We start from the raw sequence: 117869 nt of genomic DNA on the forward strand, positions 1-117869 counted from the left end.
ATAACGGTCTAACTACTGCATGATCATTCAAATGTAATTAGATAAAAGTCCAGTGGTGCAAGAAGTATTCAGATCTTTTACTTAGATGGCAGTGATGTAAAAATAGACAAGTTGAGAAAACTCATCATGTCCAGGCTGATAATGCTCTGCTAATTGACTTGAAATTAAAGTAACTCCAATCTGTACCTTGCGTTTGTTTTGTAAACCGGGCAGGTCTAAATGGTCATCAGAGTTGCTCAACGAACCAATATTAAAGGGTTGAAGATAGGATGAGACAAAACTCAATCTTTTAACCTGCATGGCACTATATGCCGCACACCAAACCTGCTACGGAGGAAGTTTTGTTAAGAGTTTCAGATTTAAACTCTTTAACGCTCTTCATCTGTACACATGACATCTATTGCTTCTGTCCATCTGGGGAGAGGGATCCTCCTCTGTTTCTCCTCTTTTTTTTTCTGCTCGAGAAACAGAGAAAGACGCGGTGATCGGGTTGATTCTTCGAGGTATTTTTCCGTTTACTCCTTGTCGCCAATGTAGTGTTTCTGTTGGGTGGTTATACACCAGATGAACGACAACTTGGTGTAGGGTCCCGGGCCTTTTATTCTCCGCTCGCAAAAACAAATGTGTCAGAAGAAGGAGAGCTAGTAACAATTGCAGCCAACAGATGTTATAAAGTACAGAACAGAGCTGTATGGCTCTGGTATGGAGATTCCATTAAGTTACCTTATGGTGCGTTCATGCTCCATTCAGTAAAGATTTGTATTGGACAAAAGTAAATTCTGTTACGTGGATTGTGGAAATCTGGATCATAGTCCATCCATCCATTCCATTATCACCTGCTTATCCGGGGTCAGGTCGCGGTGGCAGCAGGTTCAGCAGGCCGACCCAGGCTTCCCTCTCACCCGCAAAACTTTCCAGCTCATTCTGGGGGATCCCGAGGCGTTCCAAGGCCAGCCGGGAGATATAATCCCTCCAGCGTGTCCTCGGTCTTCCCCGGGGCCTCCTACCAGTGGGACGTGCCCGGAAAACCTCTAATGGGAGAGGCGTCCAGGAGGCATCCTGACTAGATGCCCGAACCACCTTAGCTGACTCCTTTGGACACCAAGGAGCAGCGACTCGACTCCAAGCTCCCCCCTGATGTCCGAGCTCCTTACCCTATCTCTAAGGCTGAGCCCGGCCACCCTACGGAGGAAGCTCATTTTGGCCGCTTGTATCCGAGATCTCGTTCTTTCGGTCACGACCCAGAGTTCGTGACCATAGGTGAGGGTTGGAACCTAGACCGACCAGTAAATGGAGAGCTTTGCCTTCCGGCTCAGCTCCCTCTTCACCAAGACGGACCGGTACAGCGCCTGTTTTACTGCTGCAGCCGCACCGATCTGCCTGTCGACCTCCGGCTCCAACTTACCCTCACTCGTGAACAAGACCCCGAGATACTTGAACTCCTTCACTTGGGGTAGGCAGTTTGCCCCCACCTGGAGGGAGCAATCCGCTGGTTTCCGGCAGAGAACCATGGCCTCAGATTTGGAGGTGCTAACTTTCATCCCTGCCGCTTCGCACTCGGCTGCAAAACGCCCCAGTGAATGCTGGAGGTCACGGTCCGAGGAGGCAAACAGAACCACATCATCCGCGAACAGCAGAGAGGCGATCCCGAGACTCCCGAACCGGATCCTCTCCGCCCCCTGGCTGCGCCTAGATATCCTGTCCATGAAGGTCACGAACAGGACCGGTGATAAAGGGCAGCCCTGGCGGAGGCCAACACCCACCGGGAACGTGTCTGACTTACTACCGAGGACACAGCTCCTACTGCAGGCGTACAGAGACCGGATGGCCCGTGCCAACGGGTCCGGCACCCCATACTCCCGCAGCACCCCCCACAAAAATCCCAGAGGGACCCGGTCGAAAGCCTTCTCCAGGTCTACAAAGCACATGTAAACTGGTTGTACAAACTCCCAGGACCTCTCCAGTAATCTTGCGAGGGTAAAGAGCTGGTCCACTGTTCCACGACCGGGACGGAATTCGCACTATTCATCTTGAATCAGAGGTTCGACAAGCGGTCGGAGCCTCCTCTCCAGCACCCTGGCATAAGCTTTTCTCGGGGGCTGAGCAGTGTGATACCACGATAGTTCGAGCACACTCTCCGGTCCCCCTTCTTGAAGATGGGAACCACCACCCCGTATGCCAGTCCATGGGCACTGTTCCCGACCCCCATGCGACACTGAAAAGGCGTGTCAACCAAGACAGCCCAACAATGTCCAGCGCTTTCAGCATCTCAGGGCGGATCTCATCCACCCCTGGCGCCTTGCCACCAAGGAGCTTTTTGACTACCTTAGCGACCTCTGCCAGGGATATGGGTGAAACCACCCTAAAGTCTTCTGGCGCTGCCTCCTCTCCGGGGGACATGTTGGCCGGGTTTAGGAGTTCCTCAAAGTGCTCTTTCCACCGCCCGACGATGTCCCCAGTCCAGGTCAGCAGTTCCCTCCCCCCTGCTGAGAACAGCCTGGGGTAGATCCTGCTTTCCCTTCCTGAGCCGTCGGATGGTTTGCCAGAACTTCCTTGAGGCCAACCGAAAGTCCTTCTCCGAGGCCTCCCCGAACTCCTCCCATGCCCCGAGTTTTAGCCTCCGCGACCATCGCAGCTGCAGCCCTTCTGGTCCGCCGGTACCCGTCAGCTGCTTCAGGAGACCCCTGGGCCAGCCAGGCCCGAAAGGCCTCCTTCTTCAGTTTACGGCTTCCCTCACCCCCGGTGTCCACCACCGGGTTCTCGGGTTGCTGCCACGACAGGCACCGATGACCTTCCGGCCACAGCCCCGAGCAGCCGCGTCCACAATAGAGGCTTTAAACAAGGTCCACTCGGATTCCATGTCCCCAGCCTCCCTCGGGATTTGTGAGAAGTTCTTCCGGAGGTGGAAGTTAAAGACCTCCCGGACAGGATCCTCTGCCAGACGTTCCCAGTTCACCCTCACTACACGTTTGGGCTTGCCAGGTCTTTCTAGCCGACTCCCCCGCCATCTGATCCAACTCACCACCAGGTGGTGATCAGTTGACAGCTCTGCTCCTCTCTTCACCCGAGTGTCCAAGACATACGGCCGCAGATCAGATGATACGATTACAAAGTCGATCATTGATCTTCGGCCTAAGGTGTTCTGGTACCAGGTACACTTATGAGCCACCTTATGTTCGAACATGGTGTTCGTTATGGACAAACTGTGGCTAGCACAGAAGTCCAACAACAAAACACCATTTCGATCATAGTCCATGCCTACTAATTATTCATAATTTCTGTCCTATTCATTAAATGTTTATGTAACTCTGTATCGCTGTTCATCTGTACACATGACTTCTATTGCATCTGTCCATCTGGGAAGAGGGATCCTCCTCTGTTGCTCTTCCCTTTTTTCCCTGTGAAAGGTTATTTTTGGGGAGTTTCTCCTGATCCGATGTGAGGTCAAAGGTCAGGGATGTCGTATGTGTACAGATTGTAAAGCCCTCTGAGGGGAGTTTGTGATTTTGGGCTATACAAAATAAACTGAATTGAATAATGTTATTGTAACAGGTTTCCCTGTTACCCGGTGAGTCGCGGATTTGAACAGAGGCAGCAACACAGCTTGAGGTCGTTCCAAATGCTTTTTTATTCGCAACAAACAAATACAGGCTCAGTGACGGCTTCTGCTTCTCCTCCTCTCCTCTCAGTCCCTCCTGCTCTTATTTGGGCAGAGACAGACAGATTAACCCCAGCTGAGGCTGATTAGACATCATTCCGGCACTGTTCCCTGAACCACACCCCCGCTCCACCCACTCTACAGCTGAGTCTAACCACACCCCACTGCCACAGTTATCAAATGTAATCTTGTAAAATGTTGATGTTGGTGAGAAATTATTATTTGGGAGATGACTTGTTTAACTTCCTAATAAGATCCCTAATTATCTTAAAATACATAATTAAAATTGCCAATGCCAAGATGATATAATAAATACAAATACAATATTGTATTTCCTAATAACTTGTATTGTGTTTTTATGCAAATCACCACGATATATGACCGATACCAAAGTAATTTGTTATTAATTTATCTATCTTAATAAGTAAATATTATTATTATATATTTATTTTGAGTATTTGTGAAATCAAAATGTCATATTGTGACACACCTTATTTGCACAGACTGGTGGGAACTGGTCAGTGATGGCAAACCTTTAGTGTGGTGTTAGGATGTAAAAAATAAATGAAGCTTCATCTGAAACCTCTTCTGGAATCATGATCTGCTCATTTGCCTCCATGGCCGCTCGGGCATGCTAACACGATTACAGGCTCCCGGACTCCCTGATTTCTGCTCCCCAGCAGCCCATAGAGCTCATGGCACAAGAAGAGGCCATTAGGTGGAGCACCAACATAGTGACAGAGTCACAGCAGTTTGTCATTTTCACAACCGAACAGAAAAGAGATAATTTCCTGTACCTGCAGAGACTGAATCCCAACACCCTACAGAGGTACCGGCTGGAGAGGGAGGAGCCAGGACTTCTCTGCCTCCTACAGGGATAAACACATCTGCCTGCTTTATCTCTACCTGGAGACTGCATCGGCTCAGGCCCTGGACTAAGCCCATGTCGCTGTTGTGGATCCGGGAAAGACTTCCTCTGCATCTGGAATACCAATTTCCAGACGCTTCAGGCAGGAAAAGAGATGGCGGGTAAAATCTAGGGACAGGTAGCAATGTTTGTGCTGTGTGTGTGTGCGCATATAACCCACCAAGATGATTATTTTCTTTTTTCCATGTCTCTGTTATATGTTTAGTGGATCGGTGGTTCGATCTCCGCTCACGGCCCTAGTCGATGTGTCTTTGAGCAAGACACTTAACCCTGAATGGCTAGCTGTGTCTACGGTGTATGAATGTAAACGCGTCAACTAAATGAAATGTAATTTAATGTATATGTAATGTATACTATAGGACCAGGGTTTCAAATTGTAATCATCATGAAACAGTAAATGTGACCTTTATTTTAATCTTCCTCCTTTGGATCCCAGTGTCCCAAATAGATTTGTGATTTTTTAGCTTTTTAGCACAATATTAGTGTTAAAGTTACTTCAACTTTTGATATTCATTGCAACTCTCTCTCTCTCTCTCTTAAAAAAGAAGAAGAAAACTACTATGGGCATAAGACACATGTAAACAGTACATAATCAGGACTAGAGACAGAACTTGATCAAATACAATGTATACATTTGTGTTTATTCTGTGCATGGTGCTTTTACTAAATCATCCTGTGATGGGAAAGTGAGGGTTCACAATTAAGAAAGAACTTAGACATGTTGGTTTAATTGTTTCCAACCAGAAAAGGGAGTGTCATGATGAAGACTACAGCACAGTGACAGAACAACAAGTTTGACTCTACAGAATATTGTATTCTAAATCATCATATTTAAAAATCAACAATATATATATAAACTTCATATGCCATACTAAATAGTGTTGGATTTGAATGGGCAGTGTGTACTGAGGAGGTATATTGATTTAATATCGATAATGAAATAGTGTGTTTGCATGAACTCAATACGACAATATTACCATGTACCATATAACCATGTTACGGTAATAGTTTGAAGATTATCATGGTGTGCCAACAACATTAATTTTAAAGAATTAAACTGTAAATGTGCTGGTCAAATACATTGTGCTACACTAGCGAAAGCATAAGACAGCGCTGACCAATCTTAATCTTAATGTCTCAAAAGTTATCGATCCTAGGCCTTCTTTATTTCCACTCCATATTCTAATATTTTTTTGCAGATGATGATGTTTTATATGTCCACTTAAAGACCAAATATACATTTTGTGTGTATGAATTGTGTCTGTTTTTTGGGTCACATTCATTCATATTATACAGCACTGTAAGTGAGTGAACAACTAACCAGCAGCAACAACAAAACATTCTCAAACCATAATGGATAATGTATATCAGGACAAGCTGTTCTTATCTGATAAATTAAGAACAATTAAGAACAATTGTAAATTGTTTGAAACATCAGTACCATCCAATCAAAAGCAATCGAGTGTACAAACAGAAACATAACTTTAGGTAATCTTATTATCATGTTGGCTTCTTTGCAATCTGTCTGACTACTTGTGTTTCTTGACCCATCAGCCTTTCACATAGTGATGTTATTGTGTTCCCAGATGCCATTAATGTACTGGTTGGTAAGATATTATCATAACTGATTTGTATCATTGGCAAAACTGAAAGAATAGGAGTTGAACTGGAATCCTCCATTAAGCTTTGTACAGATACCTCAGATTCACTCACTGAATGTTAAGAACTGGTATAATTGAGTGCTTTATCCAGAGAACCTAGTTAATGTGTTGTCATGGCAATAATTACAAAGAGTATTGCTTTAATCAGGTTATAATTAATAACAAATGTGAATGTAAAGGCTTGAGTTGAGGTCACTATGTGGTGTCTCAACTGCGTCAATACCAATCAAGCAGACAATATTCTAATTTCCTTTTATTAACCTTCGTCATGTTTGAGGTCACTTTCATTTGTATCCCTCTCTCTGGATGAGTACACACTGCCCATTTGGTAGAAAAGTAGAAATGTGAGACATATGCAGAAATACTATCGATGCTATGTCATGCTCAGTACAAATGACTAGAACTATCTGATAACTGGAAAGCTCTCAATACAAAATCATGAGGTTACAAACAACTGAGCTGAGTACACACAAAAAGAAGACAGATATGGCAATAAATAAAGTTGTTTTGCAATACACTGTTGTCTCCTTGGTCCTGATAAACAAGCACAACAACAAAAACTAAAACAATGAAAAGATGTAAAAATCACCCAACAAATGATTAAGTCAGACCTCTAAATAAGATTATAGGATTAATTGCCCAAGTGTTTTGATAAAATGAATCTTTTTTTAATACATAAATTGAAAAAATATTTTTTTCAACATTGAGAGGGAAAATAAAAATATTTACTGTATAAGAAATAAGATCAAACGTATGTTTAAATTTGAGAGGGACCCTCGAGTCCCGATGAGTACAATGCCAAGACAAATCAACCACAATCCCTTTGTTAATGATGCTTACAACATATGGTTAAAAAACAAAGTTATCGAACCAATTGATATTAAGAAAAGCTGTAGAAAAAGAAAGTACCAGTAATCTCAAGATTAAAAGACCAAATGTCCTTGAAAAATTTCTTAAACTCTCCAGACAAATTGGAGAGGAATAAATCCACAAATGCTGTACTTTATTTTCTTTTTTTCTCTTCAAAAATGTTTTTTTCATCAGTCCAGCACGGTTGATCTGTAGTGGAGCAGAGGGGATTGTGGGGAATACTGGGAGGGTTCTTGGGAATATTCTGCCGTCTCCGTCTCCTTCAGGCCAAACTCCATACTCATGGAGGTTAAAGTTCATAGTTTGACATTATAACTTGTTCCCTCTGATGTGGTATGGAGGTCCAAGACAGTGCAGTCGGGTGCGATGGCTGGGGGGTGCTGCGGTGAAATGGTGTGACGGAGACACTAGTAGGGGGGGAGGGGGGGGGGGGGCAGCTGAGAGGACCAAAGTGGTTGAATGATTGGTAGATTGAGAGAAAGAGAGATTGACAGATGACCAGAGAAAGAAAAGAAGATGCAAATATTTTAGTGGATTTTAACAGCCAAACCCCAGATCCCAACACATGAAAACACGAGCAAAATCACATATGTGAGCAGAGAAAGAAAAATGACAATTAAAGCAGCAGCAATGAACGGGTCCTTGCTCACCCGCGCCAGCAATGAACGGGTCCTCGCTCACCCGCGCCAGTCGGGGGCGCCGGCGGGATGGCGACCCGCTCGGCCGAGAACGCGGGGACGCCGGTCGTATTTTTTACCGTTTGTCGCGTAACCACGATATTCTTTCGCCAGTAGGCGGCGCGTCGACTGCGAGTGAAAATAAGCTCGTCAATATCCTCAGACAGATCAAACGAGCTTGGGGCAGATTCGAGCAAGTCCAGTTGAGCCAGCAGGTGGCGCTCTGACTGACTGAAATTAGACTTGTTGATATCCTCAGGCCGTGACTTGTAACAAGCACAACAAGTTTGGGGCAGATTAGAGCAAGTCTAGTTGAGCCACTAGGTGGCACTTTGAGAATGTGAACAAATACATGCACCATGTGTCTCTACGTGAAGTGTAGACCACGTTGTGTAGATTACATGTGAATCTAATGCATTTTAGGCTCATTTGTTTTGGCCAGTACGGGGCGCAATGAGAATGTGAACGGATACATGCATCATGTGTCTCTACGTGAAGTCTAGACCGCGTCATGTAAATTAAAGGTAAAAAAAAAAAGTGATGAAAAAATTTGCCCTGGCCTGGATTTGTACACACAACTACCCACACTCAAGTCAAGTGTTTTATCTCACTGCGCAACCTGTTTGCTGAAAAATATTAATGTCTAAAACTTGTCATTTTATTTTTTTAGTAGGACAATGACAATTTCGAATGTTTCTTCTTGGTAATGTGTTCAGGGCTTGACTGGCATTATTAAATTGGAGGGGGCGCTAGAGAGCAACTATGAATTGCAAAAATTTGACTCCTTGATCAGATGGCTATTTTCAGATAGCCTGACAAGCCTGCCAAATATGGTTAGTTTTAAAAATGTCTACGTGCCCCAGAAATGCTCCCAATGTAGACAAAGCAATTTCAATAGGGTCCGAGCGACTGACCAGAATAGGAATAAGGGGAAACAATGAAATACAAATATGTGTTATGATAGTTGGGCTAGTACAGTCAATGAAAAGTTACTTATGAAGAGTAAATTGAGCAATATAATATTATATTGACAGAAATGATGATACGGGTGGTTGCAATGAATTGGTCAGAGCAAACAATAAAGGCCAGGTAAAAATCTCAAGTTGCTGTGGATTTGTTATAATTGTTAACAGGTTGCTGGGGGACATCTTAGGATACACTGAGCTCCTCTCTCCTCTTCTCTCTCTCTTTATTGCACCTTACTAACTCTACTTCTTCCCCGGAGTATTTGTGCCTTCTTGCCTCACAGGGTCCATTGGACCTGGCTGTGTCTGGAGCCGGTCCTGGCTCCTTGTCCCTGGTTCTGGCCTCCTGGCCCTGGCCTGGCCTCCCGCCTCATTGGCTCTGCCTCCTGCCTAAAGGGCCGGCCTCCGTGGCCCTGCCTCCTGCCATGGCCCTGCTGATGCACCACCTCTCTACCTCCTTCTGTTTCATGGATTGTGGAGGTCTGGATCGTGGTCGATGCCTACTACTAATTATTCATACATTTCTGTCATATTCATTGAATGTGTTGTAACTCTGTAACTCTGTTCATTCTGTACACATGACATCTATTACTTCTGTCCATCCAGGGAGAGGGATCATCCTCTGTTGCTCTCCTGAAAGTTTCTTCACTTTTTTCAAGAGTTTTTTCTATTTCTTGGGAGTTTTTCCTGATCCGATGTGAGGTCCTGGGACAGGGATTACGTATGTGTACAGATTGTAATACAAAATAAACTGAATTGAATTATTCATTTGTGTGCAATATTGATCCAATGTATACACTGTGCAATATAAATAATCTCTTCAATCCCCTGTGCAATATCAACAAACATTCAGTGGGACTATATCATATTTAAGTAAAGTTTTTTACTTTATTGTACTTGTTTTAATCTTGTTTTTCTACTTATTTCTCTTGTTTGTACATTTGCACTATCCATTATACTGATGTAATCCTGTTGATGCCCCCCCCCCCAAAGAAGAGAGGAACATAATCATTGATACTTAAAATATGTTGATCTTCCTCTTGTCTCTCAAAATGAGCGGAGCAGCAGCCTTCTCTGCCTCTAACCTGTAAAGTGTTTCAGTCAAACTCACCTGTCTTACTCTGGGCTGATCTCTGTCTCCTGGTGTACAACGACTTTGGTAACAGACATGTCTGGGTGCTGCTCTTTTGCCTCTTTAATGGCCTGAGCCAAAGCCTGTGGAGGAAGGACAACAATCCCGGCTTGTTAAGTAGATAATGATTGAGTTTAATTCAAATTTCTTGCATGCAGAACTGATTTACTTGATATACTGTATGAACACAAATGCTATATGAGGCAAATTAAGCCTACAAAGTAATTCCAACTTCACATATCAGGGACATAAACATTTCAAGCAGATTTAAGGAAAACTGCATTATTGCATTTAGTTTGAACAGTGAAGCATAACACAAAACTGATCTTCTTGCATCAGTTGCGTTCTTTACCTTGTCGTGATCAATTTCAGTGTCTCCAGTGATGACGATCCTCTTCTCAATGCGAGTCTCAGAGACCCCTCCCTTAACCGTCTACAACAGAGACATGACATGACACATGCTAAGAAATCAGCTTGGAAAAATATGTAAAACCAAAATCCATCTTGACTGTCTCTACATTTTGGATGACAACAGAATGACAGGGAAGCCAGACACAACTTGTTTGGAGGATGCTGCAAAGTAACATTGGTGTATGAAAGAAAAATGGTATAAGTAAAGTAATGTCTTATTCAAGAATTTGAGACTGGCAGAATGTCATGTTGAAACATGAAACATGGTAATTCACTGCTGTTGTACTATATTCAACTGGCAACATCAGCAGGCTGTAAAAAAGTATGCCTTAGACATCATCCAATGTAGTTATGTGTTGTGCATATATCCAACACAATGAGGGTCTCTTAATATGGGTTTTAACCATAACATGCACATGCCTATCACTTCATGTAGTATGGGCCAGTCACAGGGCAGATGCCATAGAGGAAAATGTTGTTGGGGAGGAAGAGAGGAGCACTGCTGATAGCCAGGAACATTTTTCTTAGTTTTTCAAACGTACTAAACCCACGTTGACCAAGCTCAGCAGTTCATGTGATGCTTTTTATGTTCTCTAACTGTAGCGTGAAATCAGGAAGGAATTATACTAGCCTCTAAATGAGTCAAATTAATGCTTCATACCCACACTCTTGTCTCAGCACAAGACTATCCCCACGTCAATAAATACCTGTCAATTGTGGCTTCCTAGTTACACTGAGGAGGGTAGAAATTAATGTTTTTTTGCAGGATCTGTTTCGACTAAATAGTTAATTTGGGTCTTAATTTTAATGATATATGTAGAATAAAATGTTTTTGATGACATATCACAATGTTAAGCTTAGTTTTAGTTGCGTTTTCTGAAAGTGTTTGTCACACATAATGTGTTTGAGGGCCGTCGGAAAAAGGGTAACCTGATGTTAATGAGGTTTTTTACAGCTTCTGGCAGTGATAAATTGTGCAGTTTCAGCGGTTGTTTACAGAAAACATGCTTTTCCATCCACCCGACCCGGTTTTGGGGTTCAGAGCAATGATTCACCAGATTTAATTATATGCTGATGGCTTGATTTCCAGTCCTCAGAAAAGCAAGAAAATATTGTGCTGTGATTGTAATACTACACTGGTTATGGAAAACGAGCTGACAAATACGTGTGTCTCCTCCCCCCTTGCACATGTTGATACTTATAAAAAATAAAAAGTAGTAGAAGCACTTTAGCCAAAACTTTGGGGTTTAGTTACTCTTTAAGATGGAAAATGAATGACAGTACAATGAATGACAGTATTCTGTTGGAGTTTATATCTGCATGAACTAAAAATAATACAGAGCTCTTTGCACGGTTGTTAAAATGAGAAGAGTGTCAGAGCAGGGTAGTCCAACCACCCAGTCCAGTCAGTCAATGCTGCGTGGGACGGTAGAGCTACTGCGGACAAGTGTTAGGTAGGGAATTCAGTGTATATTGTGGCCTTTTAGTAGGTTCATTGGTAATGAAATCCTCCAGACCTGACATGGTGAACATGGATAATGATGCTCCAAATTTGAAGATTTAAGTTAACTACAGAAGGAGTTTTTTTCAAGTCGATTTATGGTATGGTTTATTTCATGATTGGCATCGAAGTGGAAATCACCCTGAATTTTAAAAATGTATGCTGTCTCATATGTGACTAAGTTATGACTCAAAAGGAGTAGAAGTGTGATTTGTTTTTTGCAATTTACAAAAATGTGCACATTGGATATTTATGATTTTAATGTACCTGAATTGCCTGCATAAGCTTCTCCTGGACCATCAGCAGCTGACTGTCTTGACAAGTGGTGAACTATTAGATAAACTACAATAACTACCTACCAACATGCATCTGTTCCTTTTACCTTACACATTAATCTGTGACTCACGTTTTATTTAAAAGCTAAGATATAATGTTTTTGGATAGTATGCCTTTCTAAAGCTCATTGCCGTTTTAGCTGTTGGTTCTTACATAATAATAGTTCTTAAATATTTGTTAAATGGTTGAAGTTGCACAATTTTAGGTTCACATTCAAATTAATTTGTCTTTACAACTAAAATAAATACAGCTGAAAAAAGTGGTTTCTCTCAGTACAAGCCAAGAGTTGCATATGTAACTATGGTTCTATGAATTGTTTCGGAAGGTTGTTCTTTAACACTGGATATCCCCAGAAAGGCAGGGCACTGATCATGGCCATCCTCCATGTAAAGGGCACCATACAGGAGTTATAGCTCAACATGAAGAGGGTGAGTCCAACAAAATTACACACACAATTTGTACACAGCCAATTATATGCTGTTACTAACAAACTACTAAAGCCAGGTAACTAGTTTATGACTGTGGCATCCTATCCATGTTCATGTTTTTGATAAAGATGAGAAGAAGTGATAGGTAATCTACAGTTTATTCAGTTACTCTAAAGCAGTTATTTAAATAGTGTGTTGCAAAACCTCAAAACCACTGACAGAAATGACTGAGTAAGGATAAGTAGGGATCGAGTATTACTGTGTTGTTCTGTATTAACTGACTGTGGGACTGTTAGTGAGGTGAACAGACCTTGGTAATCTGGGTGGTGGTGGTGGTGCTGATGGTCTCTGAAGTGATGGTCTGGGCGCTCAGCAGCACTCCTAAATCCCTTTCTGCCAGGCCGTCCACTGGCTGTTGGAGAGACACCTTTTAAGTGTTACAAAAGAACCTCAAATTAATAAATGTAAACATACTGTTTTATCTTTCCTGTTATGTGTATGTGTGCTTTTTAATTTATTGCATTGTAATCACACAGTAGAGCTGGGTATTGAACCTCAGAACTTCTTGTAACCAACCAAACCTCAGCTGCCACGGCATGTCTGATCAAAACAAATGTCTTTTTTAGTTATTTTTAACTCTGACATTTTCTGATTTAAATCTACATTTTCCATTCATTGGCTTTCAGGATAAGTTTGTGTACCACTGCATGTAATTGAGCTACTTCAATATATTACATTACATTTAGCTGACGCTTTTATCCAAAGCGACTTACAATCATGTTACATTCATACACTGTAGACACAGCTACGGGGAACAATTCAGGGTTAAGTGTCTTGCTCAAGGACACATCGACTAAGGTGGGGATTGAACCACCAACCCCCTGGTTGAAAGATGGACCTGCTAACCACTGACCCACAGTATATAAAGAAAAAAAGAAATGTTTGGCAGAAAGCCCTATGTAAAGTAATTACAAAAAGAGTACTGTTTTTATATTGGTACTAAAACTCATCAGTATTACAAACAGGGTAATCAGACTAACTGCCCGAAGGCCCCAAACCCACAGGAGTGGTTTCTACATTTTCTCACATTCACCCATTCATACTCCCACATGGTAGCAACCCTTTCCCAAGAACACTCTGACACATGAGGAGTTGGGGATCACCAAACCCTAATATAAGTGGGCAACCTAATCAACCTCCTGAGCCACAGCCGCCCAGTGTTTGGCAACTATACCCTCAGGACCTGTGTCCAATCCTTGGACATAATATATGACAATGTCTGCTAACTTAAAGGAGACAAGGATAGAAAAACATCCCAGTCAATAGACTGAGCTTAGCCTGATTTCAACAAATTTGCAGAAGTCAGGCAAGAGCCAACATGTCAGGCTGATGCAGTTGACAGTGAATATATGTAAACATGTGTACAAGCACATCTTTAAAAATAACTGCACTGCATTTAAGGTAAGACAATTTAGACTTAAACTGGAAATGAATCGAGGGCTGTACAAACTGAAAGTTACATTTTTTTGTGAACAATTCCCAGAATTTCCCTCACCTGTGCTGACTCGTATGTGATGGTCTTGGTCTCAGTGTGAACTAATGGGATGTCCTTGTTGGTCACATTTCCTCTCAGGGAGTTGGTGATGTCTGAGATGGTGATTGTCTGGGTCTTTAGCACAGGAGACTGGAGGGATCAGATAAACAGTCAGCAACTCACTAAGGGCTTGATTTAATTCAATTCAATTCAGTTTATTTTGTATAGCCCAATATCACAAATTACACATTTGCCTTCAGAGGGCTTTACAATCTGTACACATACGACATCCCTGTCCCCAAAGTTACATAAACACATTACATGAATATGACAATGTATGAATGGAACTCCAATCCATGAAACAGAAGGAGTTAGAGAGGAGGGGGGGCGGGGCGCATCAGCAGGGCCAACGCGGGAGGCCGGTTCACCAGGCATCAGACACCTCTAGGTCCAATGGACCCTCTGAGACGTGAAGTCACAAAGACTCCGGGGAGGAAGCAGAGTTAATGAGGTGCAATGGAGAGATGTAAATTCATCCATAAGGAGAGAGAGAAGAGGAGATAGGTGCTCAGTGTATCCTAAAACATCCCCCAGCAGCCTATAAGCCTATAGCAGCATATCAAGGGGCTCGACCAGGGCAAACCTGATTCAGCCCTAACTATAAGCACTATCAAACAGGAAAGTCTTAAGTCTATTCTTGAATGAGGTGACTGTGTCTGCCTCCCGGACTGAAAGTGGAAGCTGGTTCCATAAAAGAGGAGCTTGATAACTGAAGGCTCTTGCTCCCATCCTACTTTTTAGGACTCTAGGAACCACAAGTAGCCCCGCATTTAGTGAGCGCAGCTCTCTAGTGGGGCAATATGGTACTACAAGCTCCTTAAGATATGATGGTGCATCACCAATCAAGGCTTTGTAGGTGAGGAGAAGAATTTTAAATGTGATTCTTGATTTTACAGGGAGCCAGTGCAGAGCAGCTAATACAGGAGTCATGTGATCTCTTTTCTTAGTTTTTGTGAGTACACGAGCTGCAGCATTCTGGATCAACTGGAGGGATTTAAGAGACTTATTAGAGCAGCTTGATAATAAGGAGTTGCAGTAATCTAGTCTGGAAGTAACAAACGTGTGAACCAGCTTTTCTGCATCTTTTTGAGACAAGATGTGCCTGATTTTTTAAATGTTACGTAGATGAAAAAATGCAATCCTTGAGATTTGCTTAACGAGGGTAAAGGACAAGTCTCGGTCAAAGATAACGCCGAGATTCTTTACAGTGGTGTTGGATGCCAGGGCAATGCCATCTACAGAAACCACATCACCAAATAATTGATCTCTGAGGTGTTCAGGGCCTAGTAAAAACATCAGGAAGTTGCAGGTCATCCATGTTTTTATGTCTTTAAGACATTCTTGAATTTTAGCGAGCTGGTTGGTCTCCTCTGGTTTGATCGATAGATATAATTGAGTATCGTCTGCATAGCAATGAAAGTTTATGGAGTGTTTCCTGATAATATTGCCCAAAGGAAGCATATATAAGGTAAATAAAATTGGTCCAAGCACAGAACCTTGTGGAACTCCGTGATTAACGTTGGTGGTCATTGAGGATTCATTGTTTACAAATACAAATTGAGATCGATCTGATAAATAGGATTCAAACCAACTTAGGTTTATGTTTTAAGGCTGTACCTGAAATGCCAACCGATTGATCCAGTCTCTGTAATAGGATGTCATGATCAATGATGTCGAATGCAGCACTAAGGTCTAATGATACCAGTACGGAGATGAGTCCTTTATCTGATGCAATTTGGAGGTCATTTGTAATTTTCACCAGTGCTGTCTCTGTGCTGTGGTGTTTTCTAAATCCTGACTGAAACTCCTCAAATAAACTATTCTGATGTAGAAAGTCACACAACTGATTTGCGACTACTTTCTCAAGGATCTTAGAGAGGAAGGGAAGGTTAGAGATTGGTCTGTAGTTAGCCAACACCTCTGGATTAAGAGTGGGCTTTTTCATGAGAGGTTTAATTACAGCTACTTTGAAGGAATGTGGTACATGGCCTGTTAGCAAAGACACATTAACAATATCCAACAGAGAGGTGCCAATTAAAGGCAGCAACACGTCTTTAAGCAGCCTCGTTGGGATGGAGTCTAAGAGACAGGTAGACGGTTTAGAAGTAGAAACCGTTGAGGACAATTGGTCTAGGTTAATGGGAGAAAAGCTATCCAAATATAGACCAGGGCATACAGCCGTTTCCAAGGCCACCCCTCTTGATGACAGATCGGCAGTAGTTTAGGGCAAGAGATCAACAATCTTGCCTCTAATAGTTAAAATCTTTTCATTGAAGAAGTTCATAAAGTCATTACTACTGAGGTCTATAGGAATACACGGCTCCACAGAGCTGTGACTCTCTGTCAGCCTGGCTACAGTGCTAAAGAGAAACCTGGGGTTGTTCTTATATTTCTCTATTACTGATGAGTAATAGGCTGCTCTGGCATTACGGAGAGCCTTTTTATATGTTTTAAGGCTGTCTCGCCAAACTAAGCGTGATTCTTCCAGATTGGTGGAACGCCATATGCTTTCGAGCTTTCGTGAAGTTTGCTTTAGGTCACGGGTCTGAGGGTTATACCAGGGAGCAAACCTCCTTTGCCTCACTGTCTTTTTCTTCAGTGGGGCTATCGAGTCTAGTGTCATTCTCAGTGAGCCTGTAGCACTATCGACAATATGATCAATCTGGGACGGACTAAAGTTAGCACATGAGTCCTCCGTCACATTGAGACGTCGTATTGAATTAAATGCAGAAGGAATCGCTTCTTTAAATTTAGCTACAGCACTGTCAGTTAGACATCTGGTGTAGAAACTTTTGACTAACGGTGTACACTCCGGGAGTATAAACTCAAAAGTTATGAGGTAATGGTCTGACAGAAGAGGGTTTTGTGGGAAGACCTCCAAATGCTCAATGTCAATGCCATATGCAAGAACACAGATAGTACTCTGTAGTTTGACGTTATTGAAGAAATTGTACTTGCTTGATTCTTGTTGTTCCATGGACTCATGGTTTAATGCACTTATTGTAAGTCGCTTTGGATAAAAGCGTCAGCTAAATGACATGTAATGTAATGTAATATAAGAACAAGGTCGAGGGTGTGGCCAAAGCAGTGAGTGGGTTTCTGTACTCTCTGACAGAAGCCAATCGAGTCCAACAATGAGATAAATGCAGCACTAAGGCAATCATTATCAATATCCACATGAATATTACATTTTTTTTACATTACATTACATGTCATTTAGCTGACGCTTTTATCCAAAGCGACTTACAATAAGTGCATTAAACCATGAGTCCAAACTCAGAACAACAAGAATCAAGCAGGTACAATTTCTTCAATAACGTTAAACTACAGAATACTATCAGTAAGTGCCATTTAAGTGCTACTAAAGTGCTAAACAACAAAGTGCTATCGGTAAGGGACATTTAAGTGCTACTACGGCTCTACCCTCCCTATTCAAGGTATAGTCGAAAGAGGTGTGTTTTTAGTTTGCGACGGAAGATGTAGAGACTTTCTGCTGTCCTGATGTCAATGGGGAGCTCGTTCCACCAATGAGGAGCCAGCACAGCAAACAGTCGTGATTTTGTTGAGTGGTTAGCTCGAAGTGAAGGAGCTACAAGCCGATTGGCAGAAGCCGAGCGAAGCGAACGGGCTGGGTTGTACGGTTTGACCATGTCCTGGATGTAGACCGGACCCGATCTGTTTGCAGCACGGTACGCAAGTACCAATGTTTTGAAGCGGATGCGGGCGGCCACCGGTAACCAGTGAAGGTCGCGGAGGAGCGGAGTAGTGTGGGTAAATTTCGGTAGGTTGAAGACCAGTCAAGCAGCTGCATTCTGGATGAGCTGTAGAGGCCGAATGGCATTAGCAGGTAGACCTGCCAGGAGGGAGTTGCAATAGTCCAGCCGTGAGATGACCAGAGCCTGGACCAGAACCTGTGCCGCCTTCTGAGTGAGAAGGGGTCGTATTCTCCTGATGTTGTACAGCATGTACCTACAGGAGCGTGTTATTGCGGTAATGTTGGCAGTCAGGGAGAGTTGACTGTCGAGTGTCACACCGAGGTTCCTGGCAGTCGGAGTCAGCACTGATATTAAAATCTCCTACAATAATAACCTTATCAGTTTTAAGGTATAAACTTGACAAAAACTGTGAAAATTCAGATATAAATTCTGAATATGGACCTGGTGGCCGGTACAGTATAACAAATAGGATTGGCTGTAATGTTTTCCAGGTTGGATGTGAAAGACTAAGACCAAGGCTTTCAAATGAGTTGTAGTTTAGTTTAGGTTTAGGATTCATTAATAGGCTTGAGTCAAAGATGGCTGCTACTCCACCTCCTCGGCGGTGCCTCGAGGAATGTGAGTATTAATATGACTTGGAGGAGTTGATTAATTTAGGCTGACATATTCTTCATGGCTCAGCCAGGTTTTAGTAAGACACAATAAATCAATGTGATTGTCTGATATTAAATCATTTACTAATACAGCTTTAGATGACAGAGATTTAATATTTAGGAGTCCACATTTAATTTTCCTGTTTTGTTGCACTGTTGCAGTAGTGATGTTAACCTGTATGAGGTTATTTTGTATGACTCCTCTTCTGGTTACTTTTGATTTAATTAATTTAAGTGGCCGTGGGACAGACACAGTCTCTATAGAGTTAAGGTTAAGGGTGGGTAACTGCTCGAATGGAAGTGCAGAGAAGGGTGGAAGGGTGGCATTCATCCCAAGTGGGATGAATGCCGTCTCGACTCATCAGATCAGGCTTTCCCCAGAAAGTCTGCCAGTTATCTATGTAGCCCACATTGTTTGCTGGACACCACCTGGACAACCAGCGGTTGAATGATGACATGCGGCTATACATGTCATCATTGATCAGATTGGGGAGAGGGCCAGAGAAAACTACTTTGTCCGACATTGTCTTGGCATAAGCACACACCGATTCCACATTAATTTTAGCGACCTCCGACCGCCGCAGTTGGGAGTCATTACCGCCGGCGTGTATTATAATCTTACTGTAACTACGCTCATCTTTAGCCAGCAGTTTTAAACAAGATTCAATGTCGCCCGCTCTGGCCCCCGGGATGCATATGACTTTGGTCCCTGGCTTCCCTATCTTCACATTTCTGACTATGGAGCTACCTATAACCAGAGTGGGTTTCTCAGCGGGTGTGTCGCTGAGTGGGGAAAACTGGTTCGAAACGTGAAGAGGTTGGTGGTGCTCAGTGGGCTTCTGTTTAGACTTAAAAACCCTTCGAACAGTTACCCAGCCATCCGGCTGCTCGGGGGCTGCCGGGGGAGAGCTAACAGAAGCTAACGCTAGCGGCTCCGAGCCGGCTATGGGGGGGCGGGCGGGCTAACTAGTGTAACTGTCTGAGCTTCGATGGTGTGGAGCCGTGCATCTAACCCACTTAGAACTGCCTCCAACCTAGCAAATGAACTACACTTGTTGCATGTACTGTTATCATTAAGGGAGGCAGAGGAATAGCTCTACATGAGACACTCTGAGCAAGAGGGAGCGGGAGGGGGAGAGGAAGACATTGCAAGCTGCTAAGCTGGAAACCGGAAGTGATGCAATATGCTTACTGGAAGAGAGAGAGTGATGCGTTCAGGAACCTCCTGGAGAATCAGACCAGTTGGCACCCAAGATGGTGCCATGGTTTTAGATTATAATGCATGGTGGTATGCTTTTAGTAACAGTGGTGATAACATATCCTTGAAGGTTTTATAAAATGTAATATTCATTATATTTAATATATCTGGTCCTGGGCTTTTATTATTTTTGAGTGTTGAGATCCCCTTCTTGATCTCCCATTCCTCAATAGGCCTATCGAATTCCTTGGCTCCTGATTCTGTCAGTTCAGTTAATTGTATAGGATTTAGGAACACTGTAAGTTTTGCATTATCAGAGCAGGTATCTGTATTTTTGTATAAGGATTTGTAAAACTCTGTGAAGGATTCTACTTTTTTATCTGGTTTTGTAACAAAAGTTTCTTTTGATTTAATTTTCTGTACTGTATTAGATGATTGCTTTTTTCTTAATCCAAATGCTAACAATCAGCTTGCTTTGTTACCGTGTTCATAGTATCTTTGGTTCGTGAATCTTAAACTTCCCTCAATTTTATCTGATAGTAGGCTGTTGAGTTCTCTTCGGGTTGACTTTAGGTCATTTAGGAGATTGGCTGATGCAGATTCTTCTAAGTCTTTTATTTTATCTTCCAATTCTCTCTGTTTGGCCTCTTTTCCTGAAATAATACGTCCTCTGATATATGCTTTGGCACAATCCCAGAGTATAAGAGGTGTCGTTTCCGCTGAGGTATTGATATTTCCTGAGTTATGCTGTAATAAAGGAGGTAAATGCTTTATCATTAAAGAGAGATGCATTAAGTCTCCATTGTTTTGATGTTGGTCTTTGGCATATGTCACATTTTAATGCCACGGGTGTGTGGTCGGATATAGTTATAGGAAGAATCTCAATGTCCACTATCCTATCCTCTGCTTTCATGGTAAAGAAATAATCTTATGTCTGTTTGAATAAAAGGTGAAATCCCTGCTTCTCGGGAACTTGCTTCTCCATATATCTACAGGGCCTGCCTCCTGGGATTGGTATTTGAGCATCTTACTCATTCTAGCGAGCGGAGTTTAGAGGCAGGTTGTCGGTATATTAGTTGTCACATTACTCAATTGAGGTCTCCTCCCATCAGTAGCAGACCTGTACTATATTGTAGGATCTTATTGAACAATGTCCTGGTAAAGCCAGGCTCGTCTTTGTTAGGTGCTTATACATTTATGAGGGATACTTCTGTGCCATCAATTAATCCATTAACTAAGATATATCTCCCCTCTGCGTCTTTTTGTACTAGTGTTTGTGTGAAATTAATTTATCTGTGTATGAGTAAAGATACTCCCTTTTTTCTCCCCGATCGGTGTGAAGAGTAATATACTTTATCTGCCCAGGACGTTCTCAACTTTTCATGTTCAGCGTCAGATAAATTGGTTTCCAATGTGACAGTTGGCTTTCTCTTAACAGGGTTATGAAGGCCTTTGACATTATAACTTATCACTTTTAGCGGGTCCATTGTGTAAAGTATTACATTTTCATATTTTGGGAGTTTGTGTAGAGAGATGGGAAGCGGAGGCAAACAGCCAGCACATGGGCCATGTGCTGGCTGTTTGCCTCACTATGCGGAGTGTGGAGAGTTGGACTAGATAATAAAACCAATAGGGATGGGGTAGAAGAGGGTATTTAAGAAAAATGGATGATGAGCTTGTTGTTCTTATAAACAATGTAGGATCCCCAGGGAACAGTGGGATCAGAACAAGGGGAACTCAACAGTCGTGACTGCTGTTAACTAACATTAGCAACAGTCCGGTGGGACCTAGTCCCTTAGCCACTAAAGGCAAACAGCAACAGTGCACAGTCGAGATTGAATTGACTATGCTATGGGTGTGCTAAGATAAAGAATAGAGAAAGTAAGAAGAAAAAGAAACGTCGACACAGAGAAGGACAGTGTTGAGTATGGCCATTCAGGCCCCTGCAGTTCTTGGCATACATGTGTAAAGTCAAACAGCTCCTTGTGGTGCAGTAGTGTTTGGTTGCACACAGAGCTAAAGGCGTACCAGTATTCTCCTCTTAGGGTAGCTGCTAGTGTGCAAGTAAAGTAGAATGATACAAACCAAATGAATAGAAATAACGGGCACATTATAAGGGTTTGTTTCCTTGTAATGGAGACGGGTATATACAAAAATATTAACTATGAGGCACATTTTTCCTTTTCTCTTCTCAGGTGTGATTCGAGTAATGTTTTGAAAATATATATATTTGAATATAAAATAAAGTAGAAAATAATGATGTGTCAGTATGTGAAATTGCAGAACTCACTGGTCAGTCCTTACTGTAATTAACAGTACTGATAGGGATACATTTAGTCTGCAGCCTCAGTAGATGGGATGACTTTCTTCTGGACATACTCCATGGCTTTGCCGGGATCCAGAAACTCCTCGTCTTCGTTGTTGTGTGAAATCCGGAGTCTGGCTGGGTACAGTAGACCGTAGCGGACTCCTTTCCTTCCTCGTAGGGTCCTACGTATGTCTGTGAACACGGCTCTGTCTTTGGCAACGCTGGGTATGTAGTCTGGGAAGGTAGCGATCCGGTTCCCATTGTAGACCAGCGTCGCTCTTTCTCGGGCTCTTCTTAGGATCTCTGCGGCTTCTCCCACATTGTGTATTTTAGCGATGATCACTCGTGATTTCTCCCGGTCTCCTGGTTTCCTGGTGGTCGTGTTTTTAGAAATTTCGGACCGCACCACTTGTAATTCAGACTTGAGTGAATTTAATTAATATGTCCGCTTTCATCCGTTCGGTGGTCATACCTGGGCTTTCACTGCGGGTGGGAGAGGGTTGGTCCGGGTCACCTGGTAGGATCTGCCTTGTGGTTCTTGTAGGCCGCGATGAGCTATTTATATTTGTATTTTTGAAGCTTTTCCGCCATTCAAAAATGATGTAGCTTGCATAAGTCAGCTGTTGTCCTCTTTGTGATGTCCTCGGTAAGCTTTGAGGCTGGTATTCTTGAAATATTAGCTGTTTTTATGTAAAATATTGTTGGTTCTGCAAGAGCACTGAAATTAGGGTCTTACTCCATATCTTGCTCACTAGCGCCCCCCCCCCACAACAGTTGTACTTTTGAAATAAAAAATGTGTTAGTCATTATTCTTAAGTATAATTTTAAATGAGGTGACTGAATGTTTTTGTGAAAAAACACATCAGCCAAATATAATTGGTATGACTTAAAACATCTTTTGAGGGATCTTTAAACATTTCAGTTGAATACCAGCAAATCCTTTTTCATTCGAGATGAAGATTAGAGGGTATGATGTTGTTCATATAAAAGTGTAGCAAAACACTGACAGCACCTTCATGTAAAACTGCATGTCAAGAATGAATATATCCTAACAAATAGGGCAAAAAGGTTGTGCCACATAAAAGAAAGGTATTTATATGGTTCCATACAAAATAATGATTGGGTTCGGGAGCAATGTGATCTGGGTGGCAGGCAAGAGTGGGGACCTAGACATGCCGACCCCTGGCAAAGCAGACTTGCTCATCTCACTGGCGGAACCGGAGCAGGTGCGGGAGGTGGAGCGGTACCAACTAGATATAGCTGGACTTACCTCCATTCATAGCACTGGTTCTGGAACCAAACTTCTAGAGAGGGGCAGGACTATCCTTTTCTGGAGTTTCCCAGAGTGAGAAGTGCCGGGCGGGTGTGGGGATAATCACAAGCTCCAGAGCCTCATGGGGTGGCCTCTATGCGACTGCAAATCGCTGAGAGGAGGCCTCTGACGGTTGTTTGTGCTTATGCACCGAATACCCGGCCTTCTTGGAGTCTCTGTGGAGCGTAGAGTCCCTAGTCTGGGGACCTCAATGCTCATGTGGCCGTGACCAAACCTGGAAGGGGGTGATTTGGAGGAATGTCCATAAAAGACACCATGTTTGAGCATAGGGCAGTTCATAAGTGAACTTGGTACCAGAACACCCTAGGCCAAAGTTTTACAATTTACTTTGTGATTGTATCACCAGATCTGCGTCTGTATCACTATTCAGGTAAGAGAGCAGCAGGTTGCCAGACAGACCTGGAAAACTCAAGTTTCTTCTGAGGGTGAACTGGGAACGACTGGCTAAGGCCCCTGTCCGAGAAGGATTTATTGTGTATCCTGTTTAGGCTAGGGACATTATAATCCGAGTGGGCCATGTTCAAAGCCTCCATTGAGCTGTGGGCATCGGTGCCTGTTGTGGCGGAAACCTAAGAACCTACTGGTGGACACCAGTGTAATGTGAATTTTATATATTCTTAGTATGTAAATCATCTTCTGTCCTGCAGAGGTGAGGAAGCATATTGCATACAATCCCCCATACCTTTTGTCAAAGAAACAATTACTTGTGGAGATTGATTATAACAAAGGACAGGACGAAGACTGTTAGGTGTTATAATTCCCAGGATCTTTGAATACTCATCATCTGACCTGATCCTTTGATTACTCATTTAAGGATCTGAAGAAAAATGTCTCCTCCTGAATCCCCCTTCTTGTTTTACCTTAAATACATGTGTCTGTGAATTGACTCTTCAGTGCACCCTTGGCATACTCCTGTGTGAATCTGTGTAACGGTGACTCTTGTAAATTTTGCAGTCACACCAGTGACAAAGGATGAAGAGGGAGGCCTTTCGGGCGTGGCTGGCCCAGGGGTTAGGTACCGGTTGGCCAGAAGGACTGCAGCAATGGTGGTTGCCAAGGCCAAAACCGGAGAAAAAAGACTCGGAAAGGGAATGCAGAGCTTGGCACAAGCGGTTTGGTGCTGCCTGCCTTGTGCCAGCCATTTCTTGTGAAAAGGGAGTTGAGTTGGAAGGCAAAACTCTTGATTTACCAGTTAATCTACGCTCTGACCTTCACCTATTGTCATAAGCTTTGGGTAGTATCCGAAAGAATAAGATTGTGGATACAAACAGCCGCAATGAGCCTTCTTTATAGGATGGTTTGGCTCAGCCTTAGAGATAGGGTGAGGAGCTCAATAGCTTCCTAAGCCGGCAGCACCCAGTGACCTGGCCCTAAATATGCGGAGGAGAATGGATGATATGATTTAACCTTTTACACCCCACGGACCCAAATAAGGGGTTGAATTAGGGGATTCTGGGGTTCAGGGAAAACCAAATAAAAAAACATCATTCATATATTGTGCTAGTATGCTGAGGAAAAAAAAACTCATTCCAAAGAGATAATCATAATAGTAAGTGTTTACTTTTATTATAACACCAACATTATTCAAATAGCCCCTGTGGTAGAGGAGATACAGCCTTTTTTAGTTTGGTTTTGCAGAATCCTAAAAAAATAGGCTGGGGTGTGTAGAGGAAAAAAATCCAACCTCACAAGTTAATGAGCACTGCCTGCATTCATCAGATTTAGATACTGGGAGGCAAGGAGTGGGAACTGGAATGGTCTGTTTACATGTAAATTATAGGTACATTTCAAAATATGCGTGACTAACAGGAAAACAAACATGACACATTTGTCCATGCCTTCTTTTTTTCAACATGCGGTAAGAGTGTTTTACAGGTTGCACATTTGTCAATAACCATTACACATCAAAATCTACAGCATTATGAAATTGTTCCTCTTTTACAAGTTTAATATCGAGTGACAAGGAATCCTTGGTAGAGGGCACCGTCTGTGCTTGTATAACTAGGGTTACATTATCGTAATCTTCATTTTAACTCACAGGCGTGGCCTTCTACTGGACACTATGGTTACAGTGGGTGGAGCCTTACAAATGGACTCAATAAACAACATCAATCCGAATACACTGAACCTGACTAGCTAAACATTAATCCTCACCCACCTCCTCATTTATAACCTAGGTTGCCACAGTGGAGGAGTAGGAGACCCCAGCACTCCTGTTCTACAGTCTTATTATGTAGAGACCCTTCAGAGACAACAGGTGATCGGAGGCCCACATGCTACACTCCCAAGGCAGAGACCAAACTCCGCTCTGCTGTTTGACATAGACCCTCGAGGTGCTGTTGTCAGTCCTCACCAACTTTAATACAGGGGAAGCATGTGATGGTGGGGACGTATCCGTGAACACCGTAAAGTAGGAGGTCAATCGTTACAGCATTCTCCCTAAAGGAGAGAATGGTAACCAAGCACAATACGTGCTTCTTGGCATCCAAATGGATGCTGGCAAACCATCTCTTCAGGTATGCATGTGCTGGATGGACAGCCTATACAAAACCCAGTGCCTGAATGGCAGTCAACACTGTAACTGCTGTAACACAGTTTGCCAACTACCTGATGCATGGTGTTACCACCTGGCTCACGGCTGGTAACAAAAAGGGAGGCCACACATTGATCTAGCAAACAAAACCTGTTTATTGTCACAACAACCACAAAGCTCCGAGCAGCACCGGACGAGGCTGGTGCAGCAGGTCCTGCTGAGTGAGAGCGTCATGGAGAGAGAGAGAGACACGCCACTTGGTGCCGCCTTTTATGCCCTCTCGGAGCTCCTCCCACCAGGAAGCCCTGTTAGGCCGGGGACCCAGCTGCAGAATGGGAGGGTCGTCACAATGGCTTCTTCTGGTCGCACCCAAACTTGGTCAGGTGCAAGATCAACTGGGCCGTGTGGAACATAGCTTATTTTCTGGGCTTGGCTGGTAGACTGCTCTACGGTGTATGAATGTGGGTATGATGTTGGTATGTTAGTTAGTCCTGATGGGCAGGTGACACCTTAGCCACTGAACACTTAGGGTGTGAATGGGTGAATGATGACATGTAGTGTGAAAGCGCTTTGAGTGGTCGGCCACAACGCGACCACATCGGGGAATAGATAGGCCATCCAAAGTCATCGGGAGGACACATTTGAACAACATTTCCAAAATCAATTAATGACATTAGGGAAGAGGCTGAACACATCATCCACATGTCATGGCGGGGCCTTCAGAACAAAACTCTCACCATCGCATTTCTACTATCTGCTCCAACAGAAGCCTTATACTTCTTCCAAGCCACCTCTTCTATCTCTTCCTTGAGGATTGAGAGGCAATCAGGCATGATGGGATATGTAATTTCCTCGACATAATCTGGCTCTGGTGCAGGGTCTACTCCCCAAAACAAATTTGACATCAGAAAACATTGTCCATCAACTTTGACCACCAGGCGTCACCAATGCAAACTTTGTTCCATTGCAGTGCTGCGCTCTGTTGGTGTAAACCAGTGGTCACCAACCTTTTTAAGCCCAAGATCCCTGACCTCTGCCTTGGTGACAGGCAAGATCTACCTATTGAGGCATTGAGAGAAAAACACTGTCCAGACTGTACTTACAACTTGAGGCTTTTTATTTGGCCTCATTGTAATTGAATTAAATCAAACACTTTGGTCCAGCTTTCAAATTGATGTGACCAAGAACACACTAAATGACTTAATTTCAGTGCAACATAAAAGGTCAATCGTAACCTCACACAATATGAAGAAAAAACACATTTGCAATGAGCAGGCTGGATGAACTACCAATATCAACTGAAGTTACAACACAACACTGACAACATGCTCAGTCAGTACAACTATTGTAAGTTCAGTTCAGCTCTGTGTCCCATCACAATGCCATCAGAAGTCATGTGACTCCAGTCAGTGAGCTGCCTGTGACTGAACACTGTCTGTGAGCTTATAGTTGGGCTCATAAGCAGACAGCCATTCTGAGCCCTTATAACAGTGGTTCTCAAACCTTTTCTGTCACGCTCCACTTCGGAGGAAGAAAAAATGTTCATGCCCCACCAAAAATAATTTTATTATCACTATTTGTGACTCCTGCATCTGTGCTTTTTCAAATAATAGAATAAATAAAATTGCAATTACTTTCAAGTAAACCAGATTGCTCCATGATTGCTTCAATCACTTTGTTGAACAATGCAAACTATCTGTGCAGAAAATAACTAATATTTGGCAAAAAATAGCTTATTGTGGCTGCAATTAACCTGTTTTGCACTGAATATATTTTCAAGATAATAACAATAAAGTGCAACCTGTGAAAAACTAAACAAAACAAGTTCAAATATTTGGCAATAAAGAGTTTTACACTGAATCTAAAAAGAACAATATCGTGCAACCTGTGCAAAACAGAATTAGTACAGATATCTGTGAGCCATCATGTTTTATCAGCATTAGTGGCTGCAATGAGGCTGCAAGACTGGGACAAAAATTCGGCCCTGGACTTTTCGGTCCAGACTGGCCCACCACAATCCGCGTGCAGATACTGTGCCAACTCGGTCCGTTGATGTATTGTACATATAATCACACCTTAATAACAGCACACACACCTGCTATCACCACCACCGATCTCCTCCTCCCCCTCATGTACCACCATGGCAGCGGGAGCCTCACTTTCACTGTCCGACGACACCTCCTGAGAGGGACCCGCTGCGCCCGGCTCAGCCAAAGCCCCGGAGCAGCCAAAGCCCCGGAGCCGGAGGCTACGCCACTGCCGCCGGCCCCCGCAGCAGCAAACATGTTTATTATATTTCTGCTCTTAGCAGCATCAGTTGCGAGAGCTTTTTTTTTCCTTTTCCCTCAGTTTTTCTGCACCGCCTTTTCGTTTTTTCTCCATTTTTGCTTTCTCTTCTCTCTCACAGATTGCTAATGATGTGTCATTAGCTCATCATTAAAGGTGATTGGACGAGGGGGGGTCTGGAAAATGCGTGGGCGGGACTACTAGTCTGGGCCTATCATAGGGCCACTGGGCCTCTTATGCGTCTTTACATTACTGACCGGCCCACCGGGAAAACTCCCGGTACTCCCTATGGCCAATCCACCCCTGCCGTAATGTAAACATTTACGCGACGGTACAGGCATTTCAACATGTATTTATTAATGACTTAGTTTTATGTCCGTGTGCTTTGAACTTGTGTAATATGTGAAGTTCTCAATAAAGGTCTTTCTGCATGTCGCTCTGCGCCCCACCTGTAGCTCCCCCGGACTACGTTCCCCTCATCGGGGAGCGCAGCTGAGAACACTTCCGCTGTGGAAGAACACATTTACAGGCGTTCATGAATCAGGCGATCAGAGATCTTTTCTGACGTTGATCTTCCTAAGTCCGTAAGAAAACATTTCAGAAGACACTTCAGAAAATGTTCGAGAATTAGGAACAATGTGTTTCTGAATTTATTTTCATGTTATTTTGGAGAGCGACAGGGAACGTCTCCGAGATCGACCGGTCGATCGCGATCGACGGGTTGGCGACCACTGTTGTAAACCATTGTCCGCTCGTCATTTGCAACAGCGCGATCCGGAATGCCAGGTCACTGCAAGATGTGGACACAACAGTCTCCAATCTCCCATTGCTGGGCCAGTCCATGTCCTATTTAATCCATTCCACTTTCCTGCAACCGGACATCAGCCAGAAGCAGGCCAAACAAGCTCCGGAAACCTAGGAGAACAAATTTAACTACAAATATAGTGAAGTTCATGGGAGCTACTGCCCGTCACATCTGCTTTGTGAAAGGTAATTTGACAGCTTCACTTTCAGGCACAACTTCCTCTTCACCATGTCTGCATTACTGCAGTCTTAAGTTCTATCTTACATATCTTGCATGTAAGATTAATGGGAAACTCAATCTACTGAAGAGTTTTGGAGAGGTATTCATTTAAATATCCCTCTCATGTCATTAGACACTGTAAAACACAGATCAATCCATACAGTATGACATTATCCAAAATATATACCTTAAAGGGTTTGCTAAAAATGTAAATGGAGCTTAAGCTGTAGTTCAGGAAGGAAGACTCTTTACACGACGGGCCATGCTTAAGTGTCTGTCTCTTAATCACAGTGATCACGCAATCAGCTGATCTGGGGGCGTACACTTTTAAGCGACCAATTAGATGCAGCACAATGTCTCTAAGCCAATCAGATCGTTGATGTCAAACTTTAAAGAAGTTCTTTGCTCTGCTGTCAGTTGTCGTTTCAGCTCGAACCTGAAGGCGACCCTCCTCCGCCCCAGTCACCTCTAGGCAGCATGCAGTCATACTCCTCATTCAACAGCGGGGGGCAGCAACTCCTTTCTTCACCACCACCAGTGTCTGGACTCCAAGGGGATTCTGTCGGATCAGAACTCAGCTCATTGACCCTTGTTTATCCTGGTTCAGGATAGAGTCCGATCGCCAAAGACTATGCACGATTCCATTTGTTATACCGATGTAATAAAGAGTATTATTGATTTCGGAACAGTCTCTCCTGATTGAAATGTATTTGTGTTAAAAGTATACTTGACTTCATATAAATCAAAAGCCATACAGTATTGAAGAACATTTAGGGTTCATTCTGAACAGTATTCCTTTGGGATTTTCAGCAAACCTGTTAAAAATGTTTAAATATGAGGACATTATTTTAAATACATTAAAATACTCTCTTGACTTTCGAAGTTGATACAGCCAGTCAGGATAGGTTATTGGTGCACTTCTAGTAGTATCTTAAGGTCCAAGATTAGGTCCATTTTAAACTTCCTTAGCATCAAACTTCCCTGTCACAGTCAGGGTGGCTATCTACACAGCCTGGGGACTGCCCTTCAGGAAGTTAGGGATCCAGTGACACAAGGAGCCATTGGGTCCCAGGTCATCGAGGGTCCAATGAGCGATGCTACTGGGCGATGATTATTCAGGCTAAATCCTTCAGTATTTTTGGAGACCGAAAGGTAATGGTGGACTTTTTTTAAACATCGGAGGACTGCAAATTGGAGCAGTGAGTAGTTGAAAATGTCTGTGAAGACATCTGCAAGTTGATCTAAACCAGCTCGACCAGGGATGCCATCAGGGGTAAGGCAGGGTGTGGTAACCACCGCTCGGGACAGCTGATGTTTTGGGAATATCTTTGCAGGACTTCCCTGAGGTTGGTGTTGAGGTCTTAGTCCAGAAAATAACTCAAAACAGCGTTTCCAGTGCTTGGTTGGAAACTCCCCCAAGAGATAACAAATACAGCACAAGGTGTTCTAGATTAGGATAATAGTGAGAAAATGATCTCCATATCTGAGCACCACTGGTTGTTAATCCTGAAGACAACTCGCCCTATTTTTGTATTTGTAAACGATGAAGCCTCAATGACCACCAACGTTAATCACGGAGTTCCACAAGGTTCTGTGCTTGGACCAATTTTATTTACCTTATATATGCTTCCTTTGGGCAACATTATCAGGAAACACTCCATAAACTTTCATTGCTATGCAGACGATACTCAATTATATCTATTGATCAAACCAGAGGAGACCAACCAGCTCGCTAAAATTCAAGAATGTCTTAAAGACATAAAAACATGGATAAACCTGCAACTTCCTGATGTTTTTACTAGGCCCTGAACACCTCAGAGATCAATTATTTGGTGATGTGGTTTCTGTAGATGGCATTGCCCTGGCATCCAACACCACTGTAAAGAATCTCGGCGTTATCTTTGACCGAGACTTGTCCTTTACCCTCGTTAAGCAAATCTCAAGGATTGCATTTTTTCATCTACGTAACATTTCAAAAATCAGGCACATCTTGTCTCAAAAAGATGCAGAAAAGCTGGTTCACACATTTGTTACTTCCAGACTAGATTACTGCAACTCCTTATTATCAGGCTGCTCTAATAAATCTCTTAAATCCCTCCAGTTGATCCAGAATGCTGCAGCTCGTGTACTCACAAAAACTAAGAAAAGAGATCACATTACTCCTGTATTAGCTGCTCTGCGCTGGCTCCCTGTCAAATCAAGAATCACATTTAAAATTCTTCTCCTCACCTACAAAGCCTTGATTGGTGATGCACCATCATATCTTAAGGAGCTTGTAGTACCATATTGCCCCACTAGAGAGCTGCGCTCACTAAATGCGGGGCTACTTGTGGTTCCTAGAGTCCTAAAAAGTAGGATGGGAGCAAGAGCCTTCAGTTATCAAGCTCCTCTTTTATGGAACCAGCTTCCACTTTCAGTCCGGGAGCCAGACACAGTCACCTCATTCAAGAATAGACTTAAGACTTTCCTGTTTGATAGTGCTTATAGTTAGGGTTGAATCAGGTTTGCCCTGGTCGAGCCCCTTGATATGCTGCTATAGGCTTATAGGCTGCTGGGGGATGTTTTAGGATACACTGAGCACCTATCTCCTCTTCTCTCTCTCCTTATGGATGAATTTACATCTCTCCATTGCACCTTATTAACTCTGCTTCCTCCCCGGAGTCGTTGTGACTTCACGTCTCATAGGGTCCATTGGACCTGGAGGTGTCTGATGCCTGGTGAGCCGGCCTCCCGTGTTGGCCCTGCTGATGCGCCCCGCCCCCCCTCCTCTCTACCTCCTTCTGTTTCATGGATTGGAGTTCCATTCATACATTGTCATATTCATGTAATGTGTTTATGTAACTTTGTAATGCTGTTCAGTTCATTCTGTACACTTGACATCTATTGCATCTGTCCATCCGGGGAGAGGGATCCTCCTCTGTTGCTCTCCTGAAGGTTTCTTCCCTTTTTTCCCTGTGAAAGGTTATTTTTGGGTTTTTCCTGATTCGATGTGAGGTCCTGGAACAGGGATGTCGTATGTGTACAGATTGTAAAGCCCTCTGAGGCAAATTTGTAATTTGTGATATTGGGCTATACAAAATAAACTGAATTGAATTGAATTGAATGACAAGATACTTGATTAACACATATTATGCTCCAAATTCATGATTTTTACTTTTTTGTACCTTTTAAGATACAATCTTCTCTATTTAGTGACATGATGAGATTAGAGCAGGTGGACGGAGCAACCTGTAGCATATGGAAGAGGTTGTTTTCATATGTACGCCACATGGGTGACACAAGATGGTGTCATGTGCATATCCTAGATGCTAGAACCATCATCAAAGACATGTAAGGCAAGAAAGCACATGTCTGATTCGATGCACTTCTAATTCTATGTTGCAATAGACAGTGACTTAGTAGACATTTATGTTAATTTATTCTTCGAGATTGCTGTAGGTTTTAAGCACAATTCCTTAGTTTACACTCAAATACAAATTCCAAATCAAACTGGACTGAAATTTTAAGTCGTAATGATCACATATGTCTGTCTTCTGTACGGCACCAGTCACTGGTAAATATGTTTGTTTATTTTCCTTTGCGCACTTGGCATGTGGCCTGAAACGTAAACTCAGGTTTAAATAGCATCTTTTATTATTGTTATTCATATTATTTGTATTAGTGATCGTGTATAACATGTGACGAGGGGGAAGTGACGCGAGTTCTGAGGAGCAGAACTGACAGGCCGTGTCAGCGCTTAGTGGACTCAGGACGGCGTGTTATTCCGGCGGCTGCTCTGCTGAGGATCTGGATAAACCACGTGGACTACAAGCAGAAGACTGCGCTGGAATACAGCCCTCTGGGCCCACCTGTCTTTGGTGGGAGACTGATAACCACAGGTCGGCTTCTGATGAGCAGAGAGGAGCAGCATTTCTCTTTTGGAGATGTTTTTGTCTCATAAAACCCGATGAGCGAACTAAAACAAAGTTAAGCAATTTCTAGATAATATATGTTGTGCTTTGAGAAACAACAGGTCTCCCTGTAAAACCACTTCATATCCACCGCACGAAGCAGAATCGTCTCTGTTCTCATTCATCGTAGACCGTGTAAGTGTCACTGCTCGATATGGTTACTCTATCCCAGGTGCGCGAACTCCTACAACAACAAAAGGAGGTTTTAACGGAGATTATTCAACAACAAGAGAAGAGCTTCAAATGTTTTGTTGAATTGATAATGGTTTCTACGGGACAATGGATTCATAGACAACATGTTAAAGGCCTTCCAAGATCTCAAAACGAGCATCCAATACACCCTGAAGGAAATGGATGACCTGAAATGAGCCAACGCGAATCAGCTGGCTGTGTGCGATGGTAAACAACAGGATACGACGAGGGAAAATATCCAGGCCGTCAACAAGAAAATGTACTATTTAGAGGGCCAGTCCAGGAGAAATAATCTGGTTATTGATGGGATGGTAGAAACTGAAAACGAAGGATTGGCTGAGGTGGAGGATAAGGTACGGCGATTACTGTCGGAAAAACTACATTGGGAGCAACCGTGAGTTGGAGCTGGAGCGTGCAAATCGAACAGTCCGGTGGCATTTCCGGTGAGACTCAATACTCAATACCAGATCGGCTCATTCCCTTAAAATAACATGCGTTCTTTCCCTTTAGGTTTGATTCAGAGGGTTACTTGTATTGCCACTTAATGCTAGAAAAAAACAATGGCCACTTTAATGCTAGTAGGCTCACAATATACCATGAAAGAAAAAATACATATATTAGTTGAATAAGAACTGTGACAGGCGGAAACGTCCTTGGACCTGGCGCTGCCTCCCCACAGCCCGTTTAGCAGGTGGGCCCAGAGGGCCGTATTCCAGCGCAGTCTTCTGCTTGTAGTCCACGTGGTTTATCCAGATCCTCAGCGGAGCAGCCGCCGGAATAACACGCCGTCCTGAGTCCACGAAGCGCTGACACGGCCTGTCAGTTCTGCTCCTCAGAACTCGCGGCACTTCCCCCTCGTCACATGTTATACACAATCACTAATACAAATAATATAAATAACAATAATAAAAGAACCCAATTAATCTGAGTTTACGTTTCAGGCCACATGCCAAGTGTGCAAAGGAAAATAAACAAACATATTTACCAGTGACTGGTGCCGTACAGAAGACAGACATATGTGATCATTACGACTTAAAATTTCAGTCTAGTTTGATTTGGAATTTGTATTTAAGTGTAAACAAAGGAATTGTGCTTAAAACCTACAACATAAAGTGGCAATCTCAAAGAATTAGATTCTTATAAATGTCTGCTCAATCACTGTCTATTCCTGAAGGAGGTAAAACAATGGTAATTGAGACTATAGCCAACTGATGAAAGTATTTATATATTTATATATTTGCAGTATTAAAAGCTGGGTCACTGTGGTTGCATTCCCAGTGTGTAATACTAGAACTTTGCAGATATGAAAACTAGGATGTTAGTATGGAAATTTGGATGGAGTCCAAAACTCCATACTGTTAATTCTAAGCACAATTCCCTTGTTTACACTCAAATAAAAATTCCTAATCAAACTGGACTGAAATCTTAAGTATTGCCACTTTAATGCCAGAAGAGTCACAATATACCATGAAAGATTATAATGGTTGAATAAAAGAAAGTCCATCAGTGAACAATGAAAAACAGCTTAAATGTTTCATTAGTATCACAGTGAAAAGTACAGCCTTATAGATTCAGAATTATCCAAAAATCCAATGAAACGGAATCCTCAGCAGATCATACAGATGTGCACTTATCCATCAATAGTATATTTACTAAGCATGCACAGTCTTCTATGGATATACTTTGTTAAATAGCAGTGTTGCAAAAGTAATAAAGACACATTACAGCTCGTATTATGTTAATGCCACCAACACTTCAAAGGGTAAACATTATACTTTCCCAGAGTTAATTTAGATCCAGTTATACTTTGTCAAAATTAGCAAATGGTAAACATTTCCTGTCATCATTTCAAAGGCGCTGAGCATTGTGTATATTGTTAAAAGTTTAGGAATAATGCGGAAGAATCCATGATACGTATATGGTCAGGATATTTTAGAAGATGGTTTAGTGATGAAAACAAAGTAAAGCCAAACTAAAGTGAAACTTGTACAATTACAATACATATATATATATATATATATATATATATATATATATATAAAAAAAAAACATTTCTCAGGAAAGTAAAGACATTGAAATTGTAGAAGAAGCACATCAACAAAATGATCAGGTGTAAAAGAGAGATAGGTTGGTCCACTAAGATGACAATACCCTGAGTGCATTAAGATACAGTACCTCTAGCATTACCAAATGGATCAAGACAAAACTTCACCAATAAATCATAACCCTGGAGTTGATCAGGCAGTGGACAAAGATGTCAATCTCTCATTGTCCACTGTTGGAGACACACATACACACAGACTACTTTTAAAGCTAAATATGCAACTTTTCACACTGTGTAATGATTGCAATAAAGATTCTATTAGCAGAATTTAAAGTAAAAAAACAAAACATCTACCAAATCATCGTTATGATGATTAAAAAATTTCCCGATGAAGGCATTGAAAGTGCTATCACTTTACAAAACATTTTTTAATACAAACAGACACTAACATTTGTCTATTTTTCAAACGGCATCAGAAAGACTCCACAGGTAAACAGGTAACTCTGGTACATTAATGAATCTACTCTGTGTCTTCAATATTCTTTGGCATACGAGAAGCAGTTCGGCATGTACAGGAAGTGTTGAGGGCAGCGAATATATATTTGAGAGCTGGATCAGCAGCAGCTGAGTTGAGTCAGACCTGTGGAGTATACAGGTTCCTAGTGCTGAACCATATTTGAAGGGAGCATATATACGGCATGAAAAGCCCCAGAAGGGTGAACATGCATCAGTCAGTCACCACCTGCTCTGCTTAAGTGTGTCAGAAAGGATGAGGTCAGATTTATAACACTGTTTAAGGTTGTAATGCGTCCATGTTGATGAGTTAGTTGGTAAAAGCTGAGTAGAGAGCAATAATATGGCTATTTCCTGAGAATCAAAGTTGCAAAACAATTGTTTTAGCTCCAGTAGGTATCTTTGGCCACCAATAGTGATTTGCATTTTGGGGGCTTATGGCTACACTGGCCATTTGTATATATGTTATTAAGGAATGTTCACACAGAACATCTAGCAAATTTTAGATATGGTGAAAGCGCATACAACGTAACCTGAAGGAGTGCCATCATAGAAATACAGAGATGAAAGGAAAAATAAGGAAGAGTAGAGGTAAATAACAGAAAGAAATGGAGTTCCTGATGAATACTGTGTTAAGCCTAATTCTGAGACGCACCATCGCTACATTGCTGTTTGAGGTGAATAAACACAGACTGCACAAATTGTCCAATGGTCAACTTTGTCTGAATAACGCAAGATGACCACCGTTCCCTTGAAGATTTGCATACAGTACTATCAATACTGTATGCAAATCTGCATGCCAAAGTTCACCAAAGTTGAGCTCCGTAGGGATTTAATTGGGATCCGGTGAAAACCATAATTCCATTTTAATGGATGAACAGTCCAATATTTTGTTGTTGTCATGAGTCATAAGTTTTTTGGCAGGATAAAAAAAAAAGTCTAATCTGTTCCACAGATAAAAGTTGCATATTTTAGCTAGGCATACAGAAAACACCTTCAACAGTCATACAACTAACAATTCTCTTGTTCGGCTCACAAGTTAGGGTTGTCAGTTGTTCTGAACTCCCCAAATAAGTAACTTTCAAAGATTGAGATAGCTCAGTAATTATGAAACTACAGTCAGCAAAACAAATGTCCCTCATGTCCACTGTTCTAATCTTCTGGAAGACAAGAAAAATAATAAGTCTGACATTAGCTTATCTTATTAGATAGCTTTATCCCGTTCTGACTTTGTTCTTTTATCCTCCCAGCATCCCATCAAAAAGTCAGAATCAATGTTACTGGAAAAAGATTGCTGTGTTGCATTACTGAGTAATTCCTTTTCTCCACTAATGATTCTTAATTTACACTTGTCCTGATTGTATGTGGGTCCAACATTTACACGGGGCTAAAGTATATCAGTAATAACAGCACTCTGCTAAACTGCACACAGTCTGAGAGCTTTGGTCAACGGTCTGACTGTTGATGTTTGTGGACTTTTTCCACACAGCTGAATGTTGTCCTGGAGCTGCAAATGTCCAAAGTAGGATCTTAGTATACTATTTAAATTTGTTTTAACATGTAACGTACTACATTGCTATAGTACAGCTAATGCAAGTCGACTCGATAGCAGAAATGTTAACTCTTAAGGAGAAAATATGTAAAATGAAAGCACGAAATTAAAGTGATTAGGAACAACTTTTTCCTGCAGAATGAAAACATGAAGGTTGTATGATCATGTTTCATATACGAACACAGAAAAAAATGCTCTTTTACTGATTTCTTTAAGCGAGACAATGTAACTTTTGACATTAAATATATAACTTTTGTTCTCTTACAAAATTTCACTTAGGGATATTGCTCTTACAGTTTTACTTGCTTTTGTATGACCAGTAAGTCATGGTGGCTAATGTTAGCTAAAATTTGTAAAACAAAGGTAGATACTGCAGTAATTGACCTTCCAACTCTGTCTTGTAGTTCTCTTCAAAGTTTAAACGGAACCTACTCATGTTGAAATGAGCTATGTTCTGTCAAGGTCGGCTTGGTAGTACTGCGCTGAGGTTTTGAGTTAAGGTCTGGGTGCCGTGTTGCATACCGGTGTTGATTGTTATCGCTATTCCTGTTGACTATGGTAGTAGTAGTAGTAGTATTAGTGACTGCCACCACTGCCCCACAGGCGTTAACTGATTCTCACTAGCATATGTGGAGGCTAACATTACCTGTGCCACTATCTGTAACTTTCTCCACTGACTGTTCCCTTCCCTATAGCACACCGACAGGAGATGGATGTAGCTATTATAGAAAAAGAGTAGAGTATGGGTAGTATGCTGTTATATATATATATATATATATATATATATATATATATATATATATATATATATATATATATATAAAAGGTGGTAAAGAAATATAATAAAGCCTTTTGTGGGTGGAAGTGAATGAACCAGGTTAAAGAGTAACTGCCCGTCAAGTACCGCAACGAGGCAGGGAGCATTTAATTGGTCAACGCTCCATCTGGAATTCTATTGGTTTTTGAATTTTGACCGGCTTACTGAACAGAAAAATATGAATTATGCATCTTTAGTATTTCGGCATTGCCATTGTATCTTCTTGGCCTTTAGATCCCCCTCTAGCGTCAGTTTTGGACATGGCAGGGGACAGTGTCAGTTTCCACTTGGTACATGTAGTGTCCAAGAAGTTATGGTTTTAGCAACAAAACAACTTACTTATGTTTACCTATGTCAGTACCCAGTAACAAATGACTCATGTGATTAACATCTTATGCGTCAAAATGTCAACATCTACAGGATAGCAGACTCCTGGACCAAACTCTTTTTTGTTTGACCACTCCTCCTCCTCTCCCTCTGAACCTGTGAGGATCTTGCACTTTAAAAATGTCAGTTGCTCTAAATGTCTATCTCGTAGCAGGAGTGCCAGCTGCGGAAGGGGGTGGGGGAGTGGCTCGTGTTACACTGGCACCCAATGTGGGGTCCCCTTAATTAAAAGAGCACATCGAAGGAGCAACACCCGAATCTGCCGGCCCAGCCGTTCATCGCAGATAATGGGTGTAATCGCCGCTATGCAGCGGGACCAGGCGTAGGCAAACCGGCAGTTCCTGGGGCACTCTAAGTCCAGACAGAGAGTCAGTCCTACGCCCTCAAACTACTCGTCGCCCGGACAGCGGCAGCCCCGTCGGCGCAGCACCCCTCCACCTAGGCGGGGGTCGTACTGCATAAGATGACAGCGGCAGACGATGGGCTTTTTTGGTTTTTTGGCTGGCCAGTGGCGGAGTGGGCTGTCTTCTGCCTCTTCTACCCGGGGAGGCGCAGACAGCGGACCTGGAGCTGCCTCCAACAGGCTGTGCGTAAAGCCGTAATGGATCGGCTGGGACTGACCTCGCAGGACCACCGACAAAGGTTGGGGCCCGAGGACCGTCCCTTTGCATACGCGCACCAGCTGAAGGACGCCGCCACCAGACAGCTACAGCCCGGGAGCGCAGGAGGGGCGACGTTGGAGAAGGTTGTCTTGGAGCAGTTCAAGGAGGGGCTGCCGGCCAGAACATCGGCGTGGATCCGCTGTCACGCCCTACATTGCTGGAGGCCGCCATCTTTCTGGCGGAGGATCACCTGTCGGTTCATCCCAGTGGCCAGGGTGACAGCGGCGGCACGCTGGCTCCGGTCGACGCCTGCCCCGCGGAGGAGGCTCCTACCGCAGCTCCTAACGCGACCCATACCGGCGCCGCGGTCGGCACCCCTCCCTCTGTTTCCCCATCCTCCGAGCCCCAGCAAACGCCGGCACCCTTCCACAGGCGGTGCCTCAAACATCTGTTTGTTTGACGTACCGCGTTCCGGTGAGAATCCAGGGGGGTACACATCAGGCAATAGTGGATTCTGGCTGTACGCAGTCTATGATCCACCAGACCATGGATTGGTGGAGGCATTGTGGGTAATATGCCTCCACCATGTTCTAACTATGTTTATGAGTATCCCAATGTCAGTTGAGATTCGACACAGGGGGGAAAAGCATAATGTAAAGGTTGTGGTTAGCTCCTGCCTTACGCAGCCACTAATCTTGGGAACCGATTAGTGGGTGCGTTCCAATGCACACATAAATAAATTACGATTTATATAAATATAAAAGAAAAATCACAAATATATTTCTGCATTTCTATGTGGATATTTGTTTGTCGATCACACTGCATTTGTTTGTGGATTGCTGTTTCCACGGAGTAAAGCACGGAGATAAGCCACACCCCTCTAAGGCGCAAATGAAGCAAATGACGCAAATGTGATTGGTTGAAAATGAGGGCGACATCTGATTGGCTACAGATAGGTCTATGTTGAAAAAAACGCATTTGTGAATCCAGCCACGGAGTCTCATAAAACCTACACACATGTGGAAAAGAAATCCACATAGAAATGCAGAAATATATTTGTGATTTTTCTTTTACATTTATATAAATCGTAATTTATGTGTGCATTGGAATTTTTAAATTCAATTCAGTTTATTTTGTATAGCCCAATATCACAAATTACAAATTTGCCTCAGAGGGCTTCTGTACACATATAACATCCCTGACCTTTGACCTCACATCGGATCAGGAAAAACTCCCCAAAAATAACCTTTCACAGGGAAAAAAGGGAAGAAACCTTCAGGAGAGCAACAGAGGAGGATCCCTCTCCCTGGATGAACAGATGAAATAGATGTCATGTGTTCAGAATGAACAGCATTACGAAGTTACATAAACACATTACATGAATATGACAATGTATGAATGGAACTCCAATCCATGAAACAGAAGGAGGTAGAGAAGAGGGGGGGGCGATCAGCAGGGCCAAGGCAGGAGGCCGGCTCACCAGGCATCAGACACCGCCAGGTCCAATGGACCCTATGAGTCACAAAGACTTCGGAATGTATTTGTGAATCGTTCTGCGTGCATTTGTGAGTCTAATTTATTTGTAAATTCTTCTGTGTGCATTTGTAAATCGAATATATTTGTGAATTGTTCTGTGCGCATTTGTGAATCTTCGTGTTTGCATTTGTGAGTCTCTCTGTGTGTTTGCAATTATTGAGACTGATCTGACCCCATAGCGGAGCATCCCGAGTTCCACTCCATGGAAGATTTTCCACTTGAGTAGTCTCGGGACGATACTCCACGCTCAGCCTTTGACCAAGTGATAAGAATTGATGGTCAGTTGGTGCGCCCTGATCCCTGATCATATCCGCACTTTTCATTGATTAGGGACAGACTGTATAGAGTCATGACACTCAGAAAGGGCCTGAGAACACCAAATGCTGGTGCCGAAGAGCGGCCGGGAAATTATTTTCCAGGCGGCTCACTATAACCGGATGGCTGGTCACATGGGATACGATAAAACACTGGACTGGATAATGAGCCGATATTATTGACCGGGCATCCTGGGGGATGTGTCTGTCTCTATATGAGCCCTGTGATGGACTGGCACCCTGTCCAGGTGAACCCTATACCTTCACCCAATGTTAGCTGGGATCGGCTCCAGCGACCCTCAACCCTAAATAGGATCAGCAGTTTGGATAATGGAATGGAATGGAAAGAAAAACCCTCATGACCGGAACAACCCATGTGAGAGCTGGTTTTGGATGCAATTGTATGTATGTCTGTCTGTCTCTGTCCTGCTGTTTACTGGATTTAAGAGGTTTACGCCCCACCTTTGAACACTGATGCGCTTTCTTATGTACATATGGAGGTGCATTTGAACAGTGGTGAGACCACTTAAGCTTTGTCTATATTCACACTGGGCGCCGTAGCGTAAGCTCTGAGCATGAAATAGAGCATTACACTCTATGAGCTGTGTGCTGCATTACTCTCCAAAACGCCAGAGGGCGTACAAACAAAACGAGTTGTGAAGGAATCAAAAAGACAACGTGGGTAACCCAGAGATATGCCCATAGACTGTAGGTGTAACTGTCAAAAGACATAAAGCAACCTACACAGTGCTGAGGAGGGATTGTAATTATCTGTAAACTCATAGCTCATATTCATGATTTACTTTAGTTTCTTTGTACAAGCCCTGTAAAGAAAGAAGTCAAGAAATAAATGCATTATAAAGAAACAAAGGCTGAATAACTATTAGATCTTTGCAAAAATATTTACTCAAATTAATTTAAAACAAAAACAAAAAGATTTAAAAAGAACTGGCCTTTGTATTATCCCTAGACATTAACTATTTGTGACAGTCACGTTATTGCGCCAGATTCATAAGGTGCAAGACCCTATGTGCACCATGTGCCAGCTGTGATTACATTAATTTCTGGCGTGAGAGCCTCGCGTTGGCTTCACTACGGCGAGTACAAACTACACTTTAGCTTGGGGAAAAAAGTTACAAAACTACACGGTCAGTGACTACGAATTTTAAACCGATCTGTGAGTCAAACCAGCCAAGTGATTCATAATTTCCACTTCCAAAGGCCTTTCTTTTTGTAACATACAACACACCTTTGTGTTCCTTGGCCAATACATTCTTCCTTAGTATCTTAACAGGGTAATGTCAGAGCAACTTTGTTTGTTTGAACCTATCATGCTGTACAGTATTGCTAAGGTAACTATCTATCCCATAACACACCAGAAAGGAAAGTCATCTGTCTTCTACATGGTTCATTAAGTTAATTTACTGGTTAGGATACTGACTTGTGTCTGTGACGTATAGCTTTGATACCGTATTGTTTATGTAAGTATGTTGGTATTCTTTGTCACATAGAGGTCAGCAGTAGACTCAAACCCAACCACCTCAGGTAAAGTGTATTAGTAGGCTGTGTGGGACATTTCAGTCCATAACAATGGAGAAGATTATTTTGGAAATCTTAAAGGACCCGCTGTCGCAAAAATTACCTCAAATTGTCATTGATAAATCTGCCACCCTCATCAATGTAGAAAGTTTGATAAGCTAAGCAACAGTAATTAAGCTGGGGCGGAGCTAAGCAAGGGCCAATTGCCACATGTGGCCACAGTTCAGCAAAAGGTACATGGGCTCGCTTTGAAGACCAAAATCTATTTTTGCGTCTTGCCATTTTAGATTGAACTGAAGAGCATGGAAAGTATAGAACAAATAGAAATAATGAGGGACACAACAGTACTTGAACGAAGCACCTTGATGGATTAAAATGTTGAGGGATCTCCTATGTATTTGTCTTTTAAATAAAGGCCAGCCACAGCATGGTCAGGGCCATCAGCAGCAGCCCTGACAGAAAGAAAGACATCCTGGAATGCTTGAGCCTGGCTGGGTTTAGCTCACATGGGTTAACCAAGCTCCTCCCCTCATCTGGCACATTGATAGCCACCTTTAGAGCGTGACCATGAGCTTGTTCTTCATCATCATCTTCCTCCTCCTGACCATCATCATCATCATCATCATCCCAACCAACCTCACTGTCCTCATCGTCTTCCAGCAGGCAGTCATGTCTGTACGGCGGTGGTCCCACTGGTTCTGGGGACAAACTACATGCTCTTACCTTGGGTCCAAACAGAGTCTGCCTCCCTCGCTGTGCTCAGCAGTGGCAGACCAAGAGAGACAGATAACAATGAACAGACAAGTGGGATATGGTCAACTGACAGGAGAAGGAGGAAAGAGGATAGAAGGATGAGGGCATGGATGAAGGGGATGTCATAGGGAAGCTACATGGAGGGGAGTTCTCTGGGGGGTATGTAGCATGGTTTACAAGATGACCCCCACAACCTCGAAATTAAATTGTTTGTGGTGTTGTATGAAGAATGTTAACATGAACAGACATTAACAGAAGCCTTAATAGCTAGATTTATCTAAGTATGCTCAAACTCAAATGATAACAGAGTTAAAATGCTGGGTTCTTCTGTGTGGGGCTCTATTATTATTAACACAAGAGAAAAGGGATTTTTAGGAAATACTTCTTGCCTAAAATGTACATGATTTTAACCTTTTAACCTTTTTTTCGTAACTCTTCTATCATAAAACTCCCCAAAGTAATAGCAAGGACATTGCACAACAAGGGCTAATAGGCCAAGAAACATCACATGATCAGACGAGTTGTTAACAAAGCAGAATATAGAAACAATTGTATTGATAGGTAAAACAGACACACCGCCCTGCAATGCCTAACACCACTGGCTTGTTTGCAGACTAGCCGCCCTAAAAAAACTAATTCTTTTCTACTCGTTCCCTGCTTGTAGATCCGGGCTGATGTAGAAGCTTTGGTAAAAAATATTGGTTGTCATAGTTTAAGTTTAGGCTAAATGTATTTGATTTTCTTTTGACTCGCTGCAGCACAATGCTTCTTATGGGTGCTAAGGTGGCGCAGTGCTGTGTTTTTAGCTTTAGACTTAGTGTTGTTGCCCTGTTCCTAGGTCTCACCCATTCACTTGCAGAGTTAGCAATTGTAAGACACTGAAATTATCCATAAAGTTTCAACAATTACAGGCGCAGATAGCTCTATTGAATCAGTTTGGCTATAGTTTTTTACATGTAGCATGAAACTGTTGTTTTCAAACCTCATCTCGCATGCATTTCCTTTTTACTAGATCTGCACTTGTTGGATGGTATCACTGAAGAAGAAAATTGTCTTACCTTGGCTCTATGGTAAAATGATTACCGTAACATATAAGTGGAAGAAAGGCTTACTAGAGAAATTATCCTGTGAGCTGGACTGTTTAAGCAGAGATATTTTGTTACTAGCCAGTTAGGTAGCCAACTTCTATAGTTATAGCTGGTTGCTATATATTAATTGTCTTTAGTAGCCGACAGATTGTTAGCTGTGTTATGATGACACCATCCAATTTGCCAGAAGGATACATTTTCAAGAGTTAAACATGTATAATGCATGCAACAGCTTCAAGGCACTGCAATGTACAGGCAAAGCAGATTCAAGCAAAGCTGCAGTGGCTACAGGTGGTTCCATTTGATAAGAAATATCATACAATTTCATTCCGGGAGTTATTCTATGGGTACATTCCTTACCCCGTACTTGATGCCTGAGACATGTAGCTTTAGCTTTGCATCATTACATGGCACTGAGTTAGCATGATACCATAAACATCAAATGCATATTGAAGAACCTTTTGCAGGGTTCTCAATTTTCAGTTTTTGAGACAGCCAAAAAACATTTAAAGCAGGAGGATAATTTTAACAAACTCACCATTAAAGTTAATTCAGTAGTTTCCTAGAGCTGATAACATCTATTTAAATTTAGTACCGATACTTGTCTTTTCAGGGAGCAAAATCTATAGTCATAAATAAATATGAGAATCCAATTTTTTGTGTGAAATTAAGGATTCAATTTTCAGGACGCAAACGTGGAAGTGCAGAATCTGCACGTTGTCATTGTAAAGTGCATACTAGCAGTGATAGAATGAAGAGCTTGAGAGGGGTAGCAACACAATGGGAATGGGAGCATGGATTACATTTGCTATTTATAAGAATTTATCATAATATGTATCTACTGTAAATAAGGGAATATTTGCAGATGGAGGACTATTAACTGATTTAAAACACAGGATATCAAATGTTCATTAAACATTCAAACCCAATCAATATTTTGAGTATGAGCACTAGCTAAATTACTCTGACATGATTATGTAGTTTGTAAAAAGATGACAGGTAGGGATCAAATAAGGCTGCACCTTTGACAGAGCAAGAGCGTCAGAAGGGTAAGGAAGGAAGTAAGGGAAGAAGAGTGTACTGAGGGTAAATAAATAAATCTTCTCAATTATGGGAATAGGAAAGGCTTTCTCTGGCAGCTAAATTGCTAAAATGCAAGTGCATGGATTATGGCACTGCAAAGTCTTAAATGCCAAAAGCAAGGAAGAAATACAGAAAAACCTTTCCAATGCACCAACAGGCTGTCTATTTTCTGGGCATCTCAGATGACAGGAACTTTGGAAGAGCTTGCCATGAAATATGTTTTAATTAAGGTAATTGTGCACTGCACACAATGGGGTTGATGGGGATGTGGTACTGCACACAAGGCAAGATCTGTGTTCAGCCCTATATGAATCTAACAGCTCAGGGAAAATTGGGGATAAACCGGTGGATGATGATACAATGGAGACTATTCTTCCATATTATGTGTCATCATAATTCCTAGCATTAAGCGATACTTTGAAATTACCAAAAATTATGCCTTGGGCTTTCAGCAAAATAAGTGCTGTTGTGGGTAGATTATTGAGTATCTTAAAGGAATATGTACATATTGTGCAGGACCTCATGTCTGGAATAGAAACTGTGCCTTTAAGTTCTGGGGAGAGGACAGCCGAGAGCCAGAGGGAAACACTGGCAGATTGATCTGGCCTTCAGTGTCTTTGTCTGAACACGCAGGAAGGTTGTGGGGAAGAGCATGGAGTTGATGGGGATTTGACTGGAGAAACTCGCCCAGACTTTAAAGGGGAAGGGAAAGAAGATAAGGACAGAGATACAAGACAGAGACACAGAATAACACATAAAGACATCCAGAGAGGGATGGATAGAGGGAGGATTGGAGGGTGAGACAGATGAGGAGGGGGGAGGAGGGTCAGTGCTCTGGCTACTAATCATTGTTCTAATAGCTTTAGTTTTCTTGTGTTTTTTGCTCTTCAGTATTTCACTGATCATGTCATGCAAATAGATAGTAGGATTAATCCAGCCATTGGCAGATCAAGCATGACAAAGCTTGCAGTAGCCATTCATAGAGCGGAGGAAATGGTAAGGTGGCAACGTTGGGGTCAAAGGGGATGGGATCCAGGACAAAAGGAGCCGGTATGCTTCAAACAAAGTGATGTGGCCTTTTTGCATCCATACAGACAATCCGTCCACTTCACCAAGCCATTGGACAAATCCAAATTTTAATTCATTTCAAGGTTATTTTTAATTCTCACACGACTATTTCCGTCACTTTTCATGTGAACTGCCGAAAAAAACACAAATGTCCCAGAGTGTCCCCATGTGTACATTTCATCACATCTTGTCCTTCTCTGTGGCTAAAAGCTTTACACCATAGAATGTTGTGTTGCCGTCGCAGAACAAGTATGCCGTTAGATATGCTCCTACAACACAGAGACAATGTGTACAAACATTGGTTTGAAGCATACTGAACCCGTTAGGATGCAGCCAAGCCCAATCTGATGAAGTTGGAGAGATGCTTTGTAACAGCTGGCCACGGCCTCCAGGTGCCATTAATTTTTGGTCAGAAACAAACGCTGGACAGTGTTGATCGACTGCAGCCTGACAGAAGGCTGCAGAATCAAATTTACTATCAACCACACCACCAACTACTCTGCACGCAGGTACTGTGGACATGTTCTCCTGCACACACATACACACACATGCCATCTTCACATCAGAAAATTCTGTGAAAGGGTGGCTTGTTCCTCTGTCACTGCAGTTACAGTCATGCTAAAGCAGTGGGATGATATGGAGAAAGCCAACAGCACCCCCCAGTGGAGGATCAGTGTAGTTCTAGATGAGGTGCATTGTGGATATCTGCCGTATTCTTCATGGACAACATCAATATATTTATAATTATTGCTACACATATGTATGTGGCTTGTCAAAAAAAACCTCCAATGAACTCTACATATTCACATTTAAAATAGTGGGAATATACAGTATAACTCCTACAAAGCAATCAACTGGCCCCGGACCCCAGACCTTCAGGGTTAATGAAAGGCTCTCATATTTTGTTTTACCAAATTGTAATACCTTTTAATATTTCATTTGATATTATGGTTACATAATGTCTGTTAATAAACTAAATGTGTGTTAAAAGGCCCTCTCCCCAGATGTCAACATCTGCTTGTGTGGAGCAACAGTCAACAGCATACGTTTTGACTTGTCATGGTAAGAAAAGCACAGGTGTTACTAAAACATTAACAATGGCTCTGTTCTATTGTTCTATCTATAAGTGTCCCAGTAAGTTATGACAGTTTGGCAGTAAGTCAGCATGCACAAAAGCAGGACCCTGAAAAAGAAGCAGCTGAATGGGATTTATTGATTTGATTATTTATGTTTATGCTTTTCCTGTGACATGAAATACCTTTCATGAAAAGCCTATTGTAAAGGGACTTTTGGGTCAAGTACTTAACTTGTTGAGGGGCTTCAATCACACTTCTTACAGACCCACAGTAAACCTGTAGGGTGTTTGCTCTTGTTCCTATTGAGTTGAATGCACTCATTGTAAGTGGCTTTGGACAAAAACATCTGCAGAATGATTCTAATGTAATGAGTCATAGAGCTCACCATTATTTCATGAAGATACATCGCTGACAAAAACCCAGAGGATCATTTACCAACACTGCATTGAAAGCCCTCTATTTCAATTGGTATATTTAGGGTGTACATACTATTGTGTACAAAAGTATAAAATTACGGAAAATACAGTTTCTATGGACAAATTGAACCAATTAACTATTTAAGTTATGATTCACATTATACAAATCAAGCAACCCAGTAAAAAATTTACGGGATTTTTCTTTAAACAAATCTTTGTCAAAGAAAAAAGAAAAGGGAGACAATCTGTGAGCACAGCTTACTAAACCAAATTAATCAATGAACAACTCAGTTTACGAAGCTGTGTGCATGAATTAAACTGTGCAAACAGTTTAGGGGAGTGACAGAATATATCGGTATACTCTTCTGGGATATGCAAAGGGCATTCCATATAAAATGCGGAATTTTCATTATTTTAAAAACATCTTTAAGTAATACAACACAGTATTTATAAAAATTGTCAAACGAATAGAAAACATACACTAATAGCATGTGTTACATTTATTGTTTTCTATATGACCGTTGGAGGGATCTGTGCGGACGTTATAGAAATACAAACAAGTGCCATAAACTGGCACTAGCTATTGTGGGCTTGATGTCTAATACTTACTGTCCTGGTATTCAAGCTGAAGCTACTATTAGTAGTGAATAAACTACTAATTAGTTAGCACACAAAGAGTTTGTTCAGGTTTACTGTGCTGCCTTTACATCAGTCTTTACCGTTTAAGGGTCAGTCTGACATTCTATTAAAACCCTCTTGTTTGTTACCAAGAGTCAGGTGAACAAATGACACTTTGATCTCTAGTCAAAGAGTCTATGTGGATCTGACTGACATATTGCAAGAAATAATGTCTCCTGGAGAGTAATCAGCATTACTGCTGCAATGTCTTTGCTCCCCAGGTTATTGGACTCACCGCTGGTTGCAGCTGGCCGTTGATGCTCGCTGTGCGGAACGGCGAGTTGGTGGACAGACGCTTGTCCCACTCACTGGGCCGAGGCTCCGGCACCGACTCCATGAAACTCCTCTTCAGCTCACTAATACTAGTGTGGTGACGCATGATCCCAGTCTGGGTCTTATCCAGGTCCTTCAACAAGAATGTCAAAGTCAGAATTGGTAGATGAAAGGGAAACAAATGAGTAGCAGGATGAATAAATAAGATATGAAAGAACAACAGTGTGAAAAGAAGTGAAAAGAATGTAGGACCAAGAAGAAAATAAACATATGGTTAAAGAAAATTGACAAATGCATAAAAAATGATGAATAACAAAATTAAGTTTTAAGAACTATCTGCCACCCTTTCCATACGTTGATGATTGAGCCTGCCTATTCTCAATGACATGCTGAGGTCATCATTTAGACAAACCAGACACCAGACTGCCATGAGAGGAGTCATCAACCATCTCGTGATCTATTTTTCAGCCCGGCAGCAGAGTTCACAGCTATTTGTAAATATTCCTGGTCTGAGTCATGATAACTGGTTACCAAGAAGGCACCAGCTTGCTGGCTCACATATTATGGCTTTCATCAATGCCAGCAAGAGGTGAAGAAACGGGGTCTTGTGTTTCTCTGAAAAACCTGCATATGGTGAGCAGGTTTTTCAGGCTGACCGAACCAAAGCAAGGAAGGTAAGCACATCCAATCTCTGTTGGCTACAGGATAAAAGCTGCATACAAAGGAAAAGGAGAGTAGTCTGCACACTGAATATTGCAAGGTACCAAAAATGGTATGAATCCCAAAAGTGTATGAAATAATGAGGCTGAAGCTATTTATGTAAAATCACAACATTGTATACATTTTTTCTGCTGTTTCCAACTTCAAGAATGTACTTTTGCACAAATATCAGTATCCTTTAGTTAAGCCTCTGATTACAATCAGCTGAATTATCTTTCCAGTTATATTAAACATGTTTAAGTTCACCTGTTTGTATTTTACATGTTTAAGTTCACCTGGTATTAATATGAGGTGACACATTCATCATATGTGAAAGACTACAGAGACAATGTGAGATAAAAAGTTGATGAGCTGCCCAAAATCAGGAAATGGATGTAAGCAAATCTCTTAACAGCTGAAAATACATTTGTTCCAGTATTAGGCAATAATGAAGAAGTGTAAAGCATTAGATGTTAAGAATCAGCCTGTGTGTACATGTAGGCCTACACTGAACCTATGTGCTGTGAGGAGGATGGCTTGACTGGCAAAAGAATCTCCAAGACTCGCAGCTGGAGAATTGCATGGATTAGTTGAGTCTTTTGGTTTGAAAGTCACCAAAACTGCCATTCTGTGAGGGTTAGCTGTTAATCAACAACAAACTAAAGTTAGTTTTACTAAATGTTGCTGAGACTTTCAGTGGGACTGGGTTATGTGGTCAGATGAGCAGCATCAGAGGTAGACAGAATAAAGAATATCAAGAAGCCCCTCAGGCCCACTGTAAAGTGTGGTGGTCTCAGATCCTGTGTCATGTGTTCACCAACCTCCCCATGGATTATAGGAGGAAAGGAAGGCTGCTTGAAGATTACATGTTGGATGTTTGCATTCAGTGTGCAGACGTCCTCTGTTTTACCTCATGGAATCATAATCATTAAAGCATTCTTCTGCTTTCCTTTATGATCAAACAGTTTAACAATGAGTTAATGCTCTGAAGCTAAGCTACATTAAACATGTCCTGGAGCTGTTGGAGTATCTCAATACTGGACATAGAGATGAAACTGATCTGCTCTTCTGTTTGATGGATATTCATGTATAGCCATGTGAAAGAGCAGTTTGATAGTGCCCACCAAGTAGTAGGGAACTATTCACACACATAAAGAGAGAAGTGATGTGTCACAGAAGGAGCAGGCTGAGGTGGTACAAACCAAACTAAGAGCTGCTCTGTGGAGCTGCAGAGATTGCTATCCTCTCCTTTCCCTCAAGAGGTTTCGCCTCTTGTCAGACCACAGTTGTAAATAAGAATTTGTTCTTAAACTGTTTGGCCTGGCTAAATAAAGGTTAAATAAAAATAAAAAAACAATATTAACAATAATCCCTGTGGATTTGACACTTTTGACAAATATGAGACATAAGTGACTGGTACAATATTCTCTGTCATTACACCCTTTTCAGAGCTGACATTTGAATGAATGTTGGCTGCATTCCATTTAGATAAGCCAGTTCCAGGATGCTATCTCTCTGCCAGGGCTGACTCAGAACCCTAATGGAACTAATGGTTTTTACAGCTGTGCTTCTCCTGCCTAACAAGGATCCATTCATGGTACTGAAACTACTCTGTGGCTGGTACAGAACCAGCTCATGCTCACGGTGCACATCCTACTAAACATGATCAGGCTCCGTAGGTGTTGGTCAGGGTTTCACTAACATACATGTGAACATCTTTTCATACAGTGGCTAATCGTTAACAGCAGATCTTTCCCTGGTGTGAGGAGGCAGTGACGAGTCCAGACTTATAGGAGAACAGGAAAAGGAGGATTGCTTTAAGTCCTGCTATCAGTTTAGCAAAGAGGTGAACTCTGAAGTTCTTTGATTTCTGTCCAAATGAAGCTCTAGCATAAGTTCAGTGTGGAGACTAGACATTTACATGTTTAGGCCTGAACTTTATACCTCATTCATTTGCCATCAACTCCTCTCACTCATAATGTCCATGCTGTCATAGTGTGAAGCTGTCAATCATGATAGCCTCTCTCTACCCTTCTCTTGTAGAGTCTAAACACCAACAACTCTGTCAAGACTTTATCATCACATGTCAACTGTTTATAATGAACAAGTATCTTTTCTTCATTCACTTGTCTCTACTGATTGGATTATGGATGGGAGAGCTACATTTGTGTGTAGTTGATTTATTAATAGCAGCAAATGTAAAAATGTGAGCCCAGACAATATCATAACTCATATCTCAGACAATTTCACTAATGTGATGTTTGTTGCAGTACCCGTTTAAACTTTAAAATACCTTTCCATATTGTATATTTCACACAATGACAATATTAAATGACAAGGACGATGTCAAAGTGAAGTGAAGCTACTTGCATGAGAATCAGAGAGGAAAATGGTGCATGCCAAGCCTTTAGGGTTAAGCTGAAAACAAGACAAGAAATGAAGAGAAACCAAAGTGTCAGAGCAAAAAGAAAATCACCAACACCCATGCAGACAGAAAAACAGTCAGAACACATATCTGAAGACTGAAGATACAAACCTCCAACATTAAATTGCTATGTCTGATATAAATAGTTTCACCCTCAAGTTTCTTTGCTCTTTTCTGTGGAAGATCAGGAAAAAAGGATAAGCTGGTTGGAATAAATTCAGTTATTTAAAACATTTTAGTATTTAATTTGCAATGGAATTCAATGAGCAGCACTGACCATGGTGATAACAACATGTTGACTCACAACAAATAAAAGAGCTACAGGCTTGCAGTTCCCAGGGTGCTCAGCTTAGCATGGTGAGGGATTCAGCTGCACACCGCTGGTGTGTGTGAGACGCCAGGCAGATACACACTCGCTGATGTGAGTAAAATCACATGCTATGAATGCAAAGGCTGCTGCAGTGCAGAGCACAAGACGAGGACCATGTCACTCCAGGAATTTCACTCGTCACTATTTCCACTAAACCTGCAAATCATCCCCTGATGTGGTGAATAATTCACCAACTTGTTGCCGTCCCAACCCTGTGTTTGTATGTCCATAGCGTCTCCTGACTGCTCCTCTTCTAATATTGTTAACATGGTGTCATTGTGTCTGGAGGAAACGGCTCTAAAACTCATACAAGATGTCACTGGTTTCATTTCAGTGTCCTAAAACTATGGTAATAAAGAGTTTATTGGTGATCCCATCCCCCATGTGACACACAGTCTGCCATCTGTTTATTATGGGGAATTTAATAAACTGTCATCTTGTTGCATAATATTAGAACTTTATTCACAACTGTTATGGTTAAATTCTCCTAACATTATGACGTCTAGCCCTAATACTCCATACATACATAGCATGGTCCAAATAAAAAAAATAAAGCCAAATAACCGACTTCTCCCTATGAAAATATTGATATATATCATAGGTTAATGTGAAAACAAATTGTTGTATATTACCACTCTCAAACATTACTATTGGATGTTAACTTATGTGTCTGCTCCTACCATGACCAACAAAGAAACACATCTAGATACTTTATAGACGATTAATGCTATTGACTTGAACATACTACTAGCCTGTACTACTGTACTATAAGAAGACCACATGGTGGCTTAGTCAAATTAATTATAATTCTTTTCTTAATTTTCCAATTCTGCTTATGTGCCTACAAAGCTTTGAACTGTTTCACGCATAGGGTTGCAAAGGGGCGGAAAGTTTCCGGTAAATTTCCGGTTAAGTTTCTGGAAAGTTTCCACGGGAATTTTGTCTCTGGAATTTTGGGAATTTTGAAAAAAAAAAGTTTATTTGCAAAAGCATATAACAAGGAACTTAAGTGTAGTTGAGAACAAGACTATGCACGCCTAGCTCAGCTGGACCCTGAATGTAGCAGGTTGGGAACATTGTCTGCCAGAAACATAAACGTAAACATAAAACGTTCTGTTGTTTCTGAACGTCTTTGTCATCAGTGTCTGAACGTTTCAGTCCTATGCCTGGCAAGTGTGAGAGTGCCGAGTTGCGTAGAGGCCAAGAGCGGTATTGCAGACAGATAGAGATTTAAATTATAGCTCGCAACATATTGAAAAAAAGTAGTTTATTTTTTGGAGCTGTGAACCTAGTTCACAATTTTGAATTATGAACTATGAACTGAACTAGTTCATTTTGAAATATGTGAACTATGAACTAAACTAGTTCATGTAGAAAGTGAACTTTCCCAACACTGTTTGTCATATATTGATTACTTGGTAAACTGAAGCCATGTTCATTTTAATACCAAGTTTATTTATATACAGTAGACTAACTTTACAGCAGTGAGGAGGACGTTGATGAGGTCCAGGAAGAAAGCATTTAGATTCAGGGAAAAACACTATGTGGGTTGGGGGGTGGTGATCATAGGGAATACACCTTTTTTATTCAACGTTCATGTTTTTGTTGTTCGATGAAAGAATAAAGTTCTACTCACAAAATGTCAAAAAAGTCAAAAATGTCATTTTTAAAAGTTGTATTATAAATGTTTGCATGCATGTCTGCTTATGACAAGGTAAATACAGTTAAATTACCCCAACATTTCCAGTTTATTCCCGTTAATTCCCGTTAATTCCTGTATATTCCCATTTATTCCCGTTAATTCCAGTGGAAAGTTTCCAACTTTGAATATTCCCGGAATTTTGCAACCCTGTTCACGCACAAAGCCACTGTAAAAGAAAACAGTTTTGGTATCTATCATAGAAACATCAGAGGGAGGGACTGATTCAATCAGCAAAAGCATGTAACAACCAAAAGGTACCTCCCTCTTACAAACATTATTTCGGTAACAATATACTTGCATACTTGCTTCTGGATAAGGAGAAACATTGTTTTATGCAAGAAAAACACTTTTGTTGTCAAGAAATTGCAGGGAATAACTATGACTTAAAGGAACAGTGTGTAACATGTAGGGGGCACTATTGGCAGAACATAATATTATGTATTATGTCTCCTTTAGTATATAATAAAGTTTTTGTTACTTAACATCTACGTGTGGGCTGGCATGTTTCTACAGTAACTAAGAACAGACAAACCAAACAGAGGAACATTTCTATGTTCCTGCTTCTCTGTCGGCCACTGGAGTTCCTCTACACGCTAGCTTGGCACACGGGGGAAGTTTCAGTTGATTACAATCTGCAACCTCACCACTAGATGCCACCAAATCCTACACCTTTTAATAATAATTTGCACAATGGAGTGATTTCTCCTTGGACATGGACAAGTCTTCGCAGAGACACAAACAGCCAGAAATCATAAAGCATTCAAGAGATTAAGGCACATGGTATCTCTACACTGAAAAACAGCACTGGCAGACAAGCAAATTAAAAGTATCTTCATGTGTAACTGATGAAGGGATGAGGATGGTGAGTCAGCAGGAGCATGCTAACCTTCCTCACTCGCACCATCTCCATCTTTGTTTTGTCCTGAGGAGAGTGCTGCTCCACCATCAGAGGAAACACAGAGTTATTGGGTGTTAAGGTTTCATTTCAATCTAACTCCAACAAACCATTTGGAAAACAATTGACAGAACATTAAACTTCACCAGCCCAATTGTATAGGAACACAAGTTCACTCGTGATGCTTTAGTCAAAAAATATATAAAAAACAGCATTAAATTATGGCCAAGTGGCTACCATGAACAAATAACGGCAGCTTTCTATGAAAAAATTAATGATGTGTACTTTCAAAGCTTATGGTAAATTCAGTTTAATGGACATTCTACTTCTACTCTGGCATTCTTTTGATTGGTTTTAAGCTACTATCATCTAATGCCAATGAAACGTATCACTTCCCACAGATATTTCTCAGAAATAACAGTGAGTTAAATGATGCATTTATATGTATGGCAATATAGGAAAAACCTAATTAAATAAAAACAACTGGAACTAATATGCAGAGTAATGAGTATGACATACTGTGTAGTTGTGCTGATGGGACTACTGATGTGGAAATATGCATTACACTAACAAATACATTAGTCCTAGTTTTTACCCTTTTTTTTAAAGATATATCTATGTTGTTTTGTATCCCTGTTTTGCAAAATATTCTTGCTCACCATAATGTAGCTATATTTTGTTCGGCATTGCTCTCTTTTCTTATATAGTAATGAATGCTATACTGTATAGATTTTCCTTTCTAGTTTTTGTATAGTTTCAGGTGGTTACACTCTGGTTCAGTCTGATTATGCATCACGGAAACAAACCTGGCTCTTTTTCTCTCTTTCCCCATTGGCGGTGGTCACAGAGGGGGAGTGCCTCCGCTCTCTCCTGGCCACTGACTGGTAGCACAGACAAAGCTCACACATAAGGATCAAATCTAGGCACCACCAGGGCTAAACATTCCACAGAACAATTCTGTTTCCAGAAAGAACTAAAACATAACTTTGAAATAAAGAAACACCTCAACCCCTTGGAAAACTCTTGGTCGAAAGAAGTGGACTACACATAGACTTTATTTATTAAGGCCGCAGATGAAGACATGGATTCAGCACAACATTGTTAAAATAAATGGAGATGAGATTGTCATTTTTATCCATACCAGCTACACTTACCAATAAATGATATATGTTCCGTTTCTACCCTGTTTGACACATTTCTCTGTACCAACACACGTAGAGTGAGGTATATTAGCTTCCATGTAACACACAAGTTCAATATTCTTTTGCAAAAAATACAAATAAGCAAAACAAAATGTGTACAAATTCCTTTAGGGTGGTGCATTAGTTTTTACTTGCTGAAAAAAGGGAATATGTACAGTTTGGAGGGTTGAAAAGTGTTAAAACCTGTGGCACTAAAACAGGGGCTACAAATGTAACTAAGGTTCTATGTAATCTGGATGACTGCCAGAGGCTGCGCTTAACACTGGATGTAATCCATCGTGTTCATTTGTGGAGCTCCTCAATGCATAGCTGGGTGGACAGCACAAAACAAGTATCTTCGCAATCCTTGGAGGTGTGTTAACTTAGTCTTCCAAAGAGTCCATTTCCCTTGGCCTTTTTCAAGGTGTGATACCTCTAGGTTAACCTGATCCGACACTGAACCATCTGAAAAGCTGGCATCGGAAACTGTTTGGAAAAGGGCAGGCACTTTTAGAACAATGGAGGCAGCTGATTTGATGAACCATCTGTCAATCAAACTCTTACTGAAGCCAGTCAGGAGCGAAGCAAAAGCAAATTGTCAGGAAGCAATTTATTAACAACCAAAATCTCACACTAAGGAGGAACAAAACTAATATATACGGCGACTACCAGCTGCTCTAATTCTGGTACCTAATCGCCGTAACTCCAACTAAGCGGTTACAGGGAAGCCAGTGAAGATACACTGGTTATCTGCTTTTTTAAAAGCTTTTAGTTTCAACCCACGAGAAGATACAATAGATACGTGAGTCTGAAGACATGGGCTGCCCTACGTCATCCAAACTCATATGTGAATTAATTTATATTGAATACTCAACCTGCATATGGCGAGATGGATAACATCCAGAGTTTAGCACTGTCTCTGGCAGTCAGAAAGATGTAAATAGAACAATGTTTTTAAAAACTTTTCCCCTGTGGAGGAAGGCAAATTACAATTCTGTCAACAGTGACCTTACAAGTCAAGTGGCTTTGAGTATGGATCTATGAGTTCTTTGACATTGCTTTAGTTTAACTATCTTACAAACTCAATAACTCAATGGTGGCCATGTGCATTCCTTACATTTGACCGTAAATGATATGGCATACATGGGACAATTATGTATTTTTCATATTCCATTCTTCAATAATGAACTGAATCACAACTGGTGACGTAAAGGACTGTGTCCACTACCTTAATTTCTGGAGTGGACTCTGGTCTGGGGCTGCGGCTCTTGGTGTAGTCTGCTGGCTGACCCTCTGCCTTCCTGTCTGAGGAGCGATGGCCCCTGGGTATAGAGCGGTGGTGGTCAGAGCGACGCAGGCTGGGGAGCAGCGGTGAGAGAGCTGCCTCCCCAGGAGACACCGGTGACATAACAGGAGCGCTGACTGGACGAGTGGATTTATTGTCGGGAGTGGATGCCATAGCTGGATAGACAGAGAGGAAAGACAGCTCATTTTAAGAAATAAAACGAAAGAATGTCATGTATTATTGTGGTATCTGCAGTTTCTGAAAATATAGTATACATCTTAAATAATATCTAAAGGTTCAAATGAAAAACATAACTGACTTTAATGTACGTTAGGCGCAGTTTACAGCATGCCCTGTCTAAACTTCCTGTGGATTTTTGCACACTATTGTCTGCATTAAGATGTCATTCAGTTTCATTCACCTCGAAACAATAAAACCATTCTGTCAAACTGATCATAATATAGTAACAATGTCCATACATTCATCAATTCATTCACTAATTCACTTATCCGGATCTGGGCTGCTGTGCTGGCCGCCCAGTCGCCCTTCTCTGCAGCCACGACCTCCTGCATTTCCTGTAATTGGTAGAGCCTCCTGCCTCAAAGGCAGATCTCATTGGTCCTCCAAATTTGATAATTTGGAGGTCTCGCATTTGCGTACAAATAATTTTCTCTATAGCGCCCCCTTAAGGTAGAACGCCTGCCGTTTTTGCTCACAATGACCGATTGACTTGAACCTTGGACCTGCTCTACAAAAAAGTCAATGGTGGCCATAAAATGCGCGTACTTAGATTTTCCGCCATTTTGAATTTTGTAAAAAACACGTTTTTTCCATTTTCTCCTAAACGCTGGGTCCGATTGATACGAACATTTCTGTGGTTCATTATTGGTTCAATGTCATCAAATGTTATTAAAAGCTTGTTGATATCTCATTGCGTTCAGAAGAAAAGGAACCTTTAAGGGGTGCGGCCTCATATTTAAAGACACAACTTCCAAATGACTTGGCCTATCCATACCAAATTGCTAGCATATGTCCACATTGAGTCCCTTAACGTTCCTATTTTTTTCATAATATTTAAAGATTAGGGGGCGCTGCAGTAAATTGCTCAATATCGCAATTTTTAGCCATTTTCGGCGTTTTTTCACGTTTTTGGGCGTTGAAAAACAGCGAATTCCTCCTAGAGCTTAAACCCGATTCATTCCAAAATCGGGCTGTGTGTTCTAGAGACCTTAGCCATTAAAAATTATAAAAGGATTTAAAAAATATAAAACTATGTGAGTAGGGTGCAACTTCAAAGAAACGCCATTCGCCATGAAAAGTTAAGTTGTTTTAACTCGGCCATACATTATCTAATCTGCTCCATATTTCTCATATGTCATGACATACTGACCCTGAAGGCATCCATATGATAATTTTGAATTGTAGTCATAGCGCGATTCATTCCAAAGTCGGGCAGTCTGATCTTGACACCTTAGTAGTGAAAAGTTATAAAAGGATTTAAAAAATATAAAACTATGTGCGTAGGCCGCAACAGCAAAGAACACCATTCACCATGAAAATGGAAGTTTTTTTAACTTGGCCATACATTATGTAACCTGCTCCATATTTCTCATATGTCATTACATACTGCCCCTGAAGACAGCCATATGATAATTTTGCATTCTAGTCATAGCGCCACCTAGTGGCAACAGTAGGTTACATGTTTTCTACTTTTATACCCTTCTCCTCACAGATTAATCAGATCCCTCTCAGAATGTGTCATAATAGACTTAAGACCTTGATAATGCTTCACTGTGAAGATTGTATTGACTCATTGAAGGGCGGCGAGTTGGAGCATCGGCGAAGTTTAATCGGCGAAGTCTGATCCTTCGCCGTGACCGAATAAACCAATGTAACATGCTCGAAACATAACTAAACTTAGCACACACATTTAAAGTCAAAGATGTAGTTACCTGATACGATTTTAATGCTTCAGAATGGCAATATGGCTCGATAGCGCCCTACAAACATTAATTTAAGCAGCCCCAACACTATGTTACGTCTACATTTATGAAACTTGGTAGGCATATGTAAAACATGTAAACTGAAAAGAAAGTCTCTTGGAACTATGCTCTAAACGGTACCGGAAGTCACTGTGTGTGATATTTCCATTAATTCTTGTGTATTTCATGCCACTATACGTTACTGAACTCCTGATGAAGGGAATTTATCAGATCCACTTCAAATGTATTATGTTGATGCATGTTGTCTCGGGCCATACAGTGGATACAGCGAGTGGTGGACTGTTTGCAGTACAGTATAATTTCTAGCATCGCTCCATGCAGGAAAAAAAGGCTAACTCACAGAAGCTTACTCCGACAGTCGCTTGAGCCGGCGTCCGGCCAGCACCCCACGACGTGGAGGAGGAACGAGGACCCGCACATCGCTGCTTGCAGCTTTAATTATTCATACATTTCATATTCATTGAATGTGTTGTAACTCTGTAACTCTGATCATTCTGTACACATGACATCTATTGCTTCTGTCCATCCGGGGAGAGGGATCCTCATCTGTTGCTCTCCTGAAGGTTTCTTCCCTTTTTTACTCGTGATGTTTTTTTTCCCCTTTTTTTGGGAGTTTTTCCTGATCCAATGTGAGGTCAAAGGTCAGGGATGTCGTATGTGTACAGATTGTAAAGCCTTCTGACGGGAGTTTGTGATTTGGGCCTATACATAATAAACTGAATTGAATTGAATCGACTAGGAGCCGGGAATCAAACCGCCACGGCTCTGATTGAAAGACGGACCTGCTAACCACTGAGGCACAGTCTTCACACCCACAGTAGACACTCTACGCCCCCCTGCTGTCTGTGAATGTCACAAAGAGAATCAGTGTTAAAGCACAACTGGGAATGTGCTCTATGTCCTGCGATTCATATACAGCATTACTACGTACTTATGTTATAATGTTTATTAATTGCCATTCTTTAATTCACAGATTAAGAAGGAAAAACTTCTTCTGCTCATCCTGAGGATGGAAGGTATGATACATCAATCCATAAGAGAGCTGATTTGACCCTTGCTGTCAGGCTCAAGCTAACATCAGCTGGCCTTTTAAAACCAGCTCAGACCACAGTAAAGTGCATCTGATCTGAACCTCCCTAGGAACATCACAATGTAATACTATATGATATCAACACACAAACAACTATTTTTCTGTGTTAATGTTTCACCCTCTATTACACTTTGGAAAGACCATCAAACATCATTTAATAAAAATGTGGGAGAACAAAATCTCTCCATGAGTAGACTAGAAAAGCCAAGACATGGTTTTAAACAGTCACTTGAGGTCCCCAACCCAAGGACAGGCTAAAGCACACATATACAGAGTTGTACTACACAAATACTCCTACTACCAAAGTTCAGTTAATTATCCTCCACGGCAGCATGGAGTAATTTCATGCAGAGACAGGTCTCTTACTGGAGAAGCAGAGCAGTAGGGTGTGGGAATAAAACAGTTAATTTGTAGCACACACAGCAGCTAGAACAAGGTCACGATAAGTTCACATTTCCATCAAATTTAGAAGAGAAATAGCATCTTGTTCAAACGTATTTCCATTTCTACACAAGCCAAAGTCAGCACTACAGTCAATAAGATGTCCCTCATCCACCCAACCAGCTGTTTGTGCTCACTGCCACCAGACGACATCAAGCACAGGAGATCTCTCCGAAGAGCCTTAACCACACCGCTTTACTTTCTACCTTTGTCTTTACTTGCTCTTTTATACTTTCTATATATACTTCTATTGTATGCACCTCTATTATTATTCAGAATAGTTTTTCAATACTCTATTTAGCTGAACTTATTTCTGTTTTTGTGTTGAAGCAACACCTGAATTTCCCCTTCTGGGATCAATAAGGGCTCATCTTATCTTATCTTGTCAATTCAATAGCTTTAATTGGAACTGGGGAAAGTCAAAGTTGTACCCATACTCAAAGGATTCCTGTCCTGTGCTATATGACAACAAAGTGTTGACGGTCTATTTTTGTCAGGATCTGTAGTGTTGCGTTGTGTTTCCTGTTTTATTTTGAAGTCCTTGTCTCTCGTGTCCTCTGTTTCTCTGCACTTCCTGTCCCTGTGATTGTCTGCCCTGTCCCTGATTGTTTCCTCCTGTGTCCAATCACCTGCACCAGCCCTCTGTATTTAAGTCCTGTTCGTGTCATTCCCCTTTGTCGGTTCGTCTTGATCTAGATCATTGAAGATCATGTGTGTGAGCCTGTTTTGTTTGTTTTGAATCCTGTTGAATCCTGTGGAGCAATAAAGTTGCCTTTTCTAGTGTTGACGGCGTTTGGGTCCAGTTACCTGCAGCTGCGCACATAACAGAATAAACCGACCAAGGATGGACCCAGCCTACAACCCCTTCGAAGGGACCCGCTTGGCCTATGGGGGCCCTCGTAGCCTCCAGAAGGGGAACTACAACCCCCATAGGGTCTCGGCACCAGACCCCTTCGAAGGGACCCGCTTGGCCTATGGGGGCCCTCGTAGCCTCCAGAAGGGGAACTACAACCCCCATAGGGTCTCGGCACCAGACCCCTTCAACGGGACCCGTTGGGCTTATGGGGGGCCTTGTAGCCCCAGGGGCAGAGGTCACGCAGGCCCAGCCCCGGAGTGGGGGGCGCAAACCTCCGGACCGCGTGGAGGGTTCCGGCTGCCGCAGACCACTCCGGTTCCCGCAGTCGCCTCCGAGCTGCAGCCCTCGCCTGTTCCTGTTGCCGCCTCCGTGTTCCGGCCAACCCCAACTTCCTGTGACCTGTCGGACTTCCGGCCGGCCCTTGCTTCCCTTGCCTTGTCCCAGGACACTAGGTTTTGGAGAAATGCCAGCTGACATCAAGCTGTGGTGGCCATGAAGATCCATCCATCCATCCATTATCACCCGCTTATCCGGGGTCGGGTCGCGATGGCAGCAGGTTCAGCAGGCCGACCCAGGCCTCCCTCTCACCCGCAACACTTTCCAGCTCATTCTGGGGGATCCCGAGGCGTTCCAAGGCCAGCCAGTAGATCTAATCCCTCCAGCGTGTCCTCGGTCTTCCCCGGGGCCTCCTACCAGTTGGACGTGCCCGGAAAACCTCTAATGGGAGGCGTCCAGGAGGCATCCTGACTAGATGCCCGAACCACCTCAGCTGACTCCTTTCGACACGAAGGAGCAGCGACTCGACTCCAAGCTCCCCCCTGATGTCCGAGCTCCTTACCCTATCTCTAAGGCTGAGCCCGGCCACCCTACGGAGGAAGCTCATTTTGGCCGCTTGTATCCGAGATCTCGTTCTTTCGGTCACGACCCAGAGTTCGTGACCATAGGTGAGAGTTGGAACGTAGACCGACCAGTAAATGGAGAGCTTTGCCTTCCGGCTCAGCTCCCTCTTCACCAAGACGGACCAGTACAGCGCCTGTTTTACTGCTGCAGCCGCACCGATCCGCCTGTCGATCTCCCGCTCCACCTTACCCTCACTCGTGAACAAGACCCAGAGATACTTGAACTCCTTCGCTTGGGGTAGGCAGTTTGCCCCCACCTGGAGGGAGCAATCCGCCGGTTTCCGGCAGAGCACCATGGCCTCAGATTTGGAGGTGCTAACTCTCATCCCTGCCGCTTCGCACTCAGCTGCAAAACGCCCCAGTGAATGCTGGAGGTCACGGTCTGAGGAGGCAAACAGGACCACATCATCCGCAAACAGCAGAGAGGCGATCCCGAGACTCCCGAACCGGATCCTCTCCGCCCCCTGGCTGCGCCTAGATATCCTGTCCATGAAGGTCACGAACAGGACCGGTGATAAAGGGCAGCCCTGGCGGAGGCCAACACCCACCGGGAACGTGTCTGACTTACTACCGAGGAGACGAACACAGCTCCTACTGCAGGCGTACAGAGACCGGATGGCCCGTGCCAACGGGTCCGGCACCCCATACTCCCGCAGCACCCACCAAAAAAAACCCCAGAGGGACCCGGTTGAAAGCCTTCTCCAGGTCTACAAAGCACATGTAAACTTGTTGGGCAAACTCCCAGGACCCCTCCAGTAATCTTGCGAGGGTAAAGAGCTGGTCCACTGTTCCACGACCGGGACGGAATCCGCACTGTTCGTCTTGAATCTGAGGTTTGACAAGCGGTCGGAGCCTCCTCTCCAGCACCCTGGCATAAGCTTTTCCCGGGAGGCTGAGCAGTGTGATACCACGATAGTTCGAGTACACTCTCCGGTCCCCCTTCTTGAAGATGGGAACCACCACCCCGGTCTGCCAGTCCATGGGCACTGTTCCCGACCCCCATGCGACACTGAAAAGGCGTGTCAACCAAGACAACAATGTCCAGCGCTTTCAGTATCTCAGGGCGGATCTCATCCACCCCTGGCGCCTTGCCACCAAGGAGCTTTTTGACTACCTTAGCGACCTCTGCCAGGGATATGGGTGAATCCACCCCAAAGTTTTCCGGCGCTGCCCCCTCTCCGGGGGACATGTTGGCCAGGTTTAGGAGTTCCTCAAAGTGCTCTTTCCACCGCCCGACGATGTCCCCAGTCCGGGTCAGCAGTTTCCCCCCCCCTGCTGAGAACAGCCTGGGGTAGACCCTGCTTTCCCTTCCTGAGCCGTCGGATGGTTTGCCAGAACTTCCTTGAGGCCAACCGAAAGTCCTTCTCCATGGCCTCCCCGAACTCCTCCCATGCCCGAGTTTTAGCCTCCGCGACCATCGCAGCTGCAGCTCTTCTGGCCCGCCGGTACCTGTCAGCTGCTTCAGGAGACCCCTGGGCCAGCCAGGCCCGAAAGGCCTCCTTCTTCAGTTTGACGGCTTCCCTCACCCCCGGTGTCCACCACCGGGTTCTCGGGTTGCCGCCACGACAGGCACCGATGACCTTCCGGCCACAGCCCCGAGCAGCCGCGTCCACAATAGAGGCTTTGAACAAGGTCCACTCGGATTCCATGTCCCCAGCCTTCCTCGGGATTTGTGAGAAGTTCTTCCGGAGGTGGGAGTTAAAGACCTCCCGGACAGGATCCTCTGCCAGACGTTCCCAGTTCACCCTCACTACACGTTTGGGCTTGCCAGGTCTTTCTAGCCGACTCCCCCGCCATCTGATCCAACTCACCACCAGGTGGTGATCAGTTGACAGCTCTGCTCCTCTCTTCACCCGAGTGTCCAAGACATACGGCCGCAGATCAGATGATACGATTACAAAGTCGATCATTGATCTCCAGCCTAAGGTGTTCTGGTACCAGGTACACTTATGAGCCACCTTATGTTCGAACATGGTGTTCGTTATGGACAAACTGTGGCTAGCACAGAAGTCCAACAACAAAACACCATTCGGGTTCAGATCGGGCAAGCCGTTCCTCCCAATCACGCCCCGCCAAGTTTCTCTGTCATTGCCCACGTGAGCGTTGAAGTCTCCCAGGAGAACTATGGAGTCGGCAGGCGGCGCCCTTTCCAGGACCCCTCCCACCGACTCCAAGAAGGCCGGATACTCCGAAATGCTGTTCGGCGCATAAGCACAAACAACAGTCAGAGCCTTACTCCCCGCAACCCGTAGGCGCAGGGAGGCGACCCTCTCGTTCCCCGGGGAAAACTCCAACACAGCGGCGCTCAGCCGGGGGCTCGTGAGTATCCCCACTCCCGCCCGGCGCCTCTCACCCTGGGCAACTCCAGAAAAGGACAAAGTCCAACCCTTCTCCAGGAGCTTGGTTCCAGAGCCCATGCTGTGCGTGGAGGTGAGCCCAACTATATCTAGCTGGTACCGCTCCACCTCCTGCACCAGCTCCGGCTCTTTCCCTGCTAGTGAGGTGACGTTCCACGTCCCTAGAGCTAGTCTATGCCGCTAGCGATCGGCCCGCCCAGGTCTCCCGCCTGGCCCGCCGCCCGGTCTACATAGCACCCAACCCCAATAATTCTCCCTGCGGGTGGTGGGTCCACAGGGGGACTGCTGCTCCATGATGTTTTTTCGGGCTGAGCCCGACCGGGCCCCATGGGCGAAAGCCCGGCCACCAGACGCTCGCCGACGAGCTCCCCTCCTGGGTCTGGCTCCGGGAGGGTGCCCCGGTTTCCCTTGTCCGGGCAAGGTAGCTTCAGTCCGTGGGCTGCTTATCATCAGGGTTTATTGAACCGCTCTTAGTCTGGGCTCTCCCCCGAGACCTGTTTGCCTTGAGAGACCCTACCAGGGGCTGATGCCCCGGACAACATAGCTCCCAGGATCACTGAGCCACTCAAACTCCTCCACCATGTTAAGGTGGCGATTCATAGAAGGAGCCATGAAGATAACGGCGATCAAAGGGCCATCTGACTGAAACCCTGTTAATCGCTGCAACGCCGGATTCTGCTGTGAATAAACACTAAGGAGGTGACTTCATAATTTCCTAGCTGACCTTGCTGTAGGTTTTACCCCACAGATAGCATTGAGGCAAATGTGGAGAATGCAGAAGTTCATTTAGAACAAGGAACAGAGCAGCTCCAGAGAGCATCCTACTACCAGGTGAGTCAGGAGAGACTTGTTTAGAATTGAACAATAATGTATTACATATGCATAACATTTGAATGGTGCAGAGTCTTTGGCGATTGGACTCCATCCTGAAATAGGATAATCAAAGGGTAGGGATGTTGATATCTGATAAGGCAGAATCCCCCTGGAGTCCAGACACTGGTGGTGGTGCTGAAGAAGTTGCTACAATCCGATAATGAAGGATGAGCAGGACTGATGCTGATTGGAGGAGCCTGGGTTGGAGGAGGGTCACAACTGGTTTCGGGCTGAAATAACAACTAACAGCAGCAGAGAGGAGAACCTGTTTAAAGGTTTGACAACAACGATGTGATTGGCTTAAAGAAACTCTGCACCATCTGGTTGGTTAATTTAAGTGGACGTCCCCAATCAGCTGATGGAGTAATCACAGGGAGAAATAAAGACTGAGAGATTTTTGAATGGAACGGTGTAAAGAGAGTCTTCCTGACTGCACTTCTGCTTAAGCTTCATGTGAGTCTACAAACTAATTAGTATAGAGTCTCATTTGAACTGCTTCTACGTGAGGATAACGTCACAGACATATTTTTCCAAAGAAATGTTGGTGTTGCACTCTGAAAAAGATGATAGTAGTAGTGTAAAGAACGAAAAAAGAGCTGGAGAGAGAAGTTCAAATCCTGCCTACTTTCTAAACTCTCTACACCTAGGAATGCTAATATATGCAAATTACATTTTCAATTATTTCTCCTGGAAGGCATTCATGGTGTTGAACTCAGTTGTAATCGTGGAAAGTGAACAATCAAGTCAGTAAGAATGTCAGATTGTTGGTTACCAACATGGGAAAGGTATGGAGGGAGGGGGTTTCTGTTCGACCACCTGACACAGCTTTAAGGTGCAACCCACCTAATTTTGATGGGGAGGGGTTTCTGAGAGGCTTGGTTTGGAAGCATATGGAAAACAGAGACTAGCATGAGCCAAACAGCAACATATACTAATTAGTGGCACTAGATGTGAGGCCATTAGTGTAAATATGCTTGAGTACATGAATGTGATAATTAACTCTGAAGGCATTTACGACATTAAATTAAAAAGATTAGAAAATATCTACACCGCCAAGTGGCGAAGTCAGGTCTCAACAAAACCTTCTGTGGGCTCATGAGAATTGATGCCAAATGTCATGGTAACCAAACCAGTAGCTGTTGTTCTGGATGGATGACCTGCAACTTCCTGATGTTAAACTCAGACAAAACTGAAGTTATTTTACTGGGCCCTGAACACCTCAGAGATCAATTATCTGGTGATGTGGTTTCTGTAGATGGCATTTCCCTCGCATCCAACACCACTGTAAAGAATCTAGGCGTTATCTTTGACCGAGACTTGTCCTTTAACTCCCACGTTAAGCAAATCTCAAGGATTGCATTTTTTCATCTACGTAACATTTCAAAAATCAGGCACATCTTGTCTCAAAAAGATGCAGAAAAGCTGGTTCACACGTTTGTTACTTCCAGACTAGATTACTGCAACTCCTTATTATCAGGCTGCCCTAATAAGTCTCTTAAATCCCTCCAGTTGATCCAGAATGCTGCAGCTCGTGTACTTACAAAAACTAAGAAAAGAGATCACATTACTCCTGTATTAGCTGCGCTGCACTGGCTCCCTGTAAAATCAAGAATCACATTTAAAATTCTTCTCCTCACCTACAAAGCCTTGATTGGTGATGCACCATCATATCTTAAGGAGCTTGTAGTACCATATTGCCCCACTAGAGAGCTGCGCTCACTAAATGCGGGGCTACTTGTGGTTCCTAGAGTCCTAAAAAGTAGGATGGGAGCAAGAGCCTTCAGTTATCAAGCTCCTCTTTTATGGAACCAGCTTCCACTTTCAGTCCGGGAGGCAGACACAGTCACCTCTTTCAAGAATAGACTTAAGACTTTCCTGTTTGATAGTGCTTATAGTTAGGGCTGAATCAGGTTTGCCCTGGTCGAGCCCCTTGATATGCTGCTATAGGCTGCTGGGGGATGTTTTAGGATACACTGAGCACCTCTCTCCTCTTCTCTCTCTCCTTATGGATACATTTACATCTCTCCATTGCACCTTATTAACTCTGCTTCCTCCCCGGAGTCGTTGTGACTTCACGTCTCATAGGGTCCATTGGACCTGGAGGTGTCTGATGCCTGGTGAGCCGGCCTCCCACCTTGGCCCTGCTGATGCCCCGCCCCCTCCTCTCTACCTCCTTCTGTTTCATGGATTGGAGTTCCATTCATACATTGTCATATTCATGTAATGTGTTTATGTAACTTTGTAAATGCTGTTCATTCTGTACACATGACATCTATTGCTTCTGTCCATCCGGGGAGAGGGATCCTCCTCTGTTGCTCTCCTGAAGGTTTCTTCCCTTTTTTCCCTGTGAAAGGTTATTTTTGGGGAGTTTTTCCTGATTCGATGTGAGGTCCTGGGACAGGGATGTCGTATGTGTACAGATTGTAAAGCCCTCTGAGGCAAATTTGTAATTTGTGATATTGGGCTATACAAAATAAACTGAATTGAATTGGTTGGACCAGTATCAGTGACGAGGCTGAAGGAATGGCAGGGATCAGTCTCACACTCTGGGTGGATTGCATTGTTGCCCAAAAGATAAACCCTCACAACTTTGCTGATCCTTTAACTAGCACCACCAGAAGGTCAAAGAAGTTCATTATTATCACAGGTATTTTCACACTCAATGTATGGTATTTTTCTGGTGCAGTGTCAGGAATAAATAAATACAAATAGGGACAAAAATGTCCCTACTAAAACTGCTACAAAATACTATATATTATTTTTCACTTTCACTGAGTAATTCTTTCAACCAACATCAGTCCTGACCATAACTACCAAATATTCATTAATTTGTTTCAAAATAATAAAATGTTGATATGATGCCACTATGTTTAAAAAAAAAGAACACACACACACACGCACATACACACACTACACTCCAACAATCAGGTATCACACAAATGCTTTAGTTGTATCCATTTGCTAAATTGGCCTGCTGTGCTCATAATACAGCCTTGACTGAAGACCAGAAAAATAGCCCAAAACAAACATGATACAAAACAGTAAAAACTACAATTTTGACGACATGGCACATCAAAACAATGCCATGAGAAACACTTGCTCTGGGATCAGATGCTCATGCAATCCCGTACTCTTTCATGGAGTACTACAAAGATGCACACGCCACACACTTTCAAAGTTCTACTGTAACTAGTATACAGGAATCTTCTGCACCTAGGGGGTATACCCTTTTTTTATTCTATTGGGTCTGGAAGCCTGCACATCAACATGCATGAGCATATTTCTATCTCTCTAGCTAAACAAACAATCAAACAAACACACACACAGCAGGCGCAACAGTATACCTCCATCCAGGCTGCGAGAGTTCCTCTTGCTGGAGGAGCGCTGGAACAGAGGAGCTGGTCTGTCAATCAGAGAGCTTGCCTGTCTGGTCTGAGCCTGAGTCCGACCACTGTAGCGAAACTTGGAGCCCAACGCCAGGAACTTCCTGGGAGTGGTGGCCATCTCAGTGGAAGTCAGCCTGCAGACAAAGATCACTGATACTAATCTTCTGATTTTTACTGCAACTCCTTATTATCAGGCTGCTCTAATAAGTCTCTTAAGTCCCTCCAGTTGATCCAGAATGCTGCAGCTCGCGTACTCACAAAAACTAAGAAAAGAGATCACATTACTCCTGTATTAACTGCTCTGCTCTGGCTCCCTGTAAAATCAAGAATCACATTTAAAATTATTCTCCTCACCTACAAAGCCTTGATTGGTGATGCACCATCATATCTTAAGGAGCTTGTAGTACCATATTGCCCCACTAGAGAGCTGCGCTCACTAAATGCGGGGCTATTTGTGGTTCCTAGAGTCCTAAAAAGTAGGATGGGAGCAAGAGCCTTCAGTTATCAAGCTCCTCTTTTATGGAACCAGCTTCCACTTTCAGTCCGGGAGGCAGACACAGTCACCTCATTCAAGAATAGACTTAAGACTTTCCTCTTTAATAGTGCTTATAGTTAGGGCTGAATCAGGTTTGCCCTGGTCGAGCCCCTTGATATGCTGCTATAGGCTTATAAGGCTGCTGGGGGATGTTTTAGGATACACTGAGCACCTATCTCCTCTTCTCTCTCTTCTTATGGATGTATTTACATCTCTTCATTGCACCTTATTAACTCTACTTCCTCCCCGGAGTCTTTGTGACTTCAGGGTCCATTAGACCTGGAGGTGTCTGATGCCTGGTGAGCCGGCCTCCTGCCATGGACCCTGCTGATGCGCCCCCCCCCCCCCCCCCCCCCCCCCCCCCCCCCCCCCCCCCCTACCTCTTTCTGTTTCATGGATTGAAGTTCCATTCATACATTGTCATACTCATGTAATGTGTTTATGTAACTTTGTAATGCTGTTCATTCTGTACACATGACATCTATTGCATCTGTCCATCCGGGGAGAGGGATTCTCCTCTGTTGCTCTCCTGAAGGTTTCTTCCCTTTTTTCCCTGTGAAAGGTTATTCTTGGGGAGTTTTTCCTGATCCGATGTGAGGTCCTGGGACAGGGATGTTATATGTGTACAGAAGCCCTCTGAGGCAAATTTGTAATTTGTGATATTGGGCTATACAAAATAAACTGAATTGAATTGAAAATTGAATTGATCTGACTCTGGGTCAGGAAGCAAACAAGCATATTTAGCAAAATGTCCATAGTTCCATAAACGCTGCCCAGCCATGAGAACAAAGTGGCTCCAAGAATACCATACCCTACCTGAAGAAGGTGTGATGTTCTACACACACTTTCCACAGCTTCTTGGCCGCCTTGTAATTCGGTAATTTGAAGCCAATTGCACTCTCATAATGTTCCACCTGTTGAAACAAGAAAAACAAACCTGCTAAAAAGACGACTGATACATGATTCATGGTTAGGGTGAGTTTAGTGTTTAATAAATAATGAAAGACAGATTTTACAAGTGGATGGATATTCGTGGATATGAAGACAGCCTGTACCTCCGAGGGTCTTATTTTGATGAAGAAGCTGCTGCGTTTGTAAGAGACCTTGAGGACTTTGGGCCAGGGGAAACGGTTGATCCTCAGTTTGTCTTTGTAAACCAACAGACCACTGGAGCAAACCCCCAGCATGATGTCAACACCATCCAGATCCTAACAGAGACAGAAAGATTCCCATTAACCGAACACTTGAAAAAGCCAAGACCTTCAAAAGGATTTCTTAACCTTTTAAGCCCCGACCTATTTTCTAATAACATACCCAAACTAAAAAGGGTGTATCTCTGCAACCACAAAGGCTATTTGAATAATGTTGGTGTTATAAGATGAAAGACAGCAAAAGTTGAATTTCCAGGTTCGCCTAGAAACAAAAGCACTTTCATGATGATTATCTCTTGGAAGGATGCACAGAAAAAGCAGAGATCATAGCACAATATGGGACCAGTCTCTCTGCAAAGTTTGACTTTGAAGAAGTAAAGCAGAACAAAGTTAGATAGGTTTTAGTACAAATAAATTAGGCGAAATGGGCATTTGGGCAATTTGAATTTTCTCATGTACCAAACCATATATTTCACTTGTATATTACTTATGGTGTTCAATACATCCAAATATAGCAGTCTTTGTTGATTAGAAGAAGAAAAATGTTTTTTTTTTTTTTTTTAAAAGCCAAAGAAAAGCAACATTTGTGACTGTAAGCTAAATCGATGTGTCCTTGAGCAAGACACTTAACCCTGAATTGTTCCCTGTAGCTGTGTCTACAGTGTATGAATGTAACATGATTGTAAGTCACTTTGGATAAAAGCGTCAGCTAAATGACATGTATTGTATTGTATGTATTAAATCGATTCATGTTGCTCTGTTCTTTGGCTCATATCTCGGAGATGCTTTGGTGCAGAAGGATTTTGAAAATATATTTAGAATCTGTGTGGAGTCCTCTTGCTATCTTGATTTTTTTGATAGCACCGAGCTACGGGTTGCTAGTTCCGGAAACGTGCTGAGTGGGCTGACAAAATGATGATTATGAAATTTTCATAATTCTTTCAGTTGGTGTTCGAGTTGTGTGGAAATGGCTTACTGATTCTTGTAGCTCAAGTTCTCTTGTTTAATTTGATGTATAACATCAATATATTTGGTCATGTGTATTGTAATGTTTTACACAGTCTAACTATAATGTGTAAATCGGCACCCAATTGGGTGCCATGGGGCTTAAAAGGTTTTAAGGTGTGTTCATCACAAGGCTTCTTCAGCCTCAGTCAGCCTCCAGTCAGTTGGAAGGATACCCACCATACCTTCTAATGATGATGTGATCGTGGTGGTCCAGAGTGCTGTCTCAAGGGTGACGTACATCAAACAGTTTGATCACATTTCCTCCCTGGATCAGCACATACTGGCTCCTCTCCTGTCTGTATGATGAGTTAGTGTGTGCTATGGGCTTCAATTAACATGCGTGAAATCATGCGCCACCTTGCAAAATGGGTTTCACAGCTTGTTTTGGCTGTCAGTCAAACCGACTTGACAACCACACAACACACAGTCCAGGTCAATAAAGGCTGTTGCAGGGTATTTGTGGTGTAAAAGCAGTGGTACACCAACCACTTCATTTTTTCATAGTAAATGAGATTTTGGGTTCACACCTGACTTGTTTTTAAATACCCTGTGGTGGGATGGCCTGTTTGATTCGGTTCATTTCAGCTGCGTATGGACCAAAGAATTGTACCGAGACCCCCAAGGCTGGGTTCTCTCCTCTCTGCTCTTCTCCCTGTACACCAACATCTGCACCTCCAGTCACCAGTCCGTCAAGATCCTGAAGTTCCTGGGCACCCCCATAACCCAGGACCTCAAATGGGAGCCAAACATCAGCTCCATCACCAAGAAGGCTCAGCAGAGGATGTTCTTCCTGAGGCAGCTGAAGAAGTTCAACCTACCAAAGACCACGATGGTGCACTTCTACACTGCAAATCATTGAGTACATCCTCTGCTCCTCCATCATTGAGTCCATCCTCTGCTCCTCCATCATTGAGTCCATCCTCTGCTCCTCCATCATTGAGTCCATCCTCTGCTCCTCCATCATTGAGTCTATCATCTGCTCCTCCATCATAGAGTCCATCCTCTGCTCCTCCATCATTGAGTCCATCCTTTGCTCCTCCATCATTGAGTCCATCCTTCTGCTCCTCCATCATTGAGTCCATCCTCTGCTCTTCCATCATTGAGTCCATCCTCTGCTCCTCCTTCATTGAGTCCATTCTCTGCTCCTCCATCATTGAGTCCATCCTCTGCTCCTCCATCATTGAGTCCATCCTCTGCTCCTCCATCATTGGGGTCTATTCTCTGCTCCTCCATCATTGAGTCCATCCTCTGCTCCTCCATCATTGAGTCCATCCTCTGCTCCTCCATCATTGAGTCTATGCTCTGCTCCTCCATCATTGAGTCCATCCTCTGCTCCTCCATCATTGAGTCCATCCTCTGCTCCTCCATCATTGAGTCTATGCTCTGCTCCTCCATCATTGAGTCCATCCTCTGCTCCTCCATCATTGAGTCCATCCTCTGCTCCTCCATCATTGAGTCCATCCTTTGCTCCTCCATCATTGAGTCTATTCTCTGCTCCTCCATCATTGAGTCTATCCTATGCTCCTCCATCATTGAGTCTATCCTCTGCTCCTCCATCATTGAGTCTATCCTCTGCTCCTCCATCAGTGTCTGATACACCAAGGACCAGGGCATGCTGCAGCATATAATTACATTACATTACATTTAGCTGACCCTTTTATCCAAAGCGACTTACAATCATGTTACATTATACACCGTAGAACAGCTACGGGGAGCAATTCAGGGTTAAGTGTCTTGCTCAAGGACACATGGACTAGGGCATAGATTGAACCGCCAACCCCCTGATTGAAGGACGGACCTGCTAACCACTGACCCACAGTCGCTCTCATCCCCTCTGTAGAGAGAGTGATTGGCTGCAATGCCTACCATCCACGTTCGGGGTCGGGTCGCGGTGGCAGCAGGTTCAGCAGGCCGACCCAGGCCTCCCTCTCACCCGCAACACTTTCCAGCTCATTCTGGGGGATCCCGAGGCGTTCCAAGGCCAGCCGGGAGATATAATCCCTCCAGCGTGTCCTCGGTCTTCCCCGGGGCCTCCTACCAGTTGGACGTGCCCGGAAAACCTCTAATGGGAGGCGTCCAGGAGGCATCCTGACTAGATGCCCGAACCACCTCAGCTGCACCTCAATTGCAATTATGGATTTTAAAAGAATCTTTGCGTTTGTGCTATTTCCAACTTGAGTTTAGTTTAGACACTTACACATGTTGTAAGTGGATTTGATAGGGCTCTAAGAAAATTGTCTGTAAGCTGATTCAAGACAGGATTTAGGTTCTCTAAAATTCTATCAAAAACTAAATTACTTTTAACATACTCATGTTATTGCTTTTCCAGTTAATTGTAAATACTAATAAAGTCTGGCTTTGCAACAGGTAACCCTGACGCAGTTTCCTTGTACTGCTCACCATCATCCACAGGGGGGCAGTATTGTCCTCCTTCCAGAGCTGGTTAAATCCCTACTCTGACATAAACAGATTGACCTGATTTCAGCTGTGAAACCTCACAAGTCACATGTCTCCCTGCTTTTCAGGCCAGGCGTCATGACATTACAATACTAACAGACACATGATGTTTCTTTCTTCTTTTTACATCTATGCCGTTTGCCAATGCCAGAGCATTGAAGGGCTGATCAGGTGGATTGTATATTCTATTTGATCCATGACAGATACTTGGATCTAAAGGATGACTTGATACTTACTATGACCTTTGCCAAACATTTAATAATTAAGTTGGTGGGGACACAAAGAAAGTAGTCCTCCCCCAGGAGTGTCAAACACTTCGTTCTCGGGAAGTTTTCTGCATCCATTTCTGGTGTAAATGTCTTTATTTATGTGAAGGATAACACTAAGTGTAGGATGACAATTCTAAGTATGAAAATATAAATATGTATCAAATATGTATTCTCTTCCGGATCAATTTCTCTCCTTTTATGTTATCTCTGCTGAGTCAGCACACATGTAGGCTTCCTCTTTTGTCTTTTGTTTGGGGAAGGAACCCTTTAAATGTTCATGTGGCATCTATTCACCTTAACGATACATGGATTCATTTGAACTCATGTACTTTTATTGCTCATGTCAGCCAGATTGCTACTCAGCACACATACTACTGATCAGACATACATCTCACAATTGTGTGTCTTATTGTCCAAACAATTGTTCACCACCTCTGATAAAGTGGAGGCTGGACCCACTTCGTTCGTATGTGTACAGATTGTAAAGCCCTCTGAGGGGAGTTTGTAATTTGTGATTCTGGCCTATACAAAATAAACTGAATTTAATTGAAAATTAACATTCATACCAGCAGTCTTATCTTTGCAAGTGAGCCATAGCTATTCCATTAGAACTTTTTGATTGTAAAAGATATGTCAACTAAAATATAAAATATAAATCCACTCAATATTTCATCTGCAATGTCTCACCATCACATTCCCCCGATCTCAGAGGAGAGGACCAGACTGTCCGCCGCTCGTGGCCAGCTGATTAAATATAACAGCTGCACACTCAGTCTCTTCACCAGCACAAAGAGCTATCTGATTGATAGCTGTCAGTTTCAAGCGCTTTCACGTCATTCAGATGCAGAGGGGTGCAGAGAGGTAATTGTAGGAAATAATGACCACGTTACGGACCGTGGTCATTATTTCCTACAATTACCTCTCTGCATCCCTCTGCATCTGAACCTTGGTGACCTCATAGCTGGTCACACCAGAAGCATATTTCTCCATGACAGCAGGTTTGCTCAAATTTTGGTAGAGACAATTCTGTCCACCGAAAATATTGATAGGGGACATCTGCAAACCTACGTCCTACATCCAATGCTCACCTTGGCCTGGTGGAGGTCCACTCCGTACATGGAGAGTTTCTTGGCATTCTCCAGGAACATCAGGTCTGCCTGGGCTGGACTCATTGACCTGCCACACCACCACAGCAGGAATCCCACAACATCTCTGTTACTGTTACTGTGATGATGCTGTGATACAAATACTGAAAGTGGTTCAAATTTTGACGCTCATCATTCAATTTTAGGTATCAGGATGGAAGCTTTCTTTAAATCACTCAAAGATGGTCTTTTTCGGAAGAGCAGGCAAAGTGTCTCTTCAAGCCTACCCTTGTAATGTAGTTCATGTGTAGTTCATACAGAATACATTAATGGAGTAGGTTCTGTTGAGTGGAGTACTCAAAAGTTAAAGTGAGGTACATTTACTCAAGCGCTATAATTAAGTACATATTTGGGTAAAGAATGTGAAGCACAGAAGCAGAGTTTTGACCTGTATGTGCGGTGCAGCTCCATCATTTTGTCCTCCAGCTCCTTGGTCTGACCCTGGGCCATTTTCATATCCTTAGTGTATTCGTTGCCGTGGACCTCGGGGTCGTACTCGCCCAACTCCGACTGCAGGGCGTAGGATCCCAGCAGGGACAGGGTGACAAAGGAGCAGGGAAGGCGGCCCTGCAGGATGTCCTTCCGCAGCTGGAGACACAGGTAGTACCTGCAATGCACACAATGGGACCATATGGACTCTGTATGTAACTATGGACATTGTATTACAATATGTTTCATGCTTCATTGTCTGCCCAGCAGGCTAGAGCCACTGTTGCTGACTTGCAGAGGTTAAACACCAACATGGGAACTTGAAATTAAAAAGGTCAGATATTGACAAAAGATATATATTAGCTTCATATCCTAGCTCATTGATTGTTTCAATGTAATTAATGGTGGCGCTTACTGTGTTGGTTTGTTAGTTATATGATCAGACGCCTGCATCATTAACCTTAGAAATCACAGAAATCTCTGAATATGCCACCCAATGTTTTCATATCCTATCCTTATCCTCTCAACTGGAGAAATACACCCTGTGTCAGTTTATTGCATGTGATACAGATGCAATAAACTGACTTGCTGGTAGTAGTTGACACAATCACAGGAACCCATGTAGTACCTTGTTATGTCTTCAGACAGTTGGGCTGGGTCTGGTGGATAGAATTTCACATTAAAGGTGAAATTATAGTTGGCACCTTGAGAAAGAAAAGGAGGATGTGATGAAATAACTGTTAACATGAATTAGAAGCATGTACATGAGAACAGATAATGCATTTGTAGGTAAAGTTCCACTCACCTTGTACCTGCCTGCGGATCTCCTTGGTTAGGTCCATCCAAGTCTGGTCAAAAAAAGAGCGATGTCATCAAACACTGTTCAGTGTAAGAAGTCCTTCAACACTGAAGGCCACAGGTCACTCAAACCACCAATGACATTTCAATATAAAGAGCTGCCCTCTTGTATGAATCAAACACTGAGGTTGGAATACTAGCTACTGATGCTCACCTTCATGGCGGCCATCTCCCAGATGACCAGGCCATAGTAGTCCTTCTCCAGCAGGTTGAGGTGGTCACACACCTTCATGAAGAGCTCCTGGCCTTTTGCGTGTTTCTGACACACACATGCATACAGAGAACAAGACAGTGAATAATCACAAGCTGCCATCACATGAAGGACAATGTATTGAGTAATGTGCTGGGCATGAGCAGATGGTGAGAACAGCACAGAGGGCTTCTAATGGACTGTTTGACAGCTGTCAGGGACTCAGCTGAGGAGAGGACCCTAACCCAGAGATGTACTGGAACCACATGCAACCTTTCTTTCCAACTAAACATTAAACCATCGTTGACTGCTGGATGTAGGATAATGGAGAGCTTCTGTTGAAAACCCATCAACGGCTCTAAACGTTCACTATTCTCCTGTTTAAGTTTCAGATTGTGGTGGTCGATTTGGAATTAGACAAGAACTTCCTCCAGGAGATCTGCACAATATAATTCATCAGAAGATTGTGGACAAAAAGGAAGAGGTTTATCAGATTAGTGTTGCAGAGCTTTAGGTGTCAGTGATTGCAGACAGAAGGAAAGCTGTGCTGTCAGGGACTGCTTGTGATTCTTAACAGAGGTTGAAATGAAGAGACACTTGGTATCAGTAACTGGCGTTGCACTGTGTGTGTTAGTTAAATGGTTGAGGAGCGACTAAATACTGATTGCTCATTCTAAGAGATGGCCTAGAAAACCTTCCAGTGGTTTTACATTTGCGTCGCAGTACTTGGCATCCAATGCTTGGTCTAGTTGAGATGGCTCTTTCTCCTTCTTACAGCTGTCCATATTTGTGTATAGCAGGGCTACACTTAGCGATGTCTCTCATTATCGATTAATGTGCTGATTATTTTCTCGACTGTTTAGTCAATGAAATGTTACAAAATTGTGGTTTGTAGTTTGCTAGAATCCACAGGACTGTTTTCAAATGTCCTGTTGAAGCCAAAGATATTCCCTTACATTACAAAAAAAAGAGCACATTTTAAGAATTGCTAAATCATTTTAAGTCATTATAAAGATGTTTGGGTTACAGTTTCCCCAGTGTGAGGAGTTATAATTGTTCTATGTTGAATGTCATTATAAACTATTTTGTTAACTGTTGATAGGACAAGAACTCAAAGACAAAGCCTTGGACTCTGGGAATTGCAATGCAATTGTTATATGTTCTTATTTTCAGACATTTACACAAATAACCCATTGATTAAAAAAGATAACTGCAGCCCAAATAAAACTGAACTGTACAGGAAAAACACCTGGTGCTATACAACCTGTATACCACCATATGTATGATGTGTTAATACCATGAAATTGAATTGCTCTGATACTTTCAAAGGAAACCTGTTGCTGCATATATTCAAATAAAATCGTTTAACCTTTTGACATTTTACTTGTGTGCATAATGTATGAAAGAATAAAGATAGACAAATCTCTTACATCCAGCTCACACTCATAGAGAGCATCATCCAGCAGGGTGACTCTAATCTGCATGGTCCTGGGTCGGCGTGGAACTCTGGGAGCTAAGGCCTCCTCCTCTGCCATCTTCTCCCCCTCCTCTTCTCTCTGACTACCTCCTTCAGGGCCAGACTCCTTCTCCTCCTGCTCCTCCTTCTCCTTGTCCTCCTTCTCCAGGCCAGCCTCCTCTTCTTTCTCCTTGTCGTTGTCTTTGTCTTTTCCACCCTCCTCCTCCTCCTCCTCCTCCTCCTCCTCCTCCTCCTCCTCAGCTTCTTTCTTCTCTACCTGAACAGCCTGACAAAACACTTTAATTACAAAACAGTCTTCAGACTCCTGTGGAACATTTAGTCTTGTTTTACCACTAAACACTTCAGTCCGTTTACTTTTTAAGTCTTTGTCTTGGTATGAAGGGAATATTGATTTCTTTACTCATTTAGACAAATGTATATTCATGCAAAACCTAATAAACAACACATGTATCTGTTTACAATCAAGTTGAACTGCCATACAAGCCTAAACGCTCCTGAAACACTCGTTAACTTCTTGCTTCTTTTCTTTGTACACAGTTGAGTCTCACAGCAGCAAAAACAAAGCTTAAGACGGAGGACTGAATCCCCTCCTGTGTACATCGACACGCTTCAAGCTTCAAGCCTCAAGCCTCAAGCTTCAAGCCTCAAGCTTCAAGCCTCAAGCCTCAAGCCGCAAGCTTCAAGCCTCAAGCTTCAAGCCCCAAGCTTCAAGCTTCAAACATCAAGCCGCAAGCTTCAAGCCTCAAGCTTCAAGCCTCAAGCTGCAAGCCTCAAGCTTCAAGCCCCAAGCTTCAAGCTTCAAGCCCCATACTTCAAGCTTCAAGCCTCAAGCCGCAAGCTTCAAGCCTCAAGCTTCAAGCTTCAAGCTTCAAGCATCAAGCCGCAAGGTTCAAGGTTCAAGCTTCAAGCATCAAGCCTCAAGCTTCAAGCCTCAAGCCGCAAGCTTCAAGCTTCAAAGTTCAAGCTTCAAGCTTCAAGCTGCAAGCCTCAAGCCTCAAGGTTCAAGGTTCAAGCTTCAAGCCTCAAGCTTCAAGGTTCAAGGTTCAAGCTTCAAGCTTCAAGCTTCAAGCCTCAAGCCTGCTGCTCTCTCCTGGAGTCACTGTAACTCCAGTGAGTGTGTGTTGGACTCTGAATGCCTCCAGTGAGTTCACATGCTGTGTTTACTGTGTCGTCACTCTGCTGCAGGGATGAGTCAAGCTCCTGAAAGGTTTTCACATCACATCAGTCTATTCAAACGGTTGTATTGTATACAACAAACTGTTATGATGTTCTGACCAATAATCTCTCACTATATTTTGAATGTATCATTCATGCCAACTGTATTCAAGAATAGTAGAGCAAAACACTTTACATACACTATAACAGCAAATTCAAATGAAACGTGTTCTAACCTATAATTCAAAGTAAAATGATGAAATGTATCAGTGGATTCACCGTGACAAGTGAGTGATGCAGCCTGAGAGAGAAACTGTCTCTCTCTCTTATGTCTGAATGAAAGCTTTGGTAAGCGAGACGTGTGAAGAGAGCTTCAGATGTGACTGACCGGCGCCTCAGCACTGCTCACCGAGTGCTGGTCATGGGCCACCTCTCCCTCTGTCCTCAGTTCAGGTTCAGGGTCAGCGATGGGCGCTTTAGCTTCTTCTTCTTCCTTGCCGTCCTTCTCTCCCGCCTCACTCTCACACTGCGAGCGCCTCTTCAGGAAGGAGGAGAAGAGGCGAGAGAGGCCGCGGCCGGTAGAGTTGCGGTTGCGAGGCCGGAGCTGCTCCTCCTCCGGTGAGGGCGGCCTTGCATCCTGGCCCGCTTCCTCCTGCTGCCTCGGCTTCTTCTGGTGACACTCTGCCTCGTCTGTTGTCATGGCAACAGCTGTGGCGATAGAGGACAAAATATTATTTATTTTAAACAACAGCCCTGTGTACAACCTAATCCAGAGCAGACAAGTCAAGAGCATGTTAATACCAGGAGGAAACAGAGCGTTTGACTGACTATTATTATTATTATTATTAGTATTGTTATGGTCGATGGTATGGACTTGTATATCTCTTTTCTACCCACCCATTCATACACTGATGGGAGCAGCTACCATGCAAGGTGCCACCTGCCCATCAGGACTAATCATTCATATCCATTCATACAACTATTATGATGATGATTGTTATTATTGTTGTTATTATTATTAATATTATCTATGACCATGCACTTTTGCTGGACACAACATGTCCCCTACTTAACTGAAAAGTATCTTCCTGTCTGAGTGTGTGTGTGTGTGTTTGTTTGTGTGTGTGTCAGCAGCCTCTCTCCTGTTTTGTATTGTCTTGACTACACGTTATTCTTCACAGATTGTTCATACAAGGGTTTATTAAAACACATTCAGCTCAACACTCCATAATTGAAATAAATGTAAAAATAACTGCCATCATTGAAAAAGCACTTATAAATAGAATGAGTAGATTTGGAATGAATGAATACAATTACGGTCATCCTCTCACACTAGAGTCTCTACTGCCATAAGGTTCAAAACCACTGTCTCACTTTACTGGTTGCTAATGGCAAGACGTCACCCCATGACGCGATATGTTTTCCCTAAAAAGGCCATATAGATGCTTCTGAAGGGGTAGAGCATGGTATGCAAACTACATGGCCTCATTTAAGTCAATGTAACTATCATATATTCAAATTGCTGTCTTCCTACTTTGTTATTGTCATCTATAGTTGTTATTTAAAGAAAACACAGAGTTCTGATAGATAGAAAATCAATTATTGTATTTTTATTTAATTATATGCTCTGCTAAAAATTTGCATTTGTAGTTTTATCTGTGCTTATATGCTACTTAGACCTAGTGATAGGAAGTTAAACCAGTCATAATTCCCTCTATATTATCTATTTTGCATTGCTGTGAAAACATCTTCAAACTGAATTTATTTGTTGCCAGAACTCAATTTTACAAGATTACTGTATGAACACATCATGATAGCATATAATTTACCTTCGCCGAATACTGACTTTCACTTTGAACGCTGCTTAATGTAACCTGTGATAAAGTTAGCTATTAAGCTCCATGCTGTCAACAGCACAATGGGAATGAATTATTAAATAATACGTGTCTGATGGAGACGTTTTTAAAGGTTGTTCCTACATGACTTATTTTTAATTTACAGTTATGAACATTCGGTGTATGTGGGCCAGACATGGGCCACTTGGGTGTTTGGTGTGTCTGTGCATTACTGTCTGTGTCGCTGTGTGCCACAGAGGTGTAAATGTGACCGGTGGTGACCCCTGACGTGAGCTTTGCGGCCTCGTGGCTGAGGAACTGGGCCTGCTGGCTCCACGCCTTTCCACACGATGGCCAACTCATCATGGGTAAGCTGAAACCTGTTTTATCGAATTCTGCATAGCTTAATATAGAAATGTTAGCGTGTGGATTGGTGCGGAGTTGGTTGGACCAGGCAAAACATTTAGCGTGAAAACACAACGTAGAATAAGGACTTAGGTCCGTGGTGAAGATGATGCTCATTTAGTGTTTTTTGTTGTTAGTTTTGTTTTTGTTGTATTGTTAAATGTGATTGTATGTCGTTGTCTTGTCGCACGTACATTACGCGGGTTTTGGCTGGTTAAATGTGAGAAGTGTCGATGTTCCTGAAAGAGCCAAAAGACCATATTGGCCTGACGGAGGCTTATTCAAGCCAATGTTAGTGAGATATTAATAAGCGTTTCGCAGGAGCTGGTCGCTCCAACCTGTTATATGAATTAATTGATCAGGGTTCTTTGTTGGGACGCACATTGAAAATAATTTGTTATATATATGTCACATACACTTTCAACACTGAGCTGTGGCAACCTCGGCTGTGAGTCTTTTTGACGGGGAGGTAATAGCTAGACCTAAAACTGATAATAACTAGGACAATGCCACCAGGCTAGAGAGCCAGTATATCATAGACAACACTTATTAACCAGCTGTTATCGGGACACGCCTGTATACGCCTGTATACTAGAGTGTTTTAGAGTATTGTGAAAGTTGTGTGTTTTTTAATGTTGTGAATGTTCTGTAACTGAGAAAACTGTAAAAAAAAAAAAAGAAAAGGGGAAAATAAGAGACGAGTAAAAAAGGTGGGGGGAACTTTTTCCACCAACAAAGGGTCATAAAATGCATGTACCTGGGGGAAGGGCCCTTTTTGAGGAAGCCACAAAAAGAGTGGGGGCCCCAGTGGGCAGGTAAGTGCTTCAGGCATTCATTGGCGCCACCGAATAATGTTAATTTTAATATAAATTTAAATTGATTGGTCTTGGGGGGGGCTGCACGGTGGTGTAGTGGCTAGCACTGTCGCCTCACAGTAAGAGGGCCGCGGGTTCGATTCCCGGTCGGAGCGGTCCTTCTGTGTGGAGTTTGCATGTTCTCCCCGTGGCAGCGTGGGTTCTCTCCGGGCTCTCCGGCTTCCTCCCACAGTCCAAAGACATGCTGCAGGTTAATTGATCTCTAAATGTCCCATAGGTGTGAATGTGAGAGTGAATGGTTGTATGTCCCTACATGTGCCCTCGATGGACTGGCGGCCTGTCCAGGGTGTCCCCTGCCTTCGCCCTATGTCAGCTGGGATAGGCTCCAGCGCCCCCGCGACCCTAATGAGGATAAGCGGTATTGAAAATGGATGGATGAATGGATGGATGGTCTTGGGGGCGCTGGAGCCTATCCCAGCTGACATAGGGCGAAGGCAGGGGACACCCTGGACAGGCCGCCAGTCCATCGAGGGTCCATCCCGCGACCCTAATGAGGATAAGCGGTATTGAAAATGGATGGATGGATGGATGATTGGTCTTGGATTCGGAACTATTTTTATTAATACATGCATGCATTTTGACAGTTTCCATTGAATAGATGAACATTTTTAAGTTGGGACGATTTAAATTGATGAAGACATTACTAATTTGAATGTTGTTTTGCAGGAGCTGCTGGACCGCAGTGGAACCTTTTCCCCCACACTTAGTTATTAATTGGTGTATTGGGATAACAGTAATATGACTACAAGTTATAGTGTCTGTTTTAATCACACTGATAACCTTTTTTTCCCACATTATAGTTTGGTTGATTTTGGCTAATTACTATATTGTTGATGATAGTAACAGTTTCCCCTATCTAACTTGATTAATTTTTTTACAATTGCACCACACTTGCAAGATTAGACACTTATTTTATTTTTGAATTTTTTATTTTTTTCTAAGCCAGTCAGTACCTGATTCTCTTGACAATGCCGGAACCAACTTCAATCAAGACTTGGATTGAAGACATCCTCTATGCTGCTATGAACCTGATAGTTCAAGCCAAAAGACCGAATGCCTTTAAGAAGCTGAGGAAATATGTTGAGCAATGGCATGCCGAGGGTTTACTTGACGTAACAACCCCGGAGGGGCCCACAGAAGACCAGAAGTTGACGCTGATGACAATGCTCAAGCTGAGGCACGACGTGGCAAGGGAGAAATAGAAGGGGAAAGTATGGTTCACGTCCCGCTCAGCGGACATCACCAGAACCGGTAAAGCCATTGTGTCGGCAAGACTGCTGCTATATGGAATTTCACAGAGTGAAGCCACCGATGCCCGGAAATGCATAGAGGTGAAGACCCTGCTGGAGGAAGAAACACCAACCGAAGAACGGGGGATGAGCGCATATAGACAGAGCATATACTACAGCTCGAAATTAGACCACATTGAAAAGGGTCAAACAGGTTGCACAAGAAACTTGGCAGCCCTGAAAAGAGAGCCTAACAACATGGCAGATGGACTTAAAGTGAATCTGAAAGAACCTCTGGAGAATAAGTAAAAATACATTAAACCATTACAGCTGATGGGTTGAAGCGATCCTCTGCAAGAAAGACAGTTGTGAAAAGGCTAAAGAAGGAACTGATTAAGAGGTATGATGTTCCAAGGAGAATGGGGTCTGACCACGGCACACATTATGCAACCAAACACTTCCACACATTTCTGCCTAGGTGCAAATATTTTTTGAGAAGAATGAGAGATTTCATTTTATTTTTCAGTAGGTGTTCGAGCAAGAGAGGAGTGCCGGACAAATATATTTCGCAATCAGATCGTAGCAGGATTTGAATCAATTCTATGACCTACAGTTAAAAGAACGAGTGGATCAATTACATTTAATATAATCCGCAGAGATGAATAAATTAAGAGATAAATAATTTAAGATAGATGGGATTGGACGAGTAATTAAGACTCCGTTGGACAACAGAAGCGCATTTAATAGTTGATTCCTCCCACGGGTGAGAAGCTGTTCCTCACACGGAGTTCGAGATTGCTAGTCTGAACCTTGATAATTTAGTTTGAGATTGCTAGTCTGATCCTGGATAATTTAGTTTGAGATTGCTAGTCTGATCCTGGATAATTTAGTTTGAGATTGCTAGTCCGAACCTGGATAATTTAGTTTGAGATTGCTAGTTTGAACCTGGATAATTTAGTTTGAGATTGCTAGTCCGATCCTGGATAATTTAGTTTGAGATTGCTAGTCCGATCCTGGATAATTTAGTTTGAGATTGCTAGTTTGAACCTGGATAATTTAGTTTGAGATTGCTAGTCTGATCCTGGATAATTTAGTTTGAGATTGCTAGTCCGAACCTGGATAATTTAGTTCCTTAAGTAATAATTTTTTAGATTTTGAGACGTGTCTTCGAGAAGATTAAAAGAAAACATAGAAATAGAATGACTACTTCTCAGACATGTTGGAGAATTGGTTCGGGAAATATGAACAATTATTTCCAAATATATTTCAGATATCCTACTTTAGTTAGAGCCGGCGCAGAAAGCCGCTCTGTGTGTTTTAATTCTCTTCCACAGCTACACTCGTCTCTCCATCGTCGACCTTCATTGTGTACCTGACTGCCTGCTGTGATGGACCTCACCAACAGATGAGCTGCTCACAGAGGAGTATCGTGCACCTTTAACACATTGATGCAAATTATAACAAAACACAGAAGTTTGATGATGATCATACTGATATAAATATAGTGTTTGAACCTGCTGTTTTTTCTTTTAATCGAGGAATGGAGGAATGCAGAGAGAGGAGACCATGGAGGAGATGAGCATGCAGAGAAAGGAGACCATCAAGAAGATGAGCGTGCCGAGAAAGAAGATGCACATAGACATATGCACAGATAGACACATATCTGATCACAACACTCCTAGACTTTAGTTACTTTGCAGAGCAGGGTCAAAAGGAGGGAGCGATATTGTTTTTTCTTCCAAAGTTATTGATAATAATGATTGTATTACAGTGATGTTTACAGTGATGGTGAAATAAAATCCATTACAAAGTTGTTTTTACTATGGAATAGTATAAAAGGAGGGACTGTTGAGTTGTAGTGGATTTTATATGTACTTGCACATGTAGATAAGAAAGTTTATGTTTTAAATTAATACATAAAGAAAGTTATGATAATTAATTTGGGATATTACGAGGAATATTCTGGAGAAATGTATTATAAAGCATAAGAGAGTTCTCTGTTTTATTATTCTGTTTGTTGATGACAAATGTAATGATTAACTGTATGATGCATGAGAATGAATGATGATTTATTGTTTATAGTTAAAATGGATGCCGATTGAAACCTGAGATGTTGCTTTTATTCTGAAGGCAGGATAATAGGTTTTATTCTGAAGGGGGAACTTCCTGTCCTTGTGTGAGCTTTGACCCCGCCATCTTATCCATTGGCTTAGCGAACAGAACGGTGGCATTCTTTGAACTAGCCAATAGAACTAACCCTTAGGTGTGAATTCATTTGCATGACCAGACTAATAGCCGAGCATTTGTTCTGGATTCAGAGTTCTTTGGTTCGGGATCTTGAGACAGCCCCGGGCTCTACGCAGCGCCTGGCTGAAAGAGAGGCCTTGGGAGCAGCGAGGTGTCCGTCTGTGGAGAGCTCTCGCTTACCAGCTCCACGATCGTGAACGCTATATGAATGTTATCTTTGCCATTAAATATTGTTAAACTTTGATTCATTGAATCCTGAATTTCCTGCGGCCGAGGGACCCAAAGTTCTGAACACATATCTTACACCGGCATAAGAATATGACAGGTATAAAAGTGATCTGCAGATGCAGCTCCAGGCTCTAGCAATAGTAAATATTCATACCTGTAATACCTTTTAACCCCACGTTGTATGATTGAGCGACGCATACTAAAACCGTAAGGCTTAAATAGGAGTTGAGTTACATTTCTGTTCTTATGCATCTGATACAACACTTTAAGGGCTGCTGGCAGATTAACGTGGACAGAAATCACAGCTCGCACCACATGAAGCTTCAGAAGCTGCTGAGTAGATGCTGGCACAGCCACAGGAGTGCTGACAGGGCAGAAGAAGAGAGCTGCAGGTGTATAACGAGAACTAAACCTACAAACAGGAAGTCCACCTTCTCGTGGCGGATTGTTCAGCGCAGGTGTTCCACAGAATCTAGAATCTGCAGCTTTTCAGTCCCGATAAGCAGCACATCAGTGAAAGGAGTGGTTGTTCCACCACGGTGAACCATCTCACTTCCATTGCCTCTCGTTCCACGGCCATGTGGACAGTCTAAATGTGTAAGTAAGCCGTGTGCACAGCAGGAGACGGAAAAGTCCTCCGAGGCAAATTGTTTCGGGCTGATGTTTTGAACACACAAAGAATAGACAAAGACAAATCAAGAGCTGCTTGATCCTGAATGAACGATGGAGCCAAGTCGCTGTAATAAGACTTCAGGTCACTGACCGTTGGAGGATTCGCCTGAAGTCTTATTTCATGTATCTTATATTCCTGCAACCGAACATCAGACCGCCATCGGTAGTCTGGGTAGTCGTAGCTGGGTTAGCTTAGCTTCCAGCGTGGCTCTCCTCCCTGCAGCAGTTGGGTGGCGTTTGGTCCCATAAATTCATGTTTAGAATATTTACCAAGGTAATAGACTTCTATCCAATCAGAGGAGTCGGCTTAAGACACGAAGGCATTGAAACTTTTCAGATTTGGAGGTTGCCGCCTGACTACACTGTAGAAGACATTCTCAAGGTCAAGCATATTTTACTCTGAGCTGCTGTGAGGACAGAGGTTAGAGCCATGATACAAGTCATCAAACACCCCACAGACCATAATGCCCACAGTTATTTTTCTGCACCAACACACCAACCAATGATCTGTTGACAATATTTGATGTAAGCCTCTAGTTTTACGATTTCAAATGGATTCTTAGGAAAAGGACTACAGTTTGGATCAAAGGTTAAAACTAAAATGCATTTGTTAAAAGTAAAAACATACTTAAACATATCTGTATATCTGGCTGCGTGGTAGCCTGTGTTAGAGTGCTGAAAGTGAGCTTAAGGATTGAAAGCGGCTTTAAAATTAATCGGGCCCTGTGGGGATTAAAGGCTGCTCTGTGCGGATGTCTGGATGTCTATCAGTCACCAATGGATGCACACCGGGCCCTTCTGCTGGCACGAGCCCTGGAAACAACCCAGCTACTGTTCTGAGACCGTGAGCAGGTTAAGAAGTATCCAATCACAGACACGTTTAGGTAACGGTTTCATTCTGACAAGTTTCAAACCACATTTGCCACCGTAAACTATAAAAACCCAGAAAGGCTTAACAATTATGAAAGTAATCATTTTTATTCTGCATCTAAATCTGCATCAAAATATCAAAATGATAGACAAACATGCTGACTGGCTGCTTGAATCCATGTTATGAGGAGAATACCAAAGTGCTGTCCTTTTTGTTTAAAACATGTTTTTTGTTACAGCGGAACACAAATGCACAGGAGAACTGACCACACAACACAGCTCACATATATGTAGCGTGGTGTTCAGGGTTACTTTCCCAATAGTCGTATTAGTCCCGATCTTATTGCTATATAAATGCATCCTGCTGTCAACATGTTCAGCACCTGTGCGTGTACGTGTTGAAGAGTTATGGCACTTCCCTTCCATCCATCAAGAGTTGTTCCTGATCCGATGTGGGGTCCTGGGACAGGGATGTCGTATGTGTACAGATTGTAAAGCCCTCTGAGGCAAATTTGTAATTTGTGATATTGGGCTATACAAAATAAACTTAATTGAATTGAAATTATCTTTCGGGGAGAACATGCTAACTCCACACAGCCCGTCCAGCCCACGATCGAACATGCTGGCTCTGTCAAGCAGCCACGACTACGCCATGCACCTTTGATACTTTAAATAGTCACTCCTATGAAAACAAATGATACTAAAACAAGAGCCTGCAGCCATGTTAGCCGCTCTGTGAGGCTCAGTGGTGAGCAGGGTCGTCCTTCAATCAGAGGATCGGATCCACTAGCCCATGTTGATGTGTCCTCGGGCAAGATACTTAACCCCAAATTTCTCCTCCAGCTGTTCTACTGTGTGTGAATGTTAGTTACTGCTGATGAGCAGGTGGAACCTTAGCTCCTCCCATCAGTGTATGAATGGGTGAATGATAATACATTTCATTTAGCTGACGCTTTTATCCAAAGCGACTTACAATCATGTTACATTCATACACTGTAGACACAGCTACAGGGAACAATTCAGGGTTAAGTGTCTTGCTCAAGGACACATCGACTAGGGCGGGGATTGAACCACCAACCCCCTGATTGAAAGACGGACCTGCTAACCACTGACCCACAGTCGGCCCCCATAATGATGTCATGTCATGTCATGTTAAAGCGCTTTGAGTGGTTGGAAGACTAGAAAAGATCTATTTAAGTACAGGTCCACTACTTGCTCTGAGCTCAATGGTAGCGCCAACATATGGGGTCAGTCTCAATAATTGCAAATGCACACAGAGAGACTTACAAATGCATTAGACTCACAAATGCACGCAGAGCGATTGTCAATCGCACTGCATTTGTTTGTGGATTCTTCACGTGTGTGTGGATTTATGAGACTCTCCTGCCGTGGATGGATCCGCAAATGCATTTTTTCAACATAGACCTATCTGTAGCCAATCAGATGTCGCCCTCATTTTCAGCCAATCACATGAGCGCATCTCCCCCTCCCCTCCACACGGGGCTGCCAGCGTTACAGTTGCGCAATTTGCAGAGGGATACACAATTAATGTACACCCAACACCCCCCACCCCCCCATTGTTGTAAGTCATTGAAAGTTTGGTTTAATCTTGTAGAAAATCTTGGCGCGGCACGAATGTCGTTAATAGAGCGAAGCGAAAAGTTTGCCCGCTGTCATTCAGACGTGATTAAGACATGAGGGATATGCCAAAATCATTTGGGATCTTTGGACATGGACACAGCGCATTCCCAATGTGTGCTTCAGTTGGGTCTTTTACTGCAGTTTGCAACACACATTCTCTTTCCTGTTTACGTCTGGCTCTGTGTGATGAACACAAACCAACAGGCCAACAGTTTCCAAGTGTTGCTCTTCTTGCAGAACGGTGATAACGAGGGTACGCCACAGGAGCAATGTGACAGCAACGGGAAAAGGAAGTACATTCATGTTGTTAGGACATACACCATGGGGGCCTTTAAACATTGAGCACAGTACACACGGCTGCTTGTACACGGTAACATTAGTGGAATATTAATTTTCATTGTGCCATGACAGCCAGGGCAACCACTTAGTTGTGATAATGGGCCTCATTCAAAGAGTTCACACATTTTAGGCATCAAAATATATCATATTTCAAAGCTTCGAGTGAGGTTTTCAAATAAAGCTTTGAATGACTGTCATCATAGTCTATGACATCGTCATAGATAAAAAAAACAAGTATGATTTCATATTATTGTTGTTATACATCAATCTAATTAATGGTGCTAGACCGCCTCATTAATACAGGAGAGTGCCGGCAAGCTGCAGAGCAAACTGTGAAAAGGTTGTTTTTGGAAGGTTTAATGCTGAATATTTTGTAAGATAAAAACCTATTATGAATTTTAGAAATTATTACCTCAATCTTTTTTTGATAATGGTTGATATTTGGACTTAGTAGCACTCTAGAGTTATTATAAATATTTGGATCACACGAGTCAATGCAGCCACCACTAGTTATCATTTTGTATTAGTGGAGCCTGATCTTAATCTGACACTGTGCAGACATTCAGAATGAAACAGAATGAATACACATGCAACACATATGTATTCATTCTGCAGCATTCAAATGTTGATTTAGAATAGGAACGTCACTGTTATGAATAAAGCTATTTGTTACAGCCCTAATACAATGATACATAAAATGACCTCTGGATGAATGTCCACGCTGGATGTCCTCATTTCTTGGACATATCCCACTAATGGATGTGTGTCCAATAATTGCAGCTCTAACAGAGCATGTGGCTATTGTTCTCCTCCTGTATTCTTGTTTTTCGTATTTTTTCACATCATACCTTTTCTTTCTTTATCTGTGCCACAGTCCGTATCGTATCTCAGGGGAACAACATGACTGTGAATGTTATATGACATATGGGCCAGACAGTCACATCCAGCTCTGATAATATTGTTTACTATAATGCGGATGAAGGTGCCTACTCATAGACCTGTGTGCTGTATCACCACACAACAGCACAACTCTAAGGAACTTAGGAAAAAAACACTTTTTGCAATTGACTTAGTTAGCTAACTAACCTTATACACACAAACAGAACCGTTGTATCAAATGCCTTTTTACATGTTTGTCACAACAATAGATGTTTTTTTTAAATGAAAGAGTGATGCGATAAACAACCTCCAACGCATTTTCTAGTCTTCTGACCACTCAAAGCTCTTTAACACCCATTTTCCACTTATTCATACCTATTCATACACTGATGGGAGGAGCTACTACGTGAGGTGCCACCTGCCCATCAGGACTATCTAACATTCACACACCGAAGGCACAGCTACTGGAGCTGTTTGGGGTTAAGTGTATTGTCCAAGGACACATAGACATGGGCTAGCAGAGGCAGGGATCGAACCACCGATCCTCTGATTGAAGGACGACCCTGCTCACCGCTGAGACACAGTCGCCCCTGAATGACCCCGATGACCTGAATACATGAAATATGGTTCCATGATGGTGAGGGTAAGCAGTATATTTATTTTGGCGATTACAACTGACACTGGACTATTTTCAGTAAACACATGACAGGATATTCTTCCAAGAGGTGTTATCACCTCAATGATATGACAGCACTGTGTGTAAATAGTGACATGTATTAACTCATTCATGACAATCTGAATGTTGATGCACACAGGAGATGTTCCAGCCACCACTAGATGCTGCTAAACCTTTACACTTGGCCTTACATTACTCTTTACATTAAGTATTCCACTGAAGTCAAATAAAATGTCAATTTGAGATGAGATTACAAGTTGTTTCATATATTGTTCAAACCATAGCTTGGTTTGAATTAGTTTCATAAATGTTAAAGGAGCTGTGTTTTTTTGCCAGTTAACAACAAAATTGAAATAATAATTACAAAAATATTAGTTTACAAAAAAAGACAGCTAAATTAAATAAATAAGTATCTATGCATGGCCCCGATCCAGACTCATTCTGTTGACCTTGGCAGCAGCACGTGGAATGGGGCGGGTCAGATATGGGCAGGACGTTTAATAAGCACAAAAACAAATCTGTACTAAACTAAATATAATGGAAACTTTCTAATAATACAATGCATTCATGTACATATGTTAAATATACTTTCATATACCACATATGCAATGTGGTGGTCCTTTCCCAATACAGAAGGCGATGTAGATGTAGGCATATTTCTTGCCACATGCATCATACACCCGCCACCCACTCCAAGGAATAACTTGCTTCCATTTAGAGACCCGCATGCCGGGTCCCAGTGGGATATGTCGGCCTGGTGCCGTGGCCTGCTACTCGGAAAGAGGCTGCTTGTCAGTGTTTCCCACACATCGACTTGCCCGGTGGCAGCAGATGGTGCTGAGCACACATTATGCACACACCAGGTTCATCCCCATCCAGAGCCAGCTGTGAATTATTTAACAAATATTGTACTGCTTTTCCTCATTAATGGTGTATTTTTCCCTAATCCGCTATTATTGAGACCTTTTATTTTTATGAGCTGCAATAACTACAAAAACTGCAACGAGACGGCTCTCCTGAGTGGTCTGTGGGCTGGGGACCCAGCTGGCATACTGGGTAGGCACCATCAACCAACCGCTTCCAGGTGCATTACACCACCCACTAATCTGCTGTGTGGAGAGGAGGGGCAAACCAATCAGAACAGTTGCCCCGCCCTCAGGACCCTCTCGCCCAGGATCCCTGCTGATTGGACACAGTCTCCATGGTGGTTCTGTCTGCTGGATAACAGACGCGCTGTGACGAGCGTGCACTGCTGGTTATGATGACTAATACACCAAATCATGTACAACGTCAGCTACAATGTATCGTGTCAATACATGAATGCTGCAAGAGAGGTATGAGAAGTATCGCTGATTCCAAAGACATAAGCATATCTGCTTTATGTTGACACGGGAGATGAATGTTCCAGCACTTTATTCTAACAGCCCCGGTCCAAAGCACATACAATACACGCGTCGGTAGGTGCACCTGTCTGCAAATGGCGCTGAATGTGAAAAACATGTCAACACATTGTGTGTGAGCTGCTGCTGCTGATGAGGATGATGATGATGATGATGAAGGTGGTGGTGATGATCATCATGACAGGGACTCACCGCTCCGTTCAGACCAGCCTGCAGAAGAGAAGATGCTCAGCGTCAGTGCTCCTCGAGCCTCAGAAACAAAGCGGGACTTGATCAGCGTGATCAAGAAGCTCGAACAATGTGTTAGGTACCAAGAGAGCGGCGCGGGCGGCTGTGCCCTCAGCGCTGCCTGACAGGCTGCTACAGCACGGTGAGAGCACCAGGAACAGAGGGATTGGACCTTCAGATGCTACCATAAGGAGGGAGGTTCAATCCCAGGCTCCTCCATGTCCATGTGTCCTTGGGCAAGACACGTGTAGATCATTTGAACGTTGGGAACCTGAAGTTTAATATTTCTCATGAAGTTAGCAGTGTGTTTATCAGGTTTGTTGATAAACACAAAGGAAATTGTGTCAAATGCATATCCTTATCCATTAGGGCTTAGAACATTATGGTGGAAGTATCATGCTCACTTATGTCTCATGCAGTTATTCTACTTGTTACACAGATTTGGTGCTGAACGTAGCTATTTACACAAAATAATTGATACAACCGATCAAAAGTCTTTGAGAAACACCATAGATCCATCCAAGCTGTGATTTGGTATCAAAACCTTTTGACATGCAAGAAGGGTGATTTTCAGTGATTGGAAGCATTTCTGTTGTGTCAACTGCTCAGAAACCCTCTTAATTTTATCATACCCAGGAAAGATCAGCCTTTTTCTACAGTTTTTCTACAGTTCTAAAAGGTTCACAAAATGCTCCCACTACGTGAAATGGCTACTATGGGGACTCACATCATCACAAATACATGTGGTCTCATTAGAGTATAAATATGCACTGACTGATATATATATAATACGAATTGATCGTGATTAAACACATCAAACAATATGTATATTTTATATATATATATATATATATATATATATATATATATATATATATATATATATATATTGTTTGCAGCAACATGTCTACACTGAAAAGGTTTCCCATGTTCCCGACTCCAATGCCCACAAGGCTTTAGTGTCTGTCTTTCACTCCACCTGAGTGCCTGCATACATACTTTATAAACCCAAGACAGTATAAAGGTAACAACAGAGTTAAACAGATATGAGGAGAAACCCAGCCTGTAAGACAGCGTGTAGGGCCTACATCACTTTGGCTCCACCCTCCTGAGCAAAGGAGGGTGGAGCTTTGTATGTAATGAGTCAAGTGTATTTGTGGAAGCAGCCAATGGGAGCAGTGCAGGGATCAGCCTGCTCCAATCACAGCTTAGAGCTGCTCTTTATGGCAGAGCTCCACCATCAGTAACCAAGGATCCTGTGCTATCAAAATAAACCATCCATTTTCAGAGCCTGGAGTCATTTAAATGACTTCAGGTCCCGCTTTGTCTTAAGCTAATACAATGAGGTACAATCCCACATGTCTTTGAGCACTTTTTGTTACATAACATACTACCTTGTGAGTGCATGCAAAAGAGGGTTATGTGTTCAGATCTGGCAACAGAATCAAAAACTCAGAAACTCTCATACATATCAAGAAAGCCATTTTTAAGGAAGAGGACAGAACCAAAAGCCTGGCCTAGCTTAGCATAAATACTGTAAGCAGGGGGGAACAGTTAGGGGAAACAGTATGAGTGGTCGTCCTGAGACCACGAGGTAGCCGGTTCAATCTCCGCTCTCCTCATAGTTCATGTTGAAGTGTCCATGAGCAAGACACTGAACCCCCAGTTGCCCCCGGGGTGCTTCACTGCAGCCCACTGCTCCTTAAGAACTAATGATGGGTCAAATGCAGAGAAGAATTTACCCACTGTGGGATTAATAAAGTGTAGACTTCTTTCTACACCTACCAACACCTCTTAGCTCAAAGGTGTATCATACCCAAACAGAACAGAACATAAAGGTGTGTAGTTTGAGGAGCAGTAAGGTGCCGAGACACAGACAGAGCAGCAGTTAGGCTTAGTTTAGCCTGTTTATAGACCAACACATACATCATACATCTATTGCGTCTGTCTATCCGGGGAGAGGGATCCTCCTCTGTTGCTCTCCTGAAGGTTTCTTCCCTTTTTTCCCTGTGAAAGGTTATTTTTGGGGAGTTTTTTCTGATCGAATGTGAGGTCCTGGGACAGGGATGTCGTATGTGTACAGATTGTAAAGAGGATCCCTCTCCCCGGATGGACAGAAGCAATATATGTCATGTGTACAGAATGAACAGAGTTACAGAGTCACAACACATTTAATGAATAGGATAGAAATGTATGAATAATTAGTAGTAGGCCACCTGTCCAACAGGAATCCTTCACACGCCGGAGCCGGGGATCAAACGGCCAATCATTCTGATTCAAGGACAACCCACTCTATCTTCTGAGCCACAGTCACTCAACATAATTAGCTATTTTAGAATCAGAATCAGAATCTTTTATTGCCAAGTATGTTTTCCCATACAAGGAATGTGTCATGGTGGGTGGTACAACAATAGACAATAACATTAACAACAATCAATAGTGCAAGAATTAAGAATATAAATATAAAATAAAGTGCACAGACAGGCAGGTTTTAGTACTTTAACCAGTGTAAGTAAGTTTAAAGTGACAAGTGTATTTAAAGTGAAGAGTTCCATGTATTTAAATGAAGAATTGGGTGATGTGAACAGTTGGCTACAATCTTTCTTGCTCACTTCAGGGAAGCGAACAAGTCCTGAAGGGACGGCAGATTGCAGTCAATCACCTCTCAGCAGAGCGGATGATACTCTGCAGTCTGCCCTGGTCCTCGTTAGTGGCTGCAGTACCAGACGGTGATGGAGGTGTAGAAGTGCACCATCATGGTCTTTGGCAGGTTGAACTTCTTCAGCTGCCTCAGGAAGAACATCCTCTGCTGAGCCTTCTGGATGGAGCCTTCTGGATGGAGCTCCTGGGTTATGATGTAGCCCAGGAAGAGGAAAGACTCCACAGCGTCGACGGGGGATTCATACATATGGCTAACAGCCATATTTAGCATTATGAATATTCCTTCGCTTGGGTGTTCGCCACCTTACTAGATCTTCCACCCAGATGTTACTGTGTTTGAAAAAAAAAATGTTTTGTGTCAGAATGTTCTGAATATATGTGGCTTGTAAAAAATGTGTGCAATATTTACTTTAATGAATATGAAGCAAAAGAATCATACATATTCTATGTGCATGTCCACTTCTCGCAGTCAAGTTCATAGACTCAGGACCTGCTGCTATTTTCCTAAAAGGGCACTGAACTCCACATGACACGGACACAGGAAACAGGAAACAGTCTCTCCGTGGGACGTCTTCTTTCTAAACTGTCTTTGATTTAAAGAAAAAGATACTGTAAGGATTGTAGGCTTGTGTCCACAGAGTGGCTTCTTCTGGCAGAAAGGCAGCTGCTCTTTAACTCAGCGTTTCATTAGAAAAGTGCTCACAGCACTAATGTGGACATGTAATGTGGACTTCAGTTCACTTTACGCCCTGCAGAAAAGGTTGACCTCCTGATTGTCATTGTATAATTCACTCTCTGCTGTAATCTAACATCCAACATGCCCTAATGCAACCAAAATACTTGATACAAGTCTCAGGATCAACCCTGTCTTCTGCCTTTGACTGTAGTCATCCACCTCCCATGTTATGTCCTCTCTTACAACACGCCTGAAGATCTTTCTGACAGCATCCTGGGATGGGCTTGACTGTGTGACACTAAAAGTAAAGTTGTTAGTATCGTGGCTTGTTAGTCTTGGTAGTAAAGTGAGTCGTTAGTCAGTCAACTTAACGTCACCTTCCAAAACCTAATGTGGATTTGTTGCCTAAGCCTAACTTTCTGTGAAGACTTATTTGGCAAGTCACAAGTATTGACATGCATAGAGGGTCAGTGTTTAAAGCTTAGGGACACTGAGTGCAGTATTTGAGGCATTGGTGTGAGAATGCGCAGACAATTGTGCCACACTAGTCCTTACATGATACAAATCTTTCAGAGAGGAAGTCATCAAGGAATGAAAGTAGGTGCTCAGTGTTGTACGACCCAATTGGCCATTTATTTCATGTTTCATTACTTTCTCGATGTAACAGGATGTAGCTAAATCTAATTTTCAGTAATGTTATGTTATGTTAGGTTTAGAGTGTACATTTAACAGTTTTGACAACAATATTTAGACATGTGCTGGGAGGGAGAGGAGAAAACAGTTGAATACTGAATGAATTTTGAAAGATGTGTTCATTGAATGCAATGAAAAGTGATGCACACTTTAGTAACCTTGTGTTGGGCTGACATTGTGTGTGTTCCCAATTATAAAAAAAGAACAATAACATTTGAACAGGGCTAGTTTTATGCCTTATGAATCCTTAAAATTTCCAATCAGAAAAATGTCTTTTATGAAAACAAGTCTTGTATACAGTGAGAAAGAAAATGCATAGTAAAAAAGTAACATATGTGAATGAACGACTTACTTTTTAGTATGTTGTAATAGTATAAGTTGAATAATACCCCCCAAGTTAAATGTTCGACTACAATCATCATATTGTTCATCATAAACTAAACACAAAAATGTACTTTAGTAAAATGATGAAGTCTGACAAAATGTTAAGGTAGCAGCTCAATGAAACCATTAAAAAACTGATGTGGCAGTACTTGAGTAAAGACTTCCATCTTTGAAAAAGAAGAACAACGTAACATTGAAAAGGGCAGCACTATGCACACAACAGAAACTAGCACACATCGGTACACACATATGACGCGGCTCTCCTTATAATTGCCGTATCTAAGCCACTTTGAGGGCTTTTGTGTGGTGATACAGCATCAGCAGTCTGTACAGTCACATCTCCTCACTCATTCATACACACTGTCCTTCCCCCATCACTACACAAAAGGTCCCCCTTTGCCCTCGCAGCCCCTCACCCCTTCACTATCACTAGCAGCCTGCCCTCCCCCTTGTCTGAAGAGCAGGTGCTGAGCCAGACCTTCTGCTGAGGAGCAGAGACAGCTAGAGAGGAGCAGAGACAAGAGCACCACCCCTCCACATGTCCCCCACCCCTCCCTGCAGGCTACCATTTTGGAGACAAAATATTTCAAGCATAAATGATGTCTGAACCTTTTAACCACATCTGAACATTGTCTAACATTCTATTGCAGATCATAAAGTTTCCAAAGTTACGAATATGTCTCCATGGTGTGTTTTTATGTTGTTTATATTTACGGGAAACTGTGCATGAGCCATTTAGAATAGTTCCAGTGATCTCCAAATTAACAAAAAATCTTAAGTGTAATATTCTATCACTACCTGAGTAGCATTGGCTGAGATGGCTTTAGCCAGATACAAATGCTACAGAGTTTTCAAGGAACACATGTGACTGAGTTACAAGAAGACGATACAAATATCACCAACCAATGATGGACACGTCATAGATTCAGAAGGGTTCATGAACCATCAGTTGACTCCTTCATCCTATGTGTTTTTAGAGTAGAAATTCTTGACATACTTACTCTTGGTGCAGACGTCTATGGTTAATAACTATAGTAATAACCAAACTTAGCACATGGCCAAAATGAGCTGTGGGCCCACTGACCCCTCTAGTTGTGTACACATAAGGCCCCAGGAACAGCAATGGGCACAGTGGCCACAGTTGGTATTGCAGCATCACATGATGCACTACGTATATCCCATAAAGAGCTGAGAATTGCATCTCTAAATCATTTGGCCTTAATAATGTGCTTCCTTGCTTATAGTTAAGCTCATTATTCTGTAAAAACTACATATAGATGTACTAGATACATTGGAATCTTCGGAAATTTGCCTCCTATACAAATCAAATGTATAAGCTGTTTATGAACAATAATAACATCAGCAGCTGGTCAGGAGTTCGGGCTGAACAGGACTTCTGTGTGTGTCCCTTTATACCACCATGACATAATGGATCCATATCAGTCCAGCTGTAATATCAGTCCACCTGTGCTGCAGGTGGGACGTCCACCCTGAGTTCCCCATGTGGGAACAGAGCGGTGTTCAAGAGGCTTCTGCACTCCCTCCCTCTCCTCCAGCTGAGCATGTGCTCTTTAATTACCTCCCTCCACTTCCACTCAATTACCTCTGTGCCAGCACAACAATAGCCAGCAGCCTGCCTCAACACCATGGGACTGGAGGGAAATTAAAACCACCGCAGAGAGTTTAAACATGGAGGCTCATTCCATGCTTGTTGGGATAATGACATTTGCATTCCCAGATACTTTTCTTCAAGATTGCTTACAAACTTGTTGTGGAATTTGGCTCATTGTTACAAAACTCTACAGTCAAGCCAAATGAGACAACGCTTTTGGGCACATTATCTGCTTTGCACCCAATTTGCGATTCAACATGGCACTTTTTGAAACACACTGCACATGACTCAGGGATCTGACATAAAGTCACTTGTTTACTAATTCACAACACTTCCACTCAAAATTCCACACTCATAGATGATTTACTACTAAAAGGTACCACCTGGGTCCAGTGCTACACAGCAGGAATTGGGGATAGCGAGGCAACTTCAGGGTTAACTCTGGGTTTTCGGTCCTACATGGAGGTTCACTTATTAACTGGCAGATCACCATGGTAACTGGTGGTGAACACATAACCTGCTCTGAAGGAGGTTAACTTTTTCGTATTTCTCTGATATTATAGATTTTTTCTTTATTTGTAAAATGTGCCGTCTTTTTATGGCAACGTCTTACAGCCAGATTAAGAAACCCTGGTTGATTTACTGAGTTGATAACAATGAATTAATAGGACCGTTTAACGGGATTGTTGTTGTCAGGGTTAGTTAAACCAGATAACCAGAAGAGTTAAGTTTAAGAAAATTGTCAGAAATGTAAACACTTTGAAAAGACCACAGTTGACCTGTTTACAACAATGGAAGCCAAGAGAGGCCTCTTTTTAAAAACGCATATTAGCAAATGAATTTAACTGTAATTCATGCTTTCTATTTCATCTCCACAACGTATGTGTTTATGTACTATACTCTACTTAGAATATGATCTGTTATGATTTTTATTACAAAATGCAACCTTTGGAAATTAATTGATGGTTTGATTGATTTAAAATGTGGAAATAAATAAATATATTTATCAGTGTGCAGTGCTGGTCTTGTGTGTCGTTCTTGGTCAATACATACATGTGTGTTTTTCACGCAACATACGAGGTGTTGCTGTGCTATTGGATAGAATCTCTCCATTGCACCTTATTAACTCTGCTTCCTCCCCGGAGTCGTTGTGACTTCACGTCTCATAGGGTCCATTGGACCTGGAGGTGTCTGATGCTGGTGAGCCGGCCTCCCGTGTTGGCCCTGCTGATGCGCCGCCCCCTCCTCTCTACCTCCTGTTTCATGGATTGGAGTTCCATTCATACATTGTCATATTCATGTAATGTGTTTATGTAACTTTGTAAATGCTGTTCATTCTGTACACATGACATCTATTGCTTCTGTCCATCCGGGGAGAGGGATCCTCCTCTGTTGCTCTCCTGAAGGTTTCTTCCCTTTTTTCCCTGTGAAAGGTTATTTTTGGGGAGTTGTTCCTGATTCAATGTGAGGTCAAAGGTCAGGGATGTCGTATGTGTACAGATTGTAAAGCCCTCTGAGGCAAATTTGTAATTTGTGATATTGGGTTATACAAAATAAACTGAATTGAATTGAATTGAATTGAAGAGACCAGCTGATCGAACAGCTGCTATCATGATTGACAGCTTCAAACAATGACAACAAGGACATTATGGGTGAGAGAAAGGTCTCAAGACTGAACTTATGCTAGAGCTTCATTTTTATGAACATACAAAATTAGAAGGCTTCAAAATATATATATCCAGTGAATTTATTTTTTGCCATTGCAGGTTTTTACAAAAGACTCAACACAGAACACAAACAGTACAATTACAGTACAGTAATCATTACAATAGGCTACTGTAAACTCCCTGAAATAAAATAATTACAGTCAAATTACAGTGCACTGATAATCCTGGTCCCCTTCTTTGTAGTCATCGTCCTCCTCTTCCTCCTCGTTAAAAAGTTCTCACATTAGTTTAAGTTTGTTCATGTGTGTTTGTGAGGGTGTTGCCAATGTCAGGTATATTTTACATTTTGAATAGAAGTGTTTTCCTGATGATTGCAAGTTATTATATTTTGGAACTTGTGTCATGTAAGAAACAGTGTTGAGTGTTTTCCACAAAGTGTGCTGCTGAGCTGCAGAACATGTGTGTACCTTTGGAGCCTGTGTTTAAGGCATGGTTATAAAAGTTGAGGTTTTCATGCTTCAAGCATTCACTTTCAGTGTGTGAGCGATCACAAAAGAAACTGTAGCAGCACTGGATGTCTGACAGAAAAGTCTTTATGACATCACAGTAGTGCATACACATATCATAGATACTTTATTCATCCCCAGGGGGGATTTGTATCATCTACAAAATATGTACCATCTATGAAATATGAATGTCTAATTCAGTTCATTCTAAGGGCACTATGACCTCATGGCATGACCAGGCATTATGATTCTGTCACACTTTGTTGTTACATCAGACAATACTTGGTCCATCTGCTGCTGTTGATGCTACTGAATATGTTAAGTTCATTATTTGAATAGAAGCCGCCACCTGTTGCTTCTTGTCCTGTTTCTTTGATTTGAATGAAACATTCCCTAAATAAAATGTCTGTGAGCATGAACATCAGTGGGTCATGTTGATAGTACAGTAGATTTTCTGTAACTTCTAAACTTTAGGTATTCCATGCTTCACACTGGGAGAAGAACAAAATGTCATGCAGTAGATTTTAAATTCATTTCCACATTCCTAAGAATGTAAATGGTAAATGGACCTGTACTTGTAAAGTGCTTTTCTAGTCTTCTGACCACTCAAAGAGCTTTAACACGACATGACATTATTCACACATTCATACACTGATGGGAGGAGCTAAGGTTCCACCTGCCCATCAGCAGTAACTAATATTCACACACAGTAGGCACAGCGTCTTGCTCAAGGACACATTGACATGGGCTAGCGGAGCCGGGAATCGAACCGCTAGGGTCGACCCTGCTCACCACTGAGCCACAATCACACAGTGTTCTTTTGGTAAAATTCCCAATGGTAAATTAGCTTCTTGTATACTTACTAGAGCCTGACCAATACAATAGCTGAGCCCACACTATTGCATAGCATTTGTGGTGCAGGTAAAGCACAACTCACACCCACTGAGGATGGGCAGCCACACCTCATCCCCTCTCCCCGTCAACACAGGAGCCCCCCAAGGATGTGTCCTGAGCTCCCGGCTGTACTCCCTGTACACACAAGACAGTGTAGCCACATCAGACTCAACAGACATTTTCAAGTTTGTTGAAGACACAGTGGTGGTGGGCCTGATCTCTGGTAACTAAGAGAAGACCTATGTAGAGAGCTGGTGCCAGGATAACGATCTCTCTGAATGTCAGCAAGACTAAGGAGCTGGTAGTGGACTTTGGAAATGAGCAGGAGAAGAAGTACCATCCTATCAAGATCAATGTGGACCGCCTCTGATACCTCAGTGTTGGCATCCCAGAGGAATAATCATGGTCCTTTCAAGTTAGAACCTTGGTGAAGAAAGCCTGTCAGCATCTCTACCAACATAGTGTCCTGACAGGCAGCATCACTGTTTGGGAAAATAAACAAGAGTACAGAGGTGCACCAAACCACTAACTGCTTGATGGGTGCTCATGTGCAGCCCTATCACCCTACCATCTCGCCATCTGGTCTATGGCTCCTGTGTGTGCATGTGTGTGTGTGTGTGTGAATAACAAGGAGTGAACATTAGAATCCCCCCTAGGAATTAATAGAATAATTATTCTATTCAGAAAATGGCCTACTCTGCAGAGGGAACGCACCATCAGATGTCAACTCTAAATCCTAAAAGACATTTCCACCAGGAGGGGCAGGACAAGAGCTGAGAAGACCAGAAAAAAACATTTCTGTTAAAAACAGAGAGGATGAGGAGGAGTCTCTTCCCTCAGGCCATTCGGGTCCTGAACCAATGACTCAGATCGTGTTTACACCTGCAATTAAAATACGTCTTGGGGGTAATTATGGTTGTGAGCTTCTAGCAATATTTGATTGAATTCACAAACAACACAAATACCCATACCCACAGTGAACGTAATTGTTTAACTAAAACCAACTCTTGATCAAGGAGGATGAGGGATTGATGCTAGCAGCCTTACTAGCGCAACAGGTAACATGAGCCCTGATGTTAGTCAAACATGCTCTAGTCAAAACGGCTCATAACTTGGATGTTATACAGAAACTTCACATGTTGAGAAGTGACTTTGCCACAAAGATTGATGGAGTCCTGACTGCAATTCAAGATGTTAAGAGGGATGTCCGGTGGCTTGGATGAGGCCGAGGAGCGTACTGGCAACGTCAAGGACACAGTTAAATCAGAGGCAAGACTGAAGCACAAGCTCAACCAGTTTGAAACAAGAGCAAAGATACAACCTTTCTCAGTTGTTTTGGGGTTTATCAACTTTATTTAAAGAAATGACTTATTATTTTCTTCCAGCCTGCGTTCTCTCTCTTTTGTCATGGCTTCAGAACCAGGTTGTGACAAGGACATATACTGACTATACCGAATTGAATATACGGTATATCAGGGCGCTTTTCCGGCGTTGTCTTGTATTTCACCAATTTGGGGCAATGAACAGGCCAGCTAAAATACACATGGGATAAACATGGTGAAATAAAGGAATAGTTCAACTACAATAGCTTATATATAGCCTTTATACTGGCTGAAAGCATGACGTGCTACAGACACACTTTTGACAACTTCTAAGTTTCATTCTGTCATGTTTACAGAATTCAGTGAAACAACCTCCTATGTCCATACTGGAGATATTGTCTACAAAAAATTGTTCTGAAAGTAGAACACAGGAGTGGATATACTTACAACAGGACATCTTGGTAGATGAATGGGGTATAATATACTGTATATTATACTCCTATATACGTATAATATATGTGTATATAGGCACATACACAAACCATGAATAAACAACTGAGATTAATATATATAATTGGATAATGAAAATCACCCATGTCATGTGAAATACATTTTATTTTAATATTCCGGATATTCTAATTCTATAAGTGCAATAGTCATTAAGGTCATTTATGTCTTGCTTAAGGTAATGTGAGTAGGACAATTTTGGACTTCGGTGATACATTATCTCTCTCAAATGACCTATTCTCCAATACCTCTAAGTCTAACGTTTATCTTTAGCTATCTTATTATTCTCAAGTAATGTGTGTAATTATTTTTTTATTTTACACACTGCCACTTGATCAATTTGAGGGAAGGTTCAGATATATATGTTTACATGAATAAAGTTTTTAAAAATGCATCTTGGGGGATCAGATCCCTCTGATTCATGTGTGTCCACTTGTCTGCAAACCACATTTCTTAAGGAATAACAATTGAGTTTAGAGTTTATTTGGAAACCATTACAGATGTGTTTACACCGTAAAATGTCCCAATCACTACATATGTTACAACTCTCTAATAACCAAATTGAAATGCCCTTTATAAAAAAATCCTTTTTGAAAAAGGATGTTAGGGTTATCAATATTGGGTGAATTATGTCCCATTCTAATGCCGATGACTAAATGAGCCTTTTTCTATTATCTATGCACATGTGTGCTCAAATAGTACTTTTGCAATACTGAAATCATATGACAACAAATGCAATTAATATAGCATGTTGCTTTTAGAGAACAAGGAACATGTGTCAAGTGTCCACATCAAGACTACAACACTGTTGATGACGACACGGTCCTCTTCTTCGCGAGCTGATTGTACAGTCTCCATCATGACTGTGGTTGATTACATCAGCCTGAAGGCTGTATGTAAGTAAATGCACGGCTCCCCTCTCTCCATGCCAATATTAGAATAGCATGCAGACATTTGATGATGATAATCCATCCAGAATCAGGGACCACCTGTTCATCCATTTCTGCTGCTCTGCTCTCTGCTGCTATCTGCTGGACAAACTAACAGGAAACTTTGCTCTATTAAAGGAAAAGTCACCACAGTGCATATATACAGAGAGAGACCATGAATAACTAAAACTGAATTATAGAATTATACATAAGAAACAACTGGATCATCAAAACAGGATTATAAGCAGTATTTTGCTCAAATCCTCACTAAGACCAGGAAAGTGGATCACATCACTGCAGTTCTGAGGTCTTTGCACTGGCTTCCTGTCCAACAAAGAATGTACTTTAAATCCTGCTGCTGGTTCATAAAGCACTGAATGGTTGAGGGCCTAAATACATTTGTGATCTGCTGCTACCTTATGAACCATCCCGACCCCTCAGGTCATCTGGGACTGGTCTACTTCCTGTTCCAAGAGTCAGAACTAAACATGGAGACGCAGCGTTCAGTTCTTCTGTTCTACATATCTGGAACAAGGTCCCTGAAAGCTGCAGGTCTGTTGAGACCCTCAGAGACCCTCATGTGAGCCCTTCTTACTGTAGTTTATCTCCTTGGAGCACAGGCTGCATTTCAAATACCCTGCTTTATCAATTTTGATCAAATGCCGGGACAGTGGGAAGATGTACTGCACTCGTCACGTCTGTTTTGACCTCCACCTTCAGCCAGGCCCAGCTCCGCTTGCATCTCAGCCCTGCGTCAAGCTGCGCTAGTATACAGCATCCTCCTCCTTCAACTTTCATAATGAAACGGACCACGTCATCTTATCAATATCTGAGCCTCTTATGACCACGACATCACGTTGTTGGCTAAGTCAAACTACGTGATTTACTTAATTCCAATTTGAGTTAAAAAAGTGACTGAACCAGACCGTCATATCAAGCTGACTAGCTTTAGATTAAAAGAAAGATTTGATGGGGATAACGTGACAAAAATATTACGACACATAACTTGGATGGCGAGTGACCTTCGTTAGTTAAACAGCATATTACATCGTTCCTAGCAAACAAGACTACTAGTGCTCATTGCTGACCCAGTAGTACCGACGGTAACTTCAACTTGGAGCGAAGGGATGAAAAGTTGGAGAGAAACGTAGACGCTGTAGACAACGCTGATTGGCCAAGACGCGAAACGTCACATCAAAGATGTTTTATTTTCGAAGATCACTCACGACAGCAACTTTTCTCCGTGTCTCACTCCGATCTCAGAAACACTGCCCGGCCAGATGGTACAACCCATGCAGAGGCTGCGGTGTCAGAATGCGGAACGTGTGTCGCCCACTTCAAGAGAAGATGAACTAACGTGACAAATGTCAACGAATACAATTCTCGACCGGCCCAGAAGTGAAGCGGCCCACCGGGACCTCTCCCGATTCTCCCGATTACCCACCCCGGGCCTGATGTAATGTAATGTAATGCATAACCAGGGTCATACATACATTTTGTTTAAGTAGTTTTAGTATCGGTTCTATGGTCGGGAAAATGTTTTAGTCTCCGATCACCTTTGTATGACATTGTGTTCCTTGCTGTCCCAAAACCTCTTAGCAGTTCTATACATTCCTGTATTGTAAATTAACATAGTGGAACCACATTTTCATCAATGTTTATCCTCGGCCTACCTAATTACACTACACCTCAAGCTAATGATTTACTTAATAGCTTTAACAATCTCCAGCAAACCACTTTAGAAACCATTGCTAACATGAAACAAGAGTTTACTGAGTCTTAAAAGAGCAGAAAGGCGATGAAAAAGACTGAATTATCTTTCCACTATTTATACATGTAGGACCTGTCTACTACAACAAACAAATAAAAGATGCAAGTGCCAGCTTTCTCACTAACCTAATCAGCAGGGACCTACATAATCATAGATTCCTATTTAATAACAGACTTATCAACCCTGCTTTTCCTGCCTTGGAAGACACTTCAAATGCTGACTGTGAAAAGTACATTTATTTTTTAGTTTGCAGGATTACAGCAGCATAGTGGACAGTGCAAATGAACAAACAAGAGACATAGGTAGAAAAAACATTCAAAACTAGTATAATATATATTATATTATACAAATATATAATATGGCAAAAGTGTTTTCTTTGTTTTAAAGACTGCATTACGAAGTGATGAAATTGACAAATGTACTACTGTTCTTGCCGATGTATTATTTGCCCTTAGCCACTTAGTCATTACTGATTATTATTTATTAAAAAACTAATTTTGTAAATACTTTGTGAAAGCACTAGTCAACCCTAAAATATCTTCTTAATAACGATGATGAGCCTAACCTTCATCAATCGCTTACACAGAATTATAGGCCTATATAAGCATCCTTTCATATTTAAAGTTATTTAAAAGGTGGAGCTAATTAAATTCTTAGCTGTATTAAATAATAATAACATGTTTGATAAGTTTTAGTCTTCAGTAGAACTTCAGGGCATATGTCAATGATCACATTAAATCCTGTGTCATGCCCTTTTTACACTTGGATTATTGTAATGCACTGTTAACATACTTTAGTCAATACTAAGGTGCTAATGCTTGCAGGTCCTGTATCACCTTCATTCTTGCTTCCATTCACTGGTTGCCAGTTAAAGGATTCAGGATTGATTTTAAGATTCTTCTTATAACTTCTAAGGCTCAACATGGTCTGACCAACAGTTACATCGCTGAGCTTTGGATTTCCTATGCAAGTTGTAGCCTAAGATCCTCATACTTACGAGGCAGGGATCATTTCATCAGTCAAAGGGGTTACTGCACAACATATCAGAGGGCAGAGGAGAAAACGGAGAGCAGAAATCTCAGAAGAAGAAGGGTTGATGAAAGTCAGAGTGCAGAAAGTCTGTGCAAATATATCTGAGCGCAAGCATAGAGTTTGAGCAGAATCCAAATCCAAGAACAAGCTATTGGAGTGCGAGGATCAGACATGCTCTTCTATACAACACTAGGAAAAAAGCTCCATATAGGGACACAGCTTATTTTTTACTTTATGGCAGTCAAGTAACTTGAGCTTGGCCTTCTGCCTGAAGAGAGCTGCCTGTGGATCATCATCAGCACTGGGCTTTCATCATAATCACCAACAATAACTCATATTTCTGCTGAGTCAAACTCGCAGGATTCCTGTTCTTAAGTGTACATAAACAGCGGGAAGCCTGGACTGTCTTCATGGGATGTGATATGGAAGCGGGGACAAACAGATGTCTGTCAGAACTGTGTGGGTGACAGGCCACAGCCATACAACCTGCTGTCCGTTCAGACAATGAATGTGACATTTTATCTGCTAGGAGCCACTGTTCAGCTTCACAGACGCTATCTACACTAATTTCAATACAGAAATACCACCGTTTAGAATTACCTTAAATGTTGTAGAAAATATGTAACCACCTACATACACTGTAATTCTTAACGTCCAGTTATATCATTCTGTTTAGCACTGGATTTACTAGAACAAATGTGTAATTCATAAGGACATCCAGCCTTGCCTTTGCTGAGGCAAAACTATGATTTGGCCGATTTCTTAGTTTAGCTTACTGAGGTATTCAGTAACACTATGCAGCTGTAGCAGATCAGAGACAACTGCATTCACTACATATGTATGCTTTTACTGTAATGCTTTTGTCAAAGATCATAAACACACTAATAAATAAATATAAACTTGAACCGGACAAATAGCAATATTAATACTCATTAGAGCTACAATATTTCTACAAAATGCTTCCCAAAAGAAAAAAATATTATTAGACAGGTTGCCAGCAGTTGCACATTCATAGTAATACAAGCTAGTCAAATAGGCTGCAGTATGGTAGACGGTTACAGCACCTGAGAGCTCCTCTTCTCCGCTGACCGATGTCGGTCCTTTCCATCCACCTCAGCAGGTCGATGTCAGCTCATATCACACCGACCCCAGAGCAGCGCCCCGCGGAGGAGTGGCCGCCGGGCTCCGGGAAATGCTGCGTCAAGCTGCCTCAGTTAGACCGGAAACATGACGGTACCACAGCGATCAGAGATGTGTCGATAGTGGTGCACATGATGGAGAAAGCAGAAGACAACAGTAAGCTAGTAAAGATAATGATGATAATATTTTTAGACTACTATTAGAAAACCGGTAGCCTAAATTAATTTGCAATACAAGTATGCGCCATTAATTCTATTTCCTTATGTGATCTTTGAATTAAATCTTTTAATTCGAATTGAATTGATTGAATTGTATTTCAAGGATCTACAATGTGAACATTATTAGATGCTAAGAGAGGGGTCAAGACTTTCAAGCACAAAATGTTTGAGACAAGTTTGTATGTCCTTAATTATTGTTGTTGTAAGTTGTTCTGAAGTTATGTTAGTGATGTTTGGGACATGTTTTCTGTACTTGTGTTACATTGTTTACGTTTAACATAGTTTGCATAATATGCTTAACCATGATATTTTTCCTAAACCTAGTGTTTTAGTTTGAATTCACAATGCTCACCTGTGTTCAGTGGTTCACTGATGAAATGAGAACGAGTTGGTATATGCTGCATTACATTCGGGACTATATTATTTGACACAAACTCCATATCATCATTACATTACATTTAATTTAGCTGACGCTTTTATTCAAAGTGAATTATAACACTCAAATACTATGCGAGCAACCCGCCGGTGCTCTGATTGAAGGACGAACCCTTTCCACTGCGCCACAGTCGCCCATCATCTGTAGAATATACTGTATATTCAGCCTTATGGTAAAACATGTGAACATCTGGTGTAATGGCTTGACAAACCCATCAGGCAGGCTTCTGAGTGCCACGCAGACATACTTTAGATGATCTTCCAGTCTGTAGCCTACACAAACAGTACCGCAGCAGAGCTGGCATACATCAACAGCATCCACCCTGATGGGGTCATTCAAATCGAAAGAATTCAGCCGATCAACTTCTCTCGTTCTGGTAGATTTATTCGTCTGGTCATCAGTAAAGCACACACACTGCAATTGCAAAAGCAGGATGATTTGTCCAGCTCGCAGGCTGGAGTCGAAGCACACACACAAACCATAACTTTCAAGTTATATTTCCTCGAATGAGTCATTGTCATCGATTTCTAATTGGCCCTCTCTGCCAAAAGGGAGGAGTTAACCTCTGCCTTGGTGACCAAGAATACACCGTCAACTGTGTCTTTCTATCTAAGTGTTTAACAGAAACATGCATGTGTGTTGGAACGTGCTGAATGTGTTCCGACTTGACATTTGGCTTAACCACAACTTCCTATTTTCAGTCTCGCCAACTTCTGCATCTTATGCTTCCTGTCTGACTCTTAACTTTGTCCTCTTGTTGCCCCTCGGCTATCCTGACACAGAATATGTAGAACAATACACAATCCATAAATGACAATAGATTATCAACCCTACCTGACACACACAGCTTGCCGAACACGCCGATAGAGCGGTTCCGGTCCCCGGATCTAGGCGGAGAGAAATCCCTCCCTACAAAATCCGAGGAACAAATCCCTGCTGTCATTTGGGGGATTTGTTTGCAGCTTGACCTGCTGAGAGAGTGCAGTCAAGAGAACCCGGTTCTAGGCTTAGAGAAATTCCTACAAATCCGAAGAAATACACTTACGTATGTTAATAATCCTATTGATATTAATAATTGTATTAATATATATTTATAATTGTATTAATATAAATTATTACATTGTTATACTTGCTAATAACCAAACACACACCTGTCAGATCCCAACACTTTTATTTTTAGTTATTACTATTGAAAGATATGTTTAGAACCCGGGGCCCGTGGCCGCAGGAAATCCAGGATTCAATGAATTAAAGTTTAACAATATTTAATGGAAAAGATAATATTCATATAGCGTTCACAATCGTGGGGCCAGAAAGGAAGAACTCTCCACAAACGGACTGCTGCTCTCAAAGAGCGCCAGCTGTCTCGAGACCTCCAGACCAGTAGAACCATCTCCCCAGAACAAATGCTCGGCTATTAGTCTGGTCATGCCAATGAATTCACACCTAAGGGTTAGTTCTATTGGCTAGTTCAAAGAATGCCACCGTTCTGTTCGCTAAGCCAATCGATAAGATGGCGGGGTCAACGCTCACACATCCGGTCAGGGCCCGGAAGTTCCCCGTCAGAATAAAATCTATTATCCTGCCTTCAGAATAAAAGCAACATCTCAGGTTTCAATCGGCATCCATTTTAACTATTGTCTAAACAATAAAACATAATTCATTCTCATGCATCATACAGTTAATCATTACATTTGTCATCAACAAACAAAATAATAAAACAGTGATCCTCTCTTATGCTTACATTCCTCCAGAATATTCCTCATAATATCCCAAATTAATAATCATATCTTTCTTTATGTATTAATTTAAAACATACTCTTATTTACATGTGCAAGTATGTATAAAATCCACTACAACTCAACACTATATATACTATGTGAGAAAAGATAATTGTGCTGATACAAAATAAATATTTTATTACAGATTATAACCCATCGTAGTGGCCATTTGTCCGATAAATTTAAAAAAAAAACATAAATCAATAGGTTTTTTGGTTTACGCAGGCAAAAGAATGCTTTTTCCATACAGGATTCTGTTTTTCTCATAATTTATTTAACAAAACAAAACAAGAAAACAAATTCTATTCAATTCAGTTTATTTTGTATAGCCCAATATCACAAATTACAAATTTGCCTCAGAGGGCTTTACAATCTGTACACATACGACATCCCTGTCCCAGGACCTCACATTGAATCAGGAAAAACTCCCCAAAAATAACCTTTGACAGGGAAAAAAGGGAAGAAACCTTGAGGAGAGCAACAGAGGAGGATCCCTCTCCCTGGATGGACAGAAGCAATAGGTGTCATGTGTACAGAATGAACAGCATTTACAAAGTTACATAAACACATTACATGAATATGACAATGTATGAATGGAACTCCAATCCATGAAACAGAAGTAGGTAGAGAGGAGGGGGGGGCGGGGCGCATCAGCAGTGCCAACGCGGGAGGCCGGCATCAGATACCTCCAGGTCCAATGGACCCTATGAGACGTGAAGTCACAACGACTCCGGGGAGGAAGCAGAGTTAATAAGGTGCAATGGAGGGATGTAAATTCATCCATAAGGAGAGAGAGAAGAGGAGATAGGTGCTCAGTGTATCCTAAAACATCCCCCAGCAGCCTATTAGCCTATAGCAGCATATTAAGGGGCTCGACCAGGGCAAACCTGATTCAGCCCTAACTATAAGCACTATTAAAGAGGAAAGTCTTAAGTCTATTCTTAAATGAGGTGACTGTGTCTGCCTTCCGGACTGAAAGTGGAAGCTGGTTCCATAAAAGAGGAGCTTGATAACTGAAAACAAACAAACAAACAAACAAAGGAACTGCTCTCGTAAAAAAAAAAATTGGCCCACCCAGGTGCATGCTGGTCTTGTACCTGCCTACTCCTATATATAACCCAAGGTGCCCTAATTCATGAACAAAAAAACATTATTAAACTAAACTAAAAACTATCAGAAGTAAAAGCTATCCTAATATATAAAAACATCTAACCTAAATAAGCCAACATCTAGAATAATGAAACAATACTACTTGTGGAGGCCATAAAGGTTCACCACATACCCTTTGGATATGCATGTTTTGTGGACAGGGGTGGACTGAGATAAAAAAAATCGGCAATGGCATTTTTGCCCAGATCAGAGCAACCAAATCGATCACACACCCTCCTAAGTATAGGCTACCAACCGCCCCACTCACTAAAAACACATAAAGCGTGAATCAATAAGAGGGCATCAAGTAAAATGAAGACAAAGGAATATGGAATAACTAACAGGGCTTTCCAAAAAGATGTGGAATTGGCAGCCAAAACGTAGGCAGCTAGGGGAAAGACAAGAGCATATATGATCTTAATTATTACTACTATTTTATCTACCCAATTGAAAAAAGGTAGCTTGCCACCATGGCAGACCAGTTGGCCACACAAGGAAATGTACAGACCCCAACATTTCTATAACAAGAAATTGTGGCTGATCTCATTCCCCATCTTTATGCAGCTGAGGAAACACCTCTTTATTACTACATTGAAGGGACATGCATGTTTTGGTGTATTGGTGACTCACCATCAGCCCCATGGGGTGCCAAGAATGGTATGTGCACATCAAACTTTTCATTTTGATAATCTTTGATTTTTCATTAGTTTACAGTTTTTACTGCAAATTGCCAGTCATGTTGTAGACACACTAATAAGAGTTCATACAGTCTCATCACACCAATTTAAAGTCAACTCTCTACTAATAACTCCTCCACAAACGTCTCTTACTACCAACCCTACCTGTGTCTCCAGGGTAACCAAGGTAAAAGAGCAGTGTAGGATTAAGTGGCCTCTCGTCCAACCAACTGAATACTCTTCCACTCACTTTCCCATTCCCAGCATGTCAATGAAGTACGGTGGCCCTCAGGTAACTAAGGAGACTAGAGCCAGTGTTGGCGATGCAACATAGCAGACCAGCTCATTTTAATGTAATGAATCGAGAGAAAATAAATCTAATTTAAAGTGATAATAGACTGATGAAAATATTATATCATTTGCAGTTAATTAAATTAACAAAAACTACAGTGAACTCTCCTGTTTCAGACACACAGGAGGATTCCTGTGTGTCTGAAACAGCCAGCCTGAAGCCTGGTCTCTCCATCACTGCCTGCAGCTCTAATATACTGTTGTGTTTACTACTCATGCTGTGCTGTTTGATCTCAAATTCACAGCTGCTGTTTTTAGAGTATGATAACTGACAGTGAGCACAACCAACTACGCTTTCTATTTTCAGCTACAGGAACAAAACGAACATGCAGTCAGTATATCTATAAAAATAGACTGTTTATTGGACCAGAAGTGCAACAGAGAATACCACTTCTATCTTATTCAGGTGGTTACAGTGAAAAAACAAAACAATATGATACAATTACAGAACTAAAACATTGTTTTAAATTAACAAGTGACATAAATTATAGTACAAAACTGTACACAGTGTTACAGTATTTACATAATATATTTTCCAAATACTAAATGTGTCCATCCTTCTTTTATCTTAAATATACAGTAATAATAGTAACAGCAGTTCTTCAGTCCCGTTATACGATTTTCTTTCCTCCATAGGTTTTCAGACCATGATGAAGAATATAGAACAAAGTGTAAGTCTCTGAACTAGACTGATCAGCAGTCAGCGATCAACCTCCAGGCTCTAAGGAGCCGATGTTAGAATAAAAGATGAAATGCATGATATCATATCAAGTCCAACGGAAATTAATTCACTTTTTTTTGTCTTACATTATATATATATCTGCTCAGTGAAGCACTGTTTTCCTTTGAGAACAATTTTAAACCAATTTATATTATACATTTTTGGCTTTTGCATTTCTCATAGGCCTACTTTCTATCTGCATAGATTGAGACTTTATTTCAATGCAGCCATCAAATCTTGCATGAAGCTCCGTTTGTTGAACTAAATAAGTGTTCGCAACAAGGTTGTGTCTATGCACTCCAGTGCCAAGACATGACGGGCAAGTCCAGAGTCAAGTCCCAAGTCAAGATAGGCAAGTCCAGAGTCCAGTTCCATGTCAAGAGAAGCAAGAAGTGCGTCAAGTTCAGGACTTGACCCAGACATTACGGAACCCAGACATTACGGAACACGAATATCCTGGAACACAGAGATTCCGGGAAGCCGACATTCCAGACATTACGGAAACTAGACATTATGGAACACGGACATTATGGAACACGGACATTCCGGAACCCTGACAGTCCAGAACACGGACATTCCGGAACACAGACAATTTGGAACCCAGACATTCCGGAACCCAGACGGACATTTCGGAACACGGACATTAGGAAACACAGACATCACAGAACACGGATATTCCGGAAAACAGACATTCCAGGAAACAGATATTCCTGGAAACAGACTTTCTGTCACAAATTCTCCTTCTTATTAGTTGTTTTCATCCTGTCTGCCTGTTTAATAAACTGTCCTGTCATTCCAGATCCAGCCATTCACACCAGAGCATCTCTCATTCCCTTCAACTGGTCCTCACGCCCATCTCATCTGCAGCCCATTCCTTCATTAGTCTCTCACTATTTAGGTCCCCTCACTTGCCCTCTGCCAGATTGTCTTGTGTGTTATTGCCAAGCGCTCAAAAGTATCCTTATATTGTTTCAACCCTGTCTGCCTGGCTATTCAACCTTGGATTTTTGCCTGCCCCTTTTTGTATTTGTTCCCCTGTTTGACTGACGTCTTGGTTTGACCCTGCTTGAACACTAGTAAAGAACATAACTTGTATTTCTGTTTCAGAGTTGTACTTTTAGGTTAAAGTACCTGCAATCCTTACACATTTCAGACATTCTGGAACCCAGAACACGGACATTTCGGAACATGGACGGACATTCCATAACACGGAACCTTGACAGTCCAGAACCCCATAAATCCGGAACACGGACATTCTGGATCACTCGCATTCCAGAACACGGATATTCCGGAACCCAGACATTCCAGACATTATTATCTATTAAATATGTCAAATCTTCCAGTATTTAAAGGTGTGATGGTATAGAATAGTGTGATGTCACAATATCTAGTGGTGTGATGTGTCTTGAATGCCAGTAATTTTTAACATGACATCATGACAGAAGCCACTCAAACGCCTCGCTTGTTGGTTTGAAGCTGGTGATATCAAGATACTCGCTCAAAAGTCTATTAAGTAGGACCGATAAGAGGGTGGATTACTTAGCCAAATTTGACTTAGAACCCACTGTCAGGCAAGTCCTGAGTCAAGACGGGCAAGTCCAGAGTTAAGTACCACGTCAAGAAATGCCGGTCCTAATCAAGTCCCGCATCAAGACAGGCAAGTCCCAAGTTAAGACAGGAAAGTCCCGAGTAAAGTACCACGTCAAGACATGCCAGTCCTAAGTCCCAAGTAAAGACAGGCCAGTCCTGAGTCAAGTCCCAAGTCAAGACAGGGAAGATCAGAGTCATGTCCCAAGTGAAGACAGACAAATCCTATCAAGACAGGCAAGTCTTGACTCCTGAATCAAGTCTCATGTCAAAACAGGCAAGCCCAGAGTCAAGTCCTGTGTCAAGACTTGCAGGTTCCCAGTTAAGTCCCAAGTCAAGACAGGCAAGTCCCATTAGTCCTAAATGTTGAGTTTTGAGTCTGAAACAAGTAATAAAGCACTCTTCATAAAGTGTAATACCAGTTGCGTCTTTGCCTGTTATTTAAAATTGGTATCCCTTCTTTCCACTTGCAGCTCAGTGAAGTAACATAAGTTCTTAACGGTTATTTCCTGCAACTTGATTGGATGCTGTCGAAACTGGTTCAAACGAAGTGGAATAGGGAAATTAAGTGTCAACTTGCTGGGAATTAATGTGTTTTTTCATTACAAAAATTAAGGGAAATGTCAGATTGTGGTACACTTTTGAAGACACTTTTGAGTCTTTGAGCTTGGGGAAGGTATAAAGTATGTTCAAGTCTAAAGGATTATGTCCTAGTGACGTCACGAGTCTTCATTTAAGCATTACTGATGCTTTTTTACTCGTCTTGATATCACAACTCAAGGCAACAAAAGGTAATGTTAAAATTGTTGGACATGATGAAATTCTAATGCTTTAAAGGCCATTATCTCAACACTACAGACAAAATCAAGAAAATCAAGCTCTTAGCTTTCATTTAGTTAATAAATATTTGAGTATCTATAACTGCAACAATGTCTGCTCATTTGAAAAGCTGACTACTACTGCATGTAATATAATACCAAGAAGCATAGCTGCATTGTATTATGTTCTGTTATTGAAAATATCTGTATTTCTTAGCAGGTAAATTCCTTTTTTATCTTAAATAGTATTTGTAACCAAATCTAAAATTAAATGTCCATTTTCTAGCTCTTACAGATTTTAACCGCTTCTTAGAGTCTTCTTCATCTGCTGGAGGTGGCTCAGTATGTGACCTAATTCACATTATAACAAGTGATTAAATATGTTTTGAAATGGTAACCACTGTCTTTGAATATTTGCCTTGATCTTTCTCTTGCTGTCCACTGATGCCAAACACAACATTCTTCAATAGAGGTGTTATGATCTATCGGATATACAAGCACCTGTTATCATGTGGATGTTTTGATGCGGAGAAAATATATGTGTCCTTACATTTCATTGTCAGTGCTTCTTTCCACTGCACACA

General features: G+C 42.3%; 1 protein-coding gene across 1 annotated transcript; it reads right to left on the reverse strand.

Moving 5' to 3' along the window:
- Window positions 1–9875: 9875 nt before the first annotated feature.
- Window positions 9876–80929, reverse strand: epb41a (erythrocyte membrane protein band 4.1a). Its single transcript, XM_034545040.1, has 19 exons — window positions 80618–80929; window positions 79028–79339; window positions 77562–77666; window positions 77355–77397; window positions 77178–77253; window positions 76509–76727; window positions 76064–76151; window positions 71146–71298; window positions 70907–71004; window positions 69514–69689; window positions 57594–57826; window positions 55991–56065; window positions 55176–55223; window positions 52329–52391; window positions 49056–49226; window positions 14123–14251; window positions 12878–12994; window positions 10244–10324; window positions 9876–9974 (listed from the first exon to the last, which is right to left on the reverse strand). Exons 1-19 carry the CDS (start codon window positions 80927–80929, stop codon window positions 9876–9878), a joined length of 2598 nt encoding a protein of 865 aa, XP_034400931.1.
- Window positions 80930–117869: the final 36940 nt, after the last annotated feature.

Source organism: Cyclopterus lumpus, chromosome 11 (assembly GCF_009769545.1).
Source record: "Cyclopterus lumpus isolate fCycLum1 chromosome 11, fCycLum1.pri, whole genome shotgun sequence".
Lineage (NCBI taxonomy): Eukaryota > Metazoa > Chordata > Actinopteri > Perciformes > Cyclopteridae > Cyclopterus > Cyclopterus lumpus.

Coding starts and splice junctions, on each gene's coding strand:
- epb41a (XM_034545040.1), bottom strand. CDS start 80,929: ATGACAACAGACGAGGCAGAGTGTCACCAGAAGAAGCCGAGGCAGCAG. Junction 69,690..70,906: donor GAACATCACACCTTCTTCAG/GTAGGGTATGGT, acceptor CTTTGTCTGCAG/GCTGACTTCCACTGAGATGG. Junction 52,392..55,175: donor AGATGGTGCGAGTGAGGAAG/GTTAGCATGCTC, acceptor GATCTTCCACAG/AAAAGAGCAAAGAAACTTGA.